The sequence below is a fragment of the Sciurus vulgaris genome (genome assembly GCF_902686455.1).
Source record: "Sciurus vulgaris genome assembly, chromosome: 4".
Lineage (NCBI taxonomy): Eukaryota > Metazoa > Chordata > Mammalia > Rodentia > Sciuridae > Sciurus > Sciurus vulgaris.
Genome location: NC_136464.1, coordinates 145492839 through 145637017, shown reverse-complemented (window position 1 = coordinate 145637017; position 144179 = coordinate 145492839). Strand labels below are relative to the sequence as shown.

Sequence of the window (144179 nt, the reverse complement as noted above, 5' to 3'; positions counted from 1 at the left end):
AAATTATAAAAAGAAAAAGAGAAACAAAGAAAACAATGAAGACAAAGGTGATCATTAAGTCCCTATTAATCAATAATTACTTCAAATGTAAGAATTATATTCCTCAATCAAAAACATAGAATTACTAAATGGATTTTAAAATTCCAACTAAACGCTGCTTAAAAGAGACACTTAAGTTTTGCAAACATACATGCTGGAAGTAAAGGGATGGAATAAAGTCCATAAAATGGTAACCAAAAGAGCAGGGATGGTAAGATTTAGAATGCACAAAAATCCCTGTAAGTCCAGGAGTGTTGGAGACAAAGGAGGTCTTACATAATGGAAGAGGAGTCATTTAATAAGGACATATAACAAGTGCCGAAATATACACATCAAACAAGGAGCACATAACTAAATAAAACAAATGTTAACTGAAGTGAGAAATAGAAAGCAATACAGTAAGAGCAGGGTACTTCAATACCTCAGATTTCTCAATGGACATATCACCCAGACAGAAGATCAACAGATCAACAGTAGAGCTGAACACCACTACAGACATACAAGAAAAATCCCATCCAGCAGCAGAATATGCATTCTTCTCTGGTGCACACAAAATATTTTCAAGACACATCATATATTAGGCCACAAGTCAGGTCTTAACAAATTTAAGAAGACTGAAATCACTTTAAGTATCTTTTCTGAACCTCATGGAAGGAAACAAGACATAATTAGCAGACAGAAAACTGGAAAATCTACAATTATGTGAACATTAAACAACAATCCTGAACAACCAACAGGTCTAGGAAAAACTAAAGGGAAACCAAAAATATCCTGAGACAAAAATGAAAACAATATACCAAAAATTATCAAAAGTAGTTCTAAGAGGGAAATTAAGAGCTCTTAATAAACACCCACACTGAGAAAAATCTACAGAACACCCCATCTTTCTACCACAAGGAACTAGTAAAAGGAAAACACACTATGCCCAAGGTTAACAGAAGGATAGGAATAAAAGAAAGAATAGAAATAAATGAAAAGGAAACTAGAAAATTGAGAGAAAAGATCAACAAAACATAGAGATAGGTTTTTGAAAAAATAAGTGAAACTGAACTGACAATCCTTTTCCCACACCAAAGAAAACTAAAAAATATATCTAATAATTGAAAAAGGAGGTATTAAAACAGATACTACAGAGATATGAAGGATCACAAGAGAAAATTGAGTAATTACTGGGAACAAATTGGATAAATGAGAAATAGAAAAATCCCTAGAGATACACAAGCTGAGATTGAATCATGAAGAAATATAAAATCGCACCAGACCAGTAATGGGTAAGGGGATTGAATAAGTAACCAAAAGGTAACTAACAAAGAAAAGCCCAGAAATGTATGCTTTCACTAGTGAATTCTACCAAATAGTCAAAGAAAAATTTAGAGATAACTGATGTTAGAATGTGGAGAAAGGGAATCCCTGCCCACTTTTGGTGGGAACATAAATGAGTATAGACATTAAGGAAAACAGAATGGAGGTTTGTCAAAAAATTGAAAACAGAACTACCACATGATCCAGCTGGGAATATATCTAACAGAAATAAAATCAGTATGACAAGAACGTCTGCATTCCTATGTTCTTTGAAGTTTTATTCACAAGAGCCCAAACATGGAATCAACTTGTGTCCATCAGTTAATGAATGCAGTAAGAGAATGCGAAGTGTGCACACACACAACACACACACACAACACACACACACAGTGCAATAGTGTTCATTCTAGGAAGGAAATTCCATCATGTGCAGCAACGTGGGTAAACCTAGAGGATATTATGTGAAATATAATCAGTCAGGCACAGAAGGAGAAATACTGCATGATTGCATACGTACTTAGGAATTTTTATGTGCTTTATTAACTGTGAAGGGAGGGGTGTTAGAATCTTCCATCTGATTTGCAATTTTCACCTTTTCTCTCTCTTTTTGTTTATGTATTTGGAGAACATGGTTTTTTTGCATACAAACAGAATTATTTTATCTCCCTCAGGAATTTAACCTTTATTATTAATAGACCTTCTTCCCTCTACTAGATTGCTTTAAAATCTTTTTTGCTTTTTTACTAATGTAACCACAAAGAACAAGATCAGTTTTTGTTTTTGTTTCTGTTTTGCAGGGGAGGGGTGGGATCCTTTATCATCCTCTAGTCTTTTGCTTTCAGCGGTTCTTACCTTTATACATTAAGTGCCGCTCTTGTAAGTATCATATAAAGAGATATTTTTTTTTCTTCCAGGCTGTTGATCTTTGTCTTTTTTAAAATTTTAATTTATTTTTATTATAAACAAATGGGATACATGTTGTTTCTGTTTGTACATGGAGTAACAGCATACCATTTGCGTAATCATACATTTACATAGGGTAATGATGTTTGATTCATTCTGTTATTTATTCCTTCCCCCCAAGCCCTCCCACCCCTCTTTTCCCTCTATACAGTCCCTCCTTCCTCCATTCTTGCCCCCCCCCATTATGTGTCATTATCCGCTTATCAGTGAGATCATTTGTCCTTTGGTTTTTTGAGATTGGCTTATCTCACTTAGCATGATATTCTCCAATTTCATCCATTTGCCTGCAAATGCTATAATTTTATTATTCTTCATAGCTGTAGTGTATATATATATATATATATATATACTTTTCTTTATCATTCATCAATTGAAGGACATCTAGGTTGGTTCCATAGTCTGGCTATTGTGAATTGAGCAGCTATGAACATTGATGTGGCTGTATCTCTGTAGTATGCTGATTTTAAGTCCTTTGGGTATAGGCCGAGGAGTGGGATAGCTGGGTCAAATGGTAGGTCCATTCCAAGTTTTCTAAGAAATCTCCACACTGCTTTCCAGAGTGGTTGCACTAATTTGTAGCCCCACCAGCAATGTATGAGTGTACCTGTATCCCCACATCCTCTCCAACACCTATTGTTGCTTGTACTCTTGATAATCGCCATTCTAATTGGGGTGAGATGGAATCTTAGTGTAGTTTTGATTTGCATTTCTCTTATTACTAAAGATGGTGAACATTTTTTCATGTTTGTTGATTGCTTGTAGATCTTCTTCTGTGAAGTGTCTGTTCATATCCTTAGCCCATTTGTTGAATGGGTTATTTGTATTCTTGGTGTAGAGTTTTTTGAGTTCTTTATATATTTTGGAAATTAGTGCTCTACCTGAAGTATAAGTGGCAAAGATATTCTCCCATTCTGTAGGCTCTCTCTTCACATTGCTGATAGTTTCCTTTGCTGAGAGAAAGCTATTTAGTTTGAATCTGTCCCAGTTATTGATTCTTGCTTTTATTTCTTGTGCTATGGAAGTCCTGTTAAGGAAGTCTGATCCTAAGACAACAAGGTGAAGATTTGGACTTACTTTTTCTTCTGTAAGATGTAGGGTCTCTGGTCTGATTTCAAGGTCCTTGATCCAGGTGAGTTGATTTTTGTGCAGGGTGAGAGATAGGGGTTTAGTTTCATTCTGTTGCATATGGATTTCCAGTTTTCCAAGCACCATTTATTGAATAGGCTATCTTTTCTCCATTGCATATTTTTGGCCCCTTTGTCTAGTATGAGAAAATTGTATTTATTTGGGTTTGTGTCCATGTCCTCTATTCTGTACCATTGACCAACCTGTCTATTTTGGTGCCAATACCATGCTGTTTTTGTTACTATTGCTTTGTAGTATAGTCGAAGTTCTGGTATTGCAATACCCCCTGCTTCACTCTTCCTGCTAAAGGATTGCTTTAGCTATTCTGGGTTTCTTATTCTTCCAGATGAATTTCATGATTGCTTGCTCTATTTCTGTAAGGTACATCATTGGGATTTTAATTGGAATTGCATTGAATCTGTACAGCACTTTTGGTAGTATGGCCATTTTGACAATATTAGTTCTGCCTATCCAAGAACATGGGAGATCTTTCCATCTTCCAAGGTCTTTCTCAATTTCTTTCTTCAATGTTTTGAAGTTTTTTTGCAGAGATCTTTTACCTCTTTGGTTAGATTGATTCCCAAGTATTTTATTTTATTTTTGTTTTTGAGGCTATTGCAAATGGAGTTGTTTTCCTCATTTTCCTTTCAGCTGTTTCATCGCTTTTGTATAAAAATGCTTTAGATTTATGCGTGTTGATTTTATAGCCTGCTATTTTGCTGAATTCATTGATGAGGTCTAAAAGTTTTCTGGAGTAGTTTTTGGATCCTCTAAATATAGAATCATGTCACCTGCAAACAGTGACAGCTTAAGTTCCTCTTTTCCTATTCGTATCCCTTTAATTTCTTTGATCTGCCTAATTGCTCTGGCTTGAGTTTTGAGGACAATGTTGAATAGAATTGGTGAAAGAGGACATCCCTGTCTTGTTCCCATTTTTAAAGGGAATGTTTTCAGTTTTTCTCCATTAAGAATGATGTTGGCCATGGGCTTAGCATAAATAGCCTTTACAATGTTCAGGTATGTTCCTACTATTCCTATTTTTTTCTAGTGTTTTGAGCATAAAGGGGTATTGTATTTTGTCGAATGCTTTTTCTGCATCAATTGTAATAACCATATGATTCTTATCCTTAAGTCTGTTGACATGATGGATTACATTTATTGATTTATGGATGTTAAACCATCCTTGCATTCCAGGGATGAACCCCACTTGATCGTGGTACACAATTTTCTTAATATGTTTTTTGATTCGGTTTGCCAATGTTTTGTTTGATCTTTGTCTTTTAATTGAAGGTTACTTTAGTATTAGTTACCCTTCCACTTTAGATGTGTGTACATTTTTTGGTACTGGGTATTTAACCCACAGGTGCTTTATCACTGAGCACATCCCTGGCTCTTTTTATTTTATTTTTATTTTGAGACAGAGTCTTGCTAAGTTGCTTAAGGCCTCACTAAATTGCTGAGGCTGATCTTGAACTTGGAATCCTCCTGCCTCAGTTTCTGGAGTTGCTGGGATGACAGGCATGTACCACCATGCCTGGTGCCAGCACAATATATTTTTAAAAAAAATTTTAAATATATATTTAATTCAGCTTTAAAGACATAGTCATTGTTTTTAGTTGAAATGATGAGTGTGTTTAGTCTACTGTTCCACCAGAAATGAATCTCATAATTTTACAGGTGTGGATAGTAAACAACTTGTCTCGGCTCACACATCTAGTACCCAGCAGAAACAGGTGTAGACACTGGATGTACTTGGTGCTTCACTTAAATCTGTTGCCTACTGCTGTATTGCTTTTATTCCTTCTAAAATGAAAAAGTCGGTGAATTTGCTGTAGGGTCTCCCTTCAGTTCCTCTGTTCCGCTTCGCACCAGCCCGGTGACTGACCGGGAGAAAGCACTCCGCCTGGCCTCGGCAACATGGTGCTTAGTTTTACTTTGTCAAACGCTTCTAAAGCCACAACTAGCCTGTCCATCCATGTATTCTCTGAGAAAGAACATGAGTTTAGATTAAATTTTAAAGAGGGTCAGTTCTCTCTCAAAGAAATGGATTAGAAAATCGAGAGATTATCTCTAAATAGCTTGGAACTTCTCTGAAGAAATCACGCTGCAGTTTTCTTGAGTGCCCTTCGGCTCCAGGCTTTTTTAAATTCGATAATGGTAATCCGTATGCCCTGCAGTCTTGTCAACTTTGATTTTTAAGAGTCTTCATTTTGTGGCCGGAATTTTGAGACCAATGGATCCACAAGGTGCTTTCTCAGGAGCGCACACAGCACTGTGGTGTCACGTGCAAAGGCGCACTTGCTGCTGTGGTGTCTTCTGTTGTTAACACGTGGGTGAGCTTCCCTTGTGGTTTTTTCATTTGTTTAAAAGGAGTTTTAGCTGCCTTTGTTCTCAGAAAACGTGGAGCGGTGCTGGGAGCACTGAGGACGAGCTACTGGGGAGCTTTGAGTGGCTGCTCAGCTGCGGAACTAGAATAAACATCTGGGGTCCTCGTCTCATCCGCCTCATTCCTCCCTCCTTGTCACTTAAAGGTGACGTTATGGGGACCGGCCTGACTTCCCCAGTCCGGAGGCCAGACTAATTCTGCCAAGATCAATCATTTCCTTTAGAAGAGATAAAAGTTTATAAAATCTAGAGAATTAGGGGTAAACTGAAAAGAATGAACAGATGCAGCGATGCCTAGGATGGGTTCAGAGGGCTCGGGGCGTGAGTCAGACAGGAGCGGTTACAGCTCTGGATGTTCAGGCCTGAGCTCAGCTTTTGGAAAATGTGTTTGATTACTCAAAGTAAAAAGTCTAATTCTAGAAGCAACTATAAATTTGGTAAATGTTAGCGGCCTAAAATGTGGAAGCAAAATTTATGAGAAGATGGTCGATGACACAAACATGAACAAATCTGAACTGAAATTCAGCTCCTGAGTGTGGGGCTGGCTCTAATCTTTCAGAAGATAACCTCTCTCTGGCCCTTAGTGTCCTTGTTTGTGGAGTAAGTACATTAAACTCAGGTTCCTGACTCCAGTTCCAATGCACATGCCACCGCCCCTTCCTCTCACTTCCCGTCACTATTTCTGTGGACCGTTAGGAGTCCAGCCTAATGCATGACTCCTGCATTTCTTTCAAATCTTCTCTTCTGCGTCTCCAAAGTTCTCCGGACTTCCTGCATTTTTCCAGGTAAAGACCTGCCAACAACGCAGATCTATGCTTCCATGTGTTTAGGTTCTTTGGCTGTAAGCAGCAGAAATAGGTTCCACGTAGTTAAACAGAATAGGACTTTATCTGGAACAAAGAGAACCTAAGAAAAGACTTGAGCAACCAGATTTTAGAAAGAACACTTCTCCCAACTCTCTCATTCCCAGGAAGAGCCTAGGTTACATGGCTAGGGCAGAGAGAGGAAAGAGAGCTTTAATTAGAAGTTCCATAAGATTTAGAAATAGGGTGTTTCCTGGAAGGAAAAGCAGAGTATTGTTACCAAAAGATGGCAGACTAAGCAAGCAACCCAAAGCCATCCATGTGGCCATCCCGTGATCTGGGGTCTATTTTTTCTAGCGTCATGTGGAAAGTGAGTCAAAATCATTCCTGTTCCCTTCAGTGACTGGAATCAGGCTATTGTCACAGGATCTGTGATATGGGAATACGTGCCCAAGGTGTACTGTTAGCATATAATCCTCTGTAAGGGAGTAAAACACATTGGTTTAATGTCTTCCGTTGTCTGTGGCGATATAATTTTACAAGTGAATGAACAGTTTACTCTGCTGTATCAGTCCATTATAATCCACTGGCAATTTTCATACATGAATGAATCTTCATGCCCCTTTCAACAGCAGAGTCAAATGAATATCTCTGAGGGCTTACATTATGATTTAATAAACCTGACTGGAAGAGTTGTAAGTTGGCCCACACAAACCAATCCTTCCTTAACTTATCTTCCATTTTTGGAATTCCTTGTGTAAACCCAGGGCACGAGCACACGCTCCCAGGGCAGGGCTCCCTTACAAAGGGCCCGCAATGCTTTTGGAAACTCCATTAACCTGTTGCTCTCTTTCCAAGATGAGACAGCTGTCAGTAATAAAAAGTTTTGAAGAAAATTTCTAAGAGAACATTCATGAGCATAGAAAGATGTAGTAATTATTCACATTTAAAGGCTGCTAAAAAATTCAAATGATTTAGTAATGGAGAAACAATAGCCACCATATTAGCTGACTTCTTGGGCTCCTCATTTTCAACTGTAAAATCAGAAGCTCATCATGACCACCCTAATCAAAACCACCTACTGAATACCTTCCCAATAATGGCACAGCTTGGAACTTGTTAAATGGGCACAACACTCTCCATTATCGCCAAATATTGTTACCTAACGAGAGATTTCTTTTGGATTTTGAATAAATCATCACAACATTTCTGGCCTACACATGTTAATAATCTGTGTTTTGTTTCATTGTCTACAAGAAGAATGGGGCTCAGGGTGGCAATTTCTGCGACACTCAGATGTGGTGATTTATTCACGTGTGTGCCATCTTGCAGATCTGATTTTTAAACTCCAAGTCCCTCGGTAGCCAATCTCTCAGAAGGTGGGCAAATCTGGAATCACCACCAACCCTGCCTTTATTCCTGTTCTATCGCTCAGAGAAAAAGTCTCCTCCTGCTGTTTTCATGAAGAACAGAATTTAATGTCCATTTGCCCGCTTGGGGGACAATCGCTTGGCACCCTGAAAGTGAACTTTACCCCTAGGCTTACTATTAAAATAGAGTTTGGCTTCATACAGAGTTCTACCCGCATTAATCACGTCCGCCGAGCACCTCGTCATTGGATGCTAACAGCTTGGTTTTCACACGGGGAACAGATTCCCTTCCAGGTGCGTCTTCAGGGGAGTCGTTTTCGAGACTCCTGTTTCAGGGGGCGCAGAGGCACCTAGGACCCCAGGAGCCACTTTCCTAGACCGAGGGCACCGATAACCCCGATCCGCCACTGGAGCCGGAGCACTGAGACTCGTTTGGAAGAAGACGAAGCGCAGTGTCTATTATTTGGCGACAATGGCAGACTTTGGGTGGGTGAAAGGATGCTCCTCCCTGGACCGTGTTTTCCGTGAGAGACGGAACAGGAAACGCCTCTGACTGACAGGCTGGAGACGCGCGAACAGGTCATGGCTGCTTTAGACGGAGCGCCCCCTTCCCGTGACAGTTCTAAATGGCAATGATCGTGCCTTAAATGGCCGCTTCCCGAGTCGGTGCTTGGGTCCTTGGTGACTCCGTTCCGTACCCAGGAGAGCCTTATGCAAACATTATCTTCGAACCTGTGACGACCGCTCCTTCCTTTTTTGCCATGAGTGTCAAGAGCCCGTAGCTCTGTAGGGTTCCAAGTTCCGCTTCAGAGACGTTTCTCCAAATAGCTCCCCCGCCACTCCCCACTCTCCTCACTCTTTTTGTACAGCTTAGCATTCTATGACGGTTTTCTTATCTTCTTGTCATTCCTTCTCTTCACCTGAACAAACTTACTGATGTGGGCTATGGAAGCTTGGTCTCACAGGCGAGGTGGGAACCCTTGAAAAAGACACGAAGAAGTTATTTCTCCATCACCTGGGCCAGAGTCTAATACAGGGTCTGGTACATGGTAAGTGCAATTAATACTTGGTGATTGATTGGTTATTACAGTCAGTTCAGAGGAAGCATTAACCAAGTCCTCACTATTGACTCTCTCTCTCTTTCCTATCAATGTAAAATACTGCTACAGTTTGCGTGGAGAAAGAGAAAGTTGAACTGTTCTTTAACAGAGTAAGAAAGATTTTTAATTTTTTTGTTCTTTTTACTTATATATGACAGTAGAATGTATTCTGACATATCACACATATAGGGAGTATAACTTCCCATTTTGTGGTTGTACGCAATACACTGATCATATATTCATACATGAACATAGGAAAGTTATTTCTGATTCATTCTGTTTTTCCCATTCTATCCGCCCCCCACTCTTCCCTGTCCGATCTAGTGAACCTCCCTGCTCATTTTGAGGCAGCATCCTCATATCAGAGAGAACATTCAGACTTTGGTTTTTTGGGACTGGCTTATTTCACTTAGCATGATAGTCTCCAGTTCCATCCATTTACCAGCAAATATCATAATTTCATTCTTCTTTATGGCTGAGTAATATTCCATTGTGAATATGTACCACATTTTCTTTATCCATTCATCTGTTGAAGGATACCTAGGTTGGTTCCAAAGCTTAGCTGTTGAGAATTGAGCTGCTATAAATATTGATGTTACATATAGATGCTGCTATAAATATTGATGTGACTGCCTCACTATAGTATGCTTATTTTAAGTCCTTTGGATACATGCCAAGGAGTGGGATAACTGAGTCAAATGGTGGTTCCATTCCCAGTTTTCTGAGAAATCTCTGTAGTGTTTTCCAGAGTGGTTGCACCAAGTTGCACTTCCACCAGCAATGTATGAGGTACCTTTTCCCCCACATTCTCACCGTTTATTGTGACTTTATTCTTGATAATTGCCATTCTGAGGGGCGTGAGGTTAGATCTCATTGTAGTTTTAGTTTGCATTTCTCTAATTGCTAGTGATGTTGAACATTTTTTCATATATTTGTTGACTGATCCTATTTCTTCTTCTTTGAAGTGTTTGATCAGTTCCTTTGCCCATTTATTGATTTTTTTTTTTTGGTGTTTTTTAAGTTAATTATATATCCTGGAGATTAATGCTTTATCTGAGGTGCAGGTGGCAAAGGTTTCTCCCATTCTGTAGGCTCTCTAAGAAAGATTTTTAAGAGGGTTGAAAATTGTAACAAATACTTATGTGTAATTACTACATTTCAGAATTTTTATTATAATAAATTAGTAAAAACTGGACTTTTCTAGGGTTTACTTGAACATTATTAATTTTCAAATAAATTATGGCATTCCTATATCACCAATTAAAATTATGTTTCTCCTGGGAAAATGGTGGTCAACGGGTTCTGAATTTCTGTCAGAAGAAAAAAGTTATGGTGCTTTCTTGCATAATAGGTTGACTATAGATAATATGCTATAAATTTCAAAAAAGCTAAAATTTATTTTGAATATTTTTACCACGAAGAAATGATAGATATTTGAGGAGAGAGATACTTTCCCTGATTGGAATATTACATAATATATACACGCATTGGCAGATCACATGATACCTTATAAAGATGTGCAATTTTTGTGTGTCCATAAATAAAATCATATTTAACAGTAATTATATATCTATAATTTTTTTTGCAGTACTGGAAATTTAACCCAGGTTGCTCTACCACAGAGCTACACCCCCAACTCTATTTTATTCATTCTTCTTTATAACTTTATCTTTCTATGTGGTGCTGAGGATGGAACCCAGTGCCCCACATGTGCTAAGCAAGCACTCTACTGCTGGGCCACAACCCAAGTCCTCACAGTAATATTTTAAGAGGAGGAAAAACATGATAAAATATTAAGCAAAATAAAACTGAATGTATAAAATGGTCACACTACACAAAGCTGAAATATAAAGGAGGAGGAGAAGGGCAGATTGTGGACAGTGCTGTTCTCTAGGATTGGTGGGCTCTTTTGTGCTCCTATAAAACAGTTTGAAGTGTTTCTTCAAAGACCACATTATTTGTGTACGTGTGTATGTATGTACGTATACAGTGTATCTCACATTGGAATGATATAAGGGTCTCCAGTGAAACAAAAGGACCATTTTTTATTAAAGTAGCTCTTGGAAAATTGTAAAATATAAATCACATTTTTTGCCTCTAACTCTTAGGTAACTTTAAAATAGAAAGAAGTGTACAAATATGAATAGTTTCAAGACCAACAAAATTAAAGGCACTGGTTTAATATGATGTAAAATATTGAAATGTAAGTAAATATTCAATACTTCTTTAAAGAATAAGCGACTGAATATGTTTGGATACAATCAATGTTATTTTTATATTTTGAATGCATTAAGGATCAGTTTAAAGCAATGTATGCATATACTTATGTCTACACATTTAAATATAATACATATTGAATAACATATTGCATATCTATGCACATACCATAGAATATATATAGTCTATAGTATATATTTGATAATATATGTATACATGGTGGATAGTCTATATTACATATGTATTCTATCTGAGATCATCAGACTTTGTACATAACCAAGACATTGCTAATGAACAAACTTCAAATGCACATTTTAATGATTCATCATTTGGTAACTTTGAGAGCTTTTGAATACATTAAAATAAATAAGATCATCATTACAGAAGAACTCCAAGGTAAATAGATATAAATCTAAAATTTTTGGAAGAACAGGACAGTGTTCATTTATGTTTCTTACTCCTCTTGCTGCTAATTAACATGTATTAAAGTTGATGAGTATGATGTCTTCCTCTGTTCAGGCTTTTATAACAAAATAGCATAAATTGAATAGCTTGTAAACAACACAAATTTATTGCTGGCAGTTTTGGAGGGTTGAAGTCCAAGATCAAGTCACCAGCAGAGTTGGTGTCCTAGGAAGGTCTGCCTCCCGGTTCACTTCTTCCACGTCCTCATGTGGTAGAAGGGGTGAGGGATCTCTCTCAGGCCTTTTTTACTATTTCAACTAATTTATATAATCTCTTGTGGTTTTGGTGCTGTATTTTGTATGGACCTCACATGAACAGCACGTTGAGTATAATCATCAGCTGGTTATGACAAAGCCCAATTTCATATCTCCTGAGAAGTTCCTTGCCTGTCAACAAACCCCATTACCCATCAGAATGAAACCTTGTGGTAATGTTTATCATACAGATTAATTTCACTTGTCCTTATACTTTGTATAAATTGAATTACATAATGTTTACTATTCTATATCTGGTTTCTCAAGCTCAATGTAACAATTTTGAAATCCGTCCATGGAGCTGCATTTGGTTCCTTCTTAGTTCTAAATACTGTTTTGCTTTGGGACTATACCACTGCTTGGCTAGACAGCCTCCTATTGACCTTTGATAGTTACAGTGCTTTCACTGTTTTGAATGAAGCTTGTTATGTAAGATCATTCTTATACACGTCTTCTTATGGAAATATGTTTCCATTTCTCTTGGGCAAGCATTTAGGGGTGAAAGTGGTTTGATTATAGTGTAGGAGCAGGTTTAACTTTATAAGGAAATATCTTTTTTTCCCACAATAGTACCATTTACATTCCAACCAGCAAAATATGAAAGATTTAGTTGATTTACTTTCTCGCCAAAAGTTAATACTGTCGATCTTTTGATCTTTTAAAATTTGAGTCTATCTAATGCATAGCAACTGATATCTCGAGTGTTTAATTTTCATTTACTGATGATTAAAAATATAGAATATCTTACTGTATTTTTATTGGCCATTTCTATATCTTTGTTTGAAAGAAATGTGTGTTCAAGTCTTTGACTATTGGTTTACTGGATAAATGTCTTTTTAATAATTGCTTTGTAGAAGTTGTCTTAAATTCTGCATGTGAGTCTCTTATAGCAAATATCCTTCTACAGGTCACTACCCTGATATTTTGTTTTCTTAACAGTATTTTTTACAAGCAAAACCTTTTAATTTATAAAGTTCAATTTATCATTTTTATGGTTATTATCTTTTGGGCCACAGAATACCTTTCTTATACAGAAGTTGTAAAGATATGTATTATGATTTTCATCCTAAAATTTTTACACTTTCAACTGTTATCCTTATGGTCTAGGATCTGCCTTTAATTTTTCTATATAGGTGTGAGGAAGGCATCAGACTTAGTTTTATCTATGTGGTTATCTAGTTTTTTCTACATTGCTTGTTAAAAAGACTATCCTTTCAATATTGAAACACCTTAGTGCTACCTCATGCTAAAAGTTATGTATGGATTTCAAGACTGTCTATTCTGTTTCTTTGGTCTCTATTTTTTTTTCTAATACCATATTTAATTATCACAGATTTTAGTCAGTCTTCAAATCAGGTGGTATTAATCTTCTAATTTTGTTCTTTCTCAAAACTGTTGAGTTATTCTAAGGCAATCACATTAAATATGAGCTTTGTAATCAGTGGTTCAGTTTTGATTGGAATGCCACTGAATCTCTGGATCAATTTGAGGAGAACTGAAACATTGACAATCTTGCTTCTCCCAATCCCTGTATGTGTCATAACTATATTTTTAAAAAATTTTAATTGTAGATGGACACAATACCTTTATTTTATTTATTTATTTTTATGTGGTGCTAAGGATAGAGCCCAGTGCCTCACACATGCAAGATAAATTTCCACAGCAGAGCTACAACCCCAGCCCCACAACTCTATATTAACAAAGACGTTCTTTGTGTTGTCTGATTTCTTTTCTAAGTGACAAGTAAAAACTTATGTATTTATAGTAAACAAATGCTTTGAAATTTTTATACAGTCTGAAATGGCTGAATCAAGCAAGTTAACAAATGTGTACCTCACCTGCTTGTTTTGTTGAGAAAGAGAAGTTTGAGAAACTTACTCTCCTCTCAACAATTTTCAAGTATATAACATTATTATTACCTTTAGCAACCATGAACTGTAATAGGTCTTTATTTCTTCTAACTGTAATTTTGTGTTCTTTAAACAACATCTTCAAAATCCTTCCACCAGCACCCCAGCCTCTGATAATGACCACTTCACTCTCTTCTGTAAGCTCAAGATTTTCCACAGGTAAATGACACGTACCATTTGTCCTTTTGTGATAGGATTATTTCACTTAATATGATGTTCACCAGGTTCAGTCATGTAGTCACAAATGATGGGATTTCCTTCTTTGTTAAATTTAAATAGTGTGTGTAGTGTGTGTGTGTGTGTGTGTGTGTGTGTGTGTGTATCATATTTTCTTCATCTATTGATGGGCGTGTAGGTTGATTCCATATCTTGGCTATTGTGAACAATGCTTCAGTGAACATGGGGGTGCAGATATCTCTTTGATGCATTGCTAAACTTTCTTTAGATGTGTTCCCAGTGGTGGGATTGCCAGATCATATAATGCTCTATTTTTAACTTTTTGAGGAACCTCCATAGTATTTACCATAATGACTGTACTAGTTTACAATCCCACCAATGGTGTTCAAGGCTTCCCCTTTTACCATATTCTCTCCAACACTCTTATGTCTTCATGATATTGAAAATTCTAACAAGTGTGAGGTAATATCTAATTGTGCTTTGAATTTGCATTTCTCTGATGATCAGTGATATTGAATTTTTTTTTTAATAGACTTTACTATCTATATGTCTACTTTTGAGAATGTCTGTCATGCCTGTTCAGGTCCTTTGCCCATTTTTTTTTATGTGTGTGTGCCATGCTGGGGATTGAACCCAGGGCCTTGTGCTTATAAGGCAAGCACTCTACCAACTGAACTATATCCTCAGCCCCTTTGCCTATTTTTTTAATTTGTCTATTTCTTTTCTTGCTATTGAGTTGGTTACCTTATATATTTTGGATATTAACTCCTCGTCAGAGGCATGGTTTATAAATACTTTCTCTGTACCAAAAGTTGTTTCTTTGTTCTGCTGTTTCCTTGGATGTGCAGAAATTCATAAGTTTGCTGTAATGCTGTTTTCCTGTATTTGGTATTGTTGACTGTGATTTTGAGGTAAAATAAAAAACATCATTTCCCAGATCAATGTCAAGGAGTATTTTCTTGTTTTCTTAAAGTAGTTTCTCAGTTTCAGATCTTACGTGTAAGTTGGTAATCATTTTGAGTTGACTTGGTGTATGGTGTGAGACAGTGTGTAATTTTATTCCCCTGCATGTGTCTATCCAATTTTTCTACTACTATTTATTGAAGATACCATGCTTTGCCCACTATATGTTTTTGAAACCATTGTTGAAAGTCAATTGACCTCAAATGCATGTTCAATTCTGGGTCTTGTATTGTTTAATTGCTCTTTTTTGTTTAGTTTCTACGCCAGTACCATGCTGTTTTGATTACTGTGGCTTTATAGAATATTTTGAAATCAGTCATTATGAGACCTCCACTTTGTGGTTTTTTGTTTGTTTGTTTGTTTTGCTTTCTTTCGTTTTGTTTTTTGGTTTTTGGTGGGTTTTGTTTTGTTTTGTTTTGTACTGGGGATTGAACTCAGAGGCACTCTGGTCCACATCCCCAGCCCTATTCTGTATTTTATTTAAAGACAGGCTCTCACTGAATTGGTTAGTGCTTTGCTTTTGCTGAGGCTGGCTTTGAACTCACAATCCTCCTGCCTCAGCCTCCCAAGCTGCTGGGATTACAGGCGTGCTCCACTGAACCTGGATCCACTTTGTTCTTTTTGGTCAGGATTTATATGGCTATCTAGAGAATACTGTGTTTCCATATGTGTTTAGGATTTGTGTGTGTGTGTGTGTGCATGTGTGTGTGTGTGTGTGTGTAAAATGTTATTGGAATTTTGATAGCAATTACATTGAATCTAGAAATTTCTTTGGGTATTCTGGACACTTTAACAATATTAATTCTTGGAATTCATGAACCTGATATGTTTCTTTTTATCTGAGTCTTTTAAAATTTTCTCCATCAGTCTTCTGTATTTTTCAATGTATAAGTTTTTAATCTCTTGGGATAAGTTTATTTCTAAGCATTTCATTCTCCTTGGCACTATGGAAAATAGAATAGTTTTAATAATTCTTCTTTTGGATAGTTCATTGTTAGTATATAGAAATGCAACTGATTCTTTCCCTGGTTATATATTGTCATTCACTTATCAGAGAAAACATTTGGCCTTTGGTTTTTGGGAATTTGCCTATTTCGCTTAGCATGATATTTTCCAACATCATCCATTTACCAGTAAATGCCATAATTTTATTCTTCTTTATGGCCGGGTAATATTCCATTGTGTATTTATACCACAGTTTCTTTATCCATTCATCAATTGAAGGGCATCTTGTTTTGTTCCACAGTCTAGCTATTGTGAAATGAGCTGCTAGGAACATTGATGTGGCTGCATCACTGTAGTATGCTGACTTTAAGTCCTTTGAGTATAAACCAAGGAGTGGGATAGGTGGGTCAAAAGGTGGATCCATTCCAAGTTTTCTGAGGAATCCCCATACTACTTTCCAGAGTGGCTGCAACAATTTGAAATTCCACCAGCAATGTATGAGTGTGCCTTTTTCCTCACATCCATACCAACACTTATTATTGCTTGTGTTCTTGATAATAGCCATTCTAATAGGAGTTAGATAAAAATCTTAGGGTGGCTTGAATTTGCATTTCTCTAATTACTAGGAATGATAAGCACTTTTTCATATATTTGTTGATCACCTGTATATCTTCTTCTATGAAGCATCTGCCCAGTTCCTTAGCCCATTTATTGATTGGGTTCTTTGTATTTTTGGTGTAAAGTTTTTTAAGTTCTTTATAAACTTTGGACATGAGTGCTCTATCTGAAGTGTGTGTGGAAAAGATTTTCTCCCACTCTGTGGGCTTTATTTCCACATTATTGATTGCTTCCTTTACTGAGAATAGGCTTACAGTTAAGAATAATATGATTATTTCAATTGACACAGAAAAGCGTGAAAATTGACAAAATACAACACCCCTTCCTGCTCAAAACACTAGAAAATATAGGGATAGTAGGAACATAACTCAACATTGTAGAGACTATCTATGCTAAAATCATGGTCAACATCTTTTTTGTTTGTTTGTTTGTTTTTTATTGAAAACAAATGGGATAAATGTTGTTTCTCCATTTGTACATGGAGTCAAGGCATACCATTTGTGTAATCATAAATTTACATAAGGTAAAGTTGTTTGATTCATTCTGTTGTTTTTTCCCTTCCCCCCCCAACCCTCCCACCCCTCTTTTCCCTCTATACAGTCCTTCCTTCCTCCATTCTTACCACCCTAATTGTCCCTAACCCTAACCCTAACCCTAACCCCAACCCTAACCCCTCCCACCCCCCATTATATGTCCTCATCCGCTTATCAGCGAGATCATTCGTCCTTTAGTTTTTTGAGATTGGCTTATCTCACTTAGAATGATATTCTCCAATTTCATCCATTTGCCTGCAAATGCCATAATTTTATCATTCTTCACGGCAGAGTAATATTCCATTGTATATATATATATATATATATATATATATATATATATATATATATATATGCCACAGTTTCTTTATCCATTCATAAATTAAAGGACATTTAGGTTGGTTCCATAGTCCAGCTATTGTGAATTGAGCAGCAATGAACATTGATGTGGCTGTATCTCTGTAGTATGCTGATTTTAAGTCCTTTGGGTATAGGCCGAGGAGTGGGATAGCTGGGTCCAATGGTAGGTCCATTCTAAGTATTCTAAGGAATCTCCACACTGCTTTCCCGAGTGGTTGCACTAATTTGTAGCCCCACCAGCAATGTATGAGTGTACCTTTTCCCCCCACATCCTCTCCAACACCTGTTGTTGCTTGTATTCTTGATAATCGCCATTCTAATTGGGGTGAGATGGAATTTTAGGGTACTTTTGATTTGCATTTCTCTTATTACTAAAGATGGTGAACATTTTTTCATGTGTTTGTTGATTGCTTGTAGATCTTCTTCTGTGAAGTGTCTGTTCATATCCTTAGCCCATTTGTTGATTGGGTTATTTGTATTCTTGGTGTAGAGTTTTCTGAGTTCTTTATATATTCTGGAAATTAGTGCTCTATCTGAAGTATAAGTGGCAAAGATATTCTCCCACTCTGTAGGCTCTCTCTTCACATTACTGATAGTTTCCTTTGCTGAGAGAAAGCTTTTTAGTTTGAATCTATCCCAGTTATTGATTCTTGCTTTTATTTCTTGTGCTATGGGAGTCCTGTTAAGGAAGTCTGATGCTAAGCCAACAAGTTGAAGATTTGGACCTACTTTTTCTTCTATAAGGTGCAGGGTCTCTGTTCTCATTCCGAGGTCCTTAATCCATTTTGAGTTGAGTTTTGTGCAGGGTGAGAGATAAGGGTTTAGTTTCATTCTGTTACATATGGATTTCCAGTTTTCCCAGCACAATTTGTTGAAGAGGCTATCTTTTCTCCATTGCATATTTTTGGCCCCTTTGTCTAGTATGAGAAAATTGTATTTATTTGGGATTGTGTCCGTGTCCTCTATTCTGTACCATTGATCTACTGTCTATTTTGGTACCAATACCATGCTGTTTTTCTTACTATTGCTTTGTAACAGAGTTGAAGATCTGGTATTGCGATACCCCCTGCTTCACTCTTCCTACTAAGGATTGCTTTAGCTGTTCTGGTTTTTTTATTCTTCCAGATGAATTTCATAATTGCTTGCTCTATTTCTGTGAGGTACATCATTGGGATTTTAATTGGAAATGCATTGAATCTGTATAGCACTTTAGGTAGTATGGCCATTTTGACAATATTAATTCTGCCTATCCAAGAACATGGGAGATCTTTCCATCTTCTAAGGTTTTCTTTAATTTCTTTCTTTAGTGTTCTGTAGTTCTCATTGTAGAGGTCTTTCACCTCTTTTGTGAGAGTGATTCTCAAATATTTTATTTTTTTCAAGGCTATTGTGAATGGGGTAGTTTTCCTAATTTCTCTTTCTGAAGATTCATCACTTATGTATAAAAATGCATTGGATTTATGAGTATTGATCTTGTAACCTGCTACTTTACTGAATTCACTTATGAGTTCTAAGAGTTTTCTGGTGGAATTTCCAGGTTCCTCTAAATATATAATCATGTCATCAGCGAACAGGGATAGTTTGAGTTCCTCTTTTCCAATTCGTATCACTTTAATTTCTTTGGTTTGTCTAATTGCTCTGGCTAGATTTTCAAGGATGATGTTGAATAGAAGTGGTGAAAGAGGGCATCCCTGCCTTGTTCCAGTTCTTAGGGGGAATGCTTTCAGTTTTTCACCATTTAGAATGATATTAGCCATGGGCTTAGTGTAGATGGCCTTTACAATGTTAAGGAATGTTCCCACTACCTCGATTTTTTCTAGTGTTTTGAGCATGAAGGGGTGCTCTATTTTATCGGATGCTTTTTCTGCATCTATTGAAATAATCATGTGATTCTTAACTTTAAGTCTGTTGATATGGTGAATGACATTTAATGACTTCCAAATGTTGAACCAACCTTGCATCCCTGGGATAAAACCCACTTGATACAGGTGCACTATCTTTTTAATATATTTTTGCATGTAATTTGCTAAAATTTTGCTGAGAATTTTTGCATCGATGTTCATTAAGGATATTGGTCTGAAATTTTCTTTCCTCAATGTGTCTCTGTCTGGTTTAGGTATCAGAGTGATATTGGCTTCATAGAATGAGTTTGGGAGGGTTCCCTCCTCTTCTATTTTATGGAATACTTTGAGGAGTATTGGAATGAGCTCTTCTTTAAAGGTTTTGTAGAACTCGGCTGAGAACCCATCTGGTCCTGGACTTTCTTTGTTGGTAGGCTTTTGATGACCTCTTCTATTTCATTGCTTGAAATTGATTTGTTTAAGTTGTGTATGTCCTCCTCGGTCAGTTTAGGTAATCATGTCTCTAGAAACTTGTTGATGTCTTTGAGGTTTTCTGTTTTGTTGGAGTATAGATATTCAAGATAGCTTCTAATTATGTTTTGTATTTCACTCGTTTCTGTTGTGATATTTCCTTGTTCATTCCGAATTTTAGTAATTTGAGTTTTCTCCCTCTTTCTCCTTGTTAGTGTGGCTAAGGGTTTATCAATTTTGTTTATTTTTTCAAAGAACCAGCTATTTATTTTGTTAATTTTTCTGATTGTTTCTTTTGTTTCAATTTCATTGATTTCGGCTCTGATTTTAACTACTTCCTGTCTTCTACTACTTTTGGTGTTGGTCTGCTCTTCTTTTTCTAGGGCTTTGAGCTGTAGTGTTAAGTCATTTATTTATTTATTTCTTCTTTTGTTGAATGTGCCCCATGAAGTAAATCTTCCTCTAAGTACTGCTTTCATAGTGTCCCAGAGATTTTGATATGATGTGTCTTTTTCTCATTTACTTCTAAGAACATTTTATTCCCCTCCTGATGTCTTCTGTTATCCATTCATCATATAATAGTGTATTATTTAATCTCCAGGTTTTGGAGAAGTTTCTGTTTTTTATTCTGTCATTTATTTCTAATTTCAATCTATTATGATCTAATAGAATACAAGGTAGTATCTCTATCTTCTTGTATTTGCTAACAGTAGCTTTGTGGCATAAAACATGGTCTATTTTAGAGAAGGATCCATGTGCTGCTGAGAAGAAAGTGTATTCATTCTTTGTTGGATGGTATATTCTATATATGTCTAAATTGTTGATTGTGTTATTGAGATCGATGGTTTCTTTATTCAGTTTTTGTTTGGAAGATCTATCCAGTGGTGAGAGAGGTGTGTTAAAATCACCTAGTATTATTGTGTTATGGTCTATTTGATTTCTGGAATTGAGAAGGATTTGTTTGACGTACATGGATGAGCCAATGTTCGGGGCATAGATATTTATGATTGTTATGTCTTGCTGATTTATGCTTCCCTTAAGTAGTATGTAATGTCCTTCTTTATCCCTTCTGACTAGTTTTGGCTTGAAGTCCACACTATCTGAAATGAGGATGGATACTCCAGCTTTTTTGCTGTGTCCATGTGCATGGTATGTTTTTCCCCATCCTTTCACCTTTAGTCTATGGGTATCTCTTTCTATGAGATGATTCTCTTGCAGGCAGCATAATTGTTGGATTTTTCTTTTTAATCCAATCTGCCAGTCTATGTCTTTTGATTAATGAGTTCAGTCCATTAACATTCAGGGTTATTGTTGTGATATTATTTGTATTCCCAGTCATTTGACTCATTTTTGTTTTTTAACATGATTTGATTTCTCTTTATTTGGCTATTCCTTTAGGCTAGTTCCTCCCGTTGCTGATTTGCATCGTTGTTTTTCATCTCTTCCTCATGGAATATTTTGCCGAGAATATTCTGTAATGCCAGCTTTCTTTTTGTAAATTCTTTTAGCTTTTGTTTATCATGGAAGGATGTTATTTCGTTGTCAAATCTGAAAGCAAGTTTTGCTGGGTATAAGATTCTTGGTTGGCATCCATTTTCTTTCAGGGCTTGGTAAATGTTGTTCTAGGCCCTTCTAGCTTTTAGGGTCTATATTGAAAAATCTGCTGATATTCTTATTGGTTTCCCCCTGAATGTAATTTGATTCTTTTCTCTCACAGCCTTTAAAATTCTGTCTTTATTTTGTATGTTAGGTATTTTCATTATAATGTGCCTTGGTGTGGGTCTGTTGTAATTTTGTATATTTGCAGTCCTATAAGCCTCTTGTACTTGGTTTTCCATTTCATTCTTCAGATTTGTGAAATTTTCTGATATTATTTCATTGATTTGATTGTTCATTCCTTTGGTTTGTTTCTCTAAGCCTTCCTCAATCTCAATAATTCTTAAATTTGGCCTTTTCATGGTATCCCATAATTCTTGTAGATTCTGTTCATGATTTCTTACCATCTTCTCTGTTTGGTCAACCTTGTTTTCAAGATTAAATATTTTGTCTTCAATATCTGAGGTTCTATCTTCCAGGTGTTCTTTCCTATTGGTTATGCTTTCTGTGGAGTTTTTAACTTGGTTTATTGTTTCCTTCATTTCAAGGATTTTTGTTTGTTTTTTTTTTGTTTTTTTGTTTTTTTTCAGTATCTCTATCTCTTTATTGAAATGATCTCTTGCTTCCCGTATTTGGTCTTTTAACTGTTGATTGGTGCGATCATTTAATGCCTGCATTTGCTCTTTCATCTCCTTGTTTGCTTCCCTGATTATTTTAATTATATGCATTCTGAACTCCCTTTCTGCCATTTCTTCTGCTGTGCTGCCATTGGGTTTTATTGATATAGTATCTAGGTTTGTTTGGAACATTTTCTTCCCTTGTTTTCTCATAGTGGTCAGATGTCAGTGGGACTCTGAGATATTGCAGATTTCCTCTATTGGTTTATAGTGTCCCTGTAGATTTCCAGTATATCACCTTCCAGCCTTCAGTAGCCTGAAGTCTTGGAGGAACTTGATTATGCAGTGCTTCTGAAGAATGCTGCCCCTAGCCCGCTACTGGTTCCAGGGCTTGGAGCTGGCTCTGTGCGGAAAGGCTCTCACTGGGTGGTCTGCTCTGAGAAGCTGGCCGTGAAAGGAGCCTGCTGCCGGAGGTAGCAAGGCTGCTTGGGGAAGTCTCTGGCTGCCCTGTCCTGGAGCCTGAAGCTACCTGCAGGCTGGAGCTCGCCGCTGGCTCTGGGACTTGGAGCTGGTTCTGTGCAGGAAGGCTCTCACTGGGGGGCTTGCTCCGAGAAGCTGGCCATGTGGGAGGAGCCCACCTCTGGAGGGAGCAGGGCTACCTGGGGAAGACTCTAGCTGCCCTGCCCTGCTCTGATAAGCTGCCCCTATCCGGGCCTGCCGCCCAGGCCAAGCTTCACCTGGTGGGGGAGACTCACCCCGTGGCTCTATTTCAGTCTGAGTTTCTCAATGCGTCCCCTTCTTGAATCCTGGGTTCTGGAGCGACTGTTGATGCAGTCACCCTCTAGTCTGCCATCTTGCATCGCCTCAACATCATTTTTAATGGAGAAAAACTGAAAGCATTTCCTTTAAAAACTGGAACAAGACAGGGATGCCCTCTTTCACCATATTTATTCAAATGGTCCTTGGAATACTAGCCAGAGCAATTAGACAGACTAAAGAAATTAAAGGAATACAAATAGGAAAAGAGGAACTCAAACTATCACTATTTGCTGATGACATGATTTTATATTTAGAGGATCCAGCAAACTCCACCAGAAAACTTCTAGACCTCATCAATGAATTCAGCAAAATAGCAGAATATAAAATCAACACACATAAGTCTAAAGCATTTTTATTCATAAGCGATGAAACATCTGAAAGGGAAATGTTGGGGTTTATTAAACATTTTTTCAATGTGTAGTTTATTCTTTCTTTAAATGTGGTGTATCATATTTGTTGATTTGTATATGTGGAACCATACCTGCAACCAAAGGACAAATCTCATGTGATTGTGGTCTATGATGCTTTCAGTGTATTGTGGAACTTGGTTTCTTAGTATTTTGTTAAGAAGTTTTGCATTTATGCTCATCAGAGAAGCTGGTCTTTAATTTGTTTTTTTTTTCTTACAGTATTTTCATCTGGCTTTGTAGTCAGGGTAATGTTGGTCTCATAAAATGAGTTAGGAAATGTTCCTTTCTCTTTATGTTTTAAAAGCATTTGAGAGGATTAACATTCAGTTTTTCTATAAATATTTTATAGAATTCATCATGTGGTTTTGGGTTTTTTTGGGGGGATGCTTTCAATTTCTTATTCAATCTCCTTACTCATTTGTAAGTTTGTCAGATTATTATTAGTAGTAGTATTATTATTACTATTACTTTTATTATTTCTGGGATAGAACACAGGGTCACTTTACCACTGAGCTATATCCCCAGACCTTTTTGTTTTATTTTTTTTATTTTGAGACAAGTTCTTGCTAAGTTGCTGAGGGGAAAGCTGGCCTAGAACTTGTGATCCTTCTGCCTCAGTCTCCCAAATTCCTGGGATTACAGGCATACACCACCATGCTTAGCTTGTTTAAATTTTCTGTTTCTTCATGAGTCAGTCTTAGAAGGTTGTAATTTAGAATTTTTCACTTCTAGGTTAACTTGTTAACATAGCTTTTCCTTGATGTTCTCCTATGATCCTTGGTATCTCTGTGGTGTAAAGTTTTAATGTCTCCTCTTTCATTTACAGTTTAATCTTTCATTCATTGACGTATAAAAATAGGTTGCTTTTGGGAGATCTTTCTCATTTCTCAATGTAGGTGTTCATTGCTATCAACTTCCTTCTTAGAACTGCTTTGACTGCATCCCATAAATTTTGGTATGTTGTGTTTTCATTTTAGTTTTTCCACAAGATTCCCTGGTTACTCTTTTGACTTCTAAGACACTTTGGTTATTTAAGAGTATATTGCTTAATTTCCACATAGCTGTGAACTTTCCAATTTTCTTTCTGCTGTTGATTTCTAATTTGGTCAAAGATATTTGGTATGATTTTAGTCTTAGTTTTGTTGATACTTGTTTTGTGACCTAATGCGTTCTATCCTGGAGAAGGTCCTGTGCATTCTTGAGAAGAATGCACTGTCTGCTGCCATGTGTGGATATTCTGTGTAGGTATGTTAAGCCCATTTGGTCTATAGTGTTGTTCAAGTCTCCTGTTTCTTACTTGATTTTCTGCCTAGATGTTCTACCTATTAGTTAAAGATTAAAATCTCCTTCTGTATTATCTTGCTATCTAGTTTTACCTGCAGTTCTGTCAATATTTTCTTTATGTATTTAGGTCCTGTGATATTAGGGGTACATATATTTGTTATATTGTTATATTTTCTAATGAATTGACTTACTTTTTATATTATGTTCTTTGTCTCTTGCAAAAACATTTTTAGGATTTTTTTCTAATGTACATAGTCTTCCTTGGGCTTCCATTTGCAGTAGCATCTTTTTTTCATTGCTTTCCTTTCAGAATGTGTATCTATAAATAAAAGTGAGTCTCTTATAGAAAGCATACAGTTGGATGTTGTTTTTGAGTTTTATTTTATTTTTCTTCTAGTTACTGTCTTTTGATTGGAGCATTTAACAGCTTTACATTTAAAGTAATGATTGATAGGGAAAAATTTACCATCACCAATTTCATTGTTTTATGTCAGTTCTATTGTTTCTCTTTTCATCTCTAGCTCTCTTCCTTTGTTTCACTTTTTGAATTTTTGGGGGTGTTCTGATACACTTTGATTCCTTTCTCTTTTGTTTGACATTGGTGTTTTCTTCGTGGTTATTAAGGAGCTGTTAGAACAGTCTATTTTAAGCTGATAACTTCAGTCTCTTCAATGTTATCGAATGATGTTTTTATTAACCTGGGTTGTCCAATTGTGAATATTACATCTAAGTCTACCATCATATTTATTATGTTTCCTATGTACCTGCTACTCAGTTATCTCCCCGTTAAGACTTCTTTTGTGTTCGTTATCTCACTGTATTATTTTATTTCTCTATTGGTTTACTAGATGTATTTAAAAGTCCCTGAAGTCACCCTAGCTTCAGTGACACTAGGAGATCTCATAGAACTCAACATAAGTCATAGTCACAGCTATGATTTATAGAATATGGATACAGATGGACAGCATGCTTTTATTTTGTGTTTATTTTTTTATGAGGTGCTGAGGATCGAATCCAGTGCCTCTCACGTGCTAGGCAAGCGCTCTACCACTGAGCCACAGCCCCAACCCTAGAATATGGATACAAAGTAAAACCATCAAGGCAAAAGACATCCCGGGAAAATGTTGAAAGAAGTCTGGTAAACTTCTAAGACTCTTCTTTCTGTGAATTCTCATAGAATGCATTTAATTCTTCTAGTAAAAAAAAAAAATGTGTGAGATGTTGTTTTTGTGGAATCTCTTTAGAGGCTCAGTGCCAGGTGTGTTATTGTGTTCTGGTCACAAAGGCATCTTGTGCCCAACGTGTAGCATAAGCCACATTGTTTGTACAATTAACAGAGATAAGAACCCATAAGAAGGGCCTGGTTCCCATCTAAGGGCCAGTCTTGTAAGCAGGCCTAAGGATAAATCTCAGGCCTTCTGTTAACTCTTTCTTGCAGGTAAGCTAATAACCCTTTGTTTAAAAATGTTTTGCTGATTGAGTTTAGTGATTTTAGTGGTTAAGATACTGCAAGTATTTATAATCTCTAAGAACTTCTCAATGGCATAGCTTATTCTTGTTCTTTCTATTAACGTTTTGTATTTGCATCTACTTCATGTTATAAATTTTCCACGTACTGCAAATAATTTTGCCTTAAGTACTTGATAGACTTTTAAAGAAGCTAAGAAACTTTAAAAATATTCCCATGCCTCATGCTAACTTTTACTTTCTACAGGTTTGAGTTTCCATTTGGAATGATTCTTTCCTACTAGAAGAATTTACGTTGTCTTTCTTATAGTGCAGATTTGATCATAACAAATTTCTATAGAGCTTATTTGTCTGTAAATCTTATTTTCTTCTTCATGAAGAGTATTTTTTCTTGATTTGTGATTCTTATAAGTATCTTTCCTTTACCTTTCTTTCCTTTAAAATACTGTTCTATTATGTCTGTTTTCTATTGTTTGAAATGAGAAGTCAGTCATCATTCTGATATTATGCCTCTGAAGATAGTATGTATTTTTCTCTGGATGTTTTGAGGATTGAGACTTTTTAGTTTTCGGCATTTTGGCTATTAGATGCTTAGATGTACTCATCTTTTTATTTACCTGCTCTGCTCATGTAACTCCAATCTCTATCATCCCAGCCTCAGGCATTGATATAAAATCTATTTAGCTCTTTGAACTCAGAGCTGCTGTTTGCTATAGAGTTCCCTCTAAGCTTACATGGTTTAGGAGTTATTCAAGGATTTTAGGATACTTGTATGCAAATTTTTAAAAAATTATTTTAATATATATTTTTAGTTGTTAATGGACCTTTATTATATTCATTTATTTACATTCAGTGCTGAGAAGCGAACCCAGTGCCTCACACATGCTAGGCAGATTTTGAGGCAACTCCATCTCTGGTTATCTCCTTTCTGGGCTTTTCTTCTTCAATTTTGATCCTTTCTGGAATCCCTGACTCCAGTCTCAGTCTCCACAGACCAATAGGACTATTTTTCCTCAAACTCCATTTACCAAACTCTGTGGACTAGAAATACCTTATGGATAAAGTAGCTAAATGTGAACTCACCTAGTTTGCTTCTGCTCCTCCAGGAGTGTGTGTTCCCTAGTTCTACCCTGGGTTTCTTTCCAGTGAGTTCAAGTTCTTCCTTTGTTCTCTTTTGTTCAGAGTTTACAATTGTCATCAACAAGAGAACAAGTATAATACAAACTCACTTGTCATTACTGGAGTGAGAATCTGTCATTTGTTCTCACTGTGGTAATGAATTTAAATGTTAATGCAAGTACTAAACTTATAGGCTTATACACCCAGATGATCCTTAGTAATTCCATGCTGTGTTTTTTAGGTCATAAATGAAATAAACCCTGAAATTTTGAATGCAAAATGAATTGGATTCCTGAGAAATGTACTTAGAATTCTTAGGAAGGTCACAGTTTGAGATATAGATCTTTGATGATGACAATAACTAAGCACTAATTTATTTAGAGAAAGCTATAACAGCAGGAACAACAATAAGAGAGACTTCAAGTACACATGCAGAAATGAGGGAAGTGGAGAAAAACTGTAGGATGATGGAGAAGAAAGCTCAGTGCTTAGAACTCCACGTGGAAGGAAAAGTTGAGAAAAGGAAGACAGATGGGCAGCTCTTTTAGAAAATAATATATAAATGACCAGCATATAGAATAAAGAAAGTGTTTAAAACTGGAGAAGTGGGAAAAATGTTGTATAATAATTCAAAGGTAATGATCTATTTGAGGAGAAATAACAAGGTACCCTACATACTCAATTTCCATCGCCCTGGCCCCTACACTCCCAGTCCTGTTTCTTATCATGTGTGACACGCGGAAACCTCTGTGTCTTCTGATTAGTTGTTTATGGAAAGTATGGGGAGAGGATAGAGGATAGAAAAGGGGAAAGAACTATGACGTGTGGAGAATGTGTGAGGAGGAAAGGAGCAGGGGTGTGGCAAGGGCATCCTTGTGACCGAGACATTGGTAGATTGTACCTAATCGTGTAGAGAAATACAAGAAGAAGGGGAAAAACAGGTTTTTGCTTAAGTGTGAACAGCAGCCACAGCTGAAGGCTTCACTCAGTTTGTGGTGATGCACATTGGGGTCTTGACAAGTAGTTGATGTGATACCAAGCACAGACATCTTCATGCTTCTGAGACAGGAGCACAGGGCGCTGCAGATTCTGCTGGCTTGGGAGGTTGGAGTGGAGGGAACGCATGGGAGGAGGATTTCATCCTGAGGATACTGTGAAACATCCAGAAGTGGATGATTATATGAAGTGGGACCAAGAAGGATTTAAAAACCTGGAAAATAAGGGTTCAGTCTCTTTTAAATAGAAGACCATGTTTTGGATCAGAATGTTTTTGAATTCAATTGTTCTGGTTTAAAACTTCAGAAGCCACTGGGACTTTATTTTTCCCCCTTGAGCCACATGTTCCCACACCTTCAAAATAAACTCAAAAGCAGAATTAACACTGTTGAGTCACTGTACCAGTCAGGGTCCTGGCAGGAAAAAGACTTTAATGAAGGACTAGCGTCAGAGGTGTGAGCGAGATCAAGGGATGAACAGCAGATGTTCAGTCACCAGAGATGAACAACCCCAGGAAACCATTACCAACTCTCAGGCCGATGGAGTCATGGGAAGAAATAGTGTTCCTGTGGCCCAGTGGGAGGTGGAGCCATGGAGGAAGGTTGCCAGAAGACCCTGCTCATAGAGAGGGTCTATGTGCTAAAGCTGTGTAAAAGTAGAGGAGAAGTACTCAAAACCCTTTCTCTTCCCATGTGCTGATCTCCTGGAAATAATTCCCTTTTGCTGAACTAAATATGAAGCCAGAGAGAAAGGGGTTCAGAGGATACAGTTGGTAAGAATCAGCATCCCTCAGGGAGGAGAAGGTTTCAAGGGGTAAAATAAACATGCAAACAACCAGCACATTCACTACGGCAAACTGTGCCAAGGATGGGAGATTAGATCCAAGGAAGGAAATTTACACATTGCATGGTGAGAGTGTCTCTCTTACTTTCGAGTGCTGAGAGTCTGAAAACTTATGCTCACTGCCGGGACCAACTCCAATCCTAGGATGCTGCACCTTCACTGCCAATGAGCCCATCCTATAGAAAATATCTGTTCTTATCAAAGGTACTGGCCTGCTAGAAATATGAGTCTAAATCCATCCAATTTTTTCTTGCCTGGGTTTCTCACTTTTATCTCAAAATGAATGATGTAACTCTTGACAACTATTTCAAGACTTCTCTTTACAAGCACACTTTCTCTGCAGACATGGAATCTTTTCCATGTCTCTTTCAGGGTCAGTCGCATGAAATGGTTCTTGCTCCTCTAAGCCAGTTTCCATCACTGGATATTGAGACACGTGAATTTGCTGCTGTTATTTTATGGCTACCTTCTATTCATTCTTCAGGTCCAGTGTTGACATCACCTTCTGTAGGTGGGCAAAATGCTCCTCCAGGAAACTACCCAACTTGCCTGTACTTCACAGCATACCACTTTCTACCAGGTTTGCTATTATACTCTGTTTTCTTGTCAGTATCCATTCTCTACATGTGAAAGTTCAGGGAGTGAGATTGACTCTGTAGGACTTTGTGGAGTTCATGACATGGCCTGCACTCAGTCAATCTTTATGGAACTAGCAAAAACAGGAATATGTGAATGAATGGAAGTCATAAGGTAACTGGGATTGCTTAATGGAGGCGCACATGATACACCTATGTGATGTCACTATGACTTTGGGCATGCTATGACTCTTCTGGGTCTCACCTTTAAAATTAACCAGGTTATTCATGATCTTTAAGACCCTTTGAAGAACAGTTGCTACCCATGTTTTATGAAAAAATAACAAAGATGGCTACCCTTACCAATTTTTTTTGAGTTGGGGAGAAGGATATGATGTAGATGTTCACAGAATAGAGAAGTGGTATGTAGGAATCACAATGAATGTGTCAACTGTAACTTCTGCTGAATCAGTCACTGAGTTTCAGTTACTGTGAGAGCAGTTTTGGACATATCAACTTTGAGTGTCCAGGCATTGGTATTTTTGAGTTTTGAGGGCTATTTATCATCTTGACTTCTCATAAATTTTAAAAAGACAAATATCTCATATCCACTTTGATTCCCTAAATTATTACACCATATAGTATTAAAAGTAAGGAGTGCTCAAGAAATACAGAAGGCTAAGAATCCACATGCATAGTCAGGGCAGCAGGGATCTCTGTGTGGTTTAAAGCGAAGGGTAGGATCCTAGAGTTAGTCTGACATGGATTTGTCTGTAAGAGGCACAGGCTTCTTCTGAGCTGTGTGATACTGAGCAAGCCACTTAACCTCTCTTGTCCCCCAAACCCTTCATCTGTCAAGTGTAAATCATAATTCTCAGACATGTAGAGAATATTAAGTGAGATATTAAATGTACAGCATCTAGTACATAGTAAAGAGTCAACAAAAGATTAATACTACTGTTATTATGGACACAGGTGATCACAGACTCATAGGTGACAAAAATTTATAAGTTATCCAGTTAGTTCTGATTACTTTAACATGTCCCTAATGTTTTACTGTTTTTAGAGTCTATGAGCTAATTTCTTCTTCATCTACTACTCCTACTTCTTTAGCTTGAAGGCTGCAATGACATGTTGAAGCACCACAGAGTCCTCATTTGATCTCACGCTAGCGTCCACAGTATTTGAGATATCCCAAAGACCTCGGAGACTGAACCAATCACCTAGCTCAACTTTTTTTTTTTTTTTTGGGGGGGGGGAGGGGAGGGGTAAAAACCAGCACTGGATTTGATTCCTTTCAAACAACAAAACACTTTTCTAATTTTCTGTTGACCTTTGGGGGGAAAAAAAAAACCTGCCAATAACTTAATGAACTAATTAATTTGTGTGACTTCTTTGAAAATATACCATTCCGATATAGCGATCTGCAGCTCTAGATATTTTCCAAGTGGTCTGCCTCTGGCATCAAGCTCTTTCAACAAGGTCTTAATTACTTTGCAGTTTTTCCCAAATCTTGTTTTCTTTTTGCTTAGGACAGGTTTTGTAAAGGGAGTTCTGCATACATTAATGAAAGAGCAACTAAGAAACAGTGTTCTTTGAGTATAGTAACTGAGAATGCATTATGCAAGGGAAGGATTACCAGCAATGGCAGGAGCCAATAAAAGCACATCACCAGACAAGCAATTCCTTCTTCCACAGAATCTGTTCACACCAGCCGTCAGCACACAGCAGTGCTGCTATTTAGTCTAGAAGGCACCACATTATTTAAAGAATATGTACAAAAACCATGTTTTGTAATGTAAATGAAAAAATAAATCACAAACTGAATAAATATTGAAGGACTGCTCTGTTCTGAATAAGGCAGAGTTCTTTTCTTCAGGGAGTTTGTTTTCTTTTTTAATTTTTTTAAAAAGTTTTAAGTCCTTTTATTTTTATTTTATTGCTGATTCTTTTTGTCTCTTTTATTATTTTTTCCACATATTCTTATTGGTGCATTATAGTTACACATAATGATGGGATTTGTGGTTACATATTCATAATACATATTATAACAATATAATTTGGCCAATGTCACTCCCCATCCCTTCCCCTCTCCATCCCTGCTTCCCACCCTTTAGTCTCTTTCCTCTACTGATCTCCTTTTGATTTTCAGTAGACCCACCCTCACTAAAATTATGGCATTTGCAGGAAAATGGATGGAACTAGAGATCATCATGTTAAGAAAAATAAGTCAAACATCATATGTTTTACTCTCATATGAAGAAGCTAGAGAGGAAATTTACTTTCTAACCAAAGAACAACAACAACAAAAAAAACTATACATAAAATATAATACAAAGAACAAGAACACCATAATAAAAAGAAATCAGATTTAGTTATTCTTTTCTACATGCCAGGCATTATTCCAAGTAATCTACATGCCCTACCTCAGGTAATCTGGTGGCAAACCTTTGAAGACACTCTAACTGTCTCTATTTTAAGATGGGGAAACTGAGGCATGGGGAAGTAACTCATTCACGTTTAATCAGCTAATTAGTTCTCAGCCTAGCAATCAAATCCAAACACACCCTTAAACCTGTATTTTTAAACATATTAAAGTGGAGACAGAAAGGGAATTGAGAGAACAGAGAAATCATTTTCATTTTTGTCTTGGAGACCTTATTTGCAAAGAGGGGATTACTCTGATGCTCACCATGAGGTGAACCAAGGCAAGAGCTGCACAATACTTTACCTTGAGCTGAGGTTTACCCCTGAACCATGTGGGATTCCCCAACCACTTACATGAACAGTTTCACCCTGCTGAGAGCACCTGCCCACGTGAGCCAGGGGCTATCCCTTGGCACCAAGTGTGCTAGGACCCAGCTGGACAGATACTAGGCTTCCACCAGGGGCAACAGAAGGAGTCCACACTGTCCCAGGCAGCTGTCCAGGGGTGCATTCTGCACTCTGCAAGATTAGTGATTGTTGGCATGCCAACTCCAACTCCAATCCCCCATCTGAAATGGGTTGTAGATACCAGAGTGCAAACTGTGGCTATAACAAGTACTGGAAACTTTTCTCACTTAGTGGAAGCATTTCAGGAAGAAACTTGAAAGATGCCATTGAGATGTTTATGTATGTACCCCAGACACACACTTTAAAGTGAACAAACAAAACAATCTTCATAAAGGTTTTTTTCAGAACAAGGCAAGATATAAATAACAGTGAATAGATTAAGTTATTTTTCCTTGGGGAATAATAATTACCCCTAAGTATAGAGCAGAATGCCAGGAGGCATATGGTAAAAATATCTAATTTCTCAAAACATGTATCACTTTTACAAGGTGGATCCTGTTTATTCACTGTGACATTGAAACTGTTAACCTGAGGAAAATAACTGATACTTTCTTATACTATTATATTAGGGAGAGTCACAAAATATAGCACTGGGATTTAAAATAATCTTTGAATTTAGCAGGATAGAAGAAATTGTAAAAGTATGATATGAGTGATCATTTCAAGAGCTCAAGAGCAAATTAAAGTTCTTTGACATAAAAATCTACTAGAAGAGACCAGATGTTGAAGAAAACCAAAAATAAAAATAAGTAACGTCACTCTAAACATTCTGCCAGCTGGTGTCCTACAATTACCCAAAAGTATACTCCTTCCTCAAAACTGGGAATGTGATAGTTTGTTCACACTACTGATCCTTATATCTGTAATTTGCATTTAGTGGTATTTTTAGTTTCTTGGTATCAAAGTAAAATGCAGAATCAGCTCTCAAATCTGATAGTCTGCACACATACACACATCCTTCAAAATGGAAAATTTTATTAGGACCAAATTGAATATTTCAAAATCACTATATCGTCTAAAAGAATTGATACATTGGGTGGGTTCAGAATTGACAGTTCTTGGTGGTACTGCTAATTATTATTGTGGACTGAATAACAGCCTCTGCAATGTCCATGTCCTAACCCCTGGAACTTATAAATATGTTAAGGAACACTGCAGATGTGATTAAAATAGATGTCTTGAGGTGGGGTGCTTATCCTGGAGTTTTGGGTTGAGCCCAGTGTAATCACACGGGTCCTGTTGAGAGGGAAGCAGGAGGGTCTTGGAAGGAAAGCAGAGTGAAGACGCAGGCAGATGGCAGGGTGGGAAGGAAGGGCCATGGGCCACACAGTGGAGGTGGTCTCTAGAAGCTAGAAAAGGCAATGAGGTAGATTAGCACCGCATGCCCCTAGAAGGAGCCAGCCCTGCTGACACTTAGGTGTTAGCCAGGTGAGACTGATTTCAGACCTCTGACTTCTAGAACTGTAAAATAATTGGGGTCATTTTAAGCCAATGCTCGGCAATAGTTGGTTACAGCAATTTCGGGAGGTGACTCCCCTATTGCTGTTCTTATTCCTCTTACTGATCCAGAGCAGAGCAAAGGGTGAGCAGCAAGCGTACTGACACAGAACGCCTTCAGTGTACTCAGGGGACATGACTCCTAGGTTGGGCCACACTGGATGGCTCAAATACAGCCCAAAAGCACAAGTTGAAGTCCAGTTTATTTCATTTCCTTTTAAAGCTTGTGTCTCTGATGTCTCATCAAGAACATTTCACCTCACTCAAGGTCACAGATTTTCTCCTCTTCCAGTAGGACACTCACCTACTGTATTTAGGGCTGTGATCCCCATTGGGGTGATTTTGGGTATGCTGGGAAGTCAGGGTCTAAGTAAATCTTTTTGTATGTGGATATCTAATTATTCCAGTGCCATTTGTTAAAGACATTATTCCTTTCCCCAATGAACTGCTTTGGAACTTTTGTCAAAAAATGTTGACCATAAATGTAAAGGTTTATTTCTGGATTCTCAACTCTGTTCTGTTGATCTATAGGTCCCTATTTGTGTCAGTACCATAATGTGTTGATGACTAGAGCTTTATGGTAAGTGATTCAATGGGGAAGTAAAAGTCCTCCAACTTTATTTTCCTTTTTAAGAAACATTTTCATGGTTTCTAGTTTAGGTCTTTTTTATTAAATTTTAGTACTGGACTTCTCAGTATTTACTAACATGTTGATAGGTTTTATTGTGACTCAATCGAGGGAGAACGCTTGTTTCTTAAACCTGGCTTGCTGAAGGTTGAGATAGATGCGTGCACTTAGTCATCTAATTAATACTTGAACCCCCTGGGCCTTATTATTGGTAGGATAGAAAAAATTTCTTTTCCTGGAAGAAGGTTTCACCTTTTAATCTCTGATTCACTCTGCTTCAATCACATACCAATTTGGCAGCAGTCGCTGTCCATTTTGCCTTTTGCTTTTCCAGCTGGTGCCTCTCCCCTGTCCACTCAGCATTGTGCAATCTTGCAATGGCCCCAATCCCATTCAACCATTCTTCCCTTTTGGCCACATGCCCCATTCACTATCAGATTCTCCACTCTGCCGCCTCCTTCTGAGAGAATGGTATAGTTCCAAGTACTGTGAACCAGAATCTCTTTATTACAATATGAATATTTCCTTCTATTTAGTCCTCTTCAGTGGATAAACAAAGCAACTGGGGGGTCAGATTTCAGAAGATAGGTCTCCTTTATCTGACCATGTCACATATGAATTGTGTGATCACAGACTAGTCATTAACTCCTTACACCAGCTTCTCATCACTAAAGTGGGATGTTGATAGCTTTTCCATCAAATTTTGCTTGAGAGTCAAACTAGATAACTTATAAGAGAGTTCATTAAAAGCAGAAAATTGTATTAGTATAAGAGAGTGTGTTCATTTGTCATTTAAAATTTAAATGTTTTCTCCTCAACTAGAGTTTATGACATCAGAATATTTTAGGACATCTAACATAAGATACACAGATAGAGCATCACAAATATTATAGTTGAATTAACAAAAATCTTCCCAGCAGTTTGAAATAGTAATTTGACCTGAGATAGCACCTCATGACTTGTGTAAACATATGCACATGTGTGAATATCTATGGTAGAGACAGAAACAGAAATATTCCTCTTGGTTAACATCATAAGAGATGCTAGCAGCTTCTAAGCAAACATGGGTAAAGTGGGTCTTGAAAATAAGTGCACACAAAACAGTTTGCCCTCTGTAGGTCCTTGACCTCGGACAGTCTTCTAGAAACCTTTCCCAAACCAAACCAAGAATGACCTTCAAAAAGATTGTCTCATTTGCTGAGAGTGCTCAGGGATCACATGTTGGAAAACATTGCTTTATCATTTTGAGGGAGATAACTTTTATACCAAGATTACCTGTTTTTGAGAACAAAGAGCTTAAATAACATCTCTTTCAAACAGAGTTAAATGGAGTACAATTGACCTTAAAAAGGGCTGAGAAAAAGGTGTTCTTCCCCCAGATGCAGAAGTTCCTGCTGCCTTGCTCAGGAGCACTTTCCTTTGGCAAAGAGCAGAGGTGCTGAAAGGACAGCAGTCTTTCCCCAGACCATTCTCTGTGCTAACAGGCAAAATCAGATCATTGTTCTTCCAGTGTGTAGCAACAAAATGCAAGAGATGAGAAGGTTGTTCTCTCCTTCCCTTTACAAATTAAATTTTCCTTCATGGGCTGTCGCCTTGACTCTGACCTCCATTCTGAATCTCTTCTTTTGAGCATAGAAATAATATAATTGACATTAACTAGAACAAAACAGCTAGTTTTAATGTATGAGTAACTCATGAGAAACAAAGTCCTTTGAAAATTTTTCTCATCTCTCAATTTCATTTAAAAAATTCGAGCATATTCCTTTTAAACATAATAATTAGACCTGCTTTCCAGTTACTTGCTTAGCTTTATAATTATGAAAATTAGAAGAAAAAAAAGTGAAACCAAGATTTGAATTGGATAAGAGTAAAACCCTCCTTTATTTAATATAAGAAATCTTATTTTAATTATTTAAAAAATTAAAATGACTGCAAAGACCATTGAAGTTTGGCCAAGAAACTAAGCACAAGTAATTTATGAGTGAAAAATGTGAAATTTTGAATGTTAAATAATGGAGAAAGATGAAATTAGATGCCAAATATTTAGAATACTTAAAATCTTCCACAATGACAGTAAGTACTCCCTAGAGAAGTGTATGCAAATTAAGATTTGGCTGGATTTCATTCTTCTAGTTGTTGATATAAAATAAAAATGTTTTTCAACGGACAGAAATGAAATCTGTATTTGTTTAGAGTGTGCCATGAAGAATGGGTTGAAAAGCCTGTTTCAAAGATCGACTTTGTCTCTCACCCCTGGATCCATCCTCAGGCTTTAGTGTCAACTCCCTGCAATGCCTCATGCTCTGCCCTTCTCTCCTCCCTCACTGCTGCTCACACCTGGAATCACTGTGCAGTTGAGCTGCTCGTTTTTATGTTTCCAAATAGACATTGCCTAATGTTAAAGCTGGCACGTGGATTTTTTTTCCATTTGGAGATCAGAGATAGAGGGGTTATATTCCTGTCCCAGAGAACCACAATGTAGTAGCAACAACGGTTTGTCTTCTTCTCTTTGATTATGAGTTTTATTCAAAACAATAAAGATGGTTGCCACCACCGTCCTCTGGGAATTTTCCTCAGGTATATGATGTGTGAGAAGAACTGTGTGAAGAACCAGCCCTGCTTAGAGAGGGGCAGGCAGGATGTGGGGCTTCCCTGACAGCTGCTTGCCTTAGGCTTATGGGTCTGGTTAAGCCAGCAGATACAGAGGGTAAATATAAGCTCTAGGAGGACAGAAGTGATGGTTTATGTTCTCCAGGAACTTATGTCATTGCTAGATCCTGAATGGCAAAATACCGACTCTGATATGAAATAGAAGGAAAAGAACCATGTGAGAAAAAGAATAAAACTCAGACAGGAGGGAAACAATTCAAATCTGATGGGATGATAGGAGAAAGTGTCACAAAGACACAAGGATGCCATTTATAAAGTGTAAACTAGGAAGGTGGATATGATTTTGATAAGTAGCGAAGGAAAGGCAAGACATTGCAACTGAGGAAAACATCAGCAAAGAAAAGAGGAAGTTCCTGTGGGGTTCCAGAACAGGAGTCAGGCTGGTTGGCTGGAAGACACAGTGGGGTGAGCCTGGAGCACAGCTTGGTCCCAACATCTTGATATTTATTTATTTATTTATCTATCTATCTATCTATCTATCTATTTATATATTAAAATATTTTGTTTTAGTTGTGGACGGACACAATAACTTTATTTATGTTTTTTATGTGATGTTGAGGACCAAACCCAGGGACTCATGCACAATAGGTGAGCACTCTACTACTGAGCCACAACCCCTGCCACATCTTGATTTGTAAATGCTACACACAGCACTTAGGCAAGGAAAGGCATTCAACCTTACATCCTCCTTCTCCTTTTTCTTCCCCTTACTCCTATTACCACAACGGATAAACAGTCCACAATAACAGCTGAACGACATGGTATACTTTCTATCACCCATGCACTGTTTAAATCACTTTACATTTATTCAGTTAAATCCTTACAATAGCTCTGGAATTAGATGCTATTAACATCATCTTTCAGTTTATCTGTGAATCAACCGAGGTAGCTTAGCTGCCATCACACAGCTGATCCATGTTAAGACTCGAAGGCTGGCACTCTGATTCCAAGGTCAGACTCATTCCTACCCTGCGCTCTCTCTCAGAGTGAAAATTTGAAAAAAGTATGTGTGGTTAAGATCTAGGAAGCAGAGAAGAATGGGAGGGTCCATTGTGCTTTCAGGTACCTCCTAATGGCTCTGTGAGGCTCCCACCAATCACTCTTCCTTGTCAAAGAGGCAACAAACAAAAGAATCCCACAGTGTCCTACAGCCTGCCTGCAGGGAGAGTCGGCCCTCTCCCTCCATCAAAGAAGGCTGTGCTCTGCACATGCAGAAGGGAGAATGTCATCAGAAAAACCCAGAGTGAGAGGTCCAGGGAGGAGCTAGGTGAAGCAGGATGGAGTTCAGACAGCTACAGATACTGAGTCTCCACTTTCAGTGCTTCTTTTGAAGTTGGGGGTAATGTCCAGTCACACCTGAGAAAACTACAGATTAGAGAAGTAAGTGCCTTGGTGTAAGTTATGTAACTCAATTGTGACAAATCCAAGAAGATGAATCAGGGTTCCTTACTCTTAGACTAGGCTGCTCTTCACTCACCCCAGTTGACTCACTCGTTTCAGTGCATGTGGGATACGCACAGGCAGACAGACAAGGGGCCACTAAAACGCAATGACATGCCCTCACAGCACCAATGGGGAAAATTCAGCTAGCAGTTAAACTCCGGGAGGTGTTTGACCTATCACCAAGGGACTAGGAGCCAGATACTCTAATGACCACCAAACCTCAGCTCTAGGGCTTTACATCAAACTGTAACTACTTTGATGGCCTCTTTAGATAAAAACTGAAGATACAGCTCTGATGATATTATAAACGGATTATTCAGTTTAATTATTTGAAATTAGTGCTTGCAATTTCATCTTTTAATCTTGGACAAAAATAAAAGATTCAGGTGAAAAATATTTCTTGTACTATTTGTAAGTGACTTTACCACTGTTCTCACCTTTCTTTGCAAGTGTGATAAAGGATGGCCAAGATTTGGGGGGATTTACTCAATGAATCCTTTGTAGCTGCCTACCGTAGGCAGGGGATGCAGTTTGATGGTAGGGTGCATCCTAGGTGGTGGGGTGCTGCATAAACTAAACAATAGGTCGAATATGAAGGATGCCTTATGAACAATGAGTTACTGGTATTTTCCACGTCCCCAAACTTCAAACCTGGTTTTCTCACAGTAAATGTTTCTTACCACCTCCACCTCTGATTCTATTTTTCATGCCCCAAACCTAGCAGACTGCTTCATCTCTCTACCCCTGAGTCCCCATATCTAGTCCTTCATTATGTTCTATTGATGTCACCTCCCAATTGCTCCCAATTGTTTCCTTCTCTCCATTTCTACCACATAATCAAAGGCCATACCTGGAGTCCTTCAGTTCATCTCTGCTGTGTCCTCTTTTGTCATTAATTTATACCCTGCACCCAGATATCTTTATGAATTGTATATCTGATTCTTCCAACTTCCTGCTTAAAATACTTTTTTTTTTGGGGGGGGGCACCATGGAGTGAACTCAGAGACACTTTACTGAACCACATCCCCGGCCCCTTTTATCATATTTTATCTAGAGACAAGGTCTCACTCTGTTGCTTAGGGCCTTGCTAAATTTCCAAGACTGGCTTTGAACTTGTGATCCTCCTGCCTCAGCCTCCAGAGTTGCTGCGATTACAGGCCTGTCAAGTACCCACCTGGCGCTTAAAATATTTCAATTGTTGGTTTTCAGATGAACCTTAAAATAGAGAAATATGCTAAAGATAAAATTTTCATGTCCTGAGACACCATGAAACTTTTATTTTTTGCATATTTCTCTATTTCTGGGCTACTCCCTCTGTGCCACCCCCACTTTCTTCCCTTCTTTCAGTGTTCTGTGCTCCTTTCTGCTACCAGATAGTTGCCTTGGCTATACCCTCTGCCTCAGCTACACCCTGCCCTCACCCCACCTAACTCCCTGACAACAGTGATAGATTAACACTAGAAACCTTCTCTTCCCTTCCCGGGTTGGTTCATTAGACCTGTTATCTGTTCTAATAGCAATGTGTGTCTTTCCCTTGAGAAATTTTAATGATTAATTAATGTGGTTCTCATATCTGCCTCTGTCACTGAACCGTCAGGCACAAAAAGAACGTTCTCTCTTTTGTTTCATCCCTTTCTCACCAGAAAGGCAGCAGGCACATAGATATGTTTTGCAAACATCTGTGGAACAAGTGAATGGGTTCCCAGGAAAAAGAGACACTAGCACTTTAGGACATGGTTTGGGGACTGCACTTTGAGGGAAAGATAAAGTTCAGGTAACATTGTGAGAAGCACCATTGAGGAACAGAAAGGGCATGAAAGGCATGGTGCAGAAAAAAGAAGACATACAGGGATCTAGACCATGTAGTTCCTTTTTGGGATCTAAAATAAATAAGTAGAAATAGGTACAACCAGAAGAGTCACATTCAAATAACAGAAGGCTAACTAACAAGCCAGCCCCCAAAGAATGGGCTGTATGGGGCAGGCACGTGGAGGGAGGCACTGAAAGTTTCTCAGCTAAGCTGACACTGCTGTTTCACTGGGTAGTAGTTACTCTTTAGCCCCTAACGCCGAGATTCTACTTCTGAGGTCAAATGGCTTTTCTATGAAAACTAATTTAGTGAATTCATGGAGAATGTAAGAAACAGAAATGGGGAAAAGCAACAGGAGATTGTTATATTAGTTCAGTTATAAAACAGAGATTTAGTATCTTACAGTTCCAAAGGTCAGAAGTTGGGAATGTGCTTTACTGGTCTGACATCAAGGCATCAACAGAACCCAGTTCTTTCTTTCTGGAGGCTGAAGAAAGCAAGCAGAATCTGTTTCCTTCCCTTTTCCAGCTGCCAGTGGCTGGACACACCCTTTGGCTCATGACCTTTGTCACTTTGACCTCTGCTTCTGTTGTCCTATCTTCTCTGACTCTGACCCTCCTGCCTCTTTCATAGGGGACCCTTGTAATTACATCAGATCAACCTGGATGATCCAGAACCATCTCCTTTCAAAATGTCTAACAGTCACATCTGCAAAGCTCCTCTTGCCAGGTGAGTTTGTACTCACAGGTTCTGAGGTTGGGATGTGGCCGTCTGTGGCAGGTCGTCATTCTCCTTCCACCATGGCTATCCTCCTGATGTAGATCACAGTGCTCACATTTGTCACAGGGTGTCAATTGTGGTTTGTGGTGACTGGAATGATAAGGATAAAAAAAATGAATGAGTGGTGGGTGTCCAGAGAATTGAGCAGGGATGCCCTGCATAGCTGTATAGAGCCTACCAGTGTGTATGGAAAGGACCACCTGGCACACCTTCAACTAGAGAAGACACAGGTGAGCTGAGGAGCTTCCAGGAATGGCTGATTAATTACAAGGGAAGAAGAACTGGGAATTGTTTTCAGTTTTTGGTTTAGAGCCTCAGGTATTCAAAGTACACACCTCAACTATAAAAGATGCAAGTGACCTTGAAATGTGTCACTCTCCCTTTAGAGAAACTGCAGCCTCTACCTGGAAGTCTCAGCCCACAGTTACATTTGCTTGTGGACCTGTACTCCTCGTTCAGTCAGCCACTTACTCATTCACTCCCACACTGTGTGAGGCCAGCCCCAGATGAACCCCTATCCCTAGAGCTGGGAGATTTTAAAACGTGCCCATCCATGTTTTAGATTTTCCACCTCTGTGACCGAAAGACCTGACAAGAACAATTTTAAGGAGGAAAAGTTTATCTGGGCTCAAGGATGAGCAGAACATCAGGGTGGACATGTGTGGCAGAGGAAAGCAGGCGGGAAAATGGCATTTTTACAGGGCTGGGTCTTTCCAGGATACAGAGGCTGCATGAAGACCCCCTTCAAACCCAGATTCTTGCAATCAAGTCAGAAAGATTTCAGACATGTTGCTCAGTAACAGGTGTGAGTTTATTGAAGGGATAGGAAAAGGGAAAGGGGACACTTTCAAGGGACTGAGTCCTCTCAGAGAGGACTGCACTCCAGTTTCATTGGGGATCTGAGAGAAGTTTTCAGAAAGTCCCACCAGGTCCACCTCTTGACTTTTGACTGATGGCAGGATGACATTAGACATTCAAGTCCCCACTGCCATGACAACTCTTTGTCACTTTGGTCCATGCTGACCAGCTCTGCTTGGATTCTTAACCATAAATTCTTACAGATTTTGTGATTAGGAGGAATTATCCTTATCTTCTTGAGTTCTGGGTTCTTTTCTGTGAAAAGGGTCATAAAAGTCTCCCTCTTCATGGTAACTTGGATTCCTCTTTATTTATTTATTTATTTATTTATTTGACTCATTGTACACAAATGGGGTACAACTTTTCATTTCTCTGGTTGAACATGGTGTACAGTCACACTATTTGTGCAATCATATATGTAAATAGGGTAATGATGTTTGCTTCATTCCATTATCTTTCCTTCCCCCACCCCCTGCCCCTCATTTCCCTCTACACAATCCAACATTCCTCCATTCTTCACTTCCCGCCTCCCTCCCATTATGTATCATCATCCACTTATCAGAGAAAACACTCAGCCTTTGGGTTTTTTGGAATTGGCTTATTTAACTTAGCATGATATTCTCCAACTCCATCCATTTACCTGCAAATGCCATAATTTTATTCTACTTTATGATTGAGTAATATCCCATTGTGTACAGTTTCTTTATCCATTCATTTATTAAAGGGCATGTAGGTTGGTTCCACAATCTAGCTATTGTAAACTGAACTGCTATAAACATTGATGTGGCTGCATCACTGTAGCATGCTGATTTTAAATCCTTTGTGTATAGACCAAGGAGTGGGATAGTGGGGTCAAATGGTGGGTCCATTCCAAGTCTTCTGAGGAATCTCCATACTGCTTTCCAGAGTGGCTGCATGAATTTGCAATTCCACCAGTAATGTATGAGTATATATTTTCCCCCACATCCTCACCAACACATATTGTTGCTTGTATTCTTTTCTTTTTTTAGTTGTTTGCTTTCAGTTGACTTTATTTATTTATTCATTTATTTATTTTTACAGACTGCATTTTGATTCATTGTACACAAGTGAGGTACAACTTCTCATTTCTATGGTTGTACACGATGTAGATTCACACCATTTGTGTAATCTATTCTTGATAATCGCCATTCTAATTGGGGTGAGATAAAATCTTAGGGTAGTTTTGGTTTGTGTTTCTCTTATTACTAGAGATATTCAACATTTTTTCATATATTTGTTGATCACTTGTATGTCTTCTTCTGTGAAGTGTCTGCTCATTTCCTTAGCCCATTTATTGACTGGGTTATTTTTATTTTTGGTGTAAAATTTTTTGAGTTCTTTATAAATTCTGGAGATTAGTGCTCTATCTGAAGTGCATATGGCAAAGATTTTCTCCCACGCTGTTGATTCCTCTTATTGACATAATTTTAGGCCTGTATTTCTCCTGCAGATAACAGGTAGTTTGCTGGGGAATGTAACATATCCTGTCCAGTTAAGCCAGGCAGTGCTGCAGGAACAGAGAGATTCTCCTCAACATAGACAAAATATACACCCCAAAGTCACACCCGCAGTGACCCACCTATTCCAGTCAAACCCTATCTGCTACAGTTATGACCCAGTTAATTCCTATTGGGAAATTAATACACTAATTAAGTTAAAACTCTCATAACCCAATAATTTCACCTGTAAACCTTCTTGCATTGTCTCACACCTGAGTTTGTTATCTAAACCATAACAATCCATGAGAATATGTGGTAATCAGTGAGTTAGAATTTAAGTTGAATATTGAATAATGTGTGTTCTACACAATTATAAACTATGTATATATATACATAATTATATAAATAATATAAAATTTATATTATATAATGTACAAATATATAATAATAAATATATATTATAAACATATATTTGTAATGTAATATATATTTATACATTTTATATTGATATATCACTATATTAATATATAATATATTATTATATTAATATATAATATAATATATTATTATATATAATATAAAATGATATATATTGATTTATAAATATATTTATATGTATATTTCTATATTATTTATATAGGTATTTTATACACACAAATACACACACATATGTAGCTCATATATATATATATATAGATATATATAGATATATATATATATGAGCTTCTGCTCCAAAGGAGAATAAACTTGTATTCTGGTGGAACTGTCTATCTAGACAGACAAAAAATTTTTAAAATAAGGTAACAAGGTAGAATGTAAGTAGGAAGAGATTATATTCCATAGAGGGTTAAGATCAGCATCTTTAAGAAATACATGATTTGAAACTTCCATAATGTGGCACTTGTGAATTTGTTTTTCCAGGTTTATAGTACAAACTACTTGAGTCTTCAGTTAGAAATTAGAGAGGCAAACATTTATAGTCTCAGTTAACAGGCTGCTCCCATCAATTCCTTATTCACAAAGTGTGCAGCTCATACAGATTCTCCAGGAACTCAATTTCTCACTCACCTTTCAAAGTAAAGAATTACAAATTTTAGGAGCCTTGTTGTTTGGATAGAATTTATGACTGCATTTTCTTTAGTCCAGCTCTCTGGGGTTGGATCTCTACCAAATGATACATTCTGACTTACAGTGTGGGTTTCCACAGGTCACCTCTTGCCTAGTGTGTTCCCACTTTGGCCTGTTTCAAACTCAGCTACTGCCCACCAAGGCATTTGAGCCAAACTTTTCTGGGAACACTGAAAAACCATTCATTAGCTAATGGATTCTCAAGATAATTGAATTGAATGTCCCCCTTTCCAATCCAAGTATGAAAAGAGCAAATTCTTTATACTTTGTTCCAGGATCCTGGGTCCAAACTGGACAGAATGAAATCATCTGCCTGTAAACACGGCTTTTGCTCAAATTCATTTTGTGTTCATTCAGTGCTTCGGTTCACTCAGAGAAATATGTTGAGTCTGTCTTAGATATTAGTTTACTTGGGTAGTAAGGAAGGAGGATAGTATAAACAGAAATGAGGAAGTTGGAATGGAGAGAAGGGAGAGAGGGAGGAAATCATAGTACATTCTGGGCTTACCCAAGAGATATCTATGTCAAGTTGTTGGGTGTGATGGTATTTATCTACCCATGTGCTTAGCTGTCTCCTACAGCTGAAAGCAATGTTACTGAACCGTCTACAGTCACATAAAGAGCAGGTAGAAAAACCCTTTGTATCATGTATTTAAACCACAACAAAACCCCACAAATATTGCTTTACCTCCCCATCCCTTTTTGTGAAAAACAAAACAAAAAACATATTTTGAGTCACATGGCAATTTCACACTAATAAAAAGTTCTCCTTTTAGCTACTTTAATAAGTTAGTAATTTTTTTTTTTTTTTTTTTTTTTTTTTTTTTTTTTTTTTTTTTGGTCCCAGGGATTGAACTCAGGGTCACTGGACCACTGAACCATATATCCTCAACCCTATTTTGTATTTTATTTAGAGACAGGGTCTCACTGAGTTGCTTAGTGCCTCATTTTTCTGAGGCTGGCTTTGAACTCTTGATCCTCCTGCCTCAGCCTCCTGAGCTGCTGGGATTATAGGCTTGCACCACTGCGCACAGATATAAGTTATTAACTTTTAAGAAGGCGAAATACAGCCCTGATACCACTTATGTGAGGAATGCAATGCAATCAAACCCAGAAGCAGAGAGTGGAATGAGTGGGAGTTGCCAAGGGCTGCGGGGGAGAGGAAACAGGGAGGTGATAGTGGAAGGGTGTAGAGTTTCAGCCTTATAGGATGATTAAGTCCTAGAGACCTGTGGTACCCATAGTGCCTGTGGTTAAAAGCTTTCTGAGAGGGGTCTTATGTTCTTGCTACTCATGAAAAATAATGAGAGGAAGAGGATGAAAGAAACTTTTGGAGAGAAAGGAGGGTTTCACGGCATAGGTTGTGGGGAAGCTTTCACAGGTGTTATGTCTCCAAGATCACCAAGTTGTATATGTGAAATATGTTCAGGTTTGCATATCAATCATATAAACTGGCGTTTAAATAAATTGCTATTCATTTTTGACCCTCAGTGGGGAGATTTTAGCAAGAAGAAATGCCGCCCAGACTGAAGCAGACGTCAGCGAAGGAGAAGAGGGATTGTTAAAGAAACTCCGTGGGAGGGGAGAGGAGGAAGAAAGTAAAGCTGGATCTCTCAAGTGCACTGTAGAGGACTCTTCAGGGCGGATGGGACCGAGAGGTGTCAGAGGAGAATGTCTGGGTAGGAGACTTGCAAGCAGGGACTAGAACCTGGGAACTGCTAACGGCATCAAAGATCAGGTTTGGGAACAGCTTCTTGGTGTGTATTAGAATGAACAAAATCTGTGGGCGGCATCAGCCACACAGAAATGACTGGGAAAAGAAACTGTTGAAACTTTTCAAAGGGTGGAGGCATGAAGGACTTGAGTCGATGGTACAGCATCTCCTTACTAGGAAGGAGCCAGAGGTTGGTGTCTGCGCCATCTCCACTTTGCTCCGGCTCTCCTGCCGTCCTCTAAAGGAAGGTCAGGCTTTGCCACATAGGTTCCCGGCTTGAAAAGGCCCAGGAGTGGGAAATGTGCAGCCTGATGAATATGCAAAAGTGCACACTCCCATGCAGCTGCCACGCGCTGTCACAAGGAATGGATTATTGGCAGCGCTGCAGACAACCCCCCTGAGGCTCCCTCAGGCATGATTCTCCCCCTGCGAAAATATATGCCTTCCTGTCTTCTATCGTGATCTATTAATTTCTCCTGCCGTTTTGCTATATATAAATGGAATTATATAGCCTGTGCGACTGTGTGTGTCTTCTTTTTGCTCAACAAGTGTCAGTGACATGAGCTGTCCATGCACCAATAATTCATTCCCGTTGTTACACAACGTTCTATTGCGTGACCGTTCCACTGTGCGTTTGCCCTTACATTAAGGCTGTTTTCAGGTAAGTGTTGTGAAGAATGCTGCTGTAAACATCATGTCACACGTTCAACAAGCATCGTGTACATTTTGGGAACATATGTGCACCTCTCTGGGAATCACTGGGTGATCCTACGTACTTTGAGCTGTAGTGGACAAAATGCTTATTCATTCGTATCTAATTTGTGTATTGGCAATGTTTGATACTTTAGTCTTTAATTGTAGCCGTCCAGTGAGTGCTTAGTAAATCATTGTGATATTAAGTTCTATTTCCATAATTACTAATGAGCACCTTTTTTGTGATATTATGTTTTGGAAAATACCTGTTCTATGTCTCAGATTGTTTTTAGTGGATGGTTTGTCTTTCTTGATCTTTTCCTTTCACCCTTAAAAAATTAAGCTATTTTAAAAACTAGTTTCAGGTTTACAAAAAACATTGTAAAGGTTATTTTTCTCACTGGTGCTTAAGAGTTCTTTTTATGGTCTGCAAATGTTCTCTGCTATTTCAATGTATTACAAATTTTTTCTTCTACTCCATCTTTTCATTCTCTGTCTTTACATGAAAATTCTCAAATGTAATATAACTTACCAAATTTTCCTTTAGTGCTAGCTAGTGCTTTTTCTAGTCTGAAAAGTGAAGTTCCCCATCCCCCACCTCATACTGGACACATGAGTGACACATGAAAAATATCTTGCCCAATTTGCAGGGTGATCTTTGGAGTTAAACCAATTCTCTATTCCAGACACAAGTCCTGTGTCACTTAGGTATTGTGCAAATACTTATCCCAGTCTGTGACTTGCCTTTTTATCTTCTTAACGTTGTCTTCTGAAGAACAAATGGTTTTTTAAGAAAAGGGGTAAAATCTATTTAATTGATCTTTTGCTTTATGGTTTGTTTTCATATATCAGGTCTAAGAAATCATTGCTAAGCCCAAAGTCACTAAGACAGTTCCCTTTTTCTTTTGGAATTCGTATAATTTTTTACTTTTATACCTAGACCTATGACTTGATTCTTATGCATATTTTGAAGTAAGGACTGAGGTTAATGTGTTCCCATAGGGATATCTAGTTGTTGAAATGCAATTTATTGAAAAGATTATGTGAATTTAATTATCTTGGACATTTGTCAAAAATCATTTGACCATGTATATATTGGCCTATTTCTGGACTCTATTCTGTTTCATTGACACTCTGTTTTTGTACCATCACCACACTGTTTTGATTACTATAGTAAATTTTTCAGATAATCTAAGACTTCTAGCTTTGCTCTTAAGGTTGTTTAGGTTAGTCTAGCATTTTTAATTTTCTTTAAAATTTTAGAATCAGTTTGTGAAGTAAAAAAAAAAATGTCCACTGGGATTTTGATTGAGATTGTATTAATGCTGTAAGATCCATTTAAGGAGAAGTGGCATATTAACAATATTTACTCTTCATTCATAAATACCTCTCCATTTATATAGGTTCTCTTTTGTTTAGCTCACCAATGTTTTCAGCATACAAATCCTGGACATTCTTGTTTTCAGATTTATCCCTAAGTATTTTATGGTTTTAGGTTCTGTGAAAATGGGATTATTTTGAAATTTTCAAATTCCTCTTGTTCTTTGCTAGTTCATAGACATACTTTTGAGTTTGTGTACTAGCTGAGTCATGAAACCTTTCCAAAACCACTTGCCATGTTGAAATCTTGGGAAATTTTCTCATGTACAATTATATTGTCTAAAAATGAAGACATTTTACCTCTTTCTTTCTAGTCTAATTTTTTCCTGTTTCTGTACCTTGCTTTATTGAACTCTAGCCAGAATACCCAGCACAGTGAAAGTTATGAAAGGGGGGAAACTATTTAGCTTTTTATGATTATGATATTACCTGTGGGTTTTTAAATTATGTCCTTTATTATATTGGGGAAATGCCTTCCATGCCTAGTTGGCTAAGAGTTTTCTTTTTTTTTTTTTTTTTTATAATGTATTTTTTTATGATGTATTTTTTTTATTGTAAACAAATGGGATACATGTTGTTTCTCTGTTTGTACATGGCGTAGAGGCGTACCATTTGTGTAATCATAAATTTACATAGAGTAATGTTGTTTGATTCATTCTGTTATTTTTTCCCTTCCCCCCATCCCTCCCACCCCTCTTTACCCTCTATACAGTCCTTCCTTCCTCCATACTTGCCCCCCTCCCTAACCCTAACTCTAACCCTAACACTAACACTTCCCTCCCCCCATTATGTGTCATCATCCACTTATTAGCGATATCATGCATCCTTTGGCTTTTTGAGATTGGCTTATCTCACTTAGCATGATATTCTCCAATTACATCCATTTGCCTGCAAATGCCATAATTTTATTATTCTTTATGCCTGAGTAATATTCCATTGTATATATATACAACAGTTTCCCTATCCATTCATCAATTGAAGGACATCTAGGTTGGTTCCACAGTCTGGCTATTGTGAATTGAGCAGCTATGAACATTGATGTGGCTGTATCTCTGTAGTATGCTGATTTTAAGTCCTTTGGGTATAGGCCAAGGAGTGGGATAGCTGGGTCAAATGGAGGGTCCATTCCAAGTTTTCTAAGGAATCTCCACACTGCTTTCCAGAGAGGCTGCACTAATTCGCAAACCCACCAGCAATGTATGAGTGTACCTTTCTCCCCACATCCTCGCCAACACCTGTTGTTGCTTGTATTCTTGATAATCGCCATTCTAATTGGGGTGAGATGGAATCTTAGGGTGGTTTTGATTTGCATTTCTCTTATAACTAGAGATGGTGAACATTTTTCCATATGTTTGTTGATTGCTTGTAGATCTTCTTCTGTAAAGTGTCTATTCATTTCCTTAGCCCATTTGTCGACTGGATTATTTGTATTCTTGGAGTAGAGTTTTTTGAGTTCTTTATAGATTCTGGAGATTAGTGCTCTATCTGAAGTATGATTGGCAAAAATATTCTCCCACTCTGTAGGCTCTTTCTTCGCATTGCTGATAGTTTCCTTTGCTGAGAGAAAGCTTTTTAGTTTGAATCTATCCCAGTTATTGATTCTTGCTTTTATTTCTTGTGCTATGGGAGTCCTGTTAAGGAAGTCTGGTCCTAAGCCGACATGTTGAAGATCTGGACCTACTTTTTCTTCTATAAGCTGCAGGGTCTCTGGTCTGATTCCAAGGTCCTTAATCCATTTTGAGTTGAGTTTCATGCGTGGTAAGAGATATGGGTTTAGTTTCATTCTGTTGCATATGGATTTCCAGTTTTCCAAGCACCATTTGTTAAAGAGGCTATCTTTTCTCCATTGCATATTTTTGGCCCCTTTGTCTAGTATGAGAAAATTGTATTTATTTGGGTTTGTGTCCGTGTCCTCTATTCTGTACCATTGATCTACCTTTCTATTTTGGTACCAATACCATGCTGTTTTTCTTACTATTGCTTTGTAGTAGAGTTGAAGATCTGGTATTGCAATACCCCCTGTTTCACTCTTCCTGCTAAGGATTGCTTTAGCTATTCTGGGTTTCTTATTCTTCCAGATGAATTTCATAATTGCTTGCTCTATTTCTGTAAGGTACGTCATTGGGATTTTAATTGGAATTGCATTGAATTTGTATAGCACTTTAGGTAGTATGGCCATTTTGACAATATTAATTCTTCCTATCCAAGAACATGGAAGATCTTTCCATCTTCTAAGGTGTTCTTTAATTTCTTTCTTTAGTGTTCTGTAGTTCTCATTGTAGAGGTCTTTCACCTCTTTTGTGAGATTGATTCCCAAGTATTTTATTTTTTTCGAGGCTATTGTGAATGGGGTAGTTTTCCTAATTTCTCTTTCTGAAGATTCATCACTTATGTATAAAAATGTGTTGGATTTATGAGCATTGATCTTGTAACCTGCTATTTTACTGAATTCACTTATGAGTTCTAAGAGTTTTCTGGTGGAATTTCCAGGTTCCTCTAAATATATAATCATGTCATCAGCGAACAGGGATAGTTTGAGTTCCTCTTTTCCAATTCATATCCCTTTAATTTCTTTGGTTTGTCTAATTGCTCTGGCTAGATTCTCAAGAACGATGTTGAATAGAAGTGGTGAAAGAGGGCATCCCTGCCTTGTTCCAGTTCTTAGGGGGAATGCTTTCAGTTTTTCACCATTTAGAATGATATTAGCCATGGGCTTAGCATAAATGGCCTTTACAATGTTAAGGAATGTTCCCACTATCCCTATTTTTTCTAGTGTTTTGAGCATGAAGGGGTGCTGTATTTTATCAAATGCTTTTTCTGCATCTATTGAAATAATCATGTGATTCTTGACTTTAAGTCTATTAATATGGTGAATTACGTTTATTGATTTCCTGATGTTGAACCAACCTTGCATCCCTGGGATGAAACCCACTTGATCGTGGTGCACTATCTTTTTAATATGTTTTTGTATGCGATTTGCTAAAATTTTGTTGAGAATTTTTGCGTCGATGTTCATTAAGGATATTGGTCTGAAATTTTCTTTCCTTGAAGAGTCTGTGTCTGGCTTAGGTATCAGTGTGATATTGGCTTCATAGAATGAGTTTGGGAGGGTTCCCTCCTCTTCTATTTTATGGAATACTTTGAGAAGTATTGGAATGAGCTCTTCTTTAAAGGTTTTGTAGAACTCGGCTAAGAACCCATCTGGTCCCGGACTTTTCTTTGTTGGTAGGCTTTTGATGACTTCGTCTATTTCAGTACTTGAAATTGGTCTATTTAAATTGTGTATGTCCTCCTCATTCAGTTTAGGCAATTCATATGTCTCTAGAAACCTGTTGATGTCTTCGAAATTTTCTATTTTGTTGGAATATAGATTTTCAAAATAGCTTCCAATTATGTTTTGTATTTCAATCCTGTCTGTTACGATATTTCCTTGTTCATTCCGAATTTTAGTGATTTGGGTTTTCTCTCGTCTTCTCTTTGTTAGAGTGGCTAAGGGTTTATCAATTTTGTTTATTTTTTCAAAGAACCAACTATTTATTTTGTCAATTTTTTGTATTGTTTCTTTTGTTTCAATTTCGTTGATTTCTGCTCTGAGTTTAACTATTTCCTGTCTTCTACTACTTTTGGCTGGTCTGTTCTTCTTTTTCTAGGGCTTTGAGCTGTAGTGTTAGGTCGTTTATTTGTTGAGTTTTACTTCTTTTATTGAACACACTCCATGAAATAAATTTTCCTCTAAGTACTGCTTTCATAGTGTCCCAGAGATTTTGATATGATGTTTCTTTGTTCTCATTTACCTCTAAGAATTTTTTAATTTCCTTCCTAATATCTTCTGTTATTCATCATATAATAGCATATGGTTTAATCTCCAGATGTTGGAATAGTTTCTGTGTTTTACTCTTTCATTTATTTCTAACTTCAATCCATTATGATCTGATAGAATACAAGGTAGTGTCTCTATCTTCTTGTATTTCCTAACATTAGCTTTGTGGCATAATATATGGTCTATTTTAGAGAAGGATCCATGTGCTGCTGAGAAGAAAGCGTATTCGCTCTTGGTTGGATGGTATATTCTATAAATGTCCGTTAAGTATAAATTATTGATTGTGTTATTGAGATCTATGTTTTCTTTTTTCAATTTTTGTCTGGAAGATCTGTCCAGTGGTGAGAGAGGCGTGTTAAAATCACCTAGTATTATTGTGTTATGGTCTATTTGGTTTCTGAAATTGAGAAGGATTTGTTTGACATACATGGATGAGCCACTGTTTGGGGCATAGATGTTTATGATTGTTATATCTTGCTGATTTATGCTTCCCTTAAGCAGTATGAAATGACCTTCTTTATCCCTTCTGACTAACTTTGGCTTGAAGTCCACATTATCTGAAATTAGGATGGATACTCCAGCTTTTTTGCTGAGTCCATGTGCATGGTATGTTTTTCCCCATCCTTTCACCTTTAGTCTATGGGTATCTTTTTCTATGAGGTGAGTCTCTTGTAGGCAATATATTGTTGGATCCTTCTTTTTAATCCAATCTGCCAGTCTATGTCTTTTGATTGATGAATTCAGCTCATTAACATTCAGGGTTATTATTGAGATATGATTTGGTTTCCCAGTCATATGGTTCATTTTTTAAATTTTATTTATTTATTTGGCACTACTTGGTTCCTCCTTTATTTGACAATTCCTTTAGGATAATTCCTCCCTTTGCTGATTTGCTTCTTTGTTTTTCATCTCTTCCTCATGGAATATTTTCCTGAGAATGTTCTGTAATGCTGACTTTCTTTTTGTAAATCCTTTTAGTTTTTGTTTATTATGGAAGGATTTTATTTCATCATCAAATCTGAAGGTAAGTTTTGCTGGGTATAAGATTCTTGGTTGGCATCCATTTTCTTTCAGGGCTTGCGAAATGTTGTTCCAGGCCCTTCTAGCTTTTAGGGTCTGGATTGAAAAATCTGCTGATATCCGTATTGGTTTTCCCCTGAATGTAATTTGGTTCTTTTCTCTCACAGCCTTTAAAATTCTGTCTTTATTTTGTATGTTAGGTATTTTCATTATAATGTGCCTTGGTATGGGTCTGTTGTAATTTTGTGTATTTAGAGTCCTATAAGCCTCTTGAACTTGATTTTCCATTTCTTTCTTCAGATTTGGGAAATTTTCTGATATTATTTCATTGAATAGATTGTTCATTCCTTTGGTTTGTTTCTCTAGGCCTTCCTCAATCCCAATAATTCTTAAATTTGGCCTTTTCATGATATCCCATAGTTCTTGTAGATTCTGTTCATGATTTCTTACCATCTTCTCTGTTTGTTCAACTTTGTTTTCAAGGTTAAATATTTTGTCTTCAATGTCTGAGGTTCTGTCTTCCAGGTGTTCCATCGTACTGAATATGCTTTCTATAGAGTTCTTAATTTGGTTTATTGTTTCCTTCATTTCAAGGATTTCTGTTTGGTTTTTTTTTTTCAATATCTCTAACTCTTTATTGAAATGATCTTTTGCTTCCTGTATTTGCTCTTTTAACTGTCGATTGGTGCGATCATTCAATGTCTGCATTTGCTCTTTCATCTCATCATTCAGTGTGTGCATTTGCTCTTTCATCTCATCGTTTGCTTCCCTGATCATTTTAATTATGTACATTCTAAACTCCTTTTCTGTCATTTCTTCTGCCATGCTGTCATTGGGTTTTATTGATCTAACATCTAGATTTGTTTGTGGCATTTTCTTTCCTTGTTTTCTCATATTGTTCAGGTATCAGTGGACCGCTGAGATATTTCAGATTTCCTCTATTGACTTACAATGTCCTTGAAGATTTCTATATATATGCCCTCTTAGCCTTCAGTAGGCTGAAGTCTTGGAGGAAGTTGATAATGCGGTGCTCCGCAAGGAAGCTGCCTCTCTAGGAGTGGTGGCCTTCAGGTGGGGTATATTCTCTGATTGTGGGCAGAGGTGCCCCCACTTGTTGACCAATGGTCATCCAAAGGGGAACTAGGCTGCGGGCTGAGGCAAGGCCTGTTTGGGCCTGAGTCTCTGGTTTTACCGTCGTTTTGGGGAAACCTCACCCGGCAGGGAAGACTCACCCGGTGGGGAGGTCTCGCTGGTCAGTTCCCCTCCTAGAGGTTCCCCTCAATATACAGCTACCACCTGGTCTGGGCTGCCTTCCTCTGCAAAGTTCCCAGGGGCCCGGCCCTACCTCCTGGGCCTGGGAGCCTCACCCTTCGCAGATGAATCTCCTTAGGCTGCCCCTCCTCAGAGAATCTGCCCACAGTCCTGGAACCTTCACTCCACCCCTCAGCGTGTCTCTGTGCGGCTCTTCCACCAAGAAGCCTCCTAGATTCTGGGACCCTGCTCTGCACCTAATCGCCTGGCTATGCGGTCCCTCCTCCGAGCAGCCACCTGGGGCCCTGTACAATCGCTCTGAGTCCCAGAGACCCGCCGCACGCCTCTTCCTCCAGACAGCCGCCCAGTGTTCTGGTGCGGTCACTAGGAGTCCAGGCAACTCACTGTGTGCCTCCTCCTCTCACCAACCGCCCGTAGCCCTGGGCAATCACTCCGAGTCGAAGTGACCCGCCCCGTTCCTCCTCCTCCTTCAGGTAACCCCCTGGGTGTTCAGGAGTGGTTGCTCTGAGTGGCTCTGAATCCACGTGACCCACTGCACGCCTCCTCTGGGCAGCCGCCCGGAGCTCTGGTGCGGCCACTCGAGACCAAGCGACCCACCGTGCTCCTCCTCCAGGCAGCCCCCCTGTGTTCAGGAGCGGTTGCTTTAAGTCCAAACAACTCACCAATCGCCTCCTCCTCTGAGCAGCCGCCTGGAGCTCTAATGCAGTCACTGCGAGTCCAAACGACCCGCCGCACTCCTCCTCCTCCTCCTCCTACTCCTCAGGGCAGGCCCCGGTGTTCTGAGTCCACACAGCTCTCCTTGCCGCTCCTCCCCTTTGCAGCCACCGGAGCCCCAGTGGTTGCTCCGAGTCCCAGCACTGTGCTGAGCGGCCTCCTCTACGACGCTCCCAGTTGTCTGAGTTCACTGCTCCAGCGGGGGGGAGGGGTGTCTTGCCAGTAGCTCTACTTCACAAAGTTCCCTGCTTTCCGGGACTACCGTCATCCGGGACGCCTCCCCAATGGGAGAGACTCACCCGGCTGCTTTGAGTTGGTCCCAAGTCTCTCAATATCTCCTCTTTTGAATCCTGAGTCCTGGAGCAACATGAAACGCAGCCACCCTCTAGGCCGTCATCTTGAAACCCAGGAGTTAGTCTTTAAGGTAGCCTTCTCTGTTGCACTCCTGTTAACATCAGGAAAGCTTCCAGAATGTTATTGGGCTTTGTTAACCCTTAAAGAAGCTGGAGAAAAAAGAAATTTTAAAGAACATCTTGATTTTTGTTTTTTTCCTGTTTGTTTTGTTTAAAGTTTAGAAAGAGGAAAAAACTGGGCCAGAGAAAATTGTCCTATTCCCTCCCCATCCAGAGTTTTCTTTTATTATTTGTCATGGGTAGATATTGAATTTTATAAATGTTTGGCTTCATCTGTTGAGTTGATCAGATTTATTTTTAGGATTGTTAATGTGTAAAATGTTACAACTAATTTGCATTCCTAGGATAAACCCCACTCTATCATGATGCAATATCATCTTTATTTCCAGATTTAATTTGTTAATATTTTATTAAAGATTTTTGTCCGTGTCCAGGGAGACATAGTTTCTGAAAATATTTTTCTCTAGTTTTGGTACCAGAGTAATGCTGGACTAATAAAGTATGTTAAAAAGTGTTCTCTCACATTCTATTTCCTAGAAGGGTTTGTGAATCTTGTGCCTTTTAAGAAATTTGTCCATTTCTTAAAGTAGTTGATCTTATTGGCATAAAGTGATATGTAGCCTTCTCTTAATGCATTTTCAAATGTCTGGAGGATCCAGGGCTATATTTCCTCTTCTATTCTCATCTTTATTTCTCTACACTTAATTTTTCCTTTTCCTCTGGCTTTTAAAAGATTTTATCATCATTTTTTAGCAATTTGACTATGATGTAATTTAAGTATTTGTTTTCATGGTTTTGTTTTTTAACTTTATTTCTTTTCATATTTAGTATGTTTAGGGGCTCTTCACTTCTTGGACTGTAGCTTGATTTCATTATTTGTGAAAAATTCTCAGTCATTATTTTATTTCTTCAAGTTTTTTTTTTCTACTAATATTTCCTCTGCCTCTGGGACTGTAATTTCTCATATGTTAGACTGTTTCATATAGTCCCAGTTTTTGGATGCTCTCTTTTTTTCTTACAAGTTTTCTCTTTTCATTTGGATAATTTCAATTGACATAACTTTAATTCAATGAGTCTGTCTCATTCATGTTTATAAAAATGTTAAAGGTTATTTATGTCAGGATTTTCATGGAATTCACTTTCAAATATAGCAGTTTTGGTGTTATTTCCAAACAGGTTCTTGTTCATCTGTTCTTGACATCATATTTCACTTGACCGGAAGTTCACTAATTAGGATTTGATTTTATTTAATAGCACAAAATTTCTCCAAATGGAAAGGACATTATTTATTAATTCTGAGCTTGGTTCTACAGAATAAAAGCATGGGAAAATATTCTTCAACTTCATGAGATAGTATTAACACTCTGGGAGAATGAATTTTCATTAAGAACTGTTAGGATTTAGATATGAGTTGTCCTCCAAAAGATCTTGTGTGAGACAATGCAAGAACAGTGAGAGGTGAAAGAATTAGGTTATGAGAGGTAGAAATTAATGGTTTAACCCAGTTATATGAATTAACTGGGTGTTAACTGTAGGCAGGTAGGGTGTGGCTGCAGGAGGTAGATCATTAGGGGTATGCCTGTAAGGTATATATGTTATCCCTGGTGAGTGGTACTTGCTCTTTCTGCTTCTTGGCAGCCATGTGCTGAACTTCTTTCTTCTACCATGCTCTTCTGCCATGATGTTCTGCCTTACTTTGGGGCCCAGAGCTGTGGACTTGGCCATCTATGAGATCTCTGAAACAATGAGCCAAATAAACTTTTCCTCCTTTAATTGTTCTTTTCAGGTCTTTTGGTCACAGTGTTGAAAAATCTGACTAAAGCAAATTAGTACCAGGAGTGGAATTGTTGCTATGACTGTCCTCATCACGTGATTCAGAAGTTTTTTGCAGTTGCTTTGAGTTTGTGTGAGAAAATTTTAAAAGTTTAGAGATTCAAAATGGAAAAGTCTTTATATTGTTATAATCAGAGCGTAATGGGCAGCTCCGGTGGGTGTACAGAAGACCCGAATGCCAATAGAACTGTGAATAGTAAAGAATGGGCCTGTGACATTTCAGAGGAGGACAACTCTTTTTGCCATTTTGTTTTAGCAAAGAAATTGTTTACATTTTGCCCATGTCCTGAGACTTACTGTGAGAATGAATTTAAAGGTGATGAACTGATTAGTCTGGTAGAGGAAATTTCTAGGCTGCATAGCATTCAGATGGTGGCATGGATACCACTGGCAACTTTTAGCCAAGTTAACTGTGATATCAGGAGCAGAAAACAGAGAAGAAAGATTTGAAAAACTTAAAGTTTGACCAGAAAAGTGCAAGTAAAACTGGGGCTAAGGAAGCTATGGTTATTAAAGATATTACAGTCACTAAAGAAATGCTAAATTCTTTGTCCACAGAAAATAGGAGAGATGGCTTGAAGATATCTCAGGAATTGGCAAGACCACACAGACTCAGGAGTATAAAAATAAAAATTCCTTTGAAAAGATACTAGGTAAACACAAGTGGGCCTAGGAAGTTGATTCACCAAGTGCAGCTTCCCAGACTTTCAGCCAAGGTCCTAGGAGGCTTGACTACTACTCAGGATGATGATATCAATCACATGGTGATAATTCTTCAGTAATGGAGGATGCTGGATCATGGAGGCTTCACTAGTATTCCAAAGAATGGATTGGGAGGCTAGCCAATCAAAGTGTAGCATATTTAAAGTCCCTGCAGGCTGCCTTTGAGAGGATGATGCATAAAAAGTTGAGAAGCCAAAGCTGCAGTGGAGATCCCTAAGATTAACAGATGCCAGTAAGGTGGGACACCTTCTACAGGAATTAAGCAGATAGGCCATATGGGCTGAGACCAGCAAGGCCACAGGTGCAGAGCTACACATGCCCTTTGGAAAGAGCATCACAATACCATGTTCTCCATATGCTGGATATGGAGCTATAGGACTTGTTTGCCCAGCTGGATTTCAGTATTGTTTTGATCCAATCCCTTCTTTCTGTACCTCTCTTTCTCCCTTGCAGAATGGAATATTGACTCTCTGGCTTTAAGTATAGGATATATGTGACTTGCTTTTTATTTTTACAGGGACTAATGCTGAGAGTTTGCCTTGAATCTTGAGAGATTTTGGACTTGGACTTTTGGGCAATGATGAAACTGTTAAGACTATGGGGACTCTTGAAAATTGATTAAATATATGTGCTTTGTGAGATGGGCATGAGTTTTGGGGGGTTAGGGGAAGAATGTTATAGTTTAGATATAAAGTATCCCTCAAAAGCTTATGTGTGAGACAGTACAAGAATGTTCAAAATTGTAATTATTAGGTTATGAGAGGTGTAACCTAACTAATGGCTTAATCCAGTGATATGAATTAACTGGGTGTAGGGATGTGCCGTTAGGGTATATATTTTGCCCATGGTGAGAAGAGCTTGCTCTTTCTGCCTCCTGGTGATCATATCCTAAGTTTCTTTCCTCTACCATTCTCTCCTGACACAATGTTCTCCCTCACCTTGAGGCCCAAAACTATAGAATTGGCCATCTATGGACTGAGTCCTGTGAAACCATAAGCCAAACAAACTTTTCCTCTATGAATTGTTCTCATCAGGTCTTTTAGTCACACGGATGACAAAGCTGACTAAAACAGGAGTGAAATTCCCATTGGAGTCTTTTGATAACTGGAACTGGCAAATTTGGGGGAGATACAGGTGATTCTGTGTCTGTTGTAAAAAGCAAACATCAACTCATCATCTTTTGCCCAGAACTAAGAATTAAGAGCTCAAGATTGTAATCCCTCATCTGGTTCTACCGGGAATTGTCATCTCCAGAAAACCTCCATAGATCTTAAGTTTGGGGCTAGGAAAATAATGCTAAGGAGAAAGAATGCACTGAAATACTAAATGAAGAATATCATACTTTCAAAGTAAAAAGAAAAAAAATTGCTTATGGGCAATTGTTCCGTCCAGCGGAACCAGCACGGAGAAAGGAGACACCACTAATCTTTAGTTTGATGAGATTTATTGCGTCCTCCCTGTTTCTCTGTCTCCTTTGTTCTCTCTCTATCTTCCTTCTTCCTCTCTCTCCCTCTCTCCTCCCCTAGTCTCCCAGTTTATCAGCCAATTATAGCAAAGCTTTCTTTCATGCAGGAGAGCATGTAGAGGAATGCCAGCATAACACTACATAAATCACGAGCTGTCCACGTGCAGCATGATATTAAATAGCCAATCCTTGAGCTTGGCATTAACACGTCATAAGTCTCCACGGAACTAGTAAGCAAGCAGCCTTTTTGGGTATTTCCTTATTTTGGTAGCCAGTGCCCTTTGGCTCACTGCCAGGCGCCATCTTGTCCAAGATGGCCCTCAACAGGCAATTCCAGTCAGAACATTGGTGCTCCATCTTATTCTTAGACTTGAAAAGTCTTAAGTGCAAATTAAAAATATTTACCTAAGAGCCTGAAAGTACTTTGTACACATTACATTTTTTAGATAGACGCTGAGAGAAAATATGAGAATTTTCCTGTATTATTTGCTATTGTTACTAGTGTGCCTTAAATTATTAGTCATCTCTTTAAACAGCCCTCAGTGTAAAAGCAGCCACACCAATACTGTGCTCTATGTCACCTTGAACATTATTTCCATCTGTGAGTATACATGATAACTGGAGATTAAGCATGGACCCTTTAAAGGAAACTACTAGTGAGATGCAGATTTACATGACTTACCTGACGGGAGGCTGTTGATGGAACAAGATGGTCTTAAGATTACATCTAGCACCATGTGATTTCAGTATATCCTTACCATCCCACAGGTGTAGATGGAAAAGTAGGACACTCCAAAAGGAGCTGAATGTGTAAAATTTAGGTCTTCTTCCAAATCATGGTCTAAGGGGAATATTTAAGGAGTTCACAAAAGTGCTTGGAATATAATGGATGCTAAGTATGAACTGCATCTGAAACTGGACCAAATAATCAATTAAGACCTAGACCCCTTGGACTTTGGCAAACTTCAAGGGTAGTAAATGAGAGTAAAAAGGAAACCACTTACTAAATGAAATCAAGTCCTAGCTTAACATAAATCTTTATGCATTCAGAGTTTTGGCTTCTGTGAAGATGCATTTTCCTTGACTCTTCTGTACATGTTAAATGACTTCTCTACAAGCCAGTCTTTCTAGAGACCACAGTGAGAGTCATGTCTCTTAGTGTGCTAAGCATCATGGGTCCTACTGTGCCTTTCCAGAGCCTCAAGGAAGTTAGGAAATGTTGTCTCAATGCACGAACCCAAGTAGCAATACTATCCGTCATATGATAGTAGGTTTGTGAGTCATGGGTTATGAGTCAAAAACCCAGTTCCTGTTCACAATCATATTGGGAAGGACAGAAGAAAATGTAAACTCAAGCAAGCCCACACTTTTCAAAAAGGATTACTTTTTAAAAGTCAATGTATTCAGGAATACGAGATAATGTTCTCTGAAGCTTCTAGAGATAAGGTTTCTACTAAGGTTATATTTTTATTCTTAGCATCTAGCAAAGTGTCTGGCTTATACTAGGTGCTAACTAAATAAAAGTAAAAAGTAAATAAAAGTTAAAATTCTGAATAATATAGTTTTGGCAAGAGGGACTTCTGTGGTAATGTGGACCTATTTAGGTCCAGTATGAATGGTGTTTGATGATGGTGCCCATCACAAGGAGAGCTAATCCTGCCCTCACTTGACCAGAGATACCTCCTTGCTTCTCCTCTAGTCAAGGGCCAACATCTCTGGTGACTTGCAGATCCAGGGACTTGTCTACTCAGTCTCTGATCCAGGCTTTTGAGAACTTCTTCCCTCCTAAAGAAATCTGTCTTACTGTATTCATTTATCCAGTTGAACCATCACATGGAATTTTATGTTTTGTTCTTCTATTCTTTGTTAAATAAAGGGATTTTTTCTAAGCAAAATAGTTATCAATCATTTACACTTTAAAAAACCCTTTCAATGGAGGCAGAGATTTAGAAGGAGTTAGACAACTGTGTTCAAATACCAGCCTGTCCTTTAAAATCCATGTAACCATGAACGAGATACTCAACCACTTTTGGCCTCAGTTTTGTTTCCTCATCTGTATAGTGTGTGCCTATGTGTGCATGTGTGTACATTTATAGTACCTCCCTCATGGGACTATGAGAAATAAATGGGAAATTTATGGAGCCTACAACATAGTAAATGTGAAAATATGAGAAATCATTTATTCATTTATTTTGTTTTGATCCTTTGATTGAAACAGAAGCACCAATGCATGAGAGAGAAATATGTGCCCCACAGGCCAAGCAAGACTGAAACTGACTGCTTCTCAGAGGTCTTCCTGAAAAAGACCTATTCACCAGACACAGAAAGCTCTCATGACTGAGAGCCCTCCTCTAGGAAACCACTAGATTAATGGTTATTATTTCTTCCACCCTTCTAAAAGAAAACCATAGATTTCATCACAGAAACGAATTCAGCCTTCTGGATCATTACAAAGTCTTCTAACCAGTCTTCTTAAACTACACCCCCACCCCCAATAGTAGCTTTTTTTAGCAAATAATTCTTTTCTCCCTTTAAATTATGCTACATTCTGCTCAAAACTATTCAGTGACACCCAGATTTTGGTTGGGGAAAAAAAAATGTCAAAGGCTTTTCGATTTCCTTCTGGCCCCTAAATGATCTGCCTCCCCGCTGCTCTGTACCTGCATGATTTTATCTCCAACTGCTTTGGCCTTCCGGATGGTTCCAGCCACCCCGACCTCCTGGCTATCCTTCAGTTATGCCATATTTGCCCTCATCTTGGTGAAAGGCACTGGTGTTCCCTAAATCCCAGAGGCTTTATGCCCAAACTGTCACACCAGGAATTGCTTTGCTGTTGCATCTTTGCCGCAATACCCATGAGGTCTTTACAACCCCACCTTTCATTATTTGCCTTTCCACTCATAGGCTTTCCTTGTTTCTGCGGCTTGGATTTTCCATTTAATTTTTTTTTCCCCAAAACACTCATCACTTTCTAACTTAGATATAAATTACTTACTTATTATGACTTTTTTTTTGGTTTGCTTCCCTTAATAAAATATAAGCAAGGCAAGATTCATCACCTGCTTTGTTCACTGACGCATTGTGAGCATCTAGAAAAGTGCCTGGCACAGGCTGGCGTGGCAATAAATATTATTTGGATAAACTAATGTATTTTGGTTTAGCACATATTTTATGCTAGATTTTAGTATGGACATTTCACATAGTTAATCTGCCTCAGAATATTGGCTTAGAAGAGTACAGCATTATGATTTACAATATCTAAAATCTTGTATTAGATCATCTCTGAACTAATTTCAAATCAATAGGATATTCCTCCAAAGAAAAAGCATTCAATTAATTGAGAAATCTATGGTTGGAAATAATTTCCAGGGAAAAAGTAATTCATTTTAAAAAGTAATGAGGTTTTATTTTCTTTTTAAAGAAAATAATTTCCGAAAACCCTTGTATCTGGAGTAAACCTGAATATACAGATGTATCTCAAGACAGATTATTTTGCATTATTTTAATTTTTACTTTAATGAAATCTGATAACACTTGAGATAGGCAGAAAGGCAAATTGTAGGCCCAGAGTACCTTGAATTCTTTTACTTTCAACCAAAAATAAAATAAAACTTACAAAAGGAAGATTTTTTGGAAAAACGTTCTCCTTGTGCTTCTATTTTTTATCTCCTTTAAAGTATCATAAAATATTGGCTGCTATAAGCACCATCATTAGAGTTTTTCCAGCAAAGGGAGCTCATTCAGTTGTCCCCATTTGGCAGTAAATGTCTGGTCACCATCTGAGAACCTTTCAATTTTGAGTGACTAGCAACCTGCTGCATTGATGGTTGTGGATGGATATCTGGAGACTAATGAACACTTTCCAACTTTGAAAGATTAGATTACCTTAACTCTGGAAACTTCACCTGATGATGTTTTCATCAATATAAATTAATTAGATTATCACTGTATCTAATTTTCTTTTAAGTATTAATATACTGAGAAATTTGACAACAGTTCACTAACAATAATGGCTATGTGTTCTCTGAGTAATCCCCTTTCCCAGCAGCATCTTCTCTCATTGATTCAACTCATTAATTCAACAAATATTGATTCTACAAATATCTGCTGAGCACTTATGAGCTGCTAGGTACTGTTGTACATCTGGAGGTAAAGCAGGGAGGAAAGCAGAATGATCCCTGTTCTCATGAGGCCAGTTCTTGATGCTACCTCTCCTTACACAGTTCTTTGCTCCTCACTTCTAGTTGAGTTCTTACTTTAGTAAGTTGGTTCAGCACAGAGGTTCTCAACCAAGGGACATTTTGTCCCCAAGGGAGCATTTGGTAAATATAGGGACACTTAATTTTCATAGCTGTGTGACAATAGGTGTGATAGTGGTACATATAAGTTAGAGGCCAACGATGCTGCTAAGTGACCTACCATGAACAGGGCCTCACATGACAACAAAGAATTATTTGACAGGAAATTTTAAGAGTGCTGACGTTGAAGACCAGGTCGAGCAGAACCATAAACTCTTCCATTAACAGAAACTAGTTAGCCTTTCCACATAGCAAGTTATGCCTTAAACTTCTAGAATCAGGGTGATGTTAGTAATGTAGTGATTGGAAACATTCAAAGCCAAGTTCCAACAAGGAAATTGATTTATGTGATTCTGAGGAACTTTTTTTAAGGTATTTATCAACCGTTTACACTTTTCTCCCATAATGTGAAACATGCAAAAGCAAATACATAAAAAAATTGACCATTGTACTTTCAGGTTATCTTTATCATCATTTGTTTTCCAAAAGATGTGACAAAGCAAGGATATTTTAAAGTCTGCTGCCCACATTGTGTTAGAAGCAAGAAAATGCCACTTAAGCTAAGGCCACTTAATTCAGTTTTTAATATGCTTGGGAAGAATGGATGATCCCATTCCTGTTTTAGAACTAGTTGTACCAACGAGGCCTTCCCTGTGTGCAGAATCCCTCATACTATTCTTCATCATATACATGCCTCTTAAGTGGATATTTGTAAAGGATCTCTAGATCATTTATCATTTAGAGAGAGAGAAATGCTCATGATGGAAATGCTTATTTCCAGGACAGCTGGTGCGGGATGGTTCCCTCCCTATGGAAACAATTTCAATCTAATTTAGAAAATGCTTGATTATGTTTTTAATGATCACAAGTACTAGTATTGCTTGGTTACTCATGGTTCAGGAAAATACAAATCAAATCATGTTAATTCTTCTCCAAAATAGATAAACAAGCTTATACTGTTCCACATTTAACTGTTTTACACTGCCTTAAATATGTCCAAAGGGCTGGGGAAATAGCTCAGTAGGTAGAGTACTTGCCTTGCAAGAACAAGGCCCTGGGTTCAATCCCCAGCACTGCAAAAAAAAAAAAAAAAAAAAAAATGCAAATATCTTAGTCTGACATTGCTGATCTGAACTCAAGTTACCTTCTAGACATTTTCATTTTCCTTGTTTCTGTTTCTTCCTTTTTCATTTAAGAAGGAGGTAGAAGAATGTGCAGACTAGTTGCCAGCATGTCCTTTGTATTCTACATACTATCAGCTTATTCAAATCAGCTAAGGATGGGTGCTGGATGTTACTGTGCTGGCCATGGACAGCTGGACTGATGGAAGGAGGGCTTGAAGAGTAGAGAGGGGACCCTTCGCAGAGTAATTTCCAGGACGTGGGTCAGGGACTTCTTCCTCAGAGTCCAAGTGCTTGAATTTTTTGTTCAGATCTTGTAAGTGGTCCCCTAGAGAATGTTGAGCTAAAAGCCAAGAGTAAGAAAAAAGACCTCCATGATTCAACAATTCAAGAAGCTGTGTGAAAGTCGGAGTCAAGGGAAACCAGAAAGTCATAGAATGAGGTAGAGTTGAACAGAAAGCAATACATCCTAAATTAGTGATCCACAAAAACTTACAAAAAATATTTAAATTTCAGTGACAATCTAAACAAACCAGGTAAACATTTGGGTCTTAGATAGCCAGCATTTTAATATATGTTTTTGTCATACCTAGTGATGTTGAGTATCTTTTCATGTACTTAATGGCCATTTGAATATGGACTTTTGTTAAGTGCTCAAAAGTTGTTCCCATCTGTTGTTATTTTGAGATAGTTGTAGATTCACAGGGTTGATCTACACCATCAAATTTACATGTGTCAAATTGGCCCTTATTATTCCCTTATTATCTAGTGAGGTCTAAAATGTATGTAGTGATAGTCTTGCTTTATTATGATATTGGTAACTTGTGCCTTTTATTAATTAATTTCTCCCTTCATTAGTCATGAGATGGTTTAGTCAATTTTGTCAGTCTTTTCAGATAATCAGATTTTCGTTTCATTGATTTTTCTCCATTATTTTTCTGTATTTTATTTGATTGATTACTGCAACTATATAAGTTTTCTTCATTCACCTAGGTTAATTTTGTTCTTTTTCTAGTGTATTGAGGTGGAGATATGCAAGGCTGACTTGATACTTGGCCTTTTTTCCAGTGACGGACTCCAGTGCTATCAGTGGTCTTCTTAGCACAGAATAGACTATGTCAAACAATTTTTAACACAATGTGTTTTAATTTTAATTCAGTTCAATTATTATTTCCTTGGATAATTCTTCTTTAACATATTGATAATTTGGAAGTATTCAGTTTACTTTCCAAGTGTTTAGAGTTTTTTCTGTTACATTTCTGTTTCTGGCTTCTGGTTTTATTTCATTGTGGTCAGAGAGCACATTATGTTTGATCAAATTCTTCCAGATTAGTTGAGGCTTGTATGACAGTCCAGAGTACATTCTGTCTTGGTAATATTTATGTAACTAAAGTGTCCATGTTCTGATTTTGGATGGAATGTTCTACAATCCTGAGTATATCTTAGTGGTTGATGAAGATGAATTTTTCTATAAACTTTGTTGATGTCTCAAACTATAATTGTGAATTTTTCTATTTCTCTTTTCAGTTTTACCTGTTTGGGCTTCAGATATTTTGCACCTGCTTTTTGAAGGATTGACCTTCTTATCATTATGTGATACCCCTCTTTCTTCCTGGTAATTTCCTTCACTTTAAATTCTACTTTGTTAGATACCAATACAGAAACCCCAGTTTCCATTTACTTAATATTCACTGATAAATTTTTTATAACATTTTACTTTGAACCTGCCTGTATCATTATATTTGAGGTGAGTTTCTTGTATGAATCATAACGTGGGGATTGTTTTCCCCTCACATTTCCAAGCGTTTTTTCCCTGCACATTTTTGATTGGTGCATTAGAGTTGTACATATTGATAGGATTATCCCATTCTGTGGGTTCTCTCTCTTCACATTACTAATTATTTTCTTTGCTATGTGAAGCTTTTCAATTTGATGCCATCCCGTGTATTAACTCTTGGCATTATTTTCTGAGCTTTAGGGGTCATATTGAGAAAATCATTGCCTATACCTAAAAACCAGAGTGTTGAACTTATGCTTTCTTCTAGGAGTTGCATAGTTTCTGATCTAATTCTGTGTTTGATCTCTTTTTAGTTGATTTTTGTGCAGGGGAGAGATAAGGGTCTACCTTTATTCTTCTATATATGTATAACCAGTTTTTCCAGCACCATTTGTTAAAAAGCTGTCTTTTTCTCCAGTATATGTTTGTGGCACCTTCATCAAAGATCAGATGACCATCTAGGTGCATGTCTCTGGGTCTTCTGTTCTGTACCACTGGTCTCTGTGGTCTGTTTTTATCCTCGTACCATGCAGTTTGTGTTACTGTAGCTCTGTAGTATGATTTGTATTTGGGTATTGTGATGCCTCCAGCATTGCTTTTTTGGCTTACAATTGCTTTGGCTATTCTGAGTCTTTCATTCTTCCCAACGAATTTTAGGACTGTTTTTTTCTATTACTTTGAAGAATGTTCCTGGTGCTTTGGTGGGGATTGCATTGAATCTGTATATTGGTAGTAAGACCATTGTAACTATGAATTCTGCCTATCCATGAATGTGGGAGGTCTTTTCATCTTCTGAGGTCTTTGTCAATTTCTTTCTTCAATGTTCTATAATTTTCATTATAGAGATATTTTACCTTCTTCATTAGATTTATTCCTAGGTTTTTATTTTTTTATTTTTTGAGGCTATTGTGATTGGAATTATTTTCCTGATTTCTTTCTCAGCAAATCTGTTGTTGGTATAAAGGAGAGGTATTTACTTTTGTATGTTGTTATTGTAACCTACTTCTTTTCTAAATTTTTTAATCTGCTATAACAGTCTTCTGGTGAAAATTTTTGAATCTTCTAGGTATGGAATCATATAATCTGCAAGCAGTAATAATTTGACTTCTTCCTTTCCTCTTTTCATCCCTTTTAATTCTTTCTCTTGTCTAATTGCTCTGGCTATAATTACTAGCACTATATTAAATAGGAGTGGTGAGAGTAGACATCCTTGTCTTGTGCCAGATTTTAAAGGAAATAATCTCTTTTCCCCCACTTATTATGAGGTTGGCTTTAGGTTTTTCATATATAGTTTTTATGAAGTTGAAGTAGGCTCCTTCTATCCCTAATTTCTTTATCATTTTTTATCATGAATGGATGATGAATTTAGTTGAAAAACTTCTCTGCATATATTGAGATTACTAAGTATTTTTTGTCCTTAATTCTCTTTATGTAATGAATACATTTATTGATTTGCATATATTAAACCATCCTTGCATTCCTGGAATGAAACCAACTTGTTTGTGGTATACAATCTTCTCAATATGTTGTTGAACATGATTTGCTAATATTTTATCAGGAATTTTTGTATATAAATTCATCTGGAATATTGGTCTGTAGTTTTATTCACTTGATATATCCTTATCTGGTTTTGGTATGAGCATAATACTGGCTTTGTAGAATGAATTTGGCAGTGTTCCATCCCTTTCTATCTCATGGAATAATTTGAGTATTAACATTAGTTCTTCTTTAAAGGTTTTGTGAAATTCAGCTGGAAATCTATCTGGTCATGGGCTTCACTTTGTTGGAAAACTTTTTACTATTGCCTGGATATCATTTCAAGTTATTGGTCTGTTTAAGTTTTCTGTGTTCTCTTGATTCAGTTTTCACTGATCATATTTATCTAGAAACCTATCCATTTCTTCTAGGTTTTCCAATTTATTAGAGTATAAGTTTGCAAACTACTCCCTAATGATCTGTTGGAGTTCTCAGATGATTTATCCTTTTACATCTCCAGTTTTATTAATTTGGTTTTTGTCTTTTTTATTTGATTAGTTTGGCTAAGGGCTTTTCAGTCTTGTTCATCTTTTCAAGGAACCAATTCTTTGTTTCATCAGTACTTTGTATTTTTTTAATTCTCAAGATCATTGATTTTAATTCTAATCTTAATTATTTCCTTTCTTCTACTGGTTTTGAAATTGTTTTTTTTTTTTTTTTTTTTAAGGCCTTCTTTTCTTAAAGATGATCATTAGGTCGTTTATTGGGGATCTTTCTGATTTTATTATGTAGGCTCTCATAGCTATAAACATTCCTCTTAGAACTGCCTTCATAATGTCCCAGAGGTTCAGGTAAATTAGGGATCACTATTCTCATTTAAGTCAAGAATTTTTAAGTTTCTCCCTTGGTTTCTTCTATTACCTATTCATCATTTAAAACCATACTGTTCAATCTCCATGTGTTTATGTAGTTTCTGTAGGGTTTTGTCATGTTAATTTCTAATTTCATTCTGTTATGATCTGATACAATGCAAGGTTATATCAATATTTTTTGTGTTTTTTTAAGAATTGCTTTGTGACCTAAAATATGGTCTATTTTGGAGAAAGTTCCATGAGACCCTGAGAAGAAAGTGTATTCAGCTCTTATTGGATGATATTTTTCAGATCCAAAGAATCTCTACTGAGTTTATGACTAGATGACCTATCTAATGGGGATAGAGGTTTGTTGAAATCACCCAATATATTACACTGAGGTCTATATGATGCTTCAATTTGAGTTGTGTCTCTTTTATGTAGATACACCCACATTTGGGATATATTTATTATTGTTATATCTTCTTGTTGGATTGTTTCCTTTACCAATATGAAGTGATCTTCTCTATCTCTTCTGATTTATTTTGGTGTGAAATCTCCTTTCTGAAATATAAGAGTAGCTACCATGCTTGTTTGGGGCCTTTATTTGCATGGTATATCAATTTCCATCCTTTCACTTTCAGCCTATGACTGTCTTTGCTTGTAAGGTGCAAACAACATATAGTTGGGTCTTGTTTTTTAATCCATTCTGCCAGCCTATGTATTTTAATTGGAGAGTTCAGGCCATTTACATTATTATTATAGAGAAATGCTCATTAATTCCTGCCATTTTGATTAACTTATTGTATTTAATTCAGTCTTGATTCTCATTTGCTTTGCTACTCTTATATAAGATTGGATCTTTTTGTGAGCTCTGAGTTTTATTTCCTTTTGTGCAGTATTTATTCAAGTTAGTTCTGTACTGCCAGTTTAATAGTCATGAATTCTTTTAGTTTTTGCTTGTCTTGGAAGGTTTTTATTTCATCTTCGATTTTGCTGAATATAGCAGGCTTAGTTGACAGTTATTTTCTTTTAGGAATTGGAACACATTGTTCAAGTCCTCCTGGCTTGTAGAATTTGTGCTGAGAAATCAGAAGTGATTCTGATTGGCTGGCCTGTAAGTGTGACCTGACGTTTTCCTTTTGAAGCTTTTAAAACTCCTTTATTCTGCATGGTAGGAATTTTAAGTATAATGTGTCATGGTGAGGTGTTTTTATTTTGTTTGTTTGTTTTGTTTTAATCTTGTCAATTTGAGATTCTGAATGCCTCCCATATCTTGATGTATATCTCATTTTGAAGATTTGGAAAATTTTGTTGTTTCCCCAAAGAGCTTATTCATTCCATTAGCCCACATCTCACAGTCCTCCTCAAATTCAGTGATTCTTAAATTTTGTTTCTTCAGTTGTCCCAAAGTTGTTGTATATTCCAATTATGGTTACTTTTTTTTTTTCCTTTGCTTTAATACATGGATTGCCACTTTGTCTTCCAACTCAGTCTACTGTATTAAAGAGACTTTCAACTGAACATTTGGCTTCTTGTGTCTTTCATTTCTAGGATTTCTTTGATTCTATCTCTTTATTGAATTTCTCATTCATGTTCTGTACTGGATTTCTTAATTCAGTTGTTTTTCTGTGTTCTCTTGATCATTTTATAATGATTCTTTTGAATTTCTTATCTGATGTTTCATCCACTTCAAAATTTTGGGGGTCATTTGTTGGTGAATTATGAACTTCAAGAGATACTGTGTTAGCCTTTTTTCCATATTTTTGTATTCCTGTGTTGTGTTTTATGCATCTGTGGAAGGAATTTCTCTTACACACTTATATGTAGGCCTTTTTAGGGCATAATCTTCATTTGCCAAAGTGTTCTACAATGATCTAGATTGAGACCCCCTTTTAGGTGTGGTATCCACCACATTTGTGTTATTACTCTGTTTTTGCTATAGCAATGGATGTCCATAGGTGGGATCTGGGGACCCAACCCTAGCCATTTATACTTGGGGTCTGGTCTCTAGTTTGGACTTTTTCTCTTAAATTCTTTGTATTAAAGTACAGTTGGAGATAGAGTGTCATTCATTTGTGTGTGGAGCAAGGTACACTATCTTTTGGTTGAATTTAGTTTAGCAGCATAGTTTCTACTCTGTGAACTTGTAGTGTCCCTGTAGGTTCTCATAGAATAGAAGAAACAAACAATCACAACAACAAATGCAAACAATATAAAGCATTACATTAAATACTTGGTTCCTATTATGACATCTACAATATTAATTGCCACAAAAAGCAGAAATGGTAGGGTCATCAATTATCACTAGCAACCCCAATAAGTAACCATGAACTATATCTGGCATTAAAGTAACCAAATGGTGTCAACTATGTTATCCACAGCACTGATAACTGCAACAGCATTAATAACTGCAACAGTATTAATGGTGGGAGTAGGAGTTGTATAAACAAGTTAGTGCTAAAAGATGTTAAGAATACAGTTAATTAAGAGAAATGAAAATGTAATGGGAAGTTAGAAAAGAGTTTACAATTTCAAAAAGTGAGCAGAAAGAATGTAGAACAGAAGTAGCGTGTGATGGCCATAAGGACGGAGGATAAAAAATGGAAGTAACAAAGTAAAAGGAGGTGAAAGAGAGAACAATACACTCTGGCTGTTGTCAGGAGAAGAAAACAGATAAGGAGAAAGAGATAAATTAAAGTATACAAAACAAAAACCCTAACCCTCAAAAGACAAGGAAAAATAGCTATATTTTAAAAATGCTAAAAAAGAGAAAAAAGGAAACATGTATATGTATAACTGTGAACCAATCAGCATGGCAAAGACACACAATAAGAAAGAAGATTCTTAATAAGGGAATTGTTTCCACTTAAGTGGTCAAAATAGTTGATGAGAATAGATGATCACTGTCTATGCCAGACTATGTTTATTTCCATTTCTTCTTGAGGTAAGTACTGAGAGCAAGAGCAAGGGCTGGGGATTGTTAATGTCTTGCTTTTCCTGTGTTGCTCATCATGCTGCCAACTGGAGTGGCATAAGACTTAAGTTGGTAGAAATGGCTCTCAGTTTCCCTTCTCACCAGTATGAGGTAGCATGGAGTGGAATGTACTGTCAGTTGGAGTTTTGTCCCCACAGACCAGGTGGTTGCACACCCGGGGTGGGGCTGATGCAGAGTTTTATGAGTGGAGTTCCAGCAGGTAGAGCTTAGGTTTAATCAGGCCTGAAAACTTTTCTGGGTGCTCTGGAAAGATTAGATCAACACACCCCTTGGAGCTGGTAGTTACTAATCTCTGCTGGCAGTCTAAATATCAGAAAATGCCAATCTTCAGACCCTCCACTGCCCATGAACACAGTCTTCCCAGGCTTAGTCCCTGAGTGTATTCACACCTGCTTGGTTAGTTTTCTGACCCAGTTGAGTTGGTCACGTTAGCCACCAGACTAAAAGGGGGAAGAAAGTTCAGTTCTCCGTTACTTTTCTGATTTGAATTCCCCTTGGTAAAATATTCTCTGTTCCTGCTTTACTCCCATTCTGCTAGGTACACCTTAGGCCACACTGCAGGCACTCACTGGGACAGTGTGGCAATGTTTGCTCAGATCTTCTGGCTTCCACAGCAGGAGATGCCACATGGCTGCATCAAGATAGCTCAGCCTCAGTGTTTCCCATGGCCAGTTGGGAAACATGGTGTTCTTTTCAAGCACCAGTGAACAGTGCAACCTCTCAATCACCTAAGGGCAGGCTACTTTTCTGATCTTGGGTTTTTCCATACTTAATCTCTATGTTGCATGTCTGTGTTCTCCTTCCTTCTGTGCTGAACCAGTGCTGCTTCTGCTGTTGTACAATCAAATTGGCTCCAATGTTTAATGTACCCAAATTTATGAGTTTATAATACATTGTATCATACTGAATGTTAGTGAAATCCTTCTTTTATCCACCCTACAGAGAAACAGTACTCCTGCTACCTCTTGAATCCTAAGCCACAGAGCAACTAGGAATGCAGGCTTCCTCTAGCCCACCATCTTGAATCCTCTTCCAAGCTTTAATTTTTAATTGGGGTATCTAAATAATTTACATTTCATCTAATTATTGGTATCTGACATATTTCTGGTTTTTCTATTTGTTCCATCCATTGTCTTATCTGCTTTCTTTTTTCTTACTTTCTTATAAGTTTCTTGAACCTTTTTTTTTTTTTTGAATATCAGTTCTATTGTCCTATAATGTTCTTCTTTGTAATGTTTTTGGATCTCTATATACATATTTTTAATGATTACTATTGGTATTAAAATAAACATAGATAACATTATATTGTACTGGTGTTGAAAATTTACAAGTTTGAATGAAATTAATATTCATACCTTTATTTTAAATCTTTTAAACTTCCTTCATTTGTTATACAATGGTTTTAAATATTATCTCCATGTACATGGATGATCTTATCATACAACATTATCATTTTGGTCTCAACTGTCAAACATAACTTAGAAACTTCAGTTTTTGATATTCAACAGCAACTTCTTGTATCATTTTCTGCAATTATTTTATCATAAGTCAGCTAGCAACAATTCTTTTTATTTAATCTGAGAATATCTTGATTTATTCTTCCTTACTGAAGGATGTTTTCATTGGATACAGAATTCAGGATCGAAAAGTTCTTTCAGTTCTCCTCCAATTTGTTCTGGTCTCAATAATTTCTTATGAAAATCCATTGTCATTCAGGTTTTTCCCCTATAAATATTGTATCTAATACTTAAAAATTTCCCTTGCTGTCTTATTAGATTTTGGTGGGAGGGAAAAATCCAAGCTTCTCACTTGGTGTCTCTTTTATATCCCGAGGGAATGACACCTTACCACACATAGGCATTGCTGATTTGGCTGAGTTGGGAACAGTTTTTTTTTTTTTTTCCCCTGGAGACTTTGCCTGAAATAAGACAGTTGTTGTCTAGAAGTTTTATGATTTGCTATGTAACATCTCTCTTGATACTTTGAATAAAGCTTTCTTTGTTTGTTTTCTGAGCCTATTGATGTTTCCAGTATTTAAGCACCTAGTCTCATACAGGAGGCAAAAAGAAACCCCAGGAAATTCACTACCATGTTGTTACTCAAATCTAAAGTTAATGGCCAGGGTGACTTCCCTTGACATCTTTAAGAGTATTCTTATGTTTTTCTCAGAAGAAAAACCATGTAATATTCATGGTTTTCAATGGTATTTAGTAGTAGGAACAGAGAGAAATTCATCTACTACATTTCCTCTGCATAGTCATTCTTTGACAAAAGAAGAATGATTAACAAAATTACGGAGAAGACACATAATTAAATATTATTCAGCTATTGAAGTTATTTTGTTAAGTTTTTAATAACATGGTAAATAGATATACTATGCTAGTAAAATTAAATGAGTAAGTTCATTTTAAAATTGTGTTATTTCTCTTTCTATAATAAAACTGACATCTTAAAAATATTTAACATTCCAATCTATAAACATGGCTTATATCTTCATTTATTTAGATATTGTTTTTCTAATGTTTATAGTTTACAGTGTAAATGTCTACCACATTATTTAATTTTCAGTTCTAGAATTTCTACTTTATATATGTTTTCATTTATCCTTTGAAATTCTTCCATTATATTCATGTATTTAAAATTATTAAATATACCTGCAATAGTTATTTTGAATCCTTAAGATATCTGAGAATATCATTTCCTGAATTTTTAATACAATCTCTGTATCATCTATGTCTGCTCCTTGTTTTTTTTCCCTTAATTTTTTTTCTTTTCCCTTGATAATGGTTCACATTTTTTTCTTAACACATTTCAACAGTTTTTAAGTTGCATCCTAGTTACTGTATTTTAAAGGATGTTGGAGATTGAAGCACTATTTTCTTTCAGCGATCTTCTAGATTTTATTCTATTCTGCTATCACCTTAAGCTTAGAAGACCAGTATATTATGCTTTTTCTTGCAGTGATATCTATTATAGATTTGCTTTTCTACCTACTCAAATCCCGACCTTGTTGTTGACATCATTCAAGTATGGACATTGATATAGTCCTCTAGATTTCACTTCACCAATATTTTCATGATTCCATAGTTCTTGGATAACTCAATAATAAGTGTGATGTTTATATAACCTTCATTGTCTAATGTTACCATAGGAACAAAAATGGTTTTCATCCTTTAATATTTTAACTAGGAGTTAATGAAAACATTACTCACTTGCACATCTAAATTGTGTTTAAGCTGCAGTAGAAAGAAAGTCCTGGCCATTGTTGAGATCATATAAAGTGGTAAAATCTGGCTCCTAATAAATTTATTAAAATATATCTAAAACTTATAAAATGTTCATACCTTTTGACTGATTTTTTTCACCATCTAAACAAAAGGACTAGGACTCACAATTATGAACAATGATTTATGTCCAAATTGGTAATCATAGTATTGGTAGTGAGAAAAAACTGGAAATCCCACAAATCTTCAAGAAAAGAAGAATGATTAACTAAATTATGGAGAAGCCATGTAATTAAATATTATTCAGCTACTGAAAGTATTTTGTTAAAAGTTTTTAATAATATGGTAAATAGATACACTATGCTATTAAAATTAAATGAGTACAAGGATAGAAACGTCTATATTTAATCTCAATTATATAAAGTACAAATTCACAGAATATACACCAATATATCAAAATGCTGTCTTCAGTATTCTTATATCCTCTGTATGTTTCTATAATTTACTATGACAACTGTGAGAATTAATGTTAGACATATAGTCTTGAAGCTGCTGAAAACAACACAGTGGTGTGACAGTTTTTTTTTTTTTTTTTAAAGGAGTAGAAATCTAATTATTTTATCATGGTATGTTGCTGAGATTTTAATTCTTCAATTAATAATATTGTGGATACTATAACATTATGGTAGTAGAAGCAGTTATAGTACAGTGATGAAATCATGGACTCTGGAGCTAAGTTATAAATCCAGTTCTCCCTCTTATTTTCTATGGACCTCAGACATATCACTTATTCTCTACCTGATTCTGATTTGTTCATCAGCCAAATGAGCGTGAGAGTGACTTCCTTCTAAAGTTTCAGTGAAGACTGACACATAGTAGGCTTGTGGTGATGTTGATTTTGTTATGTACTATACAGCAATTATGATTTTGCTTTGTACTTTTTAAATGGACACACAATACTTGTACAGATATATGGGGTAGAGTACAATAATATATACGTAATATATAATAATCAAATCAAGGTGATTATCATGTGACTCTCCTCAAACATTCATCCTTTCTATGTGTTGGGAGCCTTTGGACTCTTCTAGCTGTTGTGAAACATATAAGTTGTTGTAGATTGTAGTTACCCTATTGTGCTAAAGAACCCCAGAAGGAATTCCTCCTAATGGTGCTTGGTTCTTCTTTTTCTTTGGAGCAGATTACTGGGAGTAAGAGATGGGAAAATTGAACTGCATGTTAGCATTCTCTGTGTCACTGACATGAACAAGGCTTGAGGGGAACGTGAGTTTTCACTTTCTTGGCTCCCTAAACCACATGGGTCACTGTTTTTCCTCTCCAGGGTGTGATTTTCCAAGATGTACTGGTAGAATACAACCCAAGTTTGGATACTCTGTAGCACACACACACAAACTTAGAGTGGATAGAAAACATTCTTGTTAATACAAACCAGTCCAAGACATTTTTTTTTGAATACAACAGATGTAGGTGGAAAAGAGGAATGAATTCATTCTTTGAGAATCCAAAATCACAGATGCAGCACAAATGCCAGTCACCAGCCTCCTCCTACTTAAATTTTTCACTGCAGGCTTTTTCCTATTTCTGTGTATGTAACACGACATGCAACCCTTCTGGCCGCCATATTGTAGAAGAATAGTAGAATTTCCAAGTCTCTTTTTCATTCCCAGTTGGCCCAGTTAGAATATCTTTTGTCTTTGATTAAAAATATAGGCCTAACTTATATAACTTCTATTATTTGTGAAGTTATGCTGTAATACAAAATGAGAACAATGACTTTAGGTATGAAATTTAATCAACCTACCAAAATACTCAGCAGCTTCTATTTGTCAAGGTCTGTGCTAAATGCTGTGAACAATACAATTAAATTATAAAGCATGTTTTTTTCTTCCAGGAAGCTGACAGAATTCAGTATGGAGGAAGTTGAGTGGGCCTTCAGTGTAGTTTTGATCATTCATAAATAAAAAATTTATCATTTAATTCATGTAAAACAGAAAGCAAACTAAATAAATAAACAGGTTCTCCTCTACCCAGGATTATAACCTTTTTACATTCCCCTACAAAAGAGCCCAGGACATCCTGTGCGGTTCCTAGGAAGGGAAGAGGAACATTCTAATGACTTACACACAGAGGAAAAATATGGAGGACTAGTGGAAAGGGAAGCCTAGGAAAAGTACTGATGGTTTTGCTTGTGAGAATGAAAAAATGTCATGATTCTAGGCAGAGGAATGCAACGCCTTCCTAAACTTTATGTAACAAAGCATAGAATGGAGATACAGGTACTCTTAAATATATAGTAAATCCAAAATAAGAATGAATAAACTATTGGGCAGAATGTTGTAAAACAAATTTTGGCATAGATAGTGCTTAACTCAAGAAGTAAAAGTTATCTGTAATAAGAATAGGTGAACAAGCAACAATAGGTGCTGGAGAGGATGTGGGGATACAGGTACACTCATACATTGCTGGTGGGGCTGCAAATTAGGGCAGCCACTCTGGAAAGCAATGTGGAGATTCCTTAGAAAACTTGGAATGGACCTACCGTTTGACCCAGCTATCCCGCTCCTCAGCCTATACGCAAAGGACTTAAAATCAGCATACTACAGAGATACAGCCACATCAATGTTCATAGCTGCTCAATTCACAATAGCCAGACTGTGGAACCAACCTAGATGTCCTTCAATTGATGAATGGATAAAGAAACTATGGCGCATATATATATATATATATATAAATATACATATATATATATATATATATATACACACACACACACAATGGAATATTACTCAGCTATAAAGAATAATAAAATTACGGCATTTGTAGGCAAATGGGTCAAATTGGAGAATATCATGCTAAGTGAGATAAGCCAATCTCAAAAAAAACCAAAGGGCGAATGATCTTGCTGATAAGCGGACGATGACACATAATAGGGGGTGGGAGGGGAGCAAGAATGGAGGAAGGAGGGACTGTATAGAGGGAAAAGAGGGGTGGGAGGGGTGGGGGGAGGAAAAAATAACAGAATGAATCAAACATCATTACCCTATGTAAATGTATGATTACACAAATTGTATGTGTTACTCCATGTACAAACAGAAACAACATGTATCCCATTTGTTTACAATAAAAAAAAAAAAAAAAGAATAGGTGAGTATCACCTGGCAAGCTTTGGTATACTAAACAACACTATCTATTAAGTGTTTTGATGTGCCAAGGATTTTTACAAGCATGGTCTTATTAACACTCTAAGTACTGGTTTTCCCTTCTGCAATTGAGGAAGCTGGGAATAGTCAACAGTAAGGCTGGGGTGGGCCTTAGATCTGGCCGGCTCTCAGGTTTACACTTTCCACCACCAGCCTCGTCCTCTTAACAGATGTTGAAGTTCTTCTGTTGTTACCATAGATTGCTTTTAAGTAAGAGTGATCAAGTATGATAATTTTTTAATATTGTAGTTTGTGAGTATAAATGGAAATTTCATATTCCAACAGGGCTCCCTTCCACACTATAAGAAGAGAATTTAGATTTACTGCGAAAAATGAAATAATTATGTACATATCTTACATACACTCCTCCCAAGTAGCAGAGTCTCACTTAGAGGTCAGGAATGCATGTAAGATTAACAAATTATTCTGATCAAAGATATTCATTTCTTAAACCCAAAGTCAAACTACCTTTTTCCCAAACACACAAAAGGTAGGAACTTCATGAAAATAGGTCTGTAACCCAATGAGATTGCCAAAGCACCTAATTTCTAGGATTGTGATCATATTCCAGACCAGATCGTAATGTAATCTCCTTTGATAATCAGGAAGATTGAGATATCTGACTTCCACCTGGATTTTTTTCACACTTATTTTCTTAATTTCAGCACCATTTAAAAAAATGATTTGTAATAAAACACAATTTCACAAAACTTTGTTTCTATTTTGGTCGAGATCAAATTAGTCTCTACCCCTTCCAGCTTGCTCTGCCCACTGACCCCCTGCTATGTTTAAAAGCACAGTTCTGATCATGGAATGCCTCTCCTGGAACAATCAGAAGGGCTCTGTTGAAAGACTGTCCGACGCAGATTGGTCATTAAGGTCTTTCACAATGGACCTCCCAATGGATTTTCTAGCACTACCCTCAGCAACACCTTCTTCTATGAATCCCAAACTGCTCTTACCCAAACATTCCACATATTTGCTGATGTCAGAGCCTTTGTTCCAATTTCTCCTTCAATCTAAAACATTCTCTCTACCCCTGTACTCCACCAGTCCAGTTATCCTACTTAGATTTCAGCTCTCAGTTGCATTTCACATTCGCTACAAACTCTTCTTTTACTTTGGCTCTTCCAGGCAGAATTGCTTCCCATTCTCTTTGAGTGCCTTGGTGTGATGCATATGCCTTCTGTTTGAGATTCATCTGACACAATGATAATGAGATGATCTAGCATTGCCCATATATGTTTTTCTCACTAGATCACATATAAAAATAATGGATTCTTTTAGTATCTTGTTGCCTAGCCCAAAGCCTTTACTGAGCAAAGAATAACCATAAACTAGTTGATTTTAATCAACTGATGATTTCTGTTTAATTCATCTGATCCTTGAAATCTGAGAATCTGATTCAGTTCTGAGATTAAATTTGATCCAGTCTGGTCTTATTTTAATGAAATTTCTTTTACATGGATAAACAATGTAGAATTCTTATTTTGTTTAGAGTGCCTCTTCCACCTTACAACAGTAGAAACTTATTTATAATTTATAGAAAAGATATCTAAGAGTCAAAAGAAATATTACCAATTCAGTATTTTACTGTGAGAAACACTGTGTCATATGAAAAGAATAAAAAAAATCTTAACAGACATCCTGGTGTTTAAACCAGTTAAGGAAAAATTTAATCAAGAGACCAGGAGACAGCTCGATGACTCATGAATATTTAACATGAATTTCATTAAGTCTACCAATGTCAAGAAATGATGTCATACTTGAGGTGTACCTGTGGAAATGATCTGTAATATTCAAATGCCAATTGTGAGATAGCTTTTCATCATAAGTCATATATATAAACAATAATTCAGATTGTGCCAGATTCATTGATAGAGTCAAGCAATGTACCTGGTAAATATAAACTTGCCCTGAGTTTAAGTAGTCATTTTGCCATGGAATTAATGAATGAATCAATATAGAAAAATATGGAACAATATTTTAGGAATTATGATGTGTTTGTAGTATTAGAAGTATTTTAGTCAGTTTTCTACTGCTGTGACAAAAAACTCAAGAGAAACAAGTTACAGAAGGAAAGATTTATTTTGGTTCTTAGTTTCAGGGGTTTCAGTTCATGACTTTGTTTTTTCTGGGCCTGTAGTAAGGCAGTACGTTATGGTGGGAAGGGTGTGGGGGAACAAAGCTACTGACCTCATAGTGGCCAGGAAGCAGGAAGAGATAGACACCAGGGACAAGACATAGTCTCCAAGAGCATACTCCGAAGGTCCCATTCCATCCAAATAGGCCCTGCCTCATACAGCTTCCCCCACCTTCTGATAGTCCATTCAGCTAGAAATCTGTCAATGAATTAATCCATTGAAGAGAAAGAGCCCTCAATGATTCAATCACTTCTCAAATGTTCTACCTCTGAATATTGCTGCTTTGGAGATCAAGCCTTCAACACATGAACTTTTGGGCAATATTCCATATCCAAACCATAACAAGCAGCCAAGGCAAACAATTTGTGAACTTTCTACATGCATGACCTTAAGTTTCCCAAAGACCTTAATCTGGAGGTTAGGCAATAGGAAGAGGGAAAGTGTAAGTTTTCACCTAGGTGTCATTGCACAAATGCAGTGCAAGTCCATGGGTGTGGTTTCCTTTTCTCTTGCCCCTGGATATCCAGCTGTGATGATAGTAGGTGGTGAGATACATGCAGCTTACATACTCATGATTTCTAAACTGATTTACCCCTTCATTTCTCACTACTGTGTTTCCATCTTGATTTTAAAAAACTCCCTCACAGTCATGCTAAGGAGATTTCTGAGCCACAGACCTTTCAAGTCTTCATCTGCTTTATCGGTGTAGCTCTCGTAGACGATCATTAGCCTGATGAACAGTTGGAAGTAAGGGTGATGTTGCTGGTACAGGTGTCACCTTACCCATTAGAGATTATTTGTCTGGTCAGGCAGGTGGTCCCTTCATTCACTCTTCCACAGATATTCAAAAGCTAAATGCCTGGTAGGAGAGGATGCTCCACCCAGAGAGAGACGAGAGATGGGCCCGTTTTTGATAATGAGTATGATAAATGAAGGAAATATGTTGGGCATACAAGATAAGTTAGGAAGTGAAGGAACTGTTACCCCACTTTTATCTTTACGTTCTCCCGGGTGAGGTTTACCTGAAAGAAATTTGATTTTCTTTCTGTCGTTGCACTTTCTGATACTTGTACTCAAACACTAGATTTCAGCCTTCTAGGGCCCATCTTTATTGAGTCAACTTCAGATTTTATGTGTTTTATTTAGTGGTAAGTAAAGCTGAAGCTCTTTGAGTAAAATTTCAAAGTGCTTTGTGATAAAGCATTATGTCAATAGGGACTATGTAAAATAGTGAGGTGATATCAATAAAGCAGTTTTCTTTACAAAATACCAAGGAGAAACAAACAGTAGTGGACCACAGGAGTGAGATGGGAATTTGTTCTGATCATTGCTGTTTTTATAAATAAGGTACATTCCTGGTGTCTCTCACTTCTTCCAGTTCCGATGGTGATGATTGCATTGATTAGCCCTTCTTGGTTGTAAGTAAAATAAAGCCAGCCAAACTAAATTAAACTGAAAAGGATGCTTTCAAAAGTAGACTGGGGTGCACTGGGGATGTAGCTCAGTTGGTAGAGTGCTTGCCTCACATGCAGAAGGCCCTGGGTTCAATCCCCAGCACCACACACACACACACACACACACACACACACACACACACACACAAAATAGACTGGGCATCCTAAACTGGGCTTTGTGAGGAGGTTGCTGCCTGGAGTACTCTGGTAGCAGGGAAGTCCTGGGGAGCATCGTTCTCAGTCCTTCTCCTCTGTGCAGATCACCCTGGTGCCCAGAAGTAGCTGCTCTTCACAGAGGTAAAGTTGTATGTTTTAATTCAAGTTACCCTGAAGGAAGATTGTCTTTCTCTCTTCCCCCTCATTTTCTTTGTACCACCATTACTAACAAAGGGACCAAGTGGTGACCACTTGTCCAAACAAGTACTAGAATAATATATCTCAAATTAAATCATTCAAGGTAATGTATCTTTGTCTTAAGAATAACATAAGGGCTGGGGATATAGCTCAGTTGGTAGAGTACTTGCCTTGCATGCACAAGGCCCTGGGTTCAATTCCCAGCACCACAAAAAAAAAAAAGAAAAAAGAAAAAAAAAATTACCTAGTGAGTATGATAGCTCACATTTCATTTCAAGATTGTTTACCAATCTGGAAGAAAGTATTTGAGAGCTGTTAATGGGAAATATCTTAGAAGGAGCCAGGAGTGATTCACGTAGAACAGTGTTATATTTTATGTATTTAAAATCAGTAACAAAACCTCTTGGCAGGACTTTCTCTGCCATAGGAGTGGCCTACCACTATCATTAGAGGAAGTGAATGGGTTACGAAGTCCCTTCGACATTGCTTCATTTTAACAATTCCAAAATAATCCCCAAACTAACTCAATGCCAATTAAGTTCATTTCTCATATGTGTGTTACAGGAAACTTATTACCACAATGACTTTCCCTTAATTTAAAATGAAAATTTGAAAATAAATACCCTTCTATTAGGGAAAAAAAATGGAGTAACCCTAGTGGAAGATGCAAGTGGTGAACTCTCATTGTGAATTCATCTGGGCTCTTGAAATAAGCATAACATTAAAAATGAAAGAGAAGTTGAGCCCTGCAGACTTAGTATTACCCATATTTTGTGTTTATAAGTACTTTCCTATAGAGATGAAACTTGCTGAATATTTTTAGTGATAAAAATATATTAGATCTCTTAACAGTCTGTGCCATCATCCATTTTTTAAATTGACAGATCAAACTGTATGTGTTTATCATGTATAAAATGCTTTGAATTATGTATACATGGAGAACGACTAGTTAACATGGATTAACTCGTATGGTTATCACTTTTGCAGTAAGAATACTTAACATTCACTCTAATGTTTTAAGAATTAAAAAAAAAAAAACAACTAGGAACCAAAGTAGTTGACTTCTATTTAATTTCCCATTTTGTCTGAAAACTGTAGAAACTTTAAATTTAGTGGTTCATGTTCCTTATTTCAGGATCCTTGCCAATAACTGGCAGCCCCCCATTCGGTCTTAATTGACAGGGATGTAGGATGACTATTTGCTTCTCTGTTGATAATCAGAGAACCAGGACTCTGAGCTGAAGGTGACCAAATGTGCATTAGAAGGAGAAACTGCAGTGTGTAACTAATTCTGACTCAAGTAATGACTCTGGGCTTGACAAGGAGATTCTTAAAATGTTACCTCTTCTATTTACTGATACTGTTGTGTTTTTTTCCTAAGCATTTTGCTGACTTAATAGGAGAATGTCAAGTTCATCTTGATGTCATTCCTACCTGACATAACTGCACTTAGGAAGAGAATAGAAATAGGCAGGGGAAAAATCTCTGATAGTGTTAGGGTGAAGAGTTGCAATAAGATCTGTTCCAAGTTCATATATATTGTGGACTGACTGAGCTCATTTGGTTAAATAGAGCTAGAAAGTTAGATTTCCTTCCAAAGGTGCACACACAGTTCATGGATCACTATGTAATTCTTGCTTCATATAAATGACTTTAATTTCTACCCAGATCTGGATAAGCATGTCCATTTTTCAAATAAGGAAGTTCTAGCACAGAGACAGATGTCAGGGCCACATGAAGCCTCAAAGGAAGGTCAGCACCAAATTAGCATTTTCTAAATCTCCTGGGTATCTAATATTTTATCAGACGATCTATGGTTTTTCAACCCATAGGAAAAAGCTATGTCTCTCATGCAAGGATGTGAACAGCATTCTACTTATATTTCACATGCAGAACTTGGACTTGTAACGAGGAGATACATTCAGCGTCATTTGATCTAACAATCAGTGCCTGAGAAAGATTCATCTCAAAAGCTAGGTGTCTTAGCCAGTGGTAACTTTCCAGGTCTGAGGATCCCCTTTTAAAAACTAATTTTATTTTCAGTTATCATTTCTTTAAACCAAAAGGTTTATATTACATGCCAATTATGATAGGTAAGATGCTGAATAAACATCATCTTTGCTCAAGAGGTTTGCATTTTAGTACCCATAACAGCATCTATATGTGACTTTAAAATACAGGGATGTAGTTGTTAGATTATTTAATCTGTCTAAAAAGCATGGTTTTCATACTCCATGGGCAGATTCTGGCATTAACTAGTGTCCAACACCTCCTACTTGCACCCAATTTCTGTAAGTAACTGCTTCAGAACCACTGGCCTAAGTTTCCTTGCTCCCAGGAAGGGAAAACTCATTTCCTTTTGCAGAGACAACATAGCAAACTGTTCATAAAAGCAGACTTTAGATCCCAACCCCTGGCTCTAGTATTTACCAGCTCTGTGACTTTGGAACATTCCTACAGTTCTACTGCTTTCTTTGAAGTAGAGATAATAATGGCACCTCTGTCATGGGGTGGTTTTGAAAATTGAGTTCCTACATGCACAGGACTTATAAATGATGATGACTGCTTATTATTATCACTACCTCTACTCATGTGTTGCCAAAGCAGGTACCACAAAGTGTTTACTTTGAGTCCAGCACTGACTGACCAAAGAGCACAGTGATATGTGAAGATTTGCTTAAGTATTAAAAACATACTTGGAAAACATTTGAAACTTCATTTCCTTTTGTGGGGGGTATAGATGGATCACGACTGCTGACTGCTTCCTGAGCTAGCACATACCTGCTTGTTTAGTGCTTTATCGATCAGGAAGGTGTGTAGGCACTCTGCTCAGGAGGCCTTCTTGGAGGACATCTAATATTGATGTCTGATTGCCAAGGAGACGCTGTGGGTTTTTTCTTTTCTTCATAGGAGCTGCTTAATAGCATCAGGCCATTGATCCATTTACTGTATTTGGCCTCCTGGCAATAGTTAATGCCACTAAGACCATGTTATGAAGTGTTTTTCTTAGAGGGTTGGAAGGAAATGAAGAATATTGTCCTTAACTGAGGGAAGCAGGAATATGGGGTTGTTTTTAGATATCTCTCTGCTTCTCTTATAGTGAGGTCTTGCAGACTGACTATGTGTCATAATTTGCCATTTATACTTCCTCTAGTTTCAAGTATTATGCTCTTAAATATGTTCTTTTCTTATATTCATTTAGATAATTTAAAATCCATCCCCAGAAAAAATGTATAGATGGTAATAAGGAACTGTGCTCATTTCTATTTAAGTCAGAGGATGAGAAAAGTCATATTTTAGTAACAAGAATAATTTTGGTCTATAGGTAGAAGTGTTTCTCAGAGAAGATGTAGATATTTCCTTTCTGACACTGTTGTTTACAGGGGAGAAACTCTTCTCTTGCCCTTTCATATGAAAACATGGTGTAATGTCAAAAGCACGGCTTTTGATTCTGGTCACCTGAAGTTCAAGTGTTAGCTATTAACACTCGTTGCCCTTGTGACCTTGAAGAAATTGCATAAAATTCTTGACTCATCTACATAAACAGGATAAGAGGTTCTTTTATGTGCTGGTGTGAAAAGCAGATGAAATAAGTATTAGACAAGAGAACCAGAGTGGGCATGGGCATCCCATAAATGTTTTTATTGGGAAAGTTGTGGTTCCTATATAAAGAGGGGTATTGGGCTCCTGTCAGAGCCCTCAGTAAAACATGTGACAAGGTCTTCAGCCTCAGTGTCAAAAACAATTCTGAGGGCATCCATTCCTTTGGAGGGCACTGTACCAGGTAGACTACTTTTTGGCTGATGGTGCTGCAAAACAAATTCCTACCTTTGTGGCAGATGAATCTCTCTTGATTTTTCATCTGTTTTTTAATTCTTTAAAACTAATGTATGGGTAAATGCCAGGAGTAAGACATGGTGGGAAAAGCAAAAAACAAAAAAATATGATAAATATTTATTAATGCACATAAGTATTGTCTGCTCCTTCCTCAGTGTGGTTTACATCGCCCATGCTGTCCTGGGGTGGCTGTCCCAGCCACAGGCCTTACTCTGAGCCATGAGATTGTGAGGAAGGGGCCATGTCATTTCCAGGAAGAAGCCTTAAGAGCAGCTTGTGGCTTAGTCTCATCTTAATCCTCTTCTGTGAGATCCATAATGTTCTGGATCGTGACTGCCCACCAACCTGGGCTAAGCAGAGGATAACCCAGGGTAGCAGGACTGTGAACAAGGGAGGAAGATGGAGCGCGAGTGAGGCCCAAGCCTCTGTTTTCAGGAGGCACTGTAATGCTGAGGCTGTTGAAAAGACCCTAGCTGGCCGTCTTGGACCTCTCTGAAGTCCTAGATCAGGGATGTCTTCTGCTGTGCTGAGTGTGTTAATCACATGGCCAGAGGACTTCTCACACTCTGCCTATTTATAAGGCCCACCTCTCACCTTCTATAGTCTGAGTGCAGGGTTTCCAGTGACACACTGGTGTTTTTAAGGTTTAATCTCTACACTATGTGATAAGGACTCCATCCATTCAAAAATGCACACAATCCAAGCTCTACCTGAGAGGTGCTGGCTGTCAATTCACTGTGGTCCCTCTGCAGAATGGGGGTTTTAATGTCACTGGACCTGGAGTTTCTTCTTTGACTCTGGCTCTAGCTGTAAGAAGCGGAGCAATATTTAGGCCTTAGTTTTCTCTGACACAAGAGGGGTGTCATTTCTCCTACCATGTAGGTATAAAGTTGTTTTGAGGAATAATCCATGTGGTAGGACTTCAGTAAGCTATAAAGCAGTATACAAACGTGAACTCTAATTTCTGTGGCATCTGGCTTCCTTAAGCATGGCTCCCTTACATTTGCCAACCATCACAGTGTGGTAAACACAGTGTTGTCCTGCCAGCAGGCCTTTGAAGTGATAGGAAGGACAGCCATCAAGAAGGTCCCAGGGTGAACCCCAAAACACATGATATCAGAAAATATTTTTGCAACCCTGTATTCCCACTTTAGCAACTCTTCTTAAACATAGGATTACATATTTAAACACACACACACACACACACACATATTCATATGTAACAAACATTGTGTCAGTCAGCTTTCTGTTACTGTAACAAATAACTGAGATAATCAACTACACAAAGAAAAGGTTTATGTTGGTTCAACTTAGAAGGTTTGAGTTCATGATCGATTGGCCTTGCTGCTTTCAGACCTGTGGCAGGATGTCATGGTGGAGAGTGTATGTGTGGCCAAAACCCACTCACCTGAGGGCCAGGAAGTGAAAGAGAGGGTGGGGGTGGAGGCTGTGGCTCTGCTATTTCCTCCTAAGGCACATCACCAATGACCTGAAGACCTTCTTCTAGGCCCTCCAACTCTGCTTCCATCATTTCCCAATAACACCAAGTTGGGGACCAAACCCTTAACACATAAGCCTTTGGGGCGGATTTAAGATCTGAACTATAGCATGTATGCACACACAAGTGTCATACACACAAAACATACTCACAAGCACACAAATACACACTGTGCTCCTAGATTGTCATGGGTGGTAGAGGAGAAGTCACAGTTCTGACTCCTCATTAGTCTAATGAGAAGAGACAGGAATAGGCAGAATTTCTAGGATATTGAAGCTAGAAGTGATTGTGGTAGTGCCTCCACAATAGTAAATCTGGGGACCTGATCTTAAGATCTTTACCCTCCCTTGTTTCAGTGGTTCTGGAAACAAAAGGAACTCAGAGATTTTTAATCGAGAACACTTTCTAGTCAGAAGGCATCTGGAAAGCAGTGGCTTTGCAGTATTTGGGAGGTATACCAATATGCTTGGGAGAGAGCAATTTTGAGGAAAGGAAGCTGTACATCTTGGGTGAGTCATCCTCTCGTCAATCAATGTTGTGAGTCAGAGCCCAGGGACTACCAGTTCTTGCTGCTTGAACAAATAAACAGACCGTAGATGAAGCCAGGCCTTGGGGTTATAAATGTCTGCTTTTCTTTACTCAACTTCATCTTATTGATGGTCACTTTCAATACTCCAGGAGTCTTGACTGCCATACAAGCCACAGTCAAATAAGACTTCAGAATTGGCAGCAATCAGAACTGTTCCCCTCTTCATTATATCTTGCAGAAGTGCTGTGTCCCAAACATGCTTCAAACTAGCGTAATTTCCTATAGGAGCCAGTGGGCTATTTTATGGGTGGTGCCAATATGATCTACCTGCACTTTCAGATCAGGGCAGTTGGAGTAAGCAGCATGATGCAGTGTCTCTCCCAAACTAGAAACTTGAGTGGAAGGCCAGATGACATTTGGATTTGCTGTCCAGTCTTTAGAGATAGATAAAAGAGTTACCTGCATATGAGGTTCTTTTAAGTTACTTTATTTTTATTTTTTATTTTTACAGACTGCACTTTGATTCATTGTACACTAATGGGGTACAACTTTTCATTTCGATGGTTGTACATGTTGTAGAATCACACTATTCATGTAATCAGACATGTACATAGGTTAATGATGTCTGTCTCATTCCACCACCTTTCATACCTCTGCTCCCTTCCCCCCTCATTTCCCTCAATTTAATCCAAAGTTCCTCCTTTCTTTGCTTACCCCCAACCTCCTCCCCCATTATATATCATCATCCATTTAAGTTACCTTTAATTCAGTAATCATTATTTTTATATTTCTTAATAGTTTTCTATTGAGATATAAAATGGAAGATTTTTCAATGTACAAATGAACCTCTCATGGTTACTTCTGCCTTTGAAGTTGTTTAATCGGGCCATCTGATCTCCTTGCTACATCCTCTTACATACATCAAAAATTTCTTCAAGTATCTGGGATGTCATGACTTCTTGATCCCAGAAACAGCTCTTGGGCCTCCTCTCTTACTTAGCAATCATCTATCTGATGAATCTCAAAGCTGAGTACATCAAAGTTCACAATCACAGCAATGGTCCGCATAACATCTTTTGCAATAAAGAGAAATCCTTACTGTAATCAGGTATTGATAATATCAGAATTTTTTCCTTCTAAGCTTTATTCTCAAAGAACCACTGTGACCTAAAATGTTTCTTTTCATTTTTAAAAATTTTTTTGTAGTTGTAGATGGATAGAATGCATTTATTTTATTTGTTTATTTTTACGTGGTGCTGAGGATCGAACCCAGTGCCTCATGCATACTAGGCAAGTGCTCTGCCACTGAGCTACAGCCCCAGTCCTTCTTTTCATTTTAATGAATCAAAAATATGTTTTTTGGAAGATAACCTTCTAGGTTTAAGAGACGCCTTGAATTGTGAAGAACAAATAGGAGGAGAAAATTGACAAAGTTAGTTTGACTTTAAAATGCAAAGTGTGCAAAATTACTAAATTTTAGTTTTTTTTCCTTTTATGTTTTCTTCAACAATTATAACTATTGAAATTTTATTAACAGAAATATTTGGATGCACTCAATTTTTTCACCTATCTCTATCTTTGATTTAAGAGACAGAAATATAGGAAAGTACCAAGAATAGTGTCAAAAATACATAACCCATGTCCCACATGTACGATTTTAATAATGTGTGCTTTTAAATTTTATAAATTAATGAAATGGATTTAAGTTCCCTTTATCTCTCATATCTCTGGTATCTGCTATGATAAATTTAGTATAAATCTTTCCAAGCTCTTTGTTTTATATAGATATCCAAAAACAATGTAGTGATTTTTAGGGTATTATACACATTTTACATTTATGAAAAATTTTATATATCTCTCTGTAACCTGTTTTTTTCATTCAAGATGATATTTTTCAAATCTATGCATGTTGGTACTCTATCATTCTCTTTGACTGCTTCATTATCTTCTGTAGATTGAATATACTGTATTTCATGCATCCATTCCTCTAAGCACAGTAACTTGTTTCCAATTTTTTATTATTATGAGTAATGAGTAGTTTTTCTTATTTCTCTTTGTGCACATGGGAAAATGCATTCTAGGAGATGCACCCAGAAGTAAAATTGGTGGAGGATAGGGTACACACATTTTAAATTTTGCTAGCTACTATTAACTTGTTCTCTCTAGTGGTTTTACCAGCTTTACTCCTACCACACTGTATATGACTGTGTTTTTCTCATTTGCTATCATTAAGAGCATTAATGGATATATATAGTATCAGTGTTAATTTGCAGTTTCTTGATTACAATGAAGCTGAGTTTTTAAAAAAGATATTAGCTATCATGTTTTCCTCCTACTGTGAATTACATGTCTATTTTTTATAAATAAAAATTTTCCTATTTTACAATATAGTTTATAGAATACATTCATGATCTGTTGTCCATGAGCATCAAGGTACAGGGTTAAATTCCTTGGAAACTGGATATTTTTATAAGCTTCTTGCTCCATTTGAATAAAACAAAATAAAGGCAGAGCCTGAAGTAATTTAAAGGAGATCTTTTCTCACTTATCTCCTCCTACAGTGCTCTTTGTTCTCTGTCCACCTGTGGTCCCAGTCCATTAATATTTTTCACCTTAAGTTAATATTTTGAGGATTTATAGTACTTATTGAAATTCTTTCCAAGCTTCATTCTCAAAGAACCATTGTGATTTATTTCCATCGTGTCTACACTCATTTCCTTGGTGAGTTGTAATCCAGTTAAATGAATTGATCATTTATATGTTGAAAAATTCCAAATTTATAATCCTATTCATCTATCCTCCATGTTCATATACCCAATTACTCTCTTGGCATATGGATGCTTGAAAAGAGGAAGCTCACTTAAGAACTCTTAAATTATCCTTTATCCTACCTGCCCTTTCCTACTCTTTTCCATCTCATTAAAGGGTACCACAATTCACCTTGTTGCTGAGATCATGCAAATAAATTTCTCCTCTGTCCATGTATTCTGCTGCCCAGGACGATGCTTCATCTTCCAAACATATTCAGAATCCACCCACTTTTCACCAACTCACTTCTTGTTATCCAAATCCAAGCTAATTTTACCTCTTACCTTCTAACATCCCCCTTCTTGCCACTTTCAATTTAATTGACATAGTAGGCAGAATGATCTTTTAAAAGCACAAGTAATAATCCACTACCCTTTTATCTAAAACCCAACCTTCTCATCAAAATCCAAATTCCTGAATACAACTTTCAGTCTTGCCAGAGTCTTTGACTTCTTCCACACATGACATTGCTCACTTGCTCTAGCCAAAGAGGCCATCCTGTCACTCCCTTTGGGCCACAGCATGGATTATACGGCATGTATTATAATCAGTTCTCTGCAAGGTGTCTTTCAGTTTGACCTTGGCATGTCTGCTTTAGAAAGCATATCACAGGGCAAGGGATGAGCTTTGGAAGACATGCCATAATTATAAGAAAACTTCTGAATTTGTTCTAATTAAAAGTGGAAATAATTTCAACTGGTTCTTCATGTCTGATAATAAATTATTTGTTGTATACAATAAAACGAATGAGAATACACAGCTGGTGGTGCTGTGGTTGGTGCTTCCTGGTATATTCACCAGTGCAAGGTAGTGCTTACAATGAGATATGAACAGAATGACTCAAGAAGCACTTTTTCAAGGAAGTTGAAAATCTTCTAACATTAATAATAACACTGCTCTGAAGCCAAGATCATTTTACAATGCCATCCCAGAGATAGGATCCTTAAATGCTAAGTGCAGTAACAATCCCCAAAATAAACAGTTACAGGTAAGGGACAGTAGGACAGACTCCAGCATGAGAATTTTAGTGACAGTTAGATAATTTTACTTAACGTTTTCTTTTGCTTTCAATGACTCTGACTTCCCCAGAGTTCTTCTCTATTTTGTTAATAATGACAAGTTTACATATATAATTAATTTATATGAAAGCTTTCAACTAACACTCAGTAGGAAAAAAAGGACATGAACTAAGGATAAAATCATTGCTGCAACTTTTTTGCCCATGTAAAATTCTTTTGTTTCAAAAAATATGATTCAAGTGTGATGGATTTGCCTAACACATCCTAAAATTCTAGGATCTCCAGATGCCTATTCTCAGAAAAAGGAAAAATTAAAAATCCTTATCACTAAAAAGTAATTAAGAGTCATTGCATCTAAAATAAATTTTCAGATAATTACATAGTTACAGGAACAACGCATAAGCCTGAAATATCAGTTTACCTTTTCAGACTGTACCTAATGCGGTATCTAATGTTTCTTAGTAATCGTGTTTTGATGTTTAAGGTCCATATAAGTGTACTTGAAATTATTTAGTAATGGGTAAAAGAGCATAAAATTGTCTTAGAAAGAAAGAAACAAACGAACAAAAAATTCAGCCCAAATACCTGCATTAGTTAGATGGCTGGCTGTTTTCAGTGTTACCTCTTGCTTCTCACTCAGGAGTTCCTGGTTAGTCTCTCTGGGATATTAATCTTCATGTTTATCCATCCATCCAACCCTTAGTGATTCTTGTCCACACTGACTAATTGCTTAAGTTAATAAATGTGCACCTTTTGTTCCAAGAAGGGCAGAAGCCAAACTGGAAAAATGTCATCATGGTATAGTACAATGTCATTCCAGATGTAACCAGTCTAGGTCTTCATGGTCCTGTTTGTTGCTTCACATAGAAATGAGCTCCCTGGGGTTTGGGGAGACAAAGGGCCAGAAGGGACTTTTCTTGGTGAGATCACAATTATGCAGAGGAGGCAAGTGGTTACCTTAAGAAATGAGAATACTGAAAAGGAACTTAGAGTTTTCTTTTTGATTATTTAAAAACACGTAGTTAAAGGTGTGGGTGTTGCTTTTTGAGGTAAAGCAAGGTTGAGCTAAGTAGGCTGCAGCAAGCAACTAGGAATGCCAATGAGCATTTATTTTTAATCACTTGAGAAATGTAAATGTTCTTCTTAAATCAGCTTATGGAAGACTAATGTCAAATTTAGCAGTAATTAATAAGAACAGTGGGAAATGAATCAAAGTTATCCAACTATACCCAAGTGTTAACTCTTATTTTAATTTGTGTGTACCCTTCATTGTGTGATGAAATATCTGAGGGTATGGTTGTGTTTTTATTTTAATAACTAATAAATAGAGGTACAAGTGTTCATCTCTAAACACAATCTAAAAAAAGCATAAAGTGAATGAACCATGACTTTTTTTAGCTATGTGCTAACCTACATCAGATCCACATCAGAAAAGATTCAAAAGAACCAGATTGAAAGCTAACAATTAATTATAAGCAAAGATAAGAGAAAATCGGTTTACTCATCATGAGGCCAAGGAACAAAGAAAATACTGCACTTGACATCAATCCCCAGAGAATCTGTAGAATCAAGTCCTACTAGTAATGGTATGTCTGTCATAACACTCCTAATAAAAACATGAATTAGATGCATTTTTGTAGTGCATGGCCTTTTGATGCTAACCCATCAACATCTATGGCAACATCTATGATAAGTTGCAACCCCAAATTTAAATCATTAAGATCTCCATATACAGCCCTCTCATTAACAGTAGGTTGTTCAGAGATCTTGATAGAGAACAATATATTAAAATAAAAGAAACAAACAGGGAGGAATTAAGTGCTATATATATAATCAGTGGATATGTGTGAAATATAAAACCAAAAGGTTTTTTATACAAATAAAACAGAGGAGCCCTTAGCTCTTCACTCAGCGAATCTGTCTTAAGTTTGTGTTTGTAAAGGGTAAGTTGAATTCATGGGTTGTTAGTACTTGAATGATCACAGAATTACTGAATGCAGATACTTTTTTCCCCCTCCACTCTCTTATAAACATGTTGTTCTAACTACTAATGAAAAGTTACAGAAATCAAATTAGTTGTCTGGTAAAATCGAAGATATTGCCAACCATTCTGATATTTCTGCATATGCAATTTCTGGAGTAAGTATAGAAAATGTACTGTTCACTTTACTTTTGTGGTTTCAGCAGAAGACGGGATAGGGTTATTGACTTAATCCCATGCTAGAAGTGAGTTCCCATCCCAGTCCTTCCCTTGCAAGATGTGTGGACTTAAACAAGTCACCATTCTCTTTTCCTTTTCAGTCTTGATAGTTCTTCCTTTTTTTTTTTTTTTTTTTTGTCTCACAAGAATATAAGATAGCTTATGATCATGTAATTAAATGTTTTGAAAAGTTAAAAGCATTATATTAATGAAATCTCCAACGTAGTCTTTGAATGAACAAAAGGAAAACTGAGAAGTTAGACAACTTGAAATTACAATAAAAGTCTACCAGAACCCAGTGGTGGCCTAACAGGGGTCTCTCCACAGCTGCCCTGCAGTGAGGCGTGGCTGAGCCTCATCTGAATACTTTTCAATGCCTTAGCTCTGAAAAACAGGTGAAGTCCCTGATGCGCAGAGGGAAGACAGAGAACGGTATAGAAAGCAGGTCCTAGTACTGGTAGGTGGAGACACAGGTGAAAAAAATCTACCTTCACCACAACCTTACTTTTCCATAAATTGTAGGCCCCAAATAAAGAGGGTTATTTGAATGGTGATGACCACAAATATTAGGGGAAGAGAGAAATCAGCAGGTGGACAGAGTGTTGAATGTCCAGCTAAATCTTTAGGGGAGGACAGGAATGGGAATTCTCCAGAACCTCAGGCACAGGATGTATGCACAAAAGCTCAAGTAAGTGGCAGTGAAGGATTTAACAATAAGCTCCCTCATGGCTCCTGGTTATTTTCCTGCATATTTTAATAGAGATGCAAATACCTTCCACAAATGGTGGGCCTTTCTAATTCAGCAAATAGAGAAGTCTTGAGAGACAAAATTAATGAGTTAAAGTACCTCTTTATAAGAGTTCTTAGTTCTCACTGGTCCTGTGTACAGATTCTTCTCTAAGGCAGATTTTAAGGTAGACACACCACCCAACCAATTCAATTACTAGAACATTCAAAATAATGAAGATGGCTAGTTCGAGTAAGTGAATGAAGAATTGAGAATATGATTTTGTGACCTGTAAAGGAAGTAGCAGACACCCAATTCTAACAGAGCAATCCAACCAAGATGACGTGGTCATCCTGACGCATGGACAAATGGCCCCACTTGGAGTCTCCACATAACTCAGATTGGTGGAGAACTTCAGTGTCTGTGAGAGAAAAGGGTTTCCTCAGTCAACAACAAAGCATTTTCACCACTGAGCCAGATTTGGTTACATGTGTGTTAAAGTAAGTCAGATCGGAGACCAGGTCTGAAGAACCCCAGAGCAGACAAAGCCAGTTAGTTCTCATAAGTGACCTTAACCTTGTTTGAATTGCAAGCACATGTAAAACTTAAGGTGAACCACTTTTTGTAAATGTCTATATTAAAGAAAAACAGAACTTAGACTTAACCTATCAGAAATAGCCAACAATCTCACAATTATATAGGTAGGGATTTTTCCAGCAGAACAGACCAAATAAGTTAACTTTATAACTGTACTGTATCAGATATTTTCTCTGTACTTCCTCCACATTCACTCTATAGACATCTGTTCCTTATGCTACTTCAACAGAGCCCTTGAATCACTTCTGGTTTGGAGCTGCCTGATTCATAAATCATAAATTCTGTTTGCCCAAGTAAACATTTTTGGGGGGTGGTACCAGGGATTGGACTCAGGGGCACTCAACCACTGAACCACATCCCCACCCCTATTTTGTATTTTATTTAGAGACAGGGTCTCACTGAGTTGCTTAGTGCCTTGATGTTTTGCTGAGGCTGGCTTAGAACTCTCGATCCTCCTGCCTCAGCCTCCCCAAGCCACTGGGATTACAGGCATGCACCACTGCTCCCAGCTCCCAAATAAACTCTTTAAAAAATTTAGCATGCCTCATTTTACCTTTTAACATATTAAGGACATTTTCTTTAGGTTCTGAGGTCCTCTCTAGAAGAAAGCATCACACAGACTGAAGACCAAGTGGTATATCTTAAGTCCTAGCTCCTCAACACCTTAGGTAAATCACACAGTTCCTCTCTTTACCTTGCATTTTCAGCATTTAGAACTGAAACATGTCCTGTTTTGTTCTTACATCTCTCTCAGGGTATGTAACCCTATTTGGTACTTATTAAGTGCTAGTTAATTGAGAGGGGCATGTAAAGAACATCTTTCTGTTGGAAGGTTATAATCAGCATCTCATCAGTGAGCTTTGCCACAATGGTGAATATGTGTTTCCCCAGTCCACACAAATGGCCTAACATCTCCTAGATAAGTCCTCATCATATCACTCTGCCTGGTTTAGGGTTAGGAAGTGCCCTGGGCAGGCCTCATCATTCAGCAAGTTTCTGCTGATCACTCAGGACATCATTTTCCTTTTTAACCCTTGGCAATGCCTAGATAGACAGAACTCCAGGTACAAGTCTACTAACATTACTATGGATGGATGTCAGCATCTTTCTCCTCTCTAATGCCTGGGCCTGATTTTAGGAGCCCTTGGCTTACAGGATGCCTCTCCTTGAGGTGGCTGTTTTTCTTCTGTTCACTATCATTTCTGTTAACCACCGTTTCTGTTTCAACTACATCTCGAAGAAGCAAAACAAATGCAATTCTTCAGTAGGCTCTAGATCAAAGCTAGGGAAAAGGTAGGGCAAAGAACCGAGATGGGTATTTCTGTTTTCATTGAATACTGACATTTCACTAGGCCAAAGGTGAAGAAGGTGATGCCACAACCCAAGTACCCTCTGGAGTGGAGGAAAGGCCACAATATTACAATAGATCCTCCTCTCCTTCACTCTCACAAGCATTTTATAAAATTGATCTAGCTGAGAAGTCAGGGTCATGGAACATGTGTTCATGAGATCTTGGAAATTCTAGCCCACTGTGTCTTGGGTTAAACTAATTTTAACATCCCGTTACATATGCAGTGATAATACTACTACATTGTCTCAGATTCCTCATTGTGTCTATGCTAAGAATTTGGCTGAGAAAGATTTGTATTGAAAGCAGTGAGAACTCTTGGGAGACATCTCTTTCTAGTGTTATTATGAGAATAGTAGTTCTTGGTTTGATTTTATCTTGACACTGTAAATTTTGTGTGGCAGATTATATTTTCCTCTGTCTAAGATACAGAGTCTAATTTATATCCTGCTGATAGCATTTATGTAGGACTCTGTGGATAAGTTTCATGTACCTCATACTTAGCACCATTTTCTTTTAATTCCTGCCTTAAGTTAATTTTTTTTTTCTATGTGAGCTCTAAAAGGCTTATGGTATAATGTTAAGGTTGAATCTTTAGGGCATATGTGGGTTTATATTCTGCCTTTAACACTGCTTTGTAACCTTTTCATGTCCTTTCTAAGCTTTACTTTCCTTATCTAGAAAATTATAACAAAAATATCCTCACTTCTTAGAATTATTATGAAAGAAAATGTGGAAAACCTTTAGCACAGTGACTGGCATAATGTGAGTGTTCTAGAATAAAACACTAACATGATTATTACAGATGTTTATCTTTTTATTCTTTTGTAAGTTGTCTTAAATTCATCTAGAAGTTCAAAGTGAAGAAGTAAAATAAAAGCTTTGGATTCTCATAGCATTTGTGTTGTGCAAATCACCTTAACAAATTTTTTCTTCTATAGTCCCAGAAGCTCATTCATAGAGGGTAAGTGGTATTCTTGAGATCACACAACTTGTGAGCAAGATGCAAATCCATGTCTCCTGACTGAGTCTGCTGAGCACTTCACCAGATCACACATCTTCACTGTGACTCACACTGCCAACATTCTTTAGTCTCCTGCAACCGCATGAACTAGTTTTAAAGCCATCCCAATTTCCGGAAACATGTGCGCAATTTCTAACTGCCCATCACTTTCCTATTAAACACTATATATAAGGAGAATCTCAAAATAAGTTGTGAAAATCCTATTGAAGTCTATTCTTGTCCAGATGCTTCTTTTACAGGCTTTTGTTATTTTCAGATACAAATTACATTCTGCCCTCAGTATTTTGGGGATTGGTTCCAGGATCACACTTGGATACCAAAATTCGTGGATCCTTAAATTCCTTTATATATAATGGCATTATATTTTCCTGTATACCTTACATGATCTCTAGATTCTTATAATATCTAATACAATGTAAATACTGTATAAATAATTGTTGTACTATATTGTATAGAGAGTAATGATAAGAAAAATGTGAAGCATGTTCAGCAAAGACATAATTTTTAAAACATTATTTTCAATTCATAGTCCATTGAATTTGTAGATGTAGAATAAGGAGGATGAGGGCCAGGTTTATCATTTTTCTTCTTCTCTCCCCATTATGGTTTGGATCTGCAATATTTTCCCCAAAGCTCATGTGTTAGGCAATGAGCAATATTCAAAGGTGAAATGATCAGATTGTGAAGGGCTGTAACCTCATCAGTGGAATAACCTATTTGATGGATTGAAAATTTGAATGGACTTCTCCATAGTAACTGTGGCAGGTGGGGCCTGACCTTGGGGAATAAATTGTCCCTGGCCCTTTCCTCTCTCTTTCTCTGCTTCCTGGCTTCCATGAACTGAGTAGCTGTCCTCTACCACGTTTTTCCATCATGGTATTTCTACCTTGGAATCAGCTACTCTGTGCTCAATCCTCTGAAACGGTGAGCCAAAATAAATCTCTTCCCTTTTAAGCTGTTCTTGTCAGGAATTTGGGTCACAGTGATGAAAAGTTGACTAATATACCTTGCTTTTATTCTCTGAATGTGATGCATCACCCATCCAACCAAATTTCATTTTCTAACAGTCTTCTATGTGTTCTTGCTCAACCAACCCCATTCTGCATATAATAACTGAATGCAGAATAAGGTGCACTCAGTCTCAACCTTTATGGTTCTCTGTTAGCTTTTCAGTTCAAACTTCTCAGTCTGTCTAAATGTAGGATCTGCATAACCCAGGTCTTTACTCCCAATGGTAATGAATTTCACTACACTTGGTGCTCCCTGAAAATAGAGACAGTTAAATCCCCCTCATCCTTTTGTGTTGTGGCTAACAGCAAGGGACCTCCCTGTAACTGTATATTCTGAAATGCGATTTATTTCTACCCTTCCTTAATGACTTCCACCTTGAAATACACTTCATTAATTAACCTTTTTCCTAATGCAATAGTGGGAATCTTACCCTTAATTTTCTAGAACATTTCACTTTCATACCATAGATCAAACCTACTTCCTACTCCTAACAGGAAACCCCAACTTTAGACTATTTGTCCCTCTTTTTCACCTTTGTACACATGGTCCTTGACTCTTTGGTGAAATCCTGGGATTCTCCCTCCACCCCTCAAATCCCAGTTCATACTTTACCTTTCCTATTCATGTTATCTTTGGTTGATTTCTCCCTCTACATGCCTATAGTTCCATGGTTCAGATCTCCTTATTTATCATGTTACTATAAATGTGTTGGTAGGGTGAGATGTGAATTTCAACAGTTTTGAGTTCTTTGTCTCATGTCACTTATCTTTTATGCCTTCTCCCTGCCCCACACATTTTCCTCAGGTTCAAGCAGAGGAGTAGGTATTTAATAAGTTCTTAATAGATATTTGTGATTAATTCCTATCTGGCCTTTTCTCTAGAAAAACAAAACCTTACATTATTCTAAATATTGCTCATGAAGAGGCATAAAAAGGCTTTTAGATATAAAATATAATCATTGATATATTAATTGAACTATTCTAATGGTCAGTTTTATTGTAGATTTATATTCTATTGTTCTTTGGCTAAGGGCTTATTCTGGATTCATAATAGGTTAGTACAAAGCTGTTGTATAAACACATCAAAAGACTCCTTGCTGCATCATCTTTGCTGTGGAAAGATGAAGTGGGCAGTCTTTTCCTGTGGCAGTCTTTAATAATTGTATTTATCCTAGTTTTCTGAAATTGGTCTCTGGAATCTAAAGAGATAGGGAATGTTTCTTTTGAACCAAACTTCATAAATAGCTACAGAAGCCCATGAACAAATTAGGTACTAATTTCACATAAAAATGGAAGCCTTCACTTCAACATTGACAGCCGTGTATGTATTAAGCAACAGTGGTCATAAAACATGTCCCAACCCCAAGTTCAACACTTATTTTGGTTATTGCTCGTGAACACACATAGTACATGTAATGCAAATCTGTCCATGTTTAATAAAAAAAACTAGGTCTTCTACCCTCAGTGTTAAAATAAAAATCTAATTATATTATTCTTACTAGTTTTTATATTTATAATTACAACCCTAAGTGGCCTGAGTTCACACAAACATTCTCTTCTTTCCCTAGTTACCATCATCATCATATTGCTAGTTTGCTGTGATCTATAGCATCCCACTTATGATACCTCACCTTACATCTAAATGTGAATCAGTTGTGCTCACCCAGAACACACAAGATCTTTTATCAATTCTCAAGCCTTTTTCAGTTCTCTGTAGGAAACATCCAACGAGATTAATATATAATTCTTATGTGTATATTTTGTTTCACATATATGAAAACATATAAACTACATGTACCTGTAAACTAGCAGAACAGTTTTTGCTTAGGGGAGTCAACATTTTGTATCTGTGATTATTTTCATTCTCCTGCTTCTCATTTAACATGTATAGGGGCTGGGGATATAGCTCAGTTGGTATGGTGCTTGCCTCACAAGCACAAGACCCTGGGTTCAATCCCCAACACCACTGGAAAAAAAAAAAAAAATACTTCCCTGAATGTGTGTTCAGGGAAACCTGCTCATTTAACATGTATAACTGGTTTATCAAAGAATCTCATCATGCTGACCCATAAAGAATTACTTTCTTCCACCCAGTGTATCTTTTGTGATGTATAACTTAAAGTCAGCTTGGCTACTGACTTTAGTTCAGAGGTTGCACTGAAGATATGTATTTTGTGATCCATATATAGTTTTCTGGAGAATCTCAAACAACATACCTTTTCACTGTTCTTATTAAATCCTCTCATTCACCTACTGAGTAAATACCTTGGGGTTATCTTTTCTGGATTCCATCTCTCTATGGTCATTTTTGGTTCTTAGAATAACCTCAGTTTTGAGACTCACTGTGTTTAAAGTTCTGTCTCAAGCTCCACTCAAATAGGCCTGGTCCTCTCACCTTAAAATTGGCCACTCCTCTTTCAGGTTTAGAGACTCGGGGGAAGGGATTTATGGTCTTTTCATACACAGGTCTACTCATTTCTCTTGATGAATTTCAACCTTCCTTCATCCTGCCCTGTGACAACCAGGAAGCCTGTTAGTAAAGAGGATTTAATCTAAGAATTGCCCAATATTTGGGCCTTAGAAGGGTACTCTGGCTAGTTTAGATATTTATGACCTCTGCTGGGGTGTTGGCTTCCTCATAAATTGTTGCATATGGTATTCCAGGAGTTATGCCAAACCTTGCCCTTCCATTCCTGAAAATCTTCTCCACTCCTTAAAACTCCAACACTGGGATGCCCTAGGTGTTTCTCATGGCCAGATATTCTATCACTTGGCTCAGAAACAACCAGAGCAGCCTCAAGGTTACTACTATCTCCCTGCTGACGTCCGTGCTCATTTGAATCCTAGAATTGATAGATTCCCCTTTCACATATGCTCAGCAAGACACCAGAGAAGTGAAAATAGACTCTGACTTCATTTTCTCTCCAGAAACATTACTCCACAGTCCCTTAAAACCAGTGGACTTTAGTAGGCCTTCCACTTTCAGAAAGATGGAGTCTAAAAGTGGGTTCCATGTCAGGACAGTTTCACCCTGAAATTCTACAGTAGCAAGTTCCCCATAGCAAGTAGGAACTTCCCCATAGCAAGTTCCTCTTCCTCACTTCAGGGAAGAGAAATAGCATTAGCAAGAATATACTGCACTCCTGAATATCTCCAACTATGATATTTAGCCACTTACAGCCTTGCTCCAGGGTCCAAGATATTCTCTCTGGAGCTGGAGCTCAGGTAGTACTGTAAATGTGGACAGCACTCTGAGTAGTTAACAAGAATATAGTCAGAAAATAGATGCCAGTCTCTCCTTTCTGTCAGTTCAAGCCCTCATGAGTCATTTCCTTAGTGTCTCCTCACTACAGTCACCCTTCTCCACACAAAGGTATTAATAGCTTTTCTATTAGCACCCCATTCCCCATCACCCACTGTCTTTCTTCCTCTCAGTTTCTAATCTTCATTTGCTGTAAGGTGGCTGCCATTGTTACTGACTCTCTGGGCAGTCTCTATAAGACTCTAGGTGCTGTTTTTATCCTAGTAAAGAGTTCTAGCTAGGTGTCTGTCTGGACATCCTACAACATATACAAATATGCTTAGGACCTAGAAAAACACTTAAAGATGATATTGATAAATCCTCAATAGTTGGTAGATGAAATGCTGTACTCTCCTTGACTAGCATGATACTTAACCTTTAGCAAAGGCAAGAGAACAGAGGTAGGTGTGCGGGCTGAGAGTGAGCCTGGGCAGTTCAGAACCTACAGAAGTAGCACAAAGCCAAGAGTTTGCAGGTTTCATTGGTAAGTGTGGTCTAAAAACGGACAAGGAGATTGGGGAGCACAGAATGAATGATCTGGTTTAGCTGTCTACATTGATCTTACTCACTAGATAATTGCTTAGCACCTTCACTTTGCTTTTTTGGGCATCACCTCAGAGCATCGTTTCTGGATGATTGCTCTGTAGTTTGTTGTTACGTCCCTTTGATATGGAGACTGCCAGGTACACCACAGTGAAAGCTTATGTCACCACTAGTAAATAAATAGGGCAAGTAAGATGAGACAAAGCAAGGCACTACCTGGCAAATGTGAATGTTGTTGTGGGAGGAAAAAAAAAGCCTATTTATTCTGTACCTTATTTCTGTAAGAATTCATTGCTGTAGCAACACATTAAGTCTTCTTTCTTACATCTTTAGTCAACATAAAGTGGCATAGCCAGTATCAAGTATTGAAACTCACAGAAGGTATTAACAATAACATTGCATTTAACAAGACAACACAATAAACAGATCCACCTACTAAATATACCTAATGTAGCATCTGTTTCCAGACATTGCTCAATGCCATTTAGAATCTGTTCTCATTTCTGCTGATCTCATTGCAGGAAATAAAAATCTCAAGCATCAACTTCCTCTGTGGGGAGATCATATGCCCATAGGTTGCAGAGGGAATCTGAATAAGAAAGCTGGGTTCTTTTTTTTTTTTTTTTAATCAATCTTCCTTTATCAAGCCTGTTTGCCTTTTCTGATGAATTCATCTACCTCCCTACCCTTCCCCAATTAAAACAAAAGAAATGTGGAATTTTCCAAAATTCCTCCAGTTATCAATTTCTAGTTTCATACTATTGTGGGTAGAAGACACTTAAAACTTGTTTTGTGGCCTAGCATATATTCTATCCTGGAGAATGTTTCACATGCATTTGAGCATACAATTGAGAAGACATCTGTTGTTGAATGGAATGTTCTGCATGTGTTTATTAGGTCAAAGCTGTAGTTCTGTCAGGACAATATGTCTATTATTCAAAGTGAGGTATTGAAGGCCCCTACTACTATGTATTGCAATATTTCTCTCTCTTCGTACCTATTAAGATTTTGCAACATCACTATCATAAAATTGCAAACTAAAACCACGATAGATATCACCTCATACCTGTTAGGATGGTTACTGTGAGAAAGATCAAAGATAAATGTTGGCACTAATGTAGAGAAAAGGGAACCCTTATAGAACTGTTGGTGGGAATGTAAATTAGTAGAGCCACGGAAAACAGTATGAACCTTCCTTGAGATTCAGCAATCCCACTTTTAGGTATATATCTAAAACTAAATCAAGCATGTTAAAGAGCTACTTGTACTCCATGTTCATTGAAGTATTGTTCATAATAGCCAAGAAGCTGGCTATTATGTCAGGAACTGACTATAACTGTCAACTTATGTGTCCACTGACAGATGAAAATGGAATATACAATAGCCAAGGATTGGAAATATCCTACATGTCCATCAACTGTTGAATGAATAAAGAAAACAGGGTACATACACAAAGAGTAATATTTAATCATAAAAAGAATGAAATCCTGTCATTTACCAACAATACAGATAGAACTGAAGATCGTTACATTAAATGAAATAAATCACATGATGTCATTCTTATATGGAATCTTATATGTCATTCTTATATGGAAACTCAGAAGAAGTAGAGTATAGAATGTTACCAGAGGCTAATTTTCATTTACACAAAAGGAATGATTTCTGGATAGCTTTTTCAGGACATGTGTCAATACCTAAAAGAATAAAATGTAAATGTTCTCACCACAAAAATAAGTATGTGAGATGATGGATATGTTGATTGATTTGATTATTCCATAATCTATACATACAAAATATCACATTTTACCTCACAAATATATATAATTTATGCATGTCAATAAAGAAGGTAGAGGGTCCTAGAGCTGTTTGTCTAATCCACTGGTCATCCATGACCTTAAGTAACTTGAAATGTGGCTAAACTTAATTGCTATGTACTGAAAATATTAAATAGATCAAGATCCAAGTATTTAGCATGAAAAAGTATAAAATATCTCACTAGATGGTGTTTATTTTGATTGCATAATATTACAGTACTATTGAATATAATGGGTTTCTTGTTACTTTTTCAGATGTACCTTCTACAAAATTTAAAATAACATGTCTAGCTGACAATATTTTTCTATAGGACAGTGCTGTCCTGGAGGCTGGAAGTACATTACTAAGCTTTCTGTTTTTCTCTCCTGAAAAGTCTTGTTTTCACCCTTCCCTCCGACTCCTTGCCACTCAGTTTGCTGCTATTTGTTTCCCTTCTTTATTCTTTTTCTCTTCCTGAGTTGTGGAACAAAGAGGAGGGAAGGGTAAGAGAGAGAAGAAAGGACAGCTGGTGAAGCAGGAAGAAGTCTGCGACTCAGTGTCTGTTTTGTGTGTTTATGTCCATCTTCAAAGGTGGCTTGGACAGGAGTCAAGGGAGGCAACCACATTTTTCAGCAGCTTCTTCCTTTACTCTGATAGGGGAACATCACTCAGCACCACATTTCCTTGGAACATCTGCCTCTTTCCTCTTGAGGGAGCCATAGAAATCAGTTTTTCAGAACCTGTCTACCACCACCTGGACTTGCTCCTCAGTGGCAAGTAATGTGGTGAGACTCAGAGAAAAGCATGACAGTCCCTGGACCACAGTAAATATGAGATGGGGCACTATAGCCTCCAGACGCCATTCCTGTCAACCACCTGGCTGCCTCTCTGAGGTTGTAGACCTCTGTTGTAGTTTGAATAACCGTTCCTGCAAGAATGTCCAAATCATAATCCCCAGTACCTGCAAGTCTTTTACTTTATATGGCAAGAGACATTTTATAGATGTGATTAAATTCAGGATCTTGAGCTTATTTAGGTGTGCCAAAGTCAGAGGGAAGGTGACAGGATATGACATGAGGCCAATAGATGTGGGAAACCTCCTGAAGGAATCTGCCCTACGGACACCTCAATTTTAGCCCATCACGACTGCTTATAGACATGTGGGTTCCAGAACAATAAGAAATTTACATCATTTGAAGACAGTCAGTTTGTGGTTTCTTACAGTAGCAACAGGAAGCAAATCCAATCCATAGATGCTCTAATTGGTGGAGCCAGCAGAGTTCCATTATCTGAAACTAGTGACAGTCAAGTCTTCCAGGGGTCTCCAGAAAGGAAGCCCCGCTGCCATCTCTACACTCAACATTCTAGAAAGTCCCGACTCACTGTCAAAATTCTGAAGGGAAGAGGTGTATGGTGGAATGGGATTCTTATTCTAGATCTCTAACATCCTGATTAAACTTGCTTTCAGACTTGACCTTCATAGTCCTCAAGAACTAAAGATCCCAGTTCTGTTACTTCTCCCAGGCTTCTACTCCTCAATGGCCTCAAACCTACTTTCACTCGCCCTGTGATTCAACACCAAAACTCAGTTCTGCATACATTTCTGCAGGGTCTTCTCAGTGGTTTTCAAATGTATACATGTCATGTTGCTTTTTTCCTCATGAAAACACTGTCTGAGAGGTTAAGTTCTACATTTGTAAAATAAGGAAGGTGTGAAGGTTTTGTGGCTCTGTTGGAAAATGGATAGTTCAGCCTAAAAATGTGTATTTTTCTAGGACTTCATTTGTTCAAAATTGCACTGTTTATTAAAAACACACTTATGTAGCAATTTATAGAGTGTATCCATATACATATTATACATTCTATGAGATTTATGAAGAAAATTTGATGGTCTGAGAAGTTTATCTGGTTTCCCAATTAAAGAGAATGATGGATAGAGTCAACAGTAGAAACCAGATCCTTTTCTCCTTTGTATATTAAATATTTAATGTGAACTTTTCTGTGTAATTTGTTACTAAGGTTGGAGTTTAAGTGACGAGACCAACAAAACACCTCTTCTCCAAAATGTAAACTTACACAAATCACAATCCACCTTGTTAGAGTCCTACAGTTCCTCATAACAGAGGATCTCATTCATATGGGACTCATCCCTCTAGGAAAGTAATTAACGGGCTAAACCATTGGAATTGGGGCTATAGTAACAGAGTAAAAATAAATAATACTAATAATCTAGGCCGAATTTTCAAAGCACTCTGAACATAAGGAGTACTTAAATGAAGACAAGTTTGTCAAAACAAACTGCAATCACTGAGTTTCCTCTTATGTAGTTCAGGTCTCCTGAATGTCTGAAATAATACTCATATAACACAGGTCTCCAGTTGCAGGAGTTACTTGATAAGTACTTGTGAGGGACTTCAGTATGTGCTTTCTCGCCTGTCCATCCATCTCTCCTGTATACAAACACCAGCAGCGTGGAAAACAGTCATTATGACCAGCAATTCAGTATGAGCAGAATCAGAGTCCCCATTTAATCCTCTGTGTGGTAACTGGTTCAGGAATGGGCTTTGACTCACAAAAGGCAATAAGTCTTTCCCTTTATAACAGCCCTTTGGCAAAGGAAGCTCCCTTTAAATTGTCCTTTCCCAACTAGATGGCAGCCAGACCACATCTTCCCATCAGCCTGGAGAAACTGTTCTAAAGAATGAAACCAAGCAGGGATAGCAAGAGGGGACTATGTATGAAGATCTGAGGGAAATCCTGGTGGTGTGGGCCTAGTTCTAGTTTCTGAAGCAATTCTTTTTTTTTAATTATTTTATTTGTTCTAATTAGTTGTACATGACAGTAGAATGCATTTATACATTTTTATAGGTCATACATAAATAGAGTGTAATCTCATTTTTCTGATAATACATATTGCAGGATCATATTGGTCATGCAGTCATCCATGTACGTGAGGTAATAATATCTGTTTCTCTCTTTCTTTTTTATTTTTTTAGGCCCTTCTAGTTTTTAGGGTCTGGATTGAAAAATCTGCTGATATCCTTATTGGTTTCCCCCTGAATGTAATTTCATTCTTTTCTCTCGCAGCCTTTAAAATTCTGTCTTTATTTTGTATGTTAGGTATTTTCATAATAATGTGCCTTGGTGTGGATCTGTTGTAATTTTGTGTATTTGGAGTTCTATAAGCCTCTTGAACTTGATTTTCCATTTCATTCTTCAGATTTGGGAAATTTTCTGATATTATTTCATTGAATAGATTGTTCATTCCTTTGGTTTGTTTCTCTAAGCCTTCCTCAATCCCAATAATTCTCATATTTGGCCTTTTCATCATAACCCATAATTCTTGTAGATTCTGTTCATGATTTCTTACCATCTTCTCTGTTTGGTCAACTTTGTTTTCAAGATTAAACATTTTGTCTTCAATATCTGAGGTTCTGTCTTCCAGGTGTTCCATCCTATTGGTTATGCTTTCTATGGAGTTTTAAATTTGGTTTATTGTTTCCTTCATTTCAAGGATTTCTGTTTGTTTTTTTTTTTTCAGTATCTCTAACTCTTTATTGAAATGATCTTTTGCTTCCCATATTTGCTCTTTTAACTGTTGATTGGTGTGATCATTTAATACCTGCATTTGCTCTTTCATCTCCTCGTTTGTTTCCCTGATTGTTTTAATTATGTACATTCTGAACTCTCTTTCTGACCTTTCTTCTGCCATGTTGTCATTGGGTTTCATTGATATAGCATCTAGGTTTGTTTGTCACATTTTCTTCCCTTGTTTTCTCATATTGGTCAGATATCAGTGGGACTCTGAGAATTTGCAGATTTCCTCTATTGGCTTATAGTGACCCTGTAGATTTCCAGCATATCACCTCCTAACCTTCAGTAGCCTGAAGTCTTGGAGGAACTTGATAATGCAGTGCTTCCGAAGAAAGCTGCCCCTGGCCTGCAGCTGGGTGCGGGATTGGGGGATGGGTGTGCTCGGAAAGCCTCTCACTGGGCGGGCCTGCTCCAAGAAGCCTGCTGTGGACTGGGCCTGCCACCCAATAGAGCTGGGCTGCCCAGGAAAGCCTCAGGCTGCCCTGCCCTGGTCCAAGAAGCTGCCTGTGGACCGGGACCCACCGCTGGGTGCTGGACTCAGGGCTGGGTGTGCTCGGAAAGCTTCTCACTAGGCGGGTCTGCTGGGAGAAGATGGCTGTGGACCGGGCCTGCCGCTGGATGGAACCGGGCTGCTTGGGAAAGCCTCTGGCCCTCCTGCCCTGGTCCAAGAAGCTGACTGCAGACCGGACTGGGGCCCACTGGTTAGGGCTGGGTGTGTGCAGAATGCCTCTTACTGGGTGGTTCTGCTCGGAGAAGCTGGCTGTGGAATGGGCCTGCCGCCCAATGGAGCCAGGCTGCTCAGGAAAGCCTCTCACTACCCTGCCCTGCTCTGAGAAGCTGCCCACTGTGCCAGCCTGCTGCCCGGGCCGAGCTTCACCCATTGGGAGCAACTCATCCAGCATCTCTGAGTTCGCCAGAGTCTCTCAATACCTCCCCTTCTTGAATCCCGAGTTCTGGCGCGCCAGGAGATGCAGTCACCCTCTAGTCCACCATCTTGAACCTGCATTAGTATTCTATGGCTATTGTAGCAAATGATCACAGACCTGCTTTAAAAACAGCACAAATTTATTATCTTCCAATTCCATGGGCTGGTTCAAGAGGGGTGTTACTGGAGGAAAACCAGACATTGGTGTAGCTACCTTCATTTCTGGAGGCTCTAGGGTAGAACCAACTTCTTTGCCTTTTCCAGTATCTAGAGACCATCACATTCCCTGCTTGGGCCCCTATTCCTCCATTTTTGAAGTCAGCAATGACCAATCAAGTGTTTCTCACATCACAACACTGACTCCTGCTTCCCTCTCCATCTCTCCTTCTTTGGCTGTGACTTCTCCTCAGCCTCCCTCTTCTTCTTTTAAATACCCCATGACATTGGCACACTGGGATAATTCATAATTATCTTCATATTGTAAGGCCAGCTGTTTAACCACCTTAATTACATTATAACCTTAATTTTCTTTTGTGACATAATGTAACATAAGATCTGAGGTTTAGGATGTGGACATCTTTGGGAGAAGGATTGTTATTTTACCTACTACATTAATTGAGAATAACAGTCTTCGGTGAACATTGGATATGTTCTTGTCTCTGTGCTAGACACTGCTGAAGTCTGACCCTAGCAGTGGTCAGGGGTCCTGACACTCTTTCTTTTTAGTCTGTCAATTACTCCAGAACAATCCCAACTATTTATGCCAATCAATTGTATCTTCTCCTCAAGATGTTTTTTTTCTTGAGAGGAGAAATAACCTATGCATCCTGAAACAAAGAGATAGGTAGGCTCCCTTCCAAGCTATAGTAACCTGAGATTGCAGACCTTCAGAATTCAGGCAGAGAGAGTGGAGGAACCCCAAGCAGGACAAGAGGATCTTTTCCTCTTGTGTAAGTTAGAGAAACTCTGATGACTAAGAGGATAAGATTTTCCTAATCTGAGGAACTGTCAGCCAGATGTGTGATATCAGGAATGGGTGAAATGAAGACAAGCTTTTAGAGATAAAGAAAATAATTACTATTTAGAGTTTAATTCAGCAAACCCTGAAAGTTACCTAGAGACTTAGTAGTATATATAACACTAGTCATTACCATCAAATCATTTTTTAAAAATTCTAAACAGAAACATCCTTGACTAGTGGTCAAGGATGATGTGTCAAAAGAGATTATACTTGAGCAGACATCTGAATGTCAAGCAGGAGAAATCAAGTTAAAAAATATGGAGAAAGAAGCATTCTCTGGAGAAGAAACTGCTAAAAATGGATTAAACTATGGTGAATTTGAAGATTAAGAAACAAACCTGTCATGGATAGAAGTACAGTATAGTGCAGGGCCCTTTCAGCCTTGGCACTGTTGACATTTTAGATGGAGAATTTAAAGAGGATGTAAATCTATCACTAAATAGAGATAATATAAAATACTTTGAGATACTTGAGAGGATTAACTAAAACATAAGAAATATATAAGCTGTATGGGAACAAACCTTGAAACCACTTCAGAAGGACAAAAGAAGTCCTGAACAAGCAGAGAGGCAGAATGTGTGGAATAGGAAGACTCAGTATCAAAAGAATATAAGTTCCCCAAGGTCAGCCTATACCTCTAACATGGTTTCAATAAAAATGCCAACCGGATTTTGTTCTTGCAACTGGACAAGGCAATGACAAATTCATAGGAAGATATAAATAATCCAAAAATAATCAGAAACATTCTGCAAGTAAGAATCAGGAGGAACCCATTCTATCAGATATTGTCAAACCTAAATAATAGAGTTGTGATAAAAGCTCAAGAACAGACATTCAAAATCATAAAACAGAACCCATTTTATTTATTTTTATTTTTAAAATGTTTTTGAATTTTTATTATTTGTTAATGTTAACAAATACAAATGGTAACTTAACAAATAGAAGTGTTATCTTCATGGGGAAAATATTGATAATATAACCATATTATCAATTATAAAAAGCTACAAATTGTAACTAAATAGTTATGTAAGAACAAATTCCAATGGATTTGTGATTTAAATGTATATAAAAATCCCTAAAACTATAAAAGAAAAAATATGAGAAAATTATTTATAACCACACAGGAGAGCTTTTTAATTAAGATGACATATCCTAAAATCACTAAAGAAAATCTAAAGGAAAAAAGACAAATTGAGAAAATATATTTGCAACTTATTACAAATTCCTAAAATCCTGTATTGGGGCTCTTTTTCTCAGTTTGGCAGAGAATTTAATGAAAACCGAAATCCCAGCAAGATAATGCTTCTGCTGTATAGTTGTATAGATTTGAGCAATAACCTCTCGAAGTTTTGTCAGCTATAAAATGGAGGATTATAACATGAGTCTCCATCCAGGGGTGGGGAACCAGACAATTCCTTGGAGAGTGATTAAGTTTTATCTGTTAACCAGGTGCCTGTCCTTAAGGTAAAAATGTTTATAAATTATAAATCAAGTTCCATTTCCCATCTGAAAATCAGAAGTTCTAATAGTCTGTAGCTATTTATCAGGTGGCCTTGGATGAATTTTTATTCAAACCAGACCTTCTGCATGTTTACTCAGTTCATTTTATAATGAGATGGAAATGTTCCTATAATGACGCCCAACTGTAATGGAAGGGTTTGTAATAGTTTGTAATAGGGTGCTATGGTATAAAGAATACTGAATGATGCTTCTATTTATTTACTTACAGACATGCTGACTCATTCTTTTAAAAGAATTTGAAGTGATTTGCAGCAGAAACACAATAACATGATAACATAAAAGAAAAAGGAAAAAAAGAATGCCCAGGGCAAAGATAAATTAGAAGACTTGGTCATGACAGGGAAGAAAATAATGTATTCTATTAGGGATTACAGAGTTGCCATAATTTATTTCTAAATTTATTTCTGAACTTTCTTGAATCAAAGTCAAAAAGAAACAATGGACAGTTACATAGATCTTTATGTCAAAAGTGAAAAATAAAATCCTACAATTTCCTCAAAAGGGTAGAAAGGGCTGTATAATCTTGGGTAAGCCTGTCAATGTTGTCTGGGTATCTTTGATTCCTCCAAGGATGAGGAGCTGGAGAACTTAACCAGATAAAAATTAAGTTCCAGACAATGATGGAGTTGAAATGGCATGTGCTTTTTTTCAGTTCAAAACCATCCATGAGTGACTTCTTTGATTTTTATTCCATTACCAGCTACTAGACAAGTCTCAGTTTCTTAGGTTGGGTTCTATTGTAAATAGAGTCTGACCTGGATTTTTTTAGGGTAATCCTTGGGATAAATGCCCATGGAAAGAAGGGGGAAAGAACAGAATTGAGCAGAGGCACCAGTGAGCTGTAAAGTAGGTCTAATGACAGCCTTGGTCAACCCCATGGGAAGATCAAGAGCTAAAACAGCCTGTGAGAGCCAGTGAGGAGCTGAGGCAGCACGTAGAAGGGATCACCTCTAAAGGTACACGGAGAACACCTGGGGGGACTGGTCCTCTGAATAAGAATCACAGTTGGCCATCTCCAGACTCACATACAGGGTGACCTTGAAAGTCAAAAGTTCAACAGGCCCAACTCCAGCAGAGAACCCCTGACCCTGCACTGTATTTCAATGATCACTGAGATTTTCGGCCTTATCTGTAATAGCAATGTGTTATTTCACACACAGGCGTGCCATCTTTGGACGTGTTCTGCACTTTATAACCATAGCTTCTACGGTGCCTATGTACTAGAATGGGTACTTCTCTTTTGTTAAATTGAGAGTTCACACAGAGCCTAAACGGAACCTTGAAGTTGATGAAATTTGTTTCCGTGAATTCAACCTTCATTCTGTTACTTCCCCAACTTACTGCCTAAACTGAATATATATTCTTGTGTTTCCTCATACTTTGACTTTAAAAAAAAAAAAAAAAAAACCCTTTACTATTTTCTTTATCATCAGCACCACCTTAATAAAATCTATCTTTTTCTAGAAGAAAGTACATTTTGAATCCTCCAAAAGTGGAATTTCACACATATGCTGGGGGAACAGGAGAAAAGTCAGGTATATTTGAGGACCAATCAATTTATCAGGACTGTCTTGAAAGAGTAGCCCTGTCTTCAACTACGTGACTCCTTCCCTGTGTCAGGTTACACAGACTAGGAATTAGAATGTGGTCCATTGATAACACATCCGTTTTATTCTCTCTCAGCCACAACTGCTAACATAGTCCCTAAATCTCTGGAAATCTGTGATAAATCTTTACAGGAATTCTCCAGTGGTCTTCCTATACTATTCTGCTTTCATTCCCTCATTACTGGTATCCACTGGCCAAGAATCCTCCAGAAACATGTCTCATGGCTACAGCCCTAGTCACACAGAGGAAGTGGGCATTCACAGCTGGGATGCTGTCTCTGCACTGCCCAAGGGCCAGTGTGGAGCAAGGATTCAATGTCATCTCTAGATTGGAGCTACTGTTCCATATGGAAGGATGGAGAAAACTTCACCCCACTCAGTTTTAGACTTATAAGCAGTTTTAGCCTTATATCCAGAAAAAAATCCCTGTAAAAACCAGTGCCTCATGAAGAGATTTAGAGCACAGCCATTCTCTGCATAGCAGTTAGTTCTCGATTCATAGAATTGAGTCAACTGGACTTGGCTGGGTCAGGGTAGGCAACCACCCTCTGGGAGAGACGCCAAGCTGTCTTCAATCCATTTTGCCAGAACTCATTTCCTTTCACTGAAAACCCTCATTCGAATTGGCTCCTGGCAGCAGCCCTGCTAGTTGCTCTCCAAACACATCCAAATCCCAGTTTAGGGTTAAGTTAGGACTTTTATTACATATACAAAGGCATTTAAGAAATAAGGTAGTAATAATATTACAAATACAGCAATTAACATTTATTGAGGGTGTGTGTTAATCACCATGCCAGATGCTTTTTCTGCATTTCCTATTTAAATACTGTCAAACTCTACAAATAATTTTATTCCTTTCCTCTGTTCAAAGAAAATGCAAAAGGAACAAAGTAGAGAGAATTAAGTAATTTGACCAATTTCACACACTAGGAACTTTCTGAGCCTGAATATGAACTCTCAAAGCTCAAGTTCACTACCACTGTCCTCTGCTGATAATAAGGAGGGACTGACATTCAAGTCAGCAGCCCTGATTTCCTTACATGTGGCCAGGCAGCATGTGCCATGCCTGGTTTATCCCTCAGATCCTGTAGTATTTTAAACAAATGCAAGAAAACAAAATCCCAGCAGCCCAGGTAATAAGGAATTCTTCCAAAGGCAGAGTACCCTTCTGCACAGATTGCCGTGTGTGTAAAGGTAGCAGTATCCACTCACTGTCTTTCCTGGAGTCTGAACATCTTTTAGCCCCAAAGTACCTTCAGTCTCCAAGCACCCTAGTACAAAGTATGAGTAAATAAGTAAGGAAGAGGATTCTATTTCCAAGGAATACCAGGAAAGAGCAGGATGGGAAAATGAATGTGAGGAAAGTGTAACCAAAAGAGGGAGAGTGTCTAGAAAAAACTTCACCCCAAGGTAAGCCCTGATCCTGGACACACGTGAAGCTTCTGGTAATGCTCACACACTTATCAAATTCCATAGCTTCTGTTTAATTCCCAAGCTATTCGACATCTCTGCAATATTTGATACCCTTTATTTTCTTCATCCTATGTTCCCCTATAGGTCCCTTAATGTCACAGATTAACTTTTGGTGTAGCAATCAACAAACCCCTGAAATCAACGGCTTACCGAAACCAATATTTAGTTCTCATTCCCATTGTGTGAGATTTGGAGATTAGCTGCAGCTTTGGTGGCATTCCACGTGCTTTCTCATCTTGGACTAGGTACCATGTATGTGGTTCATGCTGTTCTCATAGTGGATGACAAGAACAAAAGGAACAGAGCCATTTTGTGCATGTTAATGACAGCTTTTGCTCAGATGTGGCAGGTGTCATACCTGCTAAGAAGCCATTGGCTTAAGCAAGGGAGTATGCTCCGTCCACAGGGCTGGGAGAGGGAGGCATGATCAGGTTGGGGAAGGGATAAATAAGGGTGAGAAAATTATAGGATCTACACTCCTGGGTCTCCTCCAATTACTCTGACTGCCTGCTTAGTCAAAGAACCCAGTTTTCTCTATCTGACCCTCTTAAAAGGCTATATGCTCCAGAGTTCTGTCTTTGCTGCCTTTTCCTTTCTCTCTCCAAGGTTTCCATAAGCCAGCCTGGTCTTCTCTAAATTTGTATATTCCTTGTGTGTTTTGAATTGCCTACTACTACTGCTACTACTACAGTTATTGTGAACACAAAACCTTGGCTTTTTTTTTCTCCTTCTCTAAATTCAATCATAACAATAGCTTTATTTCAGTCTGCCCCTTGTCCTGTCCCCACTTTCCAGTCCATTATCCTCTCCTACATGACTCCTGTTGTATCTCCTGGTTGCTTTAATACACGTGTGGATGATTATTCTGTTGCCTGGGTCTTTGAGTTTCTTAACTTGTCCAGGGATCTTTTCTTCCACCCAATCTTAGTCACTTACTTACTCCCACTGTTTTATCTGACATTTTTTTTGTTAATAACAGCATGCCCTCCAATTGTTTAAGCATCCTGTTCTCCAACAATTGTACCCTATCTTTCTTCCTTTTTCTAAGACCTTCCATAACTTTTCATCTTATTACCTTTCACTGCCTCTCAGTCCATGATCTCCTCATTTCCCTATTTTCCTAGTTTATAGTTTATATTCTATGGCTTATTTTTGTAATCATCCCCTGGAATACATCCTCAATATTCTTCTCTTTGTTTTTTCCTTCACTGTATTTCTCCTGGAAGAATCCAGTTAAATGGGAGCATGGCTGGGGAAGGACACAGGACCATATATTACTTTAAATCCAGGATCTCTCATCGTTGCAAGCATGCTTTTATTCTCACAAATCCCCAAACTACTTTGTCAGTCACCAAGACTTTTGCCCTGAAAATCCAGTGCTAATTCATATTCCTCCTGTTACTTGGCCTCTCAGCAGCACTTACGTTGCTAGCTTCCTCCTTTGGAAACACATTCACTTCACATGCATCACTCACCCATCCTTCTACCAGATTGGCTTTCTATTCTGTTCCATTGGTCTCTCTGTATGTATGCCAATACCAAGTTAGTTGAGTTACCACTTTGTAACATATTTTGATGTCAGGCAGTATAATACCTGCTGTTTTCTTTTTGTTAAAGCTGGCTTTTGCTATTTAACATTTTTTTGAGGTGGTATTCCATATAAATTATAAGATTGCTTTTTCTACTTCTATGAAGAATGTTATTGGTATTTGGGAGGGATCACATTGAATCTGTAGATTACTTTGGGTAATAAGAACACTTAAAAATATTTTTTTAAAACCATGCACATGCTGCAATGTCTCTTCATTTGTGTATGTGTGTCCTCTTTGAATTCTTTCATCAATGTTTTATAATTCTCATTATGAATTTTTCACCTCTTTGATTAAATCCATTCCTAGATATTTTATTTATTCTTATAGGTACAGTATGATATCTTAATTTCTATTTCAGAGAATTTACTATTAGCATATCATAATCACACTGATTTTTATATGTTGATCCTGTATCCTAAGACTTTGCTGAATTTGTATAGTAGTTCTAATAATTTGGGTGGAGTCAAAGGCATTTGAATATTCTTTTTTATGCTAACATACTGGGTAATACAGGATGCTACTCTCCTGGAAGCTTCCATGGCCTGAGAATATAAACTGCTATAGTTTCTAGGTGTGCCTTTGATTGTTTTAGATCCTACATGATCTTATCTTTGGAATCATTTTAAAGAGCTATTCCTGAGTACTTTAGCTAAAACAAGAGCTCTGAGATCTCTAAGTAAGTGTAAGGGACACTTCTTCAATAATAAACCCACATAAGTTCTTTAGAAACATTACTTAACTGAAATTCTCCACAAGAAAAATAAATAATGATTGAAATCATTATCTGATTAGCAAAAATTAAAACTATAATATTGATCCTCATGGTATTGGTATTTTAGACCACCTTTCAGGGAAAGTTTACAAGCTCTTAAGAAGCAAATGCTGGAGACCAAGAGGATCATCCAGATAGCTTGGGTTCAGTACTCCTCTATAAAGTTCTGAGAACAACTCAGTCTAAACACAAAAGCAAGTACTAAAGGCTAGATTTCTAGAAAAATACTTGTAGTGACCTCCTCCTTGTTCACTGCCTTAAAGTATAATCTCCTTGGTCCCTCACTCCAGAATCGATATCTGTGTTTTAGTGATCCTTCTGCTCTATCTAATATAGTAGCCACTACCTAATTGCAACTAATTAAAATTAAAGGTGAATAAAATTTTAAATTCAGTTGAACTCAGTTGACTAGCTACTCTAGTCATTTTTTTTAGTAGTCAGCACTCACATGTACCTTGTGAGTACTGTATTAAACAACACAGACTATTTTAAAACATTTCCATCAAGAAAGTCTATTGGACAGAACTTCTCTAGACTTTTGAGATCCCACCTATAGGTATTTCAATATGTTTGTTCTTAGCCTTTGTCTCTTATTGGTTAGATATGAGGTATCTCCCAAAAGCTCATAAATGAGGTGATAAAAGAACATTCAGAGATGAAATGATTGAGTTATGAGAGCCTTAACCTAACCATTAATGCACTTGAATGGATTAGCCAGGTGGTAATTGTAAGGAGGTAGGTCACTATGGGCATGCCTTTGGAGTATACATTTTGTACTTGGTGAGCAGAACTCTCCCTGTTTCCTGATTGCCAAGTCCTGGGCTGCATTCCTGTCACATACTTCTGCCATGATATTCTTCCTCACCTTAGGTCCCGTGGAAGGGAGTCAGCTGTCTATGAACTGAGACCTCTGAAACCATGAGCCCCAATAAACTTTTCCTCCTCTAAAATTGCTCTTGTCAGGTCTTTTGGTCACAGCTGTGAAAAAGCTGACTAAAACAGTTTGAGATCACAATTCCCATCCCAGCTCCATTCCCTGAAGCCATAACTCTGGATTTGGTCAACCTTTAAGGTATAAGAAGTTAATGATTGTGCCAAATTTACTCTCAGATCTCCACTTACATTTTCATGTGTAGGTTTACTTGGAAATAAATGTAATTTTGATGTATAGGTACATTAAGATTAGTGATGACTTTAAAGTCACAGATTGTTATAGGACAGTGATTGGAGGGAATCCACTTTAGGAATCTACTATAGTAGAGAAAGGGCAAAGCACCAAGCCTGGAGGAAACAGAAGGACATTAGTCAATCCCAGTGAAACTACACAAGGAATAAACTCTGAAGGCAGGCCAAGAGATCAATCAAGAAAATAAAACAGGACCATGGAATAGTCTGCATCCTTGTAACCCCATGAAAGTAACAGGAATCTGACTCAACAGAAGTAAAGGTTTTGCTTACATCCAGCTTGTGCGTGGTCCACTGCCTGCACTGTGGCAGTACAACTCCCATCCTGAGAAGACAGCAACTGTGACATTACTTGGACAAAGGAATGGGGAGTAATTTTGGCCAGGTTTGCTCCTAACGCACACATGAAAGGGAAGAACATGACTAATATATAAAATGATTAACTTTTTTTCTGAGCTAGAAAGAGAGGAATGTTTGAAGATCCTACTGTTATGGTTTCAATACCAGGTGTCCCCCAAAAGCTCAATTGTGAAGAAAATGAAAGAAAGTTTAGAGGTGAAATGATTGGGTTATGAGAGCCTTTACCTAGTCTATGCATTAATCCACTGAAAATGGATTAACTGGGGTGTAACTGTAGGCAGGTGATTAGTGACTGGAGGAGATAAGTCACTGGTGAGTGAAGCTCTCTGTTTCCTGATTGCCATGTCCCGAGTTGTTTTTCCTTCTCCACGCTCTTCTACCATGATATTCTGCTTCATCTTGAGTCCAGAGCAATGCAGTTGACCATCTATGGACTGAGAGTTTTGAAACTGTGAGCCCCAAATAAAGTTTTTCTACTCTAAAATTGTTATTGTCAGGTCTTTTGTCACAGAGATGAAAAAGCTCAATAAACCACCTATTTAGAAAAACAAGAGGCTAAGGAACCCTGACTGAGGGAAGGCAAACTGTTCTCTGCCCCCAGTAGATGCTGACTGACCTGGCAGTTTCACCACACATTAAGCATCACTGAGACGGGAGAGTTTGCCAGGACCCAGCAATAGAATAGAGGAGCCAATGGACAGGATTTACATATTATCAAGAAAAGTTTTGAAGTGAAGAAATGAGGGTTTCAGGAATCATGGAAGGGAAATCACATCACGAATCCTACTTCTAAGCTCCAAACTATCGACTGCCTTCACAACCCCCACAAAGGAAGAGAGAGGAACAATTTCATTTTACTAGTGCATATTATAAACAAGCAAGTTGAAAGAGCCCATAAAAATCTCAATAGACTGTAAGTTTAAACGAGTTTGAGTAAAATTAATTTTTATGTCATGTCCAGTACCAAATCAGTGGATTAAATGCCACAGGTAGAATTCGAACTACTAAACCTATGGCTTAGCCTTTACATGAAGTAAATTAGAAATTCTTTTCAACATAATATACAAGGCATTCTTTCTCTGAGCCAATATCTCTAATCTGCAGAATTTCTTTTTGAAACCTATGGATACAAAAGGAGAAGAAAAAAAAAATCAGGCCTTAAAATCTTCAATGCTCTGTAAGACTCAGTTCCTTCATTTCATAAACCTGGCAAGAAGCCATTGATTTTCTCAGAAACAAGCAAGAATCAACTAATTCCTTGAGGCAATTAATGGTTTAGTTGTTAAGCATTTCTCAAGGGCTTATTGTGTACTGTATGCGCAGAACACTTCCCAGTGGTAGAACACTGCATTAAGGCCAAAACACAGAAGGGAGGTGAAATATTAGAATGGGCTGAAGGCATTTATACGTGCTTGGATTGGTTTAAGTGGATGAGGTAAGGATATTATTATTCTGACTTCTGTCTTCACTCTCCGATCTCAAGGTGAACTTCCAGAGCGTTAAGAAGCCATTTGAGGACGAAAGGCATATACCTTCCATTTATGAAGTATTGACAATGGAAGGAGTGTTATATTAGTTGCTTTTCATTGCATATTTCCATCCATTCTCTACAATAATCTGGAGGGTTAGGTATTACTATTCCCAAATTTTAGGTGCAAAGAAGTGAGGTAACTTGGCTAAGGTTATACAGTTTTATCGAATGGAGCTTGACTCAAACCCAGGTTATAAATTCTAAGTTATGTGTCATGAAAACTAGAATGGTACTCATTATAAACAGCATATTGGAACAAAGACCTCAAAAATGAATGAAATCCTATCACTTGAAACATGGATGGAGATGGAGATTATGTTAAGTCAAAGAAACCAGATACTGAAAGACAAGTACCACATGATCTCACTTGAATGTGGAATATAAAAAAGTTGATCTCATAGAAGTGGATAGAATATTGATTACCAAAGGCTGGGAGAGGATTGAGCAGTGGGTACCAAGTATGCTTAGACAGGCACATGGAGTTCTGGTGTGCTACTGCACACAGTAGGTCGACTATACGCTCCAGTAATGCATTTTAGTAATAATACAGTATTTCAAAAGGCTGGAAGAAAGGATTTTGAAAGTTTTCAATATAAAGAAATGCTATATGTCTAATTTGATTTAAACATTATCAAATATATATATATTTATCAAGATATCCAATAGCGCCCCACAAATATGCATATTTTTATATTTTTATGTATCATTTTAAACTAAAAAGTAAAAATCACTGAAGGTTTAAAAACATCTCTCCTGAATAATTCTAATTCTCATAAAATCCCAGTCAGAAAAGCTCTGCAGTGGAAGAATATATTTCTATGTATTTGCTTAGAATGCAAACATTTCCCAGAAATTATGTAGAGGGAGGCAAATGAAGACACCAGTATAAAGTTGTATAGGCACACACAGTATTCCTGGCCTTCTGCCTCCAGAAATCACAAGAATTCCTAGTCAGGCTTACAGATCTTCTGGCTGCTCAAGAATTTAACTTAAGAGAAACCTGATCATTTCATTCTATAAAGGCATGAACACAAGTGACTGAAATATGCCTGCAGAGTTCCTCAGTACAACCAGGTTCAGAAGATTGTTTGCTAGTATTCTTAGCTGCTGGGATGTAGCTACCTGCTTTGTGCTCATCTCTTGGTGACTGCCAAGAAGAGAAGTGAAAGAAAATAACTTGTCACTAGCTAATGCATGACTCAGGTTCTTGGAACTCAAATTCCAGAAACAGTTAATGCTCCCCAGGGAAGGATGTTTCCCCTCAGATTTGCTGATATGTCACCCAAAACTAGATTAATGCTACTATACGCTAGGCATGCAAGTCTCACACAGTCATTGGAGATAATTACTATTATGTTCACTAGGTATGTGAGACAACTAGTTCACTTAACTAGCAAGTGGTAGAAATTGATACAGAAAAAGTACCTGAAAAAAAAAATTCTAAATCCCACTCTTGACAAAGTCTCAGAAAACTGGGAATGGGAGGAATTTTCTCAACCTGATAAATAATATCTATAAAAACCATTAATGGCGAGAAACAAACTGAATATTTTCCCCCATGATTGGAGGCAAGGGAAGGATGTTCCCCCTCTTACCACTGTTATACAATGCAAGAAAATAAAAAGTGCACAGACTGGGACAGAAGAAATAAAATTGTCTTTGCAGATAACATGATTATTTATACAGAAAATCTCAAAGAATTGTCAAAATATACTTCTGGAACTAATAAACATAGCATTGGCACCAGATGCAAAGCTAATAAACATCCATTGGAATTTGAAATTAAAACCACAACACAAGCCAGGTGCATGCTTGTAATCCCAGTGACTCAGGAGGTTGAGGCAGGAGCATCCCAAGTTTGAAACCAACCTCAGCAACTTAGCAAGGCCCTAAGAAACTCAGTGAGACCCTGTCTCTAAATAAAATATAAAAAGTCTGGGAATGTGGTTCAGTGGTTGAGTGCCGCTGGGTTCAATCCCCAGTACCAAAACATTAAAAAAAAAAAAAAATGCAACTTTCATTAGCACTGAGAAAATAGTTGCAAATCTACAAAATAGATACAAGATCACTAAACATAAATGATGAAACTTTGAAGAAGTGAAAAAAATTCAAATAGAGACATATTCCATATTCATGAATCTAAAGACACAATTAAGATTTCAGATCATCCCAACATGATCCAGATTCAACAAAATTACAATCAAAATGTCAGAAAGTTATTTAATGAATATTTGACAAATTAATTCTAAAGTTCACATGGAGATAAAAAGATCTAGGAAAGCTAATATAATATTGAAAAATAAAATCAGAGGACTGACACTATTCAACTTTGAGAGTTAGTAAAATGCTGCAGTAATCAAGATAGCATCAAATGAATGGAATAAAAAGCCTAGAAATAGACCCATGTAAACATAGCCGATCTTTTAAAAAAGAAGCAATGGCAATTCGATGGGGGAAAGGTAGTTTTTCAACAAATTGGGCTGAAACAACTGAATATCTTTATGTAAAAGAAAAAAACCTAAACATAGATCTTACAACTTTCAGGACTATTAACTAAAATGGATTACACACCTAAATGTACAACTATAAAACTTCCAGAAGATAACCTAAGCAACTTTGGGTCTCATGATGCTATTTTATATACAACACCAAAAAACACTGTCCGTAAAAGAAAAAAAATGTTAAATTATACTTTGTTAAAAATTTTTAAAGTTCTAACCATGTGACAGATATCATTAAGAGAACTTAAAGACAACCCACAGACAGGGAGAACATATTTGTCAAGCATCTGACAAAAAACTCATCTCCAAAATTTATAGCAAATTCTTAAAGTTCGACAGGAAAAAGGAACACCCAACCAGAACTTGGGCAAAAGGTGTGAAGAGACATCTCACCCAGGAAGATACACAGGTGGCAAATAAGCCTATGAAAAGTTAGTCAATATCACTTATCAGGAAATTACAAGGTAAAGCAAAAATAATAAGCCACTGTTAGAGTCTATTAGAATGGCTAAAACCTACACACACACAAAAAAACCCTACAAAACCAGCAACATCAGTTGCTGAGAAGGACATAGAGCAACAGGAGCTCTCTTTCTCTGTGTGGTTGCAAAATCAATCAATTGTACAGCAACTTTGGATGACAATTTGATAGGTTCTTGCAAATATAAGCATAACTTGGCCATACGATCCAGCAATTGTGCTCCTACATATATATAAAATGTTGTTGAAAAAACATATCCATATAAAATCCACAAATATTTATGTTAGCTTTATTGATAATCATAAAAAAGTGGGTGGAAGCAGGATGTTTTCATTAGGTGAATGGATTAAGAAAATATATTACCTACAAATCATATAATATCATTCAGGGGTAAAAGTAAATGAGTTATCAAGTCCTGAAAAGATATGAAGGAATCGTAAATGCCTATTTTGAAGTGAAAGAAACTAATTTGAAGAGGTATGTATTGTATGATTACAAGTATGTGAGGAAAATCACATTATCATGTCTTTCAGGGGAAAGAGAAAACTGCAGAGATAGGGATAAGGATCAGTGATTTCTGGAAGTCATGGTTGAGAGGAGGGGTGAGTAGGTGAAGGGGGGAAGCCATAGAATTGGCAACACAAAGAGTTAGCACTAATTTATGCAAACTTTTAAAAATCATTGAATCAGGAAGTCAGGAGAACCCAAAAAGGAGCCCAGGTAGAGACAAGAGAATATCATTATTTTTATGAAATAACCTTAAAGAAGGTGAGGGAAAGAGGTGCTAACTTAAGTAACTTTGGAAATGAAGGGGATCATGGTATTCTGGTTAATAAAGTTGCTTTTTAGGGAATTACAAGTGAACAATTATGATAGCTTTATACCTGTTTAGTGGTTTTGAACAAATACACAGTTGAATGATCCATGGCAGGAATCATGCTTCTTATTGTTGGAGTTTTCAGATAAGCAAAATAGGCAGCTCTAATGATCCATGTGAACTGGATTAGAATTAGAGATATGAGTAAGAACTTGCGTTTAGTTTCATATTGGTACAATGGTTACATATTTTAATATTCATACAACTGTGTTCATACAGGAGTCATCACACATTCTTCTGTCAGTTGAGAAGGAATAAGAGAAATGCTAACCCCCAATAATCATGAACACATCTAGCACATAAATCTTGGTTTTCAAAATTATTCTGAAATAAAAGGAAACTAAGAGAAATGATTCATTGTAGTCCTGGACACAATATGCAAATGCTAGAGCATAGTATAAAGTAAGAAACTGCTTATTTTTTAAAAATACCATTGTTGTGGTCTAAGGTATATAGGAACCAGACAAAAACTCACTAAAAATGAAACAATTTGAGCACTGAAATCATCCATATTTGGTTAAGGGGTATAAGGAACATCTCTAAATTTTCCTCTCAATTTTTTTTCTTTTTTTTTATTTTTGTGAAATTGCTATGAGAACAATATACTTAGGAGGTGGAGCCAAGATGGCAGAATAGATGTATCCTTCATGTGACTTTGTGAGAGACAGAAGAGTCAGGCAACAAATGGGAAACTAACCCAAGGAGAGAAAGAATTCTGGGAACCATAAAGAAGTGATGAGAAACCTAAACATGGAAAATTGGAAAGACAACAAAGAGAAAAGCACAAAGCAATTCACAACTTGACACCAGCTCCCTTGCTGGGGGCACAGAACCCAATATTTATAAGGGGAGCTGGAAAGTGCAAATAACTCCTAAAATAACAGCAATCTAGCCGCCCTCGCTGGAGAAATCCATGGTTGTTAACAAACTTTGAATCCAGTTTGGGGATTTGGTCTTGGAGTGACTTCTCAACAACCACCACCTGGCTTTATAGGAGAGCTTCATTTACATTGCTCAGCAAACCCTGAGTGCTGTAAATAGGAACTGTTGTAGATCCTCTCCTAGAACATTCAGGGTGCACGGCAACTCTGTTGTAGATCTGTCCTGACTCTATCCTAACTTCGTTGCAACTCCCCAGCATAAGAACACCTAATCAGGATGTGAATTACCTTATATGTGGGACAAAGAGCTTGCAAGAGGTATGTAAGGTGATGCCTCCCTCCAATTGAGGCTCAGCCTTTGGATATTAATCTGCTGGGCCAGTGTCGGCACTAATAGTAGCTGCTTCTTGCTGAAGGCCCAGGTGCCCTGTTTTACTACACGAAAATCCCACTACAGAGTAATCTTGAGAAGGGTCCTAGGGTCAGGGACTAAGCTGCTCTGGCGATCAGAAAACCCAGAACAAATACAATCGAGGGTCCCACTGGACATCACACTGCTGCATTGACTGTGTGGGAGATAGCTACAGGAGACAGTCACTACATGGTGGAGTGTCTAAAGCAAACCTGCCAAGTGCTTAGTGCAGTGGAGCATGTGGTGGGGAGGGGAGTGGAGGGCACAGACCTCCGTGATCCCATCCACTGTGATGAGAAGGGACACCAGTCATGGGGGACAGGACTGAGGCAACGAGGCGTGGATACCAACTTGCTCAGTCCATTATACTCCAGCTCAGCACTCCCTGGTTTGATTATTCCCCCACCCTCAGAGCATTCTGGGATATGCTGTAGCTTCAACATTTGCCATGGCCCTGGGCTTACAGACAAAAACCCCCAGGCTGAATACACACCCACTCAGCACTGCCACATACCTCTGACGCTCAGTCAGTGAAAGGAGCATGTCCTAGCCGCCACAATGACCACGCAGGTGTGTGCAGACTCAAGCCCTCTGCCTGCCTGGTGAGGGTAAGCCACCAGAACTGGGTTGGTGAGAAGGGCATGCTATGGCTTCAACAATTGCCATGCCACCAGTTGTGCTACTAAAAGCTTTCAGAGGGAAGACAGCCTGGGTGTGGTCAACACTCCCTTAAAACTGTTCAGTGAAAAATGTGGGCACCACCTGCTTTCCACCCCAACTTGTTTGCTGTGAGCTGAGAGCAATCATAATAGATTACAGCTGAGACCCACTAAGCCACCCAGCCATACCTGGCTGATTCCAACCACAGACCACTCAGACAAGCTTCCCCGAGTATAATTGGAGATAATTGTTTCCTTTTATTTTTATTGTATTCTTTAGCTTTTTCTTTTCTTCTCTCATTTTTTAAATATGATTCTTGATCTGCCTTTTTCCCCTTTTCATGTTTTTTCTTCCTTTTTGAGTTGATCTTTTCACTTTTATTACTTTATTATTTCTGCCCTTTTCCTTCCTGTGGTTATTGCTGTGGTTATTTCTTTTATTTGATGTTTCTCTATTCTATCATTTATTATTATTTCTCATTATTTTCCCTCTTTTATTCATTAATAATTATCCAATGATAAATAATATTAATGTTATTTAATAATAAATTCTTTAATAATTCTTTAATATATTATGTGCTCTTCTTTTCCATGTGGTGCTGGGAATTGATCCCAGCACATTGAGCACATTGGGTGTGTGCTTTGCCAGTGAACTATACCCAGCCCAGCTGTAAACTGCACCTTGCTCCTGCCATGATCTAGTCCCACTTGAACTTCAGTGACTACTTCAACTTAAAGAAGAGGGGAGAGCTGATGACATGGCACCATGGCTAGGAGCACCTAAGGTCCCACTCCTGGACATTCGTGTCCATTTCAACAGCAAAGAGAAATAATTGTTGCGGATGCCACACCAGTGAGGGACCCCAGCATGGGACACTCCTATACCCTTTCAGACCACACACTGACAAGGCTGAAGAAGTAACCACAGAGAGTCACCTGAACTAATCTGCTGTCTATACCATACCTGCCTGAACTACCAGAGAGACCTCATTCTTATGAGATCTACAGAGAAATCACATCCCTCAGGCTCCAACATATTATGCATCATGTCAAAACCTTCAAAATCAAAGAAGCCAAACTACAAAATGGAGTCCACTTGGAATTAATCTCAATACTACATAACCAATATCCCAGGACACAATATCAAGAGAAGACTGCTTACTAAGAAGGCCCTCTCATAAATGTGGAAGAGACATCCATTCCAACAGATGCACAAATATCAAAACAAATATCAAAACTCTCTGGTCACTGAATCCAAAGATATCAAGGTAGACAAAATACCAAAGAATTGAAAAGAATGAATTTTTTATGGGGGTGGGGATACCGGGGATTTAACTCAGGGCACTTACATTGAATCACATCCCTTTTTAATTTTTTGAGACACAATCTTGAAAGTTGCTTAGGGCCTCTCTAAGTTACTGAGGCTGGCTTTGAATTTTCAATCTTCCTGCCTCAGCCTCCTGAGCTGCTTGGATTACAGACCTGTTTCATTGTGCTCAGCAAAAAGAATGATTTTTTAAAGAGAATTTTAAAACATCCAAAAGAAAGAAGCTAATGCAGGATATGAATGGTCATTTCAAAAAATAGAGTTTTTTGAAAAAGAACCAAATAAAATCTTTGAAATGAAAACCTCATTAAGTCAGAAGAAACAAACCTCACCAACAGAGTAGATCAAGCACAAAAAAGATATCGTAGTAACAGATGATAGAAGGGATAGGTATGATCAAAACAATATATGCATGATCAGAAATATTTCAGAGAAATCTATTGTTTTATACACTATGTGCTAATAATTATTGTCATTTGAAAATGAAGGATATAGAGGAAAATATAATATATATATATACATGTACATATAATATATGCACACATATTTATATGCTCACATATATATTTGCCAATGCAGATATTTCACCTCTGTAGTCTTTCTTTTCCAAATTCACACCTGTAGTCTAATCAGGAAAAAATTAGAGAAACTCAAATAGAGGGTCATCTTACAATATTCCTGCCCAGTACTCCTCACACACATCAAAGTCATAAGAAAAGTTTAACAAACTCTCACAACCAAGAGAAGCCTGATGAGACCTAATGTCCAAAGGTAAAATGGTATCCTGGAGCAGAAAAAAGATATCATAAAATCTTAAGAAATGGGAGTTCAGTTAATGATAATGTATCAATTTGGTTCATTTCCTATTAACAGATATGTCATAATAAGATGTAATAATATGGAAAACTATGGGGAGGTATATGGGAACTCCCTGAATTATCCATTCAATTTTTATATGAACCTATAACTTTTTTAAAAAAATAAAAATAACCCCCAACCTACTAGAAGAAAATGTAGGCCCAATACTCCAACATACCAGCTCAGGAACTGACTTCCTTAACAAGACTCCTAAAGCATAAAAAGTAAAATAAAAACCAATAAATGGGATGGCATCAAACTAAAAAGCTTCTTCACAGCAAAGGAAATAATCAGGAATGTGAAAAGAGAACCTACAGAATGGGAGAATATCTTTGCCACCTGCACCTCTAATAGGGCATCATTTCTAGGATATGAATAAAACTCAAAAACTTAACACCAAAAACACAAATAACCCAGTCGATAAATGGGCAAAGGAACTAAACAGACACTTCTCAAAAGAATAAAAGTGAACCGTCAACAAATATATGAAAAAATGTTCAACAGCTCTAGCAATTAGAGAAATGCAAATTAAAACTACACTGAGATTTCATCTTACTCTAGCCAGAATGACAATTATCAAGAATATAAGTAACAATAAAGGTCGGCAAAAATATGGGGAGAGGGAATGCTCGTACAATGTTGGTTGGACTGAAAATTGGTGCAACCACTCTGGAAAGCAGTACAGAGCTTTCTAAAAATACTAGGAATGGAACCATCATTTGATTTAGTTATCCCACTCCTCAGTACATATCCAAAGGATTTAAAAGCAGTAATGCAGCCACATCAATGTTGTTAGCAGCACAACTCATAATAGGTATGTTATGGAGCCCACCCAGGTGCCCTTCAACAGAAAAATGGATAAAAAATGCACAGTGGAGTATTACTCAACCATAAAAAAGAACAACTTAATGACATCTGCAGGTAAATGGATGGATCTGGAAACTATCATGCTAAGTGAAATAAGCCAATCCCCAAGAACCAAAGATTGAATGTTCTATGATATGTGGAAGCTTACCCAGTATAAAGGAGATGGGAGGGAAAGAACAGAAGTAGTGTGAATTTGACAAAGGAGAATGAAGGGGGCGGAGATAGGAAAAGATAAGACAGTGGGAGGAATCTGACAGAACTTTCCTATGTACACACATGAATACACCACAATGAACCTCACCACCAAAAACATCCAAAGGACTTGGGTCCTAATTAGAATAAGAAATATTCCATGCTTGTATCATTTTATCAAAATGGATTCTACTGCCAGGTATAAGTAAAATGAATCAACAAAATTAAAAAAAAAATTTAAAAACACGATGTATCAAACCTATCCCCCCCAAACCATAATAATAACAGTACTGAATAAATTTTAATGATGCCAGGTCTCAGTGGTTTAATTGTGCCAGTGAAATGGTTTAATAAAATAAGCCCTGAATATTAATAATTTTTTAAAAGCATGTAATAGACAAGGCACAGCATCAGTACTTTTTCCTTCCTATGATCAGGTCTCAAATTTTAAGACTATGCAGCAACATCTACCAAGGCATTCATTAAGGACATCCACTTGGATTACAGAAATAAGTTAGATTGCTTCCAGTTGAAGCATGAATTACACTGAGCAGCACCCCAGTGTTTGGGGATATACAATTCCTAGGACATTAAGCCATGTAGCTCATTTCACAGGATGAACTCCTCTGTGGGAAATTCAGTCGGGAGACCCAAGTGGACACTGCCACACCACCCTGAGTGACACTGCAGAATGACATTAAAAATACCTGGGACCCACCATGCACATTTCAGTTTTAGGACACTTTTACTGAACATCTAAAATGTGTTCAAGGGGGAAAAAAAAGGACAGATTTGGCCAAGCTGATCCTAGTAATCAGTGAATGCTGGCACCATGCATCTGACGGCTTAAACCTCGGAGGTGTTGAAAACAAATTTCTCAAGAATGTCAGAGGTAAATGTCACCCTCGCAGAGTAGATATTTTAGCTTCCAAATGCAGAATAATTTTTAGCACTTATTTCTAATAGTTAAGTTCTTGGGAAATCAAATTCTTCATAAGCTTATTTTTATTTCATGTGGTATTTGGACTTCCAAAACTTTCAACATTAAAAAATGCTCATCCTTTTTGCCTTGTTACATAGCTTGTAAAAGCCTCAGAGCATGTTTTCAAAGGTAGATAGTTTTTTCTCAGTTTGATGAATAATTAATAAAGATTATATATGTACAACCATAGAAATGAAATGATGTACCCCATTTGTGTACAATGAATCAAAATGCAGTCTGTAAAAAAATTAAAAGATAAATTTAAAAAAATATATAAACTCTGAATCAGATTTGGGTTCTCATTTTTGCTAGGAGATTATTTTGTTACAATCTCCTCAAGCCCAGAAATATAGTTAAAGCAAATTGATCCCTTTTATATTAATCGTTAAAGTAGAAAGCATGCTAAAAAATAAAGCTATGTGAACAAAGAAAAAAAATTGAATATGGAATACAATGTGTTTTGATATATGTGTACATTGTGAAATGTTTAAAGAAAGACAACATACATCATGTCACATACATATTTTTTTGTGGTGATAACATTCCACGTCTAATTTTTTGGCAATTTTCAATATGTAATACATTATTATTTACTGTAATCCCTTTACTGGACAATAGATGGCCAGAACTTATTCCTCTCAACTGAAACTCTGTGCCCTCTAACCAAAATTTCTCCATTCTACTGCCCATCCCCAGCTCCTGGTGACCACCATCCTACTCTCTGCTTTTATAAGTTCAACTATTGTAGATCTCTTATGTCAGTGAGATGATGCAGCATGCAGCAATTGTCTTTTTGTGGATGGATCACTTCACTGATCATCATCAAGTTTCATTCCTGTAACTGTAAATGACAATATTTTCTTTTTTAAACCTGAGTAGTATTCCCTGTGTAAAAATACACCACATTTTCTTTACCCATTTATCAGCAGATGAACACTTGAGTTGATTCCACATCTTGGCTATTGTCAATGCTACAATGAACATGGGAGTGCAGGTACTCTTTGACACACTCATCTCCTTTGGAATATATACCCCGAAGTGAGATTGTTGGATCCTATGGCAATTCTATATTTAACACTCTGAAGGACCTCTACAATGTTGGCCATAATGTTCCCTTGTCACTATATCCTCTCCGTGTTACTTTTTATTTTTTTGACAAAAGCCATTCTAATGGTTATGAGATGACAGCTCATTGTGGTTTTGGCATTTTGCTAGTGATTAGTGACATGGAGCATCTTTTTTTATAAACCTGCTGACAACTTGTATGTCTTTCGAGAAATGTCTATTCAGATTCTTTGCTCAATGTTAACCAGGGTATTTGTTTTCTTGCTCTTGTGTTATTTGTATTTGTATATTTAGCATACTAACCCCATACTAGATATACATATGTGCATATATTTTCCACATTCCATAGGTTGTCTCTTTCCTATGTTGTTTTATTTACTGTAAAGAAGATTCTTAGTTTGAAGTATTCCTGTTGGTCTATTTTTGCTTTTGTTACCTTGCCTTTTGAGGTCACATCCAGAAAACCTTTGCCCAAACCAATGTCAAGAAGCTTTCACTTACATTTTCTGCTCGAAATTATATAGTGTCAGATCTTATGTTTAAGTATTAAATTCATTTTGAGTTTGTTTTTATATGCTACAGATATGAGTCTAATTCATTCCTCTACATGTGCTATCCAGTTTTCCCAGGACCATTTTTTGAAGAGATTATCCTTTCTCCATTGTGTTTTGGCAATTTTATCAAAGCTCAATTGACTGTAAATAAATCAGTTTATTTCTGGGACCTCGATTCTGTTCCATTTGTTAATATGTCTGTCATTATGACAGTACCATCCTGTATTAATGACTGTAGCTTTGTAGTGTATTTTGAAATCAGCTGTGTGATACCTCCAGCTATGTTTTTCTTTCTCAAAATTCCTTTGGCTATTCAAAATATTTTGTGGTTCCACATACATTTAGGATTTTTAGTTTCCAATTTTGTGGGAAAAAAGTCATTGTAATTTTGATAAGGATTTCAATGACTCTATATTGCTTTGGGTAATATGGACATCTTAACAATATTCTTCTAATTTATATATGTAGGATACCTTTGTGTACTACCCTCAATTTTTTTCTCAATATTTTGCAGGTTTTCAGTGTATAAATCTTCTACTTCCTTGGTTAAAATTCCTCCTAAGGGTTTTGTTGTTGCTATGATTATAAATAGGTCTTTCTTTTGTGTGTGTGTTGTGCTGGAGTTAGAACCCATGACTTCACACATACCAGGTAAACTCTACTACTGAATCATGTCCCCTGCCTGGGACTATTTTCTTGATTTCTTTTTTGAATATTTTACTATTAGTGCATAGAAATATTTTGTACATGAATATTTTTATCCTGAAACTTTATTGACTTTGTTCATTATTTCTAGTCTGTGTGTCTGTGTGTGTGTGTGTGTTATAGAAAACCCTCCGGGGGTTTGCCAACAGCAAATAGAGAATTTCACTACTTCCCTCCTATTTGAATACTCACCCCGCAACCCCAGCTTGTCTTCCAGTACTAGGAATAGGAGTTCCAGTACTTTACTGAATAGAAATGGTAAGAATGGACACCCTTGTCTTATTCCTAATCTTAGAGGAAACTTATTCAGCTTCTCACTGAACAATATGATGTTAGTTGTGGGCTTGCCATGTATGTACATTCCCACTATACCTGAATTGTTGTGTCACGGAAAAGTGGTAGGTTTTATTAAATACATTTTTTTGCATTTGTTGAAATCATCATATAGTTTTAATTCCTTATTTTTTCTAATGTGCTATATCAAGCAATACGTGTGAAATTTTTAAATTCTAAAATAAGGGAAAGGGGAAATATTGGGGAATTACATTGTCCAAATTATATTGTCACATTGTGTGCATGCAGGTATATGTAACAATAGATTCCATCAGTATGTACAACTATAACAAACCAATAAAAAATGGAAAAAATTCTAATATGATTTTTGAAAAGGGTAAGTAAAGCCACTTATTCCTTTTCCTCTGCTGTATCTCTACATCTTGCAGTTCATTTGGGATCCAATGATTTGTTCTGTTTAATGGATGATCAGCAGAAATGAATTGTTTCAATCCAGACTGAAGTAAATGTTCTTACTTTATCCATTTCTTTCCCTTCTATCGTGACCTCAAAGGTTACATGTTCCAGATGGCACAGCTACAAGATGGCAGTCTCCATTAGCCTGGGTCTCTGGGAAGGTAAGTGGGATTCTGTCCCTGACCACCTCCCTGAGGACAGTAACCTTAGTAAGAAATGACCCCTGATTATCTTAAGTCTCTGAGATTTCTGAGTTAATTAATCACTAACACGACCTATCCTAAGGATTCCCTTACAAAGGAGGGTCAAAATATAAATGCCTTAAATAGCTGGAAATAAAAAGTGATCTTTTTGTCAATTACTACTTTTATTTTCCCCTGGAGTCCATCCTAATACCCCAGAAAACCAGTTTAAATGCCTAAGAAGTCTTAGACTTGAGTCATCTTTTTCAGGTGACTCAGCCTCATGTTCACAGCTGGTCCTTGCTCCTCTCAGCAGGGCCTGCCTCTTGCTACTCCTCCCTGAGGCTGCCTGATTTCAGGGTGAATATGACTTATCCCCTTGGAATTTTGAAGCCTCTGAAGTGACTTCTCCTGCCTTCCTGGTCTCTGTGGTGTGTGACCGGTTTACTCTGCTAGCACCCACCAGGGTGCTCCTGCTCCCACTGGAATTTTGGGGCACTGTGTTGGTTCCTGATATGGAAGTCTGTGGTGACTATAATTTTCCTTAGTCGCAAGGTCCCTATTCCCTAGGGAAGGGGTTGCGACCTCTTTCTATAATCATCCAGAAAGTGAACAATTCCGGCTTTTCAGACCACATACAGTCCTTGTCACATAAACCTCTTGTTCAAATGCTCCTCCTCCTCCATCTTTTTTTATATATCCCTTTAAAATTATAAAGAATATTCTTATCTCTGGACCATAAACAAAGCAAACTGTGCAGGACTTGGCCTATAGATTGCAGTTTGCCACCTTTGACTTACCACTTTTTCCTCCTGACTGTGAGCTTCTCTTAGTTTCCCTGCATGGGTTTTAGGAAGACCTGGGTTCCTGGCACACAACACTGAGTCTGTAGAAGACTCTAGACTACTTCAGATTCATCTTTTGAGAACATTTCTTCTACATACAGTGCTTCACTGCTTCTGGACCATGCTGACCCCAAGCATAGCACAAAGCTCATCTATCCATTCAGTGTCTTTCCACCTGGGTTTCTACTGGGATGGGGATTGTCTGAGGCCCAGGAGAGAGGAGGTACCTGGCCTAGTTTTAGGGACCCAGGCAGCAACTTTCCCATTCTAGTGACATTTCTCCAAATTCCTCTTCTTTTCCTCTCAGCAAAAGGCTTGCTACTTCTTTTGGTTTGATGGATCATATCTTCCAATCTTCTAAATGATGGTTTAGAGAAGAGCTTTCATAGTGTTGTCCTAGACTTACACTTCATAAAGGGGAGATTTTACAATTGAGAAAATGCCCTTCCTTCTCAGTCAAGCTTAGTTTTTTGTCAGGTTCAATTTTCTATTAAAAATGGAGTATTAAAAGCAGATTATACATATATTACACATGGTACATATATTTCAATACAATTCATATGTTTCAATATGTTTTCCAATACATTTCTGAAATAAACAACCTAAATGTCCACGTTACATAAATTCTCATTCCTCCGCTAGGCTTACACAAATCTTCAAAGCAGAGGTACAATGGACACATGTGCATGTTTCAATCACCAGACACCGGAACTGCTCAACATCAAGCGTGAGTTTTCCATGCTCTGAAGGAAGCACTTAGCCAAGTATTCTGAAGTCGTATATTATAATAATCTATTTAAATATTTAAATGATCATTTATTCATGAGGCCCTACTTTTTCCTTCCCAAGATAGCTGGCATGATACAGCAGCAATTAAAAGGCACTCATAATCATAATCACAGCCATTACTATGTTTTCTGGCAGCTCAGTGGCACTCCTCCACCCCCGGCCTCCAGAGATGCAGTTTTGCCTCCAGAACAGACAGCATCTGAGCTCAGCAGAGGCTTAGCCTGTGCTCCTGCCCAGGTCAACCACCAGCGCTTCTGCAGTGACTCAACCCACACACTCAACCAGGAGCACCTGCAGTGACTGAGGATGACCTAACAAACGAGGAAGCTGGTACATTCTTAGTTTTCTTTTCCTCTCATGAGAATCGTTCATTCTTTGTTAACTTCAGGGTGAAACACGGCAGATTTAAAATTCCAAACACTCTTTTGCTCTAGACACCCTGCAATGTGGCTCGGGCTTTGAAGGCAGAAAGAAGCAGTAGAATGTGTAAGAAGGTTCTTTATAAACTTGAAAGGAAGTAAGTTGTAAAGAGAAAGGCCCAAAGTGCTTGCTTGTCCCTCCCTCCTCCCCTATCACTCATGTGTGGGTTTAGAAACGGGAGGAAGTTTCCATGCCAGCACCCTAAGCCTCCTTTCTGAGATCCCTGGAGAATATGGAGTCAGCACCCATGGGTCAGGCTGTTTAGGAGCTTGTCTTCCAACCTGTCTGGTCTGAAATTCCACCATTAGAGCTACCTTTGCTGGGAAATGCTCTTCTGACTTCTCAAGCAGATCATGGGTTTCTTCTATATTCCCAAAGGCACTGGGACCAAATGTCCCATTTTCCAGGTATTATCCCAGTTTTGGCGATCAAAGTCCCACATTCTAGAAAATCTTAGACCCCTGGTAAAACTGGGACAGTTGTCATCATTGCAATGTGCTTGAATGTCAGGATTTACAGTACTGGAATAATCAAGTTACCTGGTGACTGCCCTCACGGAACTCTTTGAAGGTGGAAATCATATGAACTCTAAAATGTTAGCTGTAGAAAAAAACTGAAGGAACATTTTATAGAATAAGTGAATGAATGAATGAATGGAATTAATAAATCTGATAAGATTACTTATGATTTACCCAGATTAATGCATCAATGTCTGAATTACATACCTGAATTTTGTTGGTAGAGATTATCCTGAGATTGCTACTGAAAAGGGTGAGTATTCATAAAACATCCCAGGGCATGAGGTTGCTGAAAGAAGTCAAGCAACTGGAGATGATGATCAACATTGATCAACATTTCATCTAGGACAGAAAACCAAGAGCTCCCCCGAGTTCATATGTTGGTGTGTTGGGGGCTGGGGCATAATGGGAGATGATTGGATCAAGGGGACACCACCCTTGTGAAAAAGTAAATACTGTTATGTCAGAAGCAGTTTTTTTTTTTTTTTTTTTTTTAAATAAAAGAACAAGTTTGTCCCCTCCTGCTCACTCTCTCACCCTCTCTTTGCCCTTTTATCATAGGATAATGCAGCAAGAAGGCCCTCGCCAGAGGCAGCTCCTGAATCTTGGACTTTCAAGACTCAGGAACAGTGAGCCTATAACATTCTATTCATTGTCAATTACCCAGGGTGTGGTATTCTGCTACAGCATCAAAGAACACAATAATCCAGCAAGAGATGAGGGCTTTTTCTTGGGCCATCATTTTTATTGGCAAGTAAAGCCAACAACGTACAGTCTATAGTGTCACAAGTTCATTGCATATTCATAGCGAAATTCAATGTATTACTTTTACTTTTCATTCAATTAAATGAGTAATGGGCATCTATCCAAGCACTGAGGTAAGTACCAGAGGTCAGGGCAGGAGGAAAACTAAGATCAATCTGGCATTCTGGAAGGTAGTATGGAGTCCTGATTAGCGAAAGGATCCTACAACCAGGTGGCCTGGCTTGAACTCTACCCACTTCTACCTTCTCATTCTGTGACCCTGGACAGGTTATGGAGCATCCCTAGTGTTCAACTGTCTCATCTGTGAAACAACAATGAAAATATCTAGTAGGTTATTCTGAAGATAAATGAGATACAACTCTTAGCACTTCACAAATAAAGTCCTCTATAAAAGGTGATGGCAATAGTAGCAGTTGCTGTTGCTTTTGTTATAATTTAGATTTGTTGGCCTGTAGGAGCCGCAGTTCAACTCATGTTAAATACTGTGATGCAAATGTTAAGTAGGCTAATAAACAGAAGCAAAGTGCTATGGGGAATTTAAGGTAGAGGGAGAGATGTTATTTCTAACTGGGAAAATGTAGGAAGACTTCTAGGATAATTCAAAGAGACACTAGAATATTAAATCACAACATAAAACTAACAGTGAACATACAACCTCCTTTAATGTTGAAACAGTCTTCTATAAAAAATGTTTTAATTTGTTCTAATTAGTAGAATGCATGTATACATTTTGATAGATCATACATAAATAGAGTATAATCTCTCACTTTTCTGATTATACATATTGCGATCATGCAGTCACACATGTACATAAGGTAATAATGTCTGTTTTGCTCTACTATCATTCCTTCCTCCATACCCCTTTCCCTCCCTTCACTCCCCTCTACCTAATATAAAGTAACTCTGTTCTTCCCTCTCCACCCCCCATTGTGAATTAGCTTCCCTATATCAGAGAAAACATTCTGCCTTTGGTTTTTTAGGGTTTGACTTATTTCACTTAGAATGATAGTCTCTAACTCCATCCATTTGCCATTAAATGCTAAAATTTCATTATTTTTAAAACTGTATGATATTGCATCATATACATATGTGTGTGTGTATATATATATATTGTATACATATGTGTGTGTGTATATATATATATTGTATATATATATGTGTGTATATATATATATATATATATATATATATATATATATATCACATTTCTTTATCCATTCTTCTGTTGAAGGGCATCTAGGTTGGTTCCATAGTTTAGCTATTGTGAATTGAGCTGCTATAAACATTGATGTGGCTGTGTCACTGTAGTATGTTGACTTAAGTCCTTTGGGTATAAACCAAGGAGTGGAATAACTGGGTCAAATGGTGGTTCCTTTCCATGTTTTCTGAGGAATCTCCATACTGCTTTCCATAATGGTTGCACCATTTTGCACTCCCACCAGAAATGTATAAGGGTACCTTTTTCCCCACATCCTCACCAACATTTATTGTTGCTTGTATTCTTGATAACTGCCATTCTGATTGAAGTGAGATGAAATCTTAGAGTAGTTTTGATTTGCATTTTTCTAATTGCAAATTATTTTTCCATTTATTTTTTCATTTATTTGTTAATCAATAGTATATCTTCTGTGAAGTGTCGGTTCAGTTCCTTAGCCCATTTATTGATTGGGTCATTTGTATTTTTAGTGTTAAGTTTTTTGAGTTCTTTATATATCCTAAAGATTAATCCTTTATCTGAGGTGCATGTGGTAAAGATTTTCTCCCAGTCTGTAGTCTCTATCTTCATATTATTATTTCTTTTGCTGAAAAGAAGCTTTTTAATTTGGTCCCTCCCATTTATTGATTCTTGATTTAACTTCTTATGCTTTATGGGTCTTGTTAAAGAACTCAGGTCCTAGGCTGACACAGTGAAGATTTGGGCCTATTTTTTCTTCTAGCAGTTGTAGGTTCTCTGTTCTAGTGCCTAAGTCTTTGATCCACAATGAATTGAGTTTTGTGTGGGGTGAGAAATATTTAATTTCATTTTTTTTACATGTGGTTTTCCATTTTTCCCAGCACCATTTGTTGAATAAGCTATCTTTTCTCCAGTGAATGTTTTTGGCACCTTTGTCTAGTATGAGATACCTGTATTTATGTAGGTTTTTCTCTGGGTCTTCTATTCTGTACCATTGGTCTACCTGTCTGTTTTGGTGCCAATACCATGCTATTTTTATTTCTATAGTTCTGTAGTATAATTTGAGCTCTTGTATTGTGATGCCTCCTGCTTCACTTTTCTTGCTAAGAATTGCTTTGGCTATTCCAGGTCTCTGATTTTTCTGAATGAATTTTGTGATTACTTTTTCTAGTTCTATGAAGAATGCCATTGAGATTTTTATAGGAACTGCATTAAATTTGTATAACACTTTTGGTAGTATGGCCTTTTGACAATATTAATTCTGCCTATCCAGGAGCATGGGAGGTCTTTCCATCTTCTAAGGTCTTCTTTGATTTCTTTTTTGAGTGTTCTGTAGTTTACATTGTTGAGGTCGTTCACCTCCCAAGTATTTTTTGGGGGGTGATTGTGAGTGGGGTAGTGTTCTTTATTTCTCTTTCAGTGGGTTCATTACCATTATATAGGAATGCATTTGATTTATGGGTATGGACTTTATATCCTGCTACTTTGTTAAATTTATTTATTAGTTCTAGATGATTTTTGGTGGGACTTTTTGGATCTTCCAAATATAGAATCATATCATCAGCAGATAGTTATAGTTTGAATTCTTCTTTACCTATCTGTGTACATTTAATTTCTTTTTTCTAATTGCTGTGGCTAGAGTTTCAAGGACAATGTTGAATAAAAGTGGTGAAAGAGGGCATCCTTATCTTGTTCTGGGTTTTAGAGGGAATGCTTTCAATTTTTCTCCATTTAGGATTATGTTGGCCTTGGTTTTAGCATATATGGCTTTTATGATGTTGAGGTATATTCCTACTATCCCTAGTTTTTCTACATATCCATAGTTTTGAACATAAAGGGATGCTGTATTTTGTCAAATGCTTTTTCTACATCTATTGAGATGATCATGTGATTCTTGTTTTTAAGTCTATTGATATGATTGTTTATTGATTTCCATATGTTGAAGCAACCCTGCATCCCTGGGATACCATTTGATTTGGGTACACTATCTCTTTAATATGTTTTTGTATGAAAGTTGCCAGAATTTTATTGAGAAATTTTGCATCTATGTTCATAGATATTGGTCTTTGAAGTTTTCTTTCCTCAATGTGTCTTTGTCTGGTTTTGATATCAAGAGGATATTAGCTTCATAGAATGAGTTTGGAAGTGTTCCCTTATTTTCTATTTCATGGAATAATTTGAGGAGTATTGGTGTTAATTCTTCTTTAAAGGTCTTGTAGAACTCAGTTGAGAATCCATCTGGTCCTGGGCTTTTCTTATGGTCCTGGGCTTTTCTTAACTGGTAGACTTTTGATAGCATTTTCAATGTCAATACTTGAAATTGTTCTGTTTATATTGTTTGTGATCTGATTCAGTTTAGGTAGGTCATATGTCTCTAGAAATTTGTCAATGTCTTTAATATTTTCTATTTTATTGGAGTATGAACTTTCATACTAGTTTCTAATTATCTTCTGTATTTCAGTTGTGTCCATTGTGATATTTCCTTTTTTATCACGTATTTTGGTAATTTGGGTTTTCTCTCTTTTTCTCTTCATTATTGTGGCTAATCAGTTTTATTGATTTCTTTTTTTTGAAGAACCAACTTTTTGTTTTGTCAATTTTTTCAATTGTTTATTTTGTTTCAGTTTCATTGATTTCAGCTCTGATTTTAATTACTTCCTGTCTTCTGCTTTTGGTATTGATTTGTTCTTCTTTTTCTAGGACTTTGAGATGTAATATTAGGTCATTTATTTGTTGACCTTTTATTCTTTTAATAAATGAGCTCAATGCAATGAACTTTCCTCTTAATACTGCCTTCATAGTGTGCCAGAGATTTTGATATGTTGTATCAGTATTCTCATTTACCTCTAAGTATTTTTTTCATTTCATTCTTAATTTTTTCTACTATCCATTCATCATTCAATAGTGTGTTATTTAGTCTCCATGTGTTAGAGTAGCTTCTATTTTTTATCTTATCATTGATTTCTAATTTCACTGCATTATGACCTGATAGAATGCAGGATATTATCTCCATTTTTTGTATTTACTAAGAGTTGCTTTGTAGCATAAGAAGGATCCATGTGCTACTGAAAAAAAAGTGTATTTCCTCATTGATGGATGAAATATTCTATATATGTCTGTTAAGTCTAAATTATTGATTATACTATGTGATTCTACAGTTTATTTAGTTTTTGTTTAGAAGATCTGTCCAGTAGTGAGAGAGGTGTGTTAAAGTCACCCAGTATTATAATGTTGTGGTCTATTTGATTCTTGAAATCAAGAAGGGTTCATTTGACATACATAGATGCTCCATTATTTGGAGTATAAATATTTACAATCGTTACGTCTTTCTACTGTACAAATTCCCTTCAGTAGAATGAAATGAACTTCTTTGCCCCTTCTGATTAACTTTGGCTTGAAGTCCACTTTATCTGATATGAGAATAGAAACCCCTGCTTATTTATGCAATCCCATATGAGTGATATGTTTTTTCCCATCCTTTCACCTTCAGTCTGTGGGTGTCTTTGCCTATGAGGTGAGTCTCTTGGAGACAGCATATGGTTGGGTCTTGTTTTTTTAATCCAATCTGCAAGTCTGTATATTTTGATTGATGGGTTTAGTCCATTAATATTCAAAGTTATTACTGAGATATAACTTGTATTCCTGGTTATTTTGGTTTATTTCTGGCTTTTTATTTGATTTAGCTTATCTTTTGACTATTTCTTTAGTGTAACTCCTCGCTTTGCTGGTTTTCACTTTTTTTTTCACACTTCATCTTCATGGAATATTTTGTTAAGAATGTTTCTAATTATGAATTTTTTAACTCTTGTTTATCATGGAAGGTTTTGATTTCATCTTCATATCTGAAATTTAATTTTACTGAATATAAAATTCTTGGTTGGCAACCATGTTCTTTCAGAGCTTGAAATATGTTGTTCCATGACCTCCTCACTTTGAGGGTCTGGGTTGAGAAATCAGTTGAGATCTGAATTGGTTTTCCCCTATACATAATTTGCCTTTTTTCTCTCACAGCCTTAAAGATTTTATCCTTATTTTGTATTTTAGTAATTTTCATTATAATGTGTCTTGGTGTGGTTCTGTTGTAGTTTTGTACATTTGGGGTCCTATAAGTTTCCTATATTTGATTTTCCATTTCATTCTTTAGGTTTAGGAAATTTTCTGAAATAATGTCATTGAAAAGACTGTGCATTCCTTTGGTTTGTATCTTTGCTCTTGCTTCTATCCCAATAACTCTAAAATTTGGTGTTTTCATGTTATCTCATAATTCTTGGAAGTTCTGTTCATGGATTCTTACCATCTTTTTTGCATGGTCAACTTTATTTTCAATATTAAATATTTTGTCTTCATTGTCTGAGTTTCTGTCTTCCAAATGGTCTAGTCTGTTGGTGATGCTGTCCATTGAGTTTATAATTTGATTTATTGATTCCTTCATTTTGAGGATTTCTGCTTTTTTTTCACAATCTCTCTTTATTCAAGCGATCTGTCATTTCTTATATTTTCTCTTTGATTTCACTGTACCATCCTTTACTTCACAGATCAGATTAACTATGTACATTCTAAACACCTTTTTGGACATTTCTCCTAATGTGTTGTCAGTGGATTCTTTTATTGGGGCATCTTGGTTTGTTTGTGGCATTTTGTTCCCTTGTTTTTTCATGTTGCTTGTGTGTTTTCCCATCTAGTTTTATGGATCTGAGGCAGTACAGATTCTACCCTGTAGACCTATATTATCCCTGAAGATTTCCAGTATCCCAACTTTAAGAGGGAGACCAACATCAATAGAACCTAGTGCGAACAACATACAACCTCAAATCTAATAGCTCCCAGCAAGGCGTCCACTGCCCTCTCAACATACACAGCAGTGATAAGTTCAATTACTGTCCATGATAAAAATGGAAAATATGCCAAATGGACTTACAGTCTCAATAGTAGACAAAGAAAGAACAGAAACTGTGCAGAACATGGTGTTCATGAGGGAGAAAGAGAGAAGCCAGAAGCAAAAATCCACGGAAGAGTAGAAGAGAACCAACAGATTGGCTGTTAGGTGGAGAAAAGGTAGAAAGGGAATCTAGAAAGATAGACAAGCAAGAGAAAGAATACACTGTAAAGAGAAGAAAAATTAATTAAAAACATAAGCATATACAGAAAATACAGCAGAGCTGCAAAACACGATGCATATATCACCGTCTTCAACACCCTGCTTCACATACAGTAGACAGAGATGCCAGAGAAGAAAAACATAAAAATAAAATAAATCTCGGTGGAAAACTGAACAAGTCTCTGCCAGCGTCCTAAAGCTTCTCGGCCCTTTCTCTGACTTCCCACAAGACCCCTGACCCAGACAGGCCTGGCAGACCCAGTAACTATCCCACCAATCTGGGCCTCAGATGTCCTAGATTCCTCCACGTTGCAGTCCCAAGATCTCAATGCCACTGGACTTTGGAGAGAGACCACCAGGGATGCACAATCCTGAGAAACAAACTAAATGGCAGTGACCAGCACTCCCAGGAGGAAGAGCCCAGGTGCAGCCAAACCCACAGGCACCCCGGCACTAAACCTCAAGTCCTGGATGGTGTCCTCAGACAGGGACAGCTGTGACCCAAGATGGCAGTGGCAGCAAACCCACTGGTGCCCCCAATAAACCCCACGCTCTGATCGGCTTCTTAAACTGGATGTGGCCATGTGCAACCAAACCTGGAGTCTTCCTGGCAGCAGACCTGGCAGTGGTGGAAGTGGTAGTAGCAGGAACCAGTGGCAGGCAGGGGTCAACAGCAGTTGCAGACATTGGTGGCAGCAGGAGGGGGGGTGATTCTGGTAGCACTGGCAGCAGGCGCTGCTGTGACTGCAGCTGTAGCAGCACCCAGAAAGAAGACCTCCAGGTGACCTGCAAGCAGTGACAGCGGCTTTGGCAGCAGCAG

At 37.4% G+C, this 144179-nt stretch overlaps 1 long non-coding RNA gene across 1 annotated transcript; it reads left to right on the top strand.

Moving 5' to 3' along the window:
* The first annotated feature begins 24116 nt into the window (after positions 1–24116).
* LOC306659462 lies at positions 24117–136845 on the top strand. Its single transcript, XR_013763305.1, has 4 exons — positions 24117–24528; positions 135520–135714; positions 135819–135901; positions 136547–136845. It is a non-coding gene; the product is annotated as an uncharacterized lncRNA (long non-coding RNA).
* Positions 136846–144179: the final 7334 nt, after the last annotated feature.